This window comes from Hippichthys cyanospilos, chromosome 2, assembly GCF_059441005.1.
Source record: "Hippichthys cyanospilos isolate Australia breed blue-spotted pipefish chromosome 2, RoL_Hcya_1.0, whole genome shotgun sequence".
In the NCBI taxonomy this organism is placed as follows: Eukaryota; Metazoa; Chordata; class Actinopteri; order Syngnathiformes; family Syngnathidae; genus Hippichthys; species Hippichthys cyanospilos.
Window position 1 is genome coordinate 9,283,571 of NC_142370.1, and position 141,211 is coordinate 9,424,781.

The 141,211-nt window shown below is 39.8% G+C and overlaps 3 protein-coding genes and 2 long non-coding RNA genes across 6 annotated transcripts; 2 read left to right on the forward strand and 3 right to left on the reverse strand.

Moving 5' to 3' along the window:
* Nucleotides 1-20,857: 20,857 nt before the first annotated feature.
* On the reverse strand, nt 20,858-23,190 carry LOC148427168 (uncharacterized). The gene is made up of 3 exons (XR_015868601.1): nt 23,050-23,190; nt 22,920-22,976; nt 20,858-20,940 (listed from the first exon to the last, which is right to left on the reverse strand). It is a non-coding gene; the product is annotated as an uncharacterized LOC148427168 (long non-coding RNA).
* A 903-nt stretch (nt 23,191-24,093) lies between these two features.
* slc9a8 (solute carrier family 9 member 8) lies at nt 24,094-47,806 on the reverse strand. Its single transcript, XM_088408797.1, has 16 exons — nt 47,481-47,806; nt 45,825-46,006; nt 45,120-45,200; nt 42,342-42,400; nt 34,347-34,430; nt 33,437-33,538; nt 33,271-33,305; nt 32,081-32,224; nt 30,344-30,485; nt 30,157-30,262; nt 29,954-30,070; nt 29,784-29,866; nt 29,597-29,708; nt 28,653-28,873; nt 27,947-28,093; nt 24,094-26,369 (listed from the first exon to the last, which is right to left on the reverse strand). Exons 1-16 carry the CDS (start codon nt 47,711-47,713, stop codon nt 26,256-26,258), a joined length of 1,962 nt encoding a protein of 653 aa, XP_088264923.1. The 5' UTR covers nt 47,714-47,806; the 3' UTR covers nt 24,094-26,255.
* Nucleotides 47,807-48,418: 612 nt separating this feature from the next.
* On the forward strand, nt 48,419-87,083 carry b4galt5 (beta-1,4-galactosyltransferase 5). The gene is made up of 9 exons (XM_088408095.1): nt 48,419-49,133; nt 76,377-76,493; nt 76,571-76,684; nt 77,149-77,276; nt 78,862-78,978; nt 79,682-79,869; nt 79,960-80,082; nt 80,364-80,465; nt 81,642-87,083. The coding sequence occupies exons 1-9, from the start codon at nt 49,028-49,030 to the stop codon at nt 81,787-81,789; spliced, it is 1,143 nt and encodes a 380-aa protein (XP_088264221.1). The 5' UTR covers nt 48,419-49,027; the 3' UTR covers nt 81,790-87,083.
* Nucleotides 87,084-92,169: 5,086 nt separating this feature from the next.
* emilin3b (elastin microfibril interfacer 3b) lies at nt 92,170-109,558 on the reverse strand. Of its 2 annotated transcripts, XM_088409240.1 has the most exons (6): nt 108,953-109,558; nt 97,168-97,290; nt 95,705-95,982; nt 95,286-95,632; nt 94,864-95,211; nt 92,170-94,754 (listed from the first exon to the last, which is right to left on the reverse strand). In XM_088409240.1, exons 1-6 carry the CDS (start codon nt 109,138-109,140, stop codon nt 93,630-93,632), a joined length of 2,409 nt encoding a protein of 802 aa, XP_088265366.1. In that variant the 5' UTR covers nt 109,141-109,558; the 3' UTR covers nt 92,170-93,629. The 2 variants fall into 2 exon arrangements, with proteins under 2 accessions (XP_088265366.1, XP_088265365.1); XM_088409239.1 differs by having other exon boundaries at nt 95,286-95,982.
* Nucleotides 109,559-112,229: 2,671 nt separating this feature from the next.
* LOC148427172 (uncharacterized) lies at nt 112,230-133,320 on the forward strand. Its single transcript, XR_015864931.1, has 5 exons — nt 112,230-112,363; nt 115,040-115,205; nt 116,213-116,268; nt 124,215-124,327; nt 132,938-133,320. It is a non-coding gene; the product is annotated as an uncharacterized LOC148427172 (long non-coding RNA).
* Nucleotides 133,321-141,211: the final 7,891 nt, after the last annotated feature.

Here is a 141,211-nt window from a genome sequence, read left to right on the forward strand (position 1 = left end):
TTCTGTCATCAGATCCAAACGGCCACATGTAAGTGACTCTTTATTGTTAAGGGTTCGGCTGTAATTACGAATAATTTTAATGTTATTCATTTACGTCCTGTTCATCATGGCGTCCATAAGAAAAAAAACGGATGAAGCAGATAATTTGCCCAGTTTACGCACTGATCAAAAGCCTCTGTCCAAGCAAGGAAGTGGATGGCATCAAAAATCATTTTGTATGCATAAGAATCAACAGACATCAGCAATGATCAACGGGACAGTTATCTGCAATTAGCAACACAACTGTATGATACACAAATGAAGCCAACACAACGACTCAAAATAGACTATTTTTTTTCCCAAGACAAACAAAACCCAACATTAAAAATACAGTATAGTTTACAATACTCTAGTTAAATACAGTACTGTGCTGTATTATTATTATTATTAATTATTATTAATTATTATTAATTATTATTAATTATTATTAATTATTATTAATTATTATTATATAAATAGTACAGCTTTAGGACCATGTTTTAGCCTTTTCCAGAGTTGTGTTCAGAAACCATACGTGTCCTACATACTGCAGTTTTTGTTTAACAAACACGTTTTGGGCAATATATTTTTGTTTCTTATTGCTAGTGTTGTTACACATGTACTGTATTTTGTTAATGTACTTGCACGTTTGCACATGACATGTATCATGTTTTCGCACAGTGGGAAATTCCATTTGAAGTAAAGATTGGACAACGCAAAAATGGTATTCCTTAATAGAGAATACTTATTCTATTTATTTCTTACATCATCTGTATGGCTGCCACTCATGACTCGCTTATTCCATCTCAGTATTATATAATGTAACACAAACTCAGTTATGAAGCTTATTTTGTGTCTTTGCAGAAAAATATATGTGGGTAAAACTTGCAGGGCCCCAAAGACACTCATTGCGGTACATCGAGTAGAAAAAAATCCAACATCGTTCCTTATCCTGAGGCGGCTCATTTTGCGGCTCAGATAAATGTTTAAGTGCCCCTAGAGATGGATTCTTTATTGAATCTGGCAATTAATGATTGTAACACAATTAAATTAACGTTAATTTTAAGCTTAAATGTTTCTTGTGATTGATTCTTGTGAATTTAGTACATGGTCATTTTATATGTGCTGTTTTTGCATGTTTTTTTATAAGTTTTGTATTTTTGTAGTTGTTTCTATCTGCACTTAGGTTTGGCCTCTAGATTGATAAGCTTATTAAATGTTATTAAAGCCACCTGGGCTGATTCGGTCCACATGTTTTGGTCAGGCCAAAAGAAAAGCATGTTCGGACAAACGCTGTATTGATTTATGATTTGAAAGATATTGTGACCTTTGTCGTGTGAGTGTGTGAAGCTGTTTTTGAATTTAGTTGCGTATTGACTCCTGGCTAATGTGATTACACTTTTTTTTTTTTTTATAAGAACACAGCTTTAATATCCATAAAGGGTCCTATTGGAGGATTGTGGTAGTCATAGTCATTCAAATGTCTCTGGGTGGAAAATGTCAAAATCCTGCATGCATGTCTAAATGTATAAGGGTATAGATGTGCGTCTAGAAATGTGAGTTGTCATCGTACTGCGCATTACTGAGACCTTGAATGATCATACAGCATTCAGTGGGAAATGCAAAGTTTTGCCCTGATCAATAATGCAAACATGAAATAAACAGATACAGACAGAGCCGAATCAGAATTCTCAGTGCTGATTAACACATTTATTTATTTAGCAATTTAATGAATAAAATCTCACTCAACATGATGTGTGGTTGAGGCTTCGAGGACCAAATTTATTGAAGTTGTCATTTCATACCATATCCAATATGCTTCAGTTTGTGTATGACTGAAAGTACTCTCTTCAATGTGCATTTAATTGAACCGAAACCACGGAATTAAACATATCAATCAGTATTAGCTCTCTTGTATTTTTTCTAAGTGAACATGTGGTTAGTTTTGAAGGCAAAGCACACTAATTTGCAACATGAAACGGCTCGGTCATCACAAAATGAAATCATTTCGCCTGTGGACCTCATTTTACCAATCGTAAATCAAGGGCATTTCACATCAAAGGCAAAGCATTGAAACAAGACACTAGGGAGCTGAAATTTCACCCATTTTATTGAAGTTCAACAAGGCACGACCACGTAACGCGCAAGCAGGAGTATGTCATCCCTTGGCTAAAATACTGCAATAACAATGTGGAAGAAAAATACTCAAAAATAGTCAAAACTTTGCACAAAGGTTAAAGACCATGGTGTCACGAGAAAGCTTTGATTAGGTGAACACGCACACGTCCGGCCGTAAACACTATCAAAGGCACGCAGCAACAAGGTATTAACGCATAGGTAGCAAACAACAAGAAATGGCGAAAATTTACCCAAAAAAACAACAAAAAACAAAGTGATTGCTGGAAAAAAAAAAAAAAAACTAACCCCGTGAAGTAAAGCCGCAGAAAGCAGATGTTGCACAATAAGGCCAAACGAGGATAAACCAACACAAGCGTCATAGCCACAGGAGGACGAAAAAAACACTCAATCCCGACTGATACAGTCAACGGGCTACAAGTGACGAAAAAAGACCGCAAAAAAAGCGGCACTTACATAGCAAGCAAACCAATACGCGAGAAGGTTCTGAGAGACAGACTACTAGGTGACACTAGCTTATATACGTCACCTGTGTCATATATGACGTATTTGTTGATATGTATTCTTGTTCTGCACTTGTGCGAAGGCTTACAAATTGCTTTAAGTACCGCCTCTGGTGGCCTGGAGGGACAAAATAGAACCACTGATACATACGTAACTGTTGAATTATTGATCAGAACAAGTCATTTAATCATGACGATTTGTGATCATTAATTTTCCATTTTGAGAAATCTATTGAACATTTTGCGTCAGTCCCTTAAATGGGATTGAGTGCAAATGACGTCACATTTGCTCCGAAACATGCATGGGGTCTGCATTTTCCGACATAAGTTTAAAAGGCAACACCCAATACAGCCATCCCTTAGGAAGAGGACAATTTCCCAGACACGGAATTTCAACATGGTTCAATCGACAAACATTATGTCGAAGAGCTTAAACGTTGGCTGACATGTCGAGGCCCATGAAGATTTATTTTACTCCGACCTGGTTCAGCTAGCCCATGCCTTGCTAATTGTCACAAAAACTAAGAACAAAAGCAGTTTGAGAAGAAATGTAAGATTTATTTTATTCCAGCCTGGTTCAGCTAGCCTATGTCTTGCTAATTTTCACAAAAAAGTTTTTTCACTATTTCACATGAATACTTAAAGCCTACTTTGGGGCAGCTCATTTATATCCAGAATGTATTATCTTTGACCTGGGCCCTTGTCTCGTTATAGTTGAAACGGATTAAAAATACAAATGATAACTCATAGCTGTACTTATTGTTTGACTTTCTCGTGGCAATTGTAACTTTTGTTTTGCCATCCCATACTATCATAATGTTTTTAAAAAATACTACCAATATGCTCAAATTCGCAAATATTAAAGGCAGCTTCTATGCTACGTAGTGGCTAGCATGTTTTCCGCTGGAGAAAGCAGACGATAAACGGACACGACAAATGTTGGATTTTCATCCATTGGTCTTTCTCGGGATTCCTCCTGGACTTCAGAAAAAGTATGAAGAAAACTCGCTTCACGGATTGCGATGTGCTCTGGTAGTAGTAGTGTTTTGTTGTAAAAATAAAGCACCTGTTCAGAGCATTTTGGATGAAATAGTGAGTCGGTTCATAACATCTGGCAAAGAGTGCACTGTAGTCCTCTATCTAGTTCTTGTTTGAAAGCAGTATGATAAGATGAACTTTATTGATGAACTTTTTTCTTTCCTTCAACATTTCAAAGTGTGTTTAAAAGCCCTTTGTGCAAACATTAGAGAAGGTAATAAGAACTTTTTATGACGATATGAACTTCACGGCTTTGAAAGTTTCAGCTTCTTTATGCTGTGTCGTGTCTTTTGTGAGCCGGATCAACTTTGAAGTTGCGAACTTACTGCGGTCTTTGTGGTTGGAAGAAAGCACTTGTTGCTATCGACACATTCAAATCCTACTTGAAGAGAATGCGTCACACTTGTATTGATAAATTCCTCTGGAAAAGAAGTGGACGTTTTGATCCATCATTTTCCCTTGACTCAATCAGTGAAGGGCAACCTTAGATGTTCTTCAAAGAATGGGCCAATTATATATTAAAAATTTCAAAGAATTAGCCAATTACATATTAAAAAAATATGACACCGGAGAAAAACGACGTTTGGGGAAACACACAGATTACTTAACTTATTCATCATGGCATAGTCATTTTTTATTCCGCTTCCTGTTCCGTGTACAGTATCTTTATATAGTTCTCCTTCTCTGAAGTCTTTGAACGTAACCTTGAGGGGATTTCATATACTGTAGTGAAAATCACGAGTCCTTCATCAGGGAAAATGGGTGGAGATGAAAGGAAGGAAGCGTGCGGATCGACTGAGAAACTACGAGACATTCACACACTGGTTTCTCTAATGTCTGGTTTGATTCAGAAATACATCACAGAGACAAATATTGGGGAAAGTGATACAGAAATAACATGTATACTTAAAAAAAAGCCCTAAAGCCGTGACGAATTATATGAGTTATAATTAATCTTCCTTTGCTACTTAGTCTGCAGGGCAAGATGTTTCTGATGTGAATAAATTGATAAATAACAAAAACGGAGGCCTATGAAATATCACATTTAAGATTTATATTGAAGATATATACATAAGATACGTTTATATTTCATGGAGATCAATGCTGAAAGCCGCGTAGCTCCAGTACTGTTTCCGGCGTATATTTTAATTCGCTTTAAAAAGTCCTCAGCATGACCGCTCAACAGAAGCAGCGGACACAGGGATTGTCACAGTCAAATGCTGAAGTATCCAATCACAGAGCGAGTACACGTCACGTTCAACGTGAGGCCCTCTAGCTGGCCTTACTCCAACTCTCCAACTCATGATGTGATTGGCTATCGCAACTATCAACTATATATTCCCATTCACTTCCAGTGCACACATGCCCGCACTGAGATGAACTATGAACAATGCGTTGAATAAATGATGTACAAATATTTGATGTGTAGATTAGAAATCATAGACCCACATGAGTACAATCATTATTTTCAGTGTGTTCTTGTTCTTTTCATTAAATAACGTTTCAGGTTTGCATAATGATTTCTTTTATCTTTGACAATGTACATCAGTTTATTTATCACCCAGCTTTGTCTCAGTCTGTCAGCTCATTTTGCTGTAATGTGTCGCATACATTTACAAATATGCATTTCAGTTTCTTTGAACCTTATTTTTTGGGAGACTTAAGTATTTTAATAGTTATTCTACTGGCTTTCTTTGCCTTTGTTTTTGTGAATGAAAAAGCATTTTCTTTTAATAACCCTGATTCAATGCATCTGGGTCTGTATTTTGCTTCCAACAATACAAAATTGACACGAGTACTCATAATGAATCCGTCTAAAGTCAAGTGGTAAAACAAAATGGCAAATGCAAAGTCGAGTAATATCTTAAAAGTCAATGAAAATAGAAGCACAAATGTGCAATGCACGAGAAGATTTTTGTTCCCTCTGGCTGTGACAACAGTTAAATCCAAACACTTCAAAGCCTTCAAAGCCCAAATAAGATTTAAACGATTGCTGCCAAACGATGGTCATATTGTTAAGACCTGATTAGCGTGTCCCTCTGTGCTGCATTTCAAATTGCAGCCTGGACGACTGCAGAGAAATGAGGAACTTCAGACCGGCAACTAACAAGTTTAAGTAGCATTGTTTAATAATCTGAGATGGAAGAATATAGCAAGTGTGACAAACACACTCATGACTCAGCCAGATGGTTAGCTTCAAAATGTATCCGCAAATTTCACAAAAATAAATATTCCATGAATGCCCATCTGATCAGGAATTTGCTCACGCTGACACTGACGCTATCTGACCAGAAATCATGAATATTCACGCCAGCCATAAATTATCAAATGCATTAAAAAAAAAAACACCGCGATACAAAAATTAATCCGTTCTGGAGTTGGAACCATGAGGCGAAATTGTCATATGGTGGACAATAGAAACCTATGATCATTTGCTAATGCGTATAATACCCCAGGTAAAAACATCAAAATTGTATCGACATATTAAAAATTGGTAACAAAATAATATAATAAGTGCTACATATATATAATATATATGTATACAATTGAATTACATCATAAATTATATATATATATATATATATATATATATATATATATATATATATATATATATATATATATATATATATATATATATATATATATATGGAGGATAAATGACATTTTATTTACCTTTGAGTGACGTTGACGTGAGTTACTAACGGCCATAATCCCTAGCAAGGGTAATTTAGCCTAGCCAAGCCTTCTGTGTACTGTATTGTGATTAACTCCAGCTTCGTTTCCATACTACTCATCTTCTTATTTTTACCTTTAACATCACGAGCAATCTTGAGACCCATGGCTAACCAATTAAAGTTTGAATTAATCACTAAAATCCCCAATAAATACAATATTCTAAAATCTCACACAAGATCAAGTCTTTAGCATATCGGCATTTTAAGGACGCCGACCAATAGCAGACTAGCATCTTAGTGACACCAGAATGCGCAGATTTATGATGCCATGAAATAAGCCCTGAGTGCAGGCAGTTTGATGCGACCAGAAAATAAGAGCAATAACCAAAAAACGTCTGAAGAGGGAGGCAAAACAACATAAACACAGGTCATTACAGTTTATGATGCCGTGAGCAGGAAAAAGCCATAGAGAGGCGACGGAAAAATTGAGTATTCCACTTTGTAACGTGAAAAAAACACAAGCCAGGGATGCCGTAACCCGGGGTTCCAATGTACTCAAACATCTTCATGGATGGTGAAATTTGGAGTAATGTGGATCAATTTGTCTCTTACGATAGTAAATGGTGAACACTGATAGCAAGCAGGGCTGCCGTATTCAGATACAGATTTTTTTTTTTAACAGCTTCAAAAGAGACAATCACAAGCCATACCGATAAACTGTATTTCTTTCTTTGTGCAAATCAAGTCCAGCATCTCAGACTTGACTTTGACTCTTTGGCATTTTACTCAGACTAATTACAGACTCACCTATTCGATTCAGAAAATATTTTTTTAGTCTAACTTTCCTGAAAAACAATGTCCTCCTTCAAAATAATCTTAAATAATTTCAAATAGTTGATTGGTTAATCTTACTGCGAGTGCCAAAGTATGCAGTCATTTTCTTGTCATGTCACACCAATAAATGGACTTATAAAATTGTGTTTTACCAACCATCAAGAACTGACATTAGCCACAACATCTTCAAAAAGAAGAAGGGAAAAATGGAGACTCTGATTCTGTAAGAAGGCAATTTTGGACATCATGTTCCAACTTTTTTGACACCTGCAGAGGCACCACAAAAAGAGGTAAAATTGCGCCCACTATTATTATTGTTTTGAGCCCATATTTCACCACAGGGCGAAGATTTTGGAGTGTTGGCAAAATTAGCGAATGTTGTCTATTTGTCTTGATTCATTTAATGTTACAACTTGGCTTGACATTTGACGCGAATGCGCATTTGCTCCTTTCAGCTGTACTCAAAAATATTTCTCCTTTTTGTATTTATATTGAGAGAAAAACAAAGTTTGTTTTGGAATTGTTTTGTTGTATTTCTGTTTTCACGCCATTTAAGAAGATCTGAGCATAATGATAGTTCTCTAATTTTGTGGTTGTGAAAATAGTTTTTTTTTTTTTTTGGGCTTGATGACTCCGACTTGACCTTGACTTGGATCTTTGTGACTCACATTTGACTTTGACTCGAACTTTCATGACTCCGCCAAGACTTAGACTCAGATCTTTGTGACTCAATCTTGACTTATTCGATTGAAAAAAAGGACTTTACTGCTGCACTGGATGCATGTACAGAAAAAAAAAAAACCCACCTGTGTGGTGTTTCACCATGTGTAATCAAGATTAATATTAAACAACATAACTAAAGAAATGTAGTTTTGTTTGGAGCTGCGACTGCAGTTACAGGACGGTAAAATAGTACGCATCCATATGAATGAAATACAAAGCAATGCACATGTTGTGTCCTGCCGTTTCTGGGGCACTATAACAAACGTGGGGTTTGGCTGGCAAAGGAAAAGGCCTCCCACACCAATCACAGAGGCGAGTCGTCCTCGTTCTGCCTGATATCCTCCTCTGTGACACCTTCTCCCACAGGGTATTGTGACATCCAGAGGACATGTCTAAGCAACTCTTATCAGCCCCTGACATGCACACACACGCACGCGCGCGCACACACACATGTACACACACATTCATCGAGAATGGTGCATTATCACATTCAAACTTTCGAATAGTTTTTCATTGACTAAGTTTGGGATAAATTAAATTGACATCAAACCCTCCCTGGAATGAATAAGTCGCTAATTTGTGTGATGCAAAGAGCACTTCAAAGTTGGGCCCGATCAATGAATCGGCCCGTTATGGCTCTTTGAACGTTGACCAAAATTAGCCAAGTGCAATATATTTTCAGATGGTTTGAACTTTATATATATTATATAATTTGAAGATTTACAGCAGTTTTGTACAAGTAGTACAGTGTAAATTCTTATCATAACCTTATATCCTGGAATATATAATCATGAAATTTCTTTTATTGACCTGTCAATCAAAACAAAGCAAATCTTAATTTTGAAAAGCAACAATTAGGTGAGCAATGAGAAGTTCTGTAAAGTGTCCTCAACGTCACTTCGTTACACAAAACTTTAAGTCAAGGTCAAGTCACAAGGCAACAAATATTAAATGTACATGAAATTAAATATGACACCCATTCAACTTCTAAGATCACATTCAAACAGAAATACTATCCTTTAATTTCCACGCAATAAATTCTGTGACCCAAAAAGGACATTTAGTTTTTTAACACAATATAGTACTGTTTATCTCCGCTATTCATGGGGAATGTTCTCGGCTGGCCCATGAAATGTAGTAAAAATCCGCTTATGACTGACACCTATCGAACTGCATTGGGAAGAAACAAATGCCATTTAATTCATTCCAATTTTTAACAGTCTGATTTACTCAGCAATCTATATTTTTTTCTGCTAAAATGGGCATAGGAAGAACGGCAAACGTTCATCCCAATTCAATAATTTGTAAACTGACGCAGTACAAGAAGCGGTTGGGAAAGGAAAGGCCTTGATGTAGCAGCGGTGATGCGACTTAGGAGGCTGAGCGACTGTCTTGCAATTAAAAGATTGCTGGTTTGATCCTCCAGTGACTTCAAGTGTCAAAACGTCTGTGTGCCCGCAAACTGAATCCTGTAATTGCTTCCCATGCTGTGTCATTAGTGTGTGAATGAGCTGTAGTTACAGTGTGATGATGATGATGATCATCATCATCACGCGCAAGTGAAAGCGGCCTTGGTTATGGTGCTGAATTCAAATCAGTTCCAATTCATCATGCCAACAATATCGAATGCAAATCAGCCACACGGGGAATGCAGACAATTTCATCTTGAGTAATACGCAGGAGCGAGATGCCGCCGGAGTGGTCTGCGTTGTCAAAGGAACTACAGATATGCCCACCATTATTGGCCAAACCACAGGATGTACAATTCACACTCAGGAAGGGGAAGAATGTACGGCATGTCTTTGTGTGAGTGGGATACAGTTTCCAAAATCATCCTCCAAACAATTATTTCCAGGGATTTGCATTATAATATGCTCTCCCATTACTGCAGAAGCAAAACATCTCGTAGCATGGGTGCAACTAACACTCATGCAGTTCATTGCTTTTTATATATCCAACCATCCATTTTCTATAGCCGCTCATCCCCACAGGGGTTGCAGGCTTGCTGGCGCCTATCTCAGTGATATATATATATATATATATATATATATATATATATATATATATATATATATATATATAGAGAGAGAGAGAGAGAGAGAGAGAGAGAGAGAGAGAGAGAGAGAGAGATAAGCATGACTGTCAAGTTTATTTGTTCAGCCCTGAATCACTGCAGTCTCAACGGGCTTGGAAGGAATTTGGAAGTTGAAATAACTTTTCAATTGGCTTATCGTATGAATCGCTATGACAACTGTGTGATTGTCATACACTTGTCCCTAAACATGAACTTGTTAATTGGAATGGGAAAAAAAATGGGGTGACACCTGTGTAAAAAAAGCGGACCTGGCAAAATCCGCTGAGACGGTACACAAGCCTCAAAACTGGGACTGTCCTCAAATGTCCTGTATATGATATTATACATTATATGGTATATCCTAGATCAGATGCACGGCAGATGCATTACTGTTATGGTGAGAAAAATCATTTCTAGAGCTGCCTGCACTTCCCCATGCAAAAAGGAGAAAAGGCTGCAAAGAGAGCTCACTGGCAGAAAGTGCTTGATATCCACTGGTATGCAGGTACGTATGCATGACAGAAATCACTGATGCATAATGTTGCGTGCTTCAGTTTGCGCATTTGCGTTCCCTACCTACGTTTCACCCATGACAACAACCGAGCCTGAGCTGAACTTTTTTTTTTCTTCCTAAAATTGGCTCCAAGATCTGCCGTGGCTTGAAGCACGCTTAAATGTGGTGCAAGTAGACAAAACCGGTCTGTTGATACAGGGTCAAAAATTTCAGTCATCCCTTATTTGAAAAGTATGAAAATAACATGTGAATGTAGAGCTACTTATGGTTAACAATCAAGCTAATTGTGAAGCATTAGCTTATCACTCTCTTGCTAGATGGTGTGAAAAACTGCAGAAACAACGCAAGCTCTATGTAATCATTTTCTCGTTGTCTTTCCTAAAGCTAAGCATGCGCCTCCCATGTCTTCCTATTCTGCGGATATTTGTTTGTTTACTGAAGCAGCTGTCTGTCTGTCTGAGATGCATATCATTATCGGGAAGGAGAATGTTGTCATGTTACAGTTGATGGACAATTTACCTCTGACTTCCTTAGACTCATCAAACTGGGTCCCGAACAGCTGCGCAGCGAACAGCGCAAACGATAACTGATTTATGAGTTATGAAATTTTTCAAGGAGGTAGGCTGGCTATGTGCACACAGATGGTGCGCTGCTAATGTGGGAGAGACACTGAGAATGAATTTGAGGCAGACTTTTAATTGAAAACAAAGGTGCATATCAAATACTGCGTCCTGGTACTAATATGAGTAACCCACGAAAATAATTACAGTATGTGCACCCCAGCATATAAAGCAGGATTCTAACAAATCGCTCCACGCTCGGAAAACTGTAGACGTTATACTGGACAGAACCTATGCTGCCGTTTCCCTATTCACCAACACGTATGTTAACAACATTGTTCATGCTGCCCCACACACTGTCGTTGTGTGTTACTGTGAGTCCAGCAGCTGGGGGCAACAGATGTTACATGGTGTCCCAGGGCTAGTAGAAGCCTGCTGAACCATTCCGTCTTGTCCCGGTTGCTTATACAGACAGGCTTGGCGCTGTCATGGCCAGCCAGTAAACCTGCCCAGCTCTGATGCTAATGAACACTGAGGGATGTACAATACTGTATAGCAACACTAACTTACATCATCAGAATTGCAAGACTGATGTCTTTCCAGTGTGGGCAGAGTCAGACGTGCTGCCACTTTTGTAGATTTCAAGCAAAATAATCCATCTGAAAAGAAAAGTCAATAGTTGTAATTACCATACATCATGCAACACACACAAAAAATGAGAACAAATATTCCAACATATGAATGTGTGTACGTTTTTTTTGTGTTCTTTTTTAAAGCAGGGGTTTACTTTTCAATCGCCCTGTATACAAGGTCTCAATTCTATTTCTATTGTGTTGATGCCTACTTTGTTATTTGCTCGATTATGGAATGTGGTCTGCTTGGACAAGTGAACAGAATGAGAATTGCATTGTGTGGTATTACTATGCATATGACGATAAAACTGTTGAATGTGTATCCGATGGGGGCTTACTGGGCAGATGTGTGTGACAGCAAGCTGCTTCGGTCACACCCCAAGTAAATGAGTATTGAAGCCACACTCACATGAAGATTGACATCAGTCCTATCAGACAGGAGTAAAGTAAAACAAAATGGCGTGACAAATAATTGAATTTATCATTTCCCATCTTGCCACGGGAGTCCAGGTGGAGGGGCTAGTACCAACACAAAACTCATTTTTCATTTTAAATCGTCCTCATCTCCCCATACCGTGACCAAGAGCGGTCAGTTCCACTGCACGTTAACCTTTCATCAAATTCATCACATCCGACACCAACCGTTGCCACCAGCTCCTCCGCGGAGTGAAAAATGATCGCATGTGCTTCGTACATTTTTCTTCAAGTATGGACGAATGACCTGGAACCTTGTGAGCGATGGCTCATTTTGCACCACGTTTCCACAGATGTTGCATTATTCGCCCCCAAAAAGCGAAGGAGCCAACGGCTGAGAATTGACAGCCTTGAGGAGATGCATTGGAGGAATCGAAACAGCTGAGGTTTAAGGTACCTGTCTTGATGTTCATTGAGATGCACATCATGTTTGGTGCTACTTTAAACACTACAGCATTCACAATCAGCTATTAGTGCTCTCTGCGGATTGAGTTGCTGTTTAGTCAGGATGCAGTGGGTGTTAACGTTCAAGGACATGTCTCAACAGAAACGACCCCCCCTTCCCCTTCATTGATCCTCTTTGGAGGAAGTAAACACTTGCGTTGAAGCCACTGTGGGCGTTTGGAATCTTCTGTCTTCAATAAGACTAGTCAAATTGGAATAATGCACATAATAAACATGGAGTAAGACTTGGATTCATAACCAAATCTGTAATTGCTCTTCACTTATCCATTAACCAGAGAACCCCGAGTCCATTCCATTAAGCTTTTTTCAAAAAACACGTCATCGTCCAACAAATAAAAATCACAATGGCAACTGGAGTGCACTTTATTTATACCCAGTGGCAGGCCGTGCATTTCAAGTCCGGGCCTTTAGTAACATCATATTTATGCCAACCTAATATGCCTCAGAGTAACATCAATATGACACCAGCAGCTTGAGAAGCCACCCATATACATTACATCACCCTTAACTTCTTCAGTGCAATGGACCAGAATTCTCATCTTTTAAAATAGTAATAACAATAATAAATATCTTTTAAAATAGTAATAACAATAATAAATATAATAAATTCAATAATAATAAAATGCTGGTTAAATATGTTTTTTATGGGGAGGAGTTGACATCCTTGACTAAAGCTTACCTAATATAGACCAATTGAGCACTGCGATAATAGCTGTGACCACTGGACGGCAGTGTTTCCACACTTATAACACAGCTATACCTGCATGCAATTCAAAGTAAAGAATGGAAATCAATATTTCATATGACACCACCCATATTTACATGGACATAGTACACAATATTCTGTTGACCTTGAAAGGTGAGTGAACATGCTAAAAATACCGGCCCTCTAGAGGTTTCCTTTTGCAATAACACTTGTCACTGAAAGAGTAAATATTGGCTAATCAAGTAACAATTAATTTCCAGAGGATTTAAAATATCTTATTTTTCTTTTTTAAAAAACTCTTTGGAAACATATTTGTGGTGTACCAACACCCGCCCATCGTGCTAACGTAGACAAGTCAAAGGTTTTCATTTTGAATTTAAAATCACAGTTTAACCTCCACTAACCCTCGCCATACTCTGGCAAACGGCAGAACCCAGAGTGGTTTTTTTTCCACTATCGATCAACTTTTTTATCCACAACATGCCTGTTTTATGAGATAGCTTAGAGCTAAGCTAACAAATTATGCCTTCTTCCAACTGAAAAACTCAAACATGTATAATCACGTCCTCACTGGTGACAATTCGCTATGATGCATTTGAAAGGAATGGGAAAATTCTGCTTCACACTTTGTTTCCATCAGTTTAATTTGGTATAAAAATTGAGTGAGCACTTCCAACTTCCATTTTCTATCATATTCCCTGACCCTTTATCTGTACAGTAATCATTTTCGTCTTTCATCCTTTGTTTTGCTTTTGCTTTGCTTCACATTTGTGATGGACATGTCTATTGCCAATTCAAGAAAAAAGATGTCAGAAGCTCAAAAAGAAATGCATTAAAATACACAAAAAAATTGATGTAATTATTGCTTGTGTGCACAAATCTGACTTGAAAGCATCCGATTGAATTTTAAAGCGCTGTTTGTTATGCAAGATCGTCCCTTCCTTTCTTTACATTTGCATTGTGATGTGCTTGTTTTGTTCGAGTATTTTGTGTGTCGTTCAAAACATCTTTGTATCGTCTGAAAAAAATATATGCAGCTTTGGCTAGAAAATGTGAGATGACTGCGGATATAAGAAGATTCATCCTTCCACTTGCAGAATCAACTTCAACTAAATCGGAGGAAACAATGACAGACCAATTCAGCTTTTTTTTGTCCTACTTCTTGCATTTAGATGCGATCCGAATTTGACCGCATTGCTTATGTTATGCAGTATGAAATGTTTGAAAAAGTATGCAAATTAACATGATCAATTTACAGGTTTTAAAGAAATGATAATGATCAAACTGAACATATTTGGATGGATGGATTGTGTACAAAACTACGTTTTCATCAATAAGGAAATTTGTAGTTTTTAAACTTACAGGGTTGGGAGATTAAGCTAAAAATGGTTTGCTTAAATGCTTAAAGTCAAGTTCAAACAACAATTAATTGAGTGTGGGACTGATCGGCAGGATGACCCCAAATTCCTTCCACCAAAAAACAACAACAAAAAAAACATGAATTATGGATAAATCGGGTAAGCTAAATTGCCCCTATGTATGTTTGTGAGTGTAAATGGTTGTTCATATTTGTATGCCTTGCAATTGGCTGGCAACCTGAAATTTATTCGTGTAAAATCTTGGATTCAAGTTTCAAAGAATTTCGTAATAGTTTTCTCTGATCCCTTGATAAGACACCTGTAAAATATTACGGTTCAACAAAACCACTCAATCTGATTTATCGTTGAGAATTTTTTTCTGATGATCGTCTCGTAGCCCGGCCACTTCTATTTTCCCCATGCAGGCATGGGAAGAACAGTCCACAATTGTGGATTCAAGTAAAATGTTTATTCCTATTGTGTGTAATTAATTTGATAACAAACGACAGTAAAAGACTGCTTAACCGGGACCTCGATTGCTTGTAGTGATTCTTTGTATGCAAAAAGAAGAGTTTAATCTTGATAATGTGACTATGACGAACATGACAGTTTGGCCTTCATGTGGGGAACAAATCTCCCTGACAGTTGAATTGTGTTTCTCTTTATTCCCCGTTGTGTCATTCTTCATGGTGCTCGTCAACCGCCTACGTTGCGCTTGATGATTTTGTTCAAGGGCAAGCCGTCATGGATGGAAATCGCAAGGTAACTTTATCCATCCAGACATTTGATTAAAAAAAAAATATGAATATTCAGCGGTGAAAAGCTAAGCATTTCTCTTTATTTAGTTTGTAGTGTTTCTGCTGCCTTCAGAATTAAGCAAAATGCAAGTTGCGGTAATTGAAACAGACTTCTGAAAAAAATACCTCAGATACTGATAAAAGGTTGTGAGGTGTTTTTTGAGACGTTTTAAAATAAAAGTGCTATGCTGCAAAAGTGATTGGGCGATTCACAAACAAAATACTCGAAACACCTACAAGTTAAAATTGTGCTTTATGGAGATTGTAGAAGTATCGTTATTATTTTTGCGAAAAACGAATGGAAACACAGCTAATTCTAGTACGGCTGCAATTCAATAGACCATCTTTATTTTGTCAATTAATCTGAATTGGATTATCAAACTTAACTGTGGTTTAATTTGATAATCGATGAATAGTTGTACCTCTACGATGTATTTACACGCAGTCTGTGTGCAGTTTGATGGAAATGAGAAGCCTTACGCAATCCCCAGGACAGTCCAACTCTATCTTGGTGGTAATGAACGTTTGAAACGCTAAATGTTGGTTTGAATGCAAGAATGTGATGTTGCGCTTATCTCGCTATATAGCGGTTGAGGAAATTGTTCTGCTTTATTTGCGCGCAACCACAAGAGCTTTGCAGTTTATCGCTTCAGATAGAGGCCACTGACCTCAGTGACGCCGATGCATCGCAATCATGAATAAATGCGGCTTAATTAGCATACATCAAACATCTGCTAGGCTATACTCGCAGGAATCAACATAGGCAGGGGAAAATGACGATTAGGCAGCTGCCGGATGTGAAAATGGATACACAAATTATTTGTTTCTGTATGTATTTTTATTTATCTTATCAGAACATGAGTGTTCATGTTATTTATCAGCACTTACGGGATAATGTGTTCTCTGGCAATTTATGCTTCAAGTAGTGGTTCCTGGAAGTGTGATGAAGTAGAACACACAACATCTTAGTGAGAGGTATTATCAAAAGCGCTGCCCATCTAAGGCAATAGAAATGTTTAAAAAAAAAAAAAAAAGCTTTTTATACATATTTTTTTGCCCAGTCGCGCATGTTATATTTGGTGTTGGTTCATTTGTAGTTTTCGTTTTTGGCTTTGGAACGGTATGGTAAATTTGTTCTTGTGTCCCCAAGATAGCTGCAATAAATTCAATTTTTTTTAATGTCCCAGCGGGGTGATTTTTGAAGCAAAATTCACCACCGAGCACACCAACTAGAGTTTCCTCACTCATCTTTGAACAGGCATAGGCAATTTCATGCACTGATGTGTGTGTGTGCGTGCGTGTGTGTGTATTTGGGCTGCCCGATTACGGCCAAGATAACACAATCACAATTATTAATCAAGATCAGTGATCATCAAGGCTTGATACTTACAAACAACTAAAATAATTAAAAAAAATAAATAATTATTAATGGCAAAAACTAGGCACACAGGGCAACACAGCTAACTTACTTGCTGAGTGCAAACCAATGAAAAAAATAAGCCTACTTAGAAGCAAGCACATTAAATACTTTCAAGCAAATTTGAATCTATTAGCAAAATGTCATTTTCGGTCATTTCAAACCAAATTGACAGCTAGCACTGTAAATACTGTATTAGAAATCAGGTGAGGAACTCAACACCATTTCACACTGGTAAATAATAAATTAGGTTGAGAAAATAAGAGGCTTTTGTCATGAAAAAGTGGGAACCATTGCCCTCTGGTGGTAGATTTGACTTGTAATAAAAAATCCATGTACAGTATATATATATATATATATATATATATATATATATATATATATATATATATATATATATATATATATACAGTATATATATATATGTACACTCAAAATAAAAATGAGTTTTGCACTGTACACTGGCATCCTTCTGGACAAGCCTATTCTATTTTGCTTCTACACAAAGGCAACAAGCATATCACGTTGGCATAGAATACTGAATTTCACGAGGGCTGAATTGTGTTGTTGACTCGGGGGTGTGAGTGGCGAGTGAAAGTCAGTCACTTTCCAGCCAAATAGGAAAAAGAGAGGTAAGCTCACATGTGCATGCGAACGGCCAGAAAATGTCAATAAACAGTCAAGACCCGAGATGTCGATGAGGTAGATCCAAGCCCTATTATCTCATTACCCTCCAAACATTAACCACTGCTCTATACACGGGACTATTGATTGTACTCATTGCCTCTAATGACTTCATGCCTCCTGGACCGGTTGAGTGGTGTTCTTCACTTTGCCATTTTCTTCTATAGCCAAACAAAAACTCCGGAATGTTGCAATTCACATGTCTGAAGTGGACTGAAGCAACCGATTGCCTTCAAGAAATGTTCAGACAGATTGAAACAAGGATGGATTCAAGTGGAAGTTGTCCAAGGACCTCTCAATCCCTGGCCGATGAATAGGCTGTGTGAAAACCTTCAGAGTTTGAGCTGAAAATGTATTGGATGTGGACAAAGCCTTTCACTGACTTGGAATTTTGTTTACACTTCTCGGCCACTTGATCGTGACATTTGTCCGTTAGTATAAAAAAAAAAAAGATTCTCACCTTGACTTTCAGTTTAAAAACATTTTGTAGAAAATGAATACAATTCAGTCCTCAGAATGGTGGTATTCGTAAATGTATTTGTCACTACTCATTGCAATAAAATAGATGGAGTGGGAGTCATAAACGTGACAAGCACTTTCATTAAACCATCAAATCGTAACATGACATTTCAGAAAAAAGAAGGTCACTATAGAGAGTGGAAATGGCCACCCTAAAGATAAAAGTGAACATAATGAAAGACAATGCTCTCTGCCAGTCATTCACCCACTCAAGTGAATGGCCACATGCAAATATGGTTCAGTATTGTTTTAAAATATAATATGCTGTATATATGTGACTTGGTGACGTCCGGCTCTGTCTTGCTTACATATTATTAAATAGATGACTTGAGATGGGCCCTTATATTGAGTCTTCTGATAGTTTATGTTAGTAATGCGAGCGTAAGAAATCAAAGAAAGGGCAAAGGATCCCACAAAAATCTGCAGAGTGGAATTCTTTGCCGTACCCAAGGCTTGAAAGAAGTGTTTTGCTTCGCAGTTTGCGAGCTAAATTTTGGACTTTGCACGCCATGTAAATACATGCTATTGCAAAACAGAGAACCACGGCCCAACTGCCATGGTCCCAAATGTTTTGGGGATGACGGTTCATTTTAATTCAAGAGTACCAGGCATAGTTGGACTTCTAGGAGAAAGCATGGCTTATAAGCATTATATGAGCCTTCATATATCACGAGATAATGACCTATTATTTGGCAACGCAGGTTATGAGCCCTTGTGGTGCCCATCAAAATATTATGGAGGGGGAAAAAAGAGCCCGTGGAGGCTACCTTGCACAATTTCACTTTTTATAGACATCTGGCTAGGACTGTGCTAAAGTGATGAACATCCAACTTTGAACAGCAAAATAGCTGGCAAATTAATCAGTGTACGGTCTCTGGAAAATCATACACAGAAGTGGAAATGAATTACAGCAGGATAGGTCATATGGCAGAGATGAAAGGCCAAGCAGCTTAAAAGTATGTCAATTTAATATAAAATATTCACAACATCAGTCATTTGTTTCTTTTTACGATATAGTCTTAAGTTTTAAAAATGTGGTTTGAATTCTGAAGTATTCTCTTCTTTTTTTTTTACCCAAATTAAATATATATAAATAACATCTCGCCTTAAAATCTACGTACTCCAATATAAATGGACACATATGGAATTAAAAACCAAACTCGTCCGTCACATTTAACTCTTTGCATTTACCGCGTAAAAATCCAGCTGCTGCGAATTAGTTCCCTTAGAACAGGTATTTATACTTTAATTATCAGAAACAAAACACTTGTCTCCTCAAGGAAACAAATGTCAATACACACACATACCATATTGCTGAGTTAAGAAATGACTGAAAATATTTACTTATCATCTAGGAACTAAAATAGAAATGTTTAAATGTTTCCAGACCGCTTGAAAAAAACGGCGACATCTGTCAGCCAATCAGGTGAGAGTACAGCCGGGTTGGAAGAGTATCTGAGGAACGTTCCAACAACGTCCCAAAAATGTAAAGTAGAAGAAGAACACAGTGGTACTTTTTTTTTTTTTAAGGTTTTGCAGTGATTGAATTACATTCAGAATTCGACACAACATCCCAGCTTCATTGAAATTGCGCTCCATTTTATTGAATTGCTGTGACGAGCACATTAAATCCAATAATTTCCACGTCCAAGAAATCCTCATTGATTTTTGCAAAACTATGCAAACATGACTTTGATCATTCCATACTTGGCAGAATGCTGCATCATGGACCCTAGGAGAAGCCATTGATTGAAGCCATTGCAAGGGCATTGCCTTGATCTGTATGCAATGAACTACGCATTTAGATAGGAAAATTCAGCAATATATAGAAGGATTTGTGGTGATCTCAAAACGGATTGCTGTGCCTTGGTCATGGAATGGCACCTCTGCTTTGCTTGTGTGTGGACATAAAGACACATTTTTCTTCTCAAATTCATATTTGTTGTTTGATTGATTTTTTTTTTATGTTGAAGTTCATCAATTTTCAGAATTAGACAAACAAACAATGCAGTTTTTAAACGGTGATTTTCAGGCAGATCGTCCGTCGGTCCGTCACTGACGGATGCCCGTTTTGCCAACGGGTGATGATAGAAACCATAAAAAAAGACAAATTATAAACATTGACGGAAAATGGGTTAGCACCCATCATTGTATTGGTGACTCACAGGCAGAGGTCCACACCAACAAAAATTGAACACAAATGTTATTTTTGTCACGTGTAGGCCACAGGTTGTAACATAAGTTATTCAAGCAGAAATATGTTACATGGGAGTTTTTCATTATTTTTTTTTTTACAGAAACCTCATGTCTTCAATACAGACCGAACATTTTTGCACGTTTAAAAAAAGAGCGGCACCAAGAAAATTTAGAAAGTGACAAACATTTTTCGATTTTTCTGAGGGTCATGCTGGAAGGATCTTTTTTTCACTTAAAAAAAGTCCTATTCCATCTGTACGAAAATGCGACAGATGATTTGTTTGTGGAGTCAGTAGTGTCTTGGAAGATCATCGCATTGTTTTGAGCTAGGGACAAATGTTTCCTGTTATGTGACTCGGCTGCTATTCTGCCTTTTCTTCTTTTTTTGGAGGCTCAAGTGAGGTTTTCAATTTGAGCAAATAGGACATGCTGTTTGGAATTGGCGAATCATTCATGCCAGACCAGCCACGTTGATGGCCTGGCTGGACATTTCGCCGCCTCGGTTGGAGGCCAATATTTTGCCGTACTCACCTTTGCGAACCCCCCAGACTTCGGCTTGTTTATCTGTGCCTCTGCAGAAGCACTTAGTCACACGCCTGGAAGCAGCAGTCCTCCTGTGATAGAGTGTGGGGGTGAGGACACCTTTTATTTTTGTTGTTTTAATTAAATGCCAACACATTTGGTTACTTCCTCAATTAGCTATATAGTCACTCAAACTGAGTTAAGTCATACATGCATAAATACATATACAGTGGGCCCCCGGGTTACGAACTTAATCCGTTCAGCGGCTACGCTCGTATCTCGAATTGCTCGTATAGCGGGCAATCCAAACCCATGTTAATTCGTGAATGCGTGCAACGGGCGCAGAAGCCTTAGGTAAAATCATCACGCTGTATACATATATTAATATTAAGTGACATAATCTACTGTACAGTTGCATTAAATAACAAATACAAAGGAAAAATGACTTTTACCTTTGGAAAGACGTGACTTGTGCTGAGATAAGCAGAGATGAGCAGAGATGAATGCTCGAAGTCAATACGGCAAATCAGATATGCTATTGGTCTTACAGTGTCACAGTAACTTTTTCAGTCAGGGTTTTCTCCACTTCCTTCCATCCCAACCAGCTGTGCCATCAAGCTAGATAAAGGCGTTCGGCCAATAGCATATCGGCACTTCTGTGATTGACGTGTGACGCCGGCCAATAGCATCTCCGTGAGTGAGACCGGGTGACCTTAATCGACCAATAGCATATTGGCGTCTCCTTGACTGACTGATAATTATTCGCACTTTTTTTTTTAAACGGTTGGAATGTATTGACATCTTATTGATTAAAACACATTTAAACCTGTGACGATTTTTTGTCCTGCAATCGGCACACTTAATTTCATGTCAGCTGTTTTTCCCGACGTGAATTGAGCTGGGTGGAGGCGGAGGTGAGGTTGTGTGTGTTGTATTAACTAGGCACCACACTTATGGCTTGTTCGAGCGTCAGTTCACTGTTGGTTTCAACTCACAGAAATGCAACAATGGCGCTGTTCCAAAGCATGTCGGGAGGTCGCCGACTAACATGACATGCAGTTTTGTCAATCAACCATTATACGGCACTGTAATACCACCCGTAACAGGGTGCAGAGATCAACGTTTTGAGTTAATACGGCAACGCATATAGGCTATGGGTCTTACAGTGTTACAGTAACTCTTTCAGTCATGGTGCAAATCACGGAGATACTAAAACATCATCCTCTTATTTCTTCCTTTACCGCTGCTAGTAATTTTAGAAGCTATGTCTAACAGATAAAGTTTGCAAAGTCTTCAAAACATTCCGTTTTTCACTCATTTTCTCTACTTCCTTCCATCCTGTCCCATCAAGCTAGATAAAGGCGTTCGGCCAATAGCATATCGGCATTTCTGTGATTGACGTGTGACGCCGGCCAATAGCATCTCCGTGAGTGAGACCGGGTGACCTTAATCGACCAATAGCATATTGGCGTCTCCTTGACTGACTGATAATTATTCGCACTTTTTTTTAAACGGTTGGAATGTATTGACAATTAATTAAAAAAAAACACACATTTAAACCAATGACAATTCTTTGTCCTGCAATCGGCACATTTAATTTCATGTCAGCTGTTTTTCCCTTTAGCTGTACAAACACTACACTTAAATGGTAATATATTTAGACACCGTGAGTGAGACAGTCAGTGTGAGGTTGTAATACCAATAGCGTTCACGTTAACGCCACAAGTATCTGTTAATGATTGTAGATGACGCAACTGCTGAATATGTTGACGCAGTTAGGCGAGGACATTTCTACATACTCAATGGCTGGTTTGTCGGAATGCTCGTAAGGCGAGAGGTTTGCTCGTAAGCGGAGGACAAAAATCTCCCTGATCCACGCTCGTAAGGCGAATTGTTCGCAAATCAGGGTGCTCGTAAGCCGGGGGCTGACTGTACTTTGGTGGAAAGACGCGATGACAAGGGGGAGCCAGGACACAAGGGCATTATGGGGATGATTTCATCATCTCCCCTAAACATCGAAAGTGTGTTCCATCCCCCACAAGCAGAACAGCTGAACATAAGTGGGACTGACCTGAGAGAGAGGATCATGAAGTCCTGGGGGAAATCAACTATCTCCGACTTGGCAAAGCTAGAGACGCAAGTAATATCAGAGTCACTACTGAATGATGTCAATGCAGCACTGACAAGTACAGTATCCCTACCGAGAGCATCACTGTGAGGAATCAGAAGGAGCCAGATGGACTGTCATGGAAGGACAAGCCCTTCCATGGCATATACCGCCGTCAAATTGGGCAAGTGGCTAACATCGAGACAACATACCAGTTGCTGGAAAATGCTGGACTGAAAGACAGCACAGAGGTCCTAATCGCTGGAGCACAAGAACAGGCTCCAAACACAAGATCAATTGAGGGTCTACAACACCGAATATGGATTGGAGGTCCCAGAATCAAGACGGCGTTTTACCTTGACATCCAGGGCCCCTCAACGCAGTACCCAGGATAGTTTTTCACCTTTAGTAAACTTTTAAATCCATCCATGTCATGCAAGCTAGCTAGCTATGTCCAGTGTCCAAGTTTGTAAACATGGTGTAAGAGGCCAACAGCAAAGTAGTAACAAAGGTTGATACACTACCTAGATGGCTGGCTAAAACGTGCATAAACACTTCCAACTTCATGAAAATATTCTATGATGCGTTTGAATCGAATGGGGAAATTTGATTTGGTATTTGTTTTAAACACCCAATTTGTTACTCAATACAAGTCAGCAATGATTTGGTAGAGTAACATAACATTAGCGACATGCCAAACTGTTTTAACAATGAAAATATGTCAAAGTGTAACATACATTTACTTTACCTTGACTAAAACTCAAAGAACAAATTAGAAGCATTCTGAAGAATTGGAGCCTTTTGTGTGGGAGAAAAGTGTTTTTGAGGAATGTTTTTGTGTGTTAGTATCTTTTGAAATTCTGGTAAAAGTATACCTTCAAATTAGAGCATATCGATAAAACTTCATTATAGCTCAAGGTTCTCCTCGCGACTTCTATTTCATCTTCTACTCAGTGAACCCCTCTTTCTCATTGTCTGAAAAGTTTCATTTTAAAAATGAAGGCAGGCAGGCTGAATTTCAATACGCCAATGTGTCAAAATTAGTGTCATGCTTCAAACGCTGACACCTGCCCAAAAAGCTCGACTTAATTATCACAGATCAAAAATTGTTGTTGGGAAAAGAAGCGTGGGCGATAAAATAGGTTGAAGTGAGTTTATTTGTTAGGGGTTTTACATCCGCATTAATAGTACTCGTTCCATTTTTCTATGGGGGAATTACACAGAGATGGCGGTCATTTGTCACATTAGTATAAGATAACAACAACATAACATAGCAAAATATAGTATAGCATAAATTAACATTTTAATCGTTACTGTATGTCCTATATAAATGTGGCTTGCAGAGAAAATCGAATGCTGTACCATTTAATCTGAGTGACTGCTGGCTTGGATTCTGCGGCTGTGTCGTTTCACTACATTTCACATCATCAGAATGCAGGGAGCATATAGGACTTCATCCATGTCGCCCTTGAAGGTACAGACAAAGGTCATCCATTTGTTTTCGTGAGTTATTCCTTTGTATTGTTGTATTCGATGTCCTGGTATGTATCAAAAGATACGCAAAGTACGAGGGTTATCTGCAACTGTTAATGATTCTGATAAAAAGAATAACTCATATGATATGGTATTGCTTGTGCACTGACCGACTCTGTGGATTCAGACCCCCTCTAGAGGTTGCAAAAAGGCATTACAAATCTTACTCCATACACTAACAAATACAGAATTTGAATGTAAAGTCATTTTGGTGGATGGACAGATTTTTTTCTTTTATGTTTATCATCATTACCTCAGCAAATGTGCATAAGTGAAATGACAATTTGAATAGATGAGAACCTTTTGCATTTTTGCTGCGCCGTCATTGTTTGTCGGCACCCCGGGGCCCCTTCAGTCCGCCATTTTGTTCAAGTCGAAACAAACTAATCAGCAATCCGTTTTTATTTTAACTCGCCCTTCTGTGATCATTCGTCTCCGCCAAGGGTGGGGATTTTACAAATGTTATGTGGTCCGGCTTTCGCTGGCAAACCGGGCATCCGTCAGCGACAGGCCCGCACATCACTGCAAATTTCCTTAGATTTGACAATTGTTTCATTTTACGAATTCAAATACAAAACAGCAGAATTCGTTTTTGTGCAAATGTCACGAATGAAAAAAGTGGCAATGTTGATGTTTCATCTGATATATGCAGTCTTGGTCTTGCCTGATACGCTCTCATCTTTAATTTCTTGGTCTCGGTTGGTGTGGTCATGACTACAGCACTAGTCCTTAGTATAGTTAAAATAATATAAAAATACAAGTATTTGTACGCAATAATTAGCTTTCAAATGTCAAATCAGGATTATGAAAAACAAAATCTTGAAACATTCCCCTCTGTGTGGTCAATCCAAAGCCACGATGAAAGGCTGAGTCTAAATGCACCTGTCACGTATAATTATCAACAAAAGACCTTGTGAAGTTTCTCAAAGTTACAAAAATAAGCATTCAAATTAGCTCCCATGAATGCAAAACACTTCACATGATTTATGAGATCATTTATTCCTGCATTGCTTTAGGCGATTGTATAAAAGCATTTAAACCCACGGAAAGACAAACATATGAATAAATACATTTATTTGTGCTGACCTTGATTAGCGATGCACAGTCAAATCTCCCAAAGACACAATTCCATTTGTGTTTAAAGCACAGTGTCGCGACGGCTGTCTTGCACTGGGATATAAATAAACATCAAACATCTCATCTGGGACCAAGACTCGGAAATTATTGCAACTTCTTTTTTTTTTTGTGTGAGTTCATTCATTAAGATATTTTACCCTCATTCTGTATGCTTCAAACCAACGATGATACATAGAAATTTAAGAAACCTGGACAAAAATAAAAATCAATAAATATAAAATGACACTTTTGCACATTCTTCACTTGATAAAAAAAACTTTCACAAAAGCAAAACTAGGGAAAAAAAGATACTCGTATTTCTTTACATTCAGAGAATGTGTCCCTTCAAAGTGGCAAACGCTCAGAACTTGCCAAGTTCTGTCTAAAATCAGTGATCCGAAACAACCGTTCATTATGCTGCAGACAATGTGGCATTCAAGTAAGGAATAATCCTTTTCACAGAAATATTTGGCCTCCAGTGTTTGCGTGTACAGTTGCTGAACGTCCTCATGGGTGAAAGCATCCCAAACTCCTCAAAATCTCCCCCCCTCCACAAAAAAAAACACATGTGACTGAAGACTCTCTTGACTCTCACATGCCATGCACTATGTGAGCGCTTTGTATTTACCAAGCGATCTGAAATTGTCCGCTTCACAGAAGCTCGGCCTCATCGTTGTCATCCTCTGAACCTGAGGGACCTTGACGAACTTCTTCATACCACTTGTTGGTTAGAGTCTTCATCTGGATCCGTCCGTGCATCAGGTCCTGTTGAACACAAGTTAGCTAAGTAAAACGTTGATTAAAATGCTGATTAAAAAAATGGCCTCAAATCAGTTGATATATTTCCGACAGCTGAACTTTGCTAACTTTGCAACTTAGAGGAGAGACACCGGCACAATCAGAGAAAAATGTTCGTTTTCCTTGAAAAAGATGCTTGACGGCTCATTGGGAAAAAAAATCGCAAAGGCAAGTTCAAACACCATATTAGTTTTACATCTTTGACATAGCATCTGAGATCAAAACACCCATGCTCGATTTCCCTCCACAGGGCCTCACAAACTGATGGAGTGTGATGCTGATAGGCGACCTAACCTAAACTTGAACTATTAAGTGAAAGGTTTGTAATACTTAGTTCTATGAGAAGATTATAAGAAAAAAAAAATACCCATAATAATGAGTAGCATTTGGTAGTTCTGTTCAACAGCTGTATTTGACAGGCAAAGAATCATATTAAATTATCAAAGAGCGCTTTTACAGGTCTACTAAATGTAATATTGATTATTTGATTTTTATGTTAATTCCAAGGTTTTACTCAAGAAATTTGTTACAATCTTCATAGAAGAAAATAGTTGTTAAAAAATGTTATTAATTGGGAAAATCAATCAATTACTGTATATTTCGGACTATAAGCTGCTAGTATTTTCTCGATCTTTGATCCCTGCGGCTTATAGTCCAGGGCAATTTCCCAATAAACAAAGGGAGACAGAAGATGTAATTGATGTATTGATTTTGAGTTCTAACTATTTTACTCGCCTCCAGGGGGCACTCTCCACAAGTAAACACAAGCAGCAAGGTTACTGTTGTGTCGGTGCAGTATTTTAACATCAGTGTGTGTCGGTGTTTAAAATATGATGCTGCTGCTTATGTTTCTAAACATGCAGGTGGGTTCAGTCTGTGCTTTAAATAAAAACAAAAATTTAACAAACTTCCAAGTACCATCTTTCATCGTAAATATCTGATGCCACAACTGGCGGCTGATTCTCCGTCGCAGCCTATACCAGAGAAAAATAGATTTTCTGTCAAAAATTTTTTGTTGCGGTTTATAATCCGGTGTGCCTTACAGTCTGAAAAATGCGGGAGTTTAATAAAAAACTTTTTTTGACAGCAATGATGTATGTACAAAGAATATTTTTATATATGTATAAAAATTAGAATTGTATCCCACTGGATTGTTGCGGAATTTTCATCCGCCATTCCGATACAAAAGTGAAGATCACAAATGCAGTGTGGTTGTTGCTCTTCAAAAGAGAAACATTACAACTTTAGCCAGCAAGTGAATATCTTGTTTTAGAAATGCTAAACTCGCACAAAAAATGATCAATACAAAACGTGTGGCAGGCAAAGTAAATAGGTTGAATTTAACCTTGTGGGATCCAATTAAATATCACACAGGCTGCCCACAAGGCTATATTAATAAACAAATTGAATATTGGCACTTTGCTTGATTCATGCATCATTCCGCCATACACAGGCTACTTTAAATGGCTTAAAGGATTGCCAGCAAAGTCATGACGCGGGCTCCCATGTGGCTGAGAATTGAGCTCTCTCGCGCCATATCTTACCTCCTGGGTCAGCCTCCGGGTAAAGAAGGGGTTAAGGTACTTAGCATCCAGCCACATGAAGCCCTTCAGATCCTGTCTTTGGTAAATGTGAGCTTCGTACTCCTCCTCTGTCAGTTCTGATAGATGCTCCGACTCAACAGTATTTCCCTGGTGGGAGAGAAAAGAGGGTAAAGGGGGAAGATAAATAGAGAAATGAATGAAGGCCTGGCTAACTAGCCAAAGGGAAAAAGGATGAAGGAGGGGTGGACTATGAAAAAAAAAAAAAAAAACAGTTCTAAATGACAGGACTTGTGTGGAGATCACATAGCATCTCAAGAATTGGGAGGCAAGGGAGTGCAAAGGGGATTTAAGATGTCGGGAGAAACGCAAGCTTAATTGATCTTGCTCCCTTTGGAGTGCAGCGTTCACATGAGAAGGACCGTGTAAAAGCTCCACAAAAATATCTAGAAAAACAAACCGGCTCACTGACTATTAACAGTCATGTTGACTCGTTATCAAATTGGAGATTCATTATTGGTTAACTTTGCCACTCTGTAATGAGAGCGCTTTGCATTGTGTAAACTTGCGTGCTCTTGAAAAACCATCCACGACGCTTTGATGCTTTTTCTTCTTAAAGAGAAGCTCAACAGCGGGATAGCAAAAGATGAAGAGGTTGGCACAGCTTGGATCAATGCACCGCACGCACATGCATGCGCACGCGCGTTACCATTTTCTGCGTCTTGCTCAGATTGACGTCCTTCTTGTTCTTGCGCCGCGACTGGCTGTCTTCAATGTCCATGAGGCGGATGAGCGGCATGGTCCCGCCCCCGAGAAGGAGGATGGTGAAGAGCACGATGATGATGGTGGTGGTGCCAATGAGCTGCCGCTTCTCGATGGGTTCCAGGCCAAGATGCAGGCTCAAAGCATAAGGGATAGCGCCCCGCAAACCTCAAAGATGAAGCAATACAACAGAAAAATCAAGAGTCATTGAAACTTCAAATAATTCTTCTTTGCTGCAACACTAGTTTCAGCATTTGCATCTATGCACATGTGCACATTGCCCCCCCCCGACCCCCATAGTGACAGTATGTTATTCGATGTGTCTTAAAAGTACCGTAATTTCGTACCGTGATTTCGGAATTTTTAATAAAATACACCATGTGTTATAATTGGACAGCCGTGATCTATGTAACCACTCAGTCAGGTGTACAAAAGGGGGGTCGATTTATAAGCGAGGTTGACTTGTACTCTGAGAAATAGGGTAGTTTTCAGAAATCAAGAATAACAAATTTTTCAATATACTGTAATCATAAGTTTAGTAACAAAAGAAATACATGCAATTTATCAACATTTTTTTTTTTTACATATAACAATTGAAATTCTACCATGCCTCACGGAAGGTGACACTGTTAATTTAGTTTCGGGGGCCCCATAAAATGATGTGGCGGGCCAGATCTGGGCCCTGGGCTTTTGTGGCCAAGCAATACCACTACAAATGGAGTTCTCAAGATTAATAAATCAGACATGAATGGCACAGTACTCTTTCAAGTTGTTTTTCCGTCTCACTTTCAAAAATGATTTGGGCCGTAGGGGATACTTGGCTGAAAAACTATTTGTTGAAAAGCACCGGATTCACGTATGACTTTCTGTTTATCTTTCCAAAAATCTCACCACTGAACCACATGATGAACATCATTTTGGGTGTGATCTTGTGATCTCTGCAAAAATTAAGGAGGAAAGACAAAGGGAAGATGTTGACGGCACGGCCTAGAAGAACCAGCACCTGGAATGAACCAAACAGATAATTTGGTGAGACATGACCCACCAACGTCAATTCCGAGATAACAAAAACACTTACGATGCACCATATGACAAACGATATTTCAAAGTTGTGTGGGAAGCTGAAGATGGACAGACCGAGGAAGGCAAACACGCACGTCTCTGGAAGAAAAGGTTTAAACGAAAGTTAACGACATTAATGGCAATTAGTGATGTAAAATGGAGGAAATTGAGGAGGATAAAACGGACCGCACATGAAGGCCACAGTGCGCAGAGTCTGCTGCATGAGTATCTGGGTGACGGGGGACAAGTTGTGATGGGTGTAATGCGACATGACGATTCCCGCAAACAGGATGGACATAATTCCTGTAGATGGAGAGTGGACCACATGAAATATTAAAACCATACATGAAAATAAAGAATCTCAGTCAATCTCCGCGTATGCACCTTACCAGATAATTTGATACCCTCTGCCAGGCCGTACGGAAGGTAAGCAAAGATTATCATCATGCCGAACTCCAGTGAGGGAGTCTTCCTCAAGTCAAAGTGTTTTAGAAACTGGTGGGCAAGTTAAGGAGTTTCAAATGAGGCTGCTTTAAAATCAATGTGTACAGCAACAGACCCAACATATTTGGATACAAGAGCAGAGATGAGTCCTGTGAGGGTCCCCAAAGCAGCAGAACCGAAGAACATTTTGAAGAAATAACCCACAGCTTGCAGAAATGTCTCCCAGCCAGTTACCTTGCTTGTGTCGGAGCGAGAAAAGAAGCCCTCAGCAGTGCTGAAAACGTCAGGCAGAGATGACAAAATGGTCACAACGAGTAGTAATACCTTCGACTGACCCTAGAGGGCAGGAAAATTCCATTATTTTACTCAACAATTGCAAAGGGTGTGTTTACATCTCGGTGAGCATAATCATACCATCACAATACTGTTTACCGAGCAGAGATGACCTCTATCATATTAGACCTTTTAAACACTTAACTTTAACCTCAAATACAAAATGTTTTGCCACAATAAAACATTAATTAGCAAGATGTGATAGCATTCATAAAAAAGTAATTAAACATATGCTTGTTTTCTCAACAATTAATTACACATTGGTCAGTGAGCAAACAAAAATGTCACGTTTGAATTATTACTGACCCTCACTTGATTACATGAGTAGTCTTTAAGATCTAGAATGATAAATGACAGATTATGACTTATTAAACTCCAATCAATCAATTACCAACTGCTAAGACAAAAGAGTACAGAATGTGACTGTATAGTGGTGTTTAGCCACTCATGTCTTGACAAAACCAGGCTTATGTCCATGCATCCATCCATTAGCTGTAGCGTTAGTCGGGTTCGTACTTCCGTCCCTCACATAGGACCTATTTGCCATGGGTGACCCTTCCAGAGGCATAAAGCCGCAGACAACTTAGCTCCTAGGATCATTGGAACACACAAACGTCTCCACCACGATGACGGCCCACAGAGGTGCAGGCTTTTGTTGATAAATGAAAATTGAGGTAGTGACTTCTAATTCTACACTAGCGGCATAAATCGATGAAGTTACAGCTTGCCAAGTTCAAAAAATGTGTTGAAAGTTTTGGCAAATTCCATCAGTGATTTAAATTTGGGAAGTTACTACCAGTTAAGACACCATGTTTTTTCAGACCAAAACCAGTACAAGTACTCCATAAATAATTGTAATAATTGTATAAACTGCTTTGAAGGAAGCAGCTGGCTGGAGTATTGGATGCCAAGCAAGTACCAATAACTTGAATAAACCATTAGCCAGGTACCAATACTGGCTTGAATAAACCATTAGCCAGGTACCGAAACTTATCAGTACTCGCCCATCCCTAGCACATGTAGTCAAGTCCGAGTAAACAATAGCTTCATAATTTTATGAGTCAATCTTTACATTCCCATTGCCACGTGGACTTCGTCAAGCTGTGTTTAAACAGTGCTTACCCATGCATGTTTTTTTGTATTGTTTTTTCAAACTGGTGGTAACTTTCTAACGCTGATAAAACATTTTAAAAAATGGCAGGAATGAGCTTCTAACAATTAAAAATAAATGAGAATACGTTTTTTTTTTTTTATATATACAGTGTTCCTTCGCCACTTTCCGCTTCACTTTTTGTAGCTTCAATGATTCGCATTTTTTTTTCTGTCTTCCCAAAAGACCGTCGGCACTTTACAGCAGCGCCTATTAAGTGTACTGAAATGATACCCTCACGCTCAGTCCTAACGTTGAGTCTGAAGATGTCCTACATTGCGGAATTCTGTTATCATGGGAGTTTTCTGGTTCTTATCAACCACAAAAAACGAGGGAACACTATAGTTGTGACAAATGTATAAGTCAAAGTGTAACAGGACTCTTACTTTGTAAGGACGATAGACACTGCGTCGTTCAGGATGCTCTCACCAAAAACCAACATGTTGAGCACAGGGTCCACATTGAGTGCGTTAAAGATGGCGATGGTAGCAACCGGGTCTACGGCCGAGATGAGCGAGCCAAAGGCAAAACTAAAGCAGAGGAAAAGCTTGGATGACTCAAGTGACAAAATGGCCACCCCCTGAGATGAATTAATCACAATGCGGTGTTTAGAGAGGTGGAGGAGCACAATATATATTATTGTGCAGAAAACTTTGAGTTGACTTTGACTGCCCTTTAAGCAACAAAAAGAAATCAACAACTACTTTCAAAACGTTACAAGTTGAGGAAAGGAATTTGAGTAGCAAAAAAATCATGAAATGAATTGGAAAATGGAAATGTTAATTTTAGTTTTCTTTTGGTGTCCCGTGAGACCACATGTAATAAAAATAGAAAGATTCTACACAGTCTTATCGAACTTCCAGTTTTTTTGTGAATAAAACAAATCCAAAATTTGACCAAGACAGAAAATTTCCAAACATGTTTCACCGTTAATGTGACCTATAAACTGCACAACTTGATAGAAAGAAAAATACAATTTGTGAGAGGGAAAGTTAAATTAAACCGTAATATATTTAAAACCACAAAGATGTTTGAGAAAATATAGTTTTGCTCTTTTAGTAGGCTTTTCCTACCTTCCTTTTTTTTTTTTTTAAATCTCTTTCAAGCAGAAGCCCAGAGGTTTTACACTAACACTGATTGATTTATGGGATGATTTAAAATCCCTTTCATCTTGACAAAAGACCTTCTCATACTGTATAGTGTCAATAAATTCCATACATGTACTGTATAGACCGAGAGAGTGTCTGCGTTGTACCATGACACATCATGACATTCTGTCATTATGCACGGGACGTTTATCGCCACGCCGCAAGTAGAAATACTGTATGAGTGAATTTGCAGTGATATCAGTAGGCAAAGCCAATAAATGGGGCTGGCGGAGTGATTTGGGAGTCCAAATTAGTTTTTGGAATTGTGGCCAAAAGGTTAAACTATGGCTCACGTGTTTTGGAAGACTTCAAGCATGATTTTCTTTTTTTGGTTTATTTACTCTTACTCCTTTTTGCCTTTTACTTCTTTACTACAGTACATTGCGATAAAGGCTTTGTAATGATAATTAAACATGGGAAAGTCTGACCTATCTGTCATGGTCATCTTGTAGATCACATCCGCCTGAGGGGGGAAAAAAACAGAAAAATACAATACAATGGGCACTGTATATAATGAGGAAATAACTTATAATACCACGCTCTGAAATACACAGTGATTTTCCCATGACCAAATTTGGCCTGTGCACATCTTACCTGTCCAAGGAAGTAAATGCCTCCACCAACAATAAAAGCCGAGATAGCTGTACCGATCACAGCAAACAGGGTGATGGATCCAATATTCTGGAAGAAGTTACCCTGAACACAAAGGGACATACAGCTTTAGTATTGCTGATACCATGATAGCCACCATCATAACATTACTTCATGGGACACGCCAAATGAATTCATAGTTCCCAGCAGAACACATTAATATTAAATGTGCTCCTTAAAGGCGAAGTCAACCCAAAATTTGTTTATTTTTTCTATTATATTTTTCTTTTTTCACCATCATCCCTTTTTTTAAAAAATCATAAATGTGGCAAATTCCACACAGAATTTTCAAACAGAAGATGAGGACCTCCAAATGTGTTCCCGAATTTAGTGAGCAATCCCTAGGATCCAAAAGTGGGCGTGGCCCCACACTTTAAAGGGTCATAACTTGAAAATCATTTGAGCTGAGAGATTCTTTCATTTTTTAAAAGGCACTCATAGAATAATAAACAGGCAAAGCGGAGCGAGTCACTGGGAGGGTGTGCGCGATTTGACAATTCGGTAATCCCAGTAACCATTTTAAAACGAAACATTGTTACGTGTTTGTATGACTTGCTTTTAAATAGCTTTAGTTACAACATAACAAGTTACTGTAAAAACTGTTTTTTTTTTCTTTGTATTTTTTTTAAGAGAGTGCTTGTGTCCATCTGCTCATGCATAAGCAAAAGCATTCTCTTCATAGGCCACTCACTGTTCAGTGCTTAACTAGACAATTAGAAGCAGTTTGTTCGTCATTACCTCCGGTTATATATAACAGATGCTTGATTTTGTTGTGGACACTTGAAATGACACAAATTACAAAGGTAAAGAACGACAACTTGTATCACCAAATGGGTATTCCGCTGTACAATACCTTATGTAAAGAATATCCCGATTCAAAGATGATTGGTGGCAGGAGCAAAAGGAAGAACATATTGGGTCGAAACATTTCCTCCTCCTTTTTGGAAACAAAAAGACCAAAAGTTAGAATCAACATTTCACATTATAGATGTCATTTACAACAAAAAAAAAAAATCAACAAGGGACCTCGATCTCGATCACAAGGATTCAAGTCCGACTCAGTTTTTGAGTATCTGCCGATACCGACTCTGAATCCAATACCTCGGAAATGTATTTTAATATCGTGTCTATTTTTTTCATGTGCATTTTTTTCTGTGGGTAATGTCTGTGTACATCTGGACCAGGAGTAGGGAGCCATATCCTGCCTGTTTTTGATGTGTCTCACATTCAACACACCTGACTGAAATGATTAGGATCATTATCAGGCTTCTACCGGGCTTGCTGATGAGCTGATTATTTGAACCAGGTGTGAAAGGCAAGGGATACATCGAAAATAGGCAGGACATGTCTCTCGAAGAACCGGAGTTCCCTACCCTGGATATTCTGGATTATTTGGTTGCTTTTTCATTTTTTATTGAAATAAAAAAAAAAAAAAGAATAAAAACCCAGTTCTGGCAAACTGGCCGTAAATATCTCCTTTTTTGCTCTTTTTGCTTTATGTGGCCGGCCTTTTTTTTTTTTCCATCAAAATTGAATATTTCAAAACCTCCGGCCAAAGTGGATATTTGCCCAAGCCTCCGGTTTGGTGTTTGCGTGTGACCAGCTTCAACCGGGATTTGCGTCATCGAGCTACTCTTGTTTTTTTGTTTGTTTTTTTTCCCCGCCAAAGACTGGGAAGATGCAGAAGTTCTTTCTTATTGGACACGTCAGAGGCGAAAGTTTGTTCTGATTGGACAGAATTCGCGACATTACAACCCCCAAGCGACTTAGCACGCTTGTACACGAATTTGAAACCACACGAAGTGGTTTCATATTGACGCGACTTTTTTAAATAAACAACAACAGCGAGGGGGAGTCTTTGTGAATTTAAATTAGCCGGTTACATGTAGACAAGGCCTAAATATTCCCCAATAGCCAAAGGCCTCCTCTGTAGCGCTCTGTATATTCAACATGCACATTCGCCTGAGCCGTTTTTAACATCCTGAAATTAAAAACCACCAAATTCAAAAGGAGCGTAATCAGACAGAACAATTTCAGGAAGTAACTTCAATCGGATTTGTTACTTTACTGAACTAATTTAGTTCCGCACATTTGCTTGGGTAAATAGCTACAAACGTAGCTTTATCCAAAAAGTCATCTTGATGGTAATCAGCACAGAAAATGTGAACCAAACACGTGTTTCTTGTTCATATTAAATCCAGCAAAAGTATTTCTTATTCATTCCACTAGTGGCAACAATCATCAGCTGACTTTATAAGAGTTGGCTTTAGACGAGGGAAGCCAAGCTTGAACGGCAAGAAACGGTGCTTTATCTGACAGAGCATATTAGCACGTTTGCTTCTGGATGAGTGGCGCGCGCACGCACACACAAACACATAGTGAATGCCAGCAAATTCATGTATGTGTTTAGACACAACTATAAACAGACTCAAACACATATTCTATAAAAAGACACGTGAATAACCCCATAAGAATAATCCATAGACATAAACACGCGCGCACACACGCGCACAAGCTCCCTGCGACCTTGGCTTTCTGATCATTTCGGTGGATAATGAAATCATTGTTGCATCTCAGTTAAATGGGCCAGCCTAGGTCAGGCGTAGGCATCATGTGCCCATGCATGGCTCTCTGCTTGCCACTGTGCCTGTGCATGACAGACCATGTGTTCTTGCATGAGCAGCATTAAACACACACACACACACACAAACACAAAAAAAAATCTATCAATCATGCAAGAAGGGGCCAAGCAACAAACTCTGCAGCGGAATGTCCATAATTCCTTTTAGTGCATTTGAACTCAATACACAGTGTGCATTAGAAGCAAGAGAAGGAACTATCTATTTCTGGGTGGTGGCTGACTGGACATTTGTATCAGTTTCCTGTCAGAAAGATCGAAGAGGCCTGCTCCATATTTAGTCCATCTAGTCAACAATCTTTCCCTTTGTGTAGAAGCGGCAGTCTTGACAGCTTGTTCGAGCTTCTGTGCCCCAATGACCCCACGAGCAGATGGAGGCAAACACAGTCTGCAGTCATCAGCTCCGGGCACAGCACACCCATCACCAACACAGATGGAAAACCCACCTCTTGTGGTCAAAGCAGCCCATAGTCCTACTTTTTTGATACCTCGACATAGGGCTGCAGCTGTCCGGTATTTTAGGTATTAGGATATACCGCAGAAAATATTAATCGAATATCAAGTATTCAGATAAAAATATATATATATTTTTTTTTTGGGGTGGCGGCTCGGTGGCGCAGTGGTTAGCACGTCCACCTCACAGTTGACCCGAGTTCAAATCCAATTCGCTACGGCCTTCCTGTGCGGAGTTTGCATGTTCTCCCCAGGCCTGCGTGGGTTCTCTCCGGCTTCCTCCCGTACTCCAAAAACAAGTATGGCAGGTGTATTGAACATACTAAATTGTCCATAGGTGTGATTGGGTGTGTGAATGGTTGTTCGTTTCTGTGTGCCCTGCAATTGGCTGGCAACTAATTCAGGGTATCCCAAAGTCAGCTGGGAGTGCAGAAGACCGAATAACACGTTTCCACTTCATTATAAATTAAGACATTTTATACATTTTTGATGAGCAACATTCTTTTTTTTTAACTGTGCTTAGCACCAGACTACTTTCCTCTCTAGAACTCTTTAAACCTTAGAGTTACATTTTGACAAATCCCCTCATAAATTTTGGTCTATGAGACAAATTTGCTGGCCAAAACAACATATTTGACTCAACATGGGTTGTTAAAATGTGATTAGTCGGAGCAGCAAGTGCACCAGGCTGTCAGCACCAAAGTGTGCCTTCATTTACATCGATCACACATGGTCCATGATCTACATGGTGCAATGAAGCACTGATAGCTAGCGCCTAATTTATGGTACACACAGCTAGAACCACGCTCAAGCCACCAGTAATCAAATGGTTTCTTATGTCAAAGCCAGCATAATTAAATTGTTTGTTAGCACCTTGATTTAGCAATCGAACCGTCGTGTACCAGGAGTGGAGACCAGCAGTTGCAGTATAGCATTAAAACTTGAAGCTGCGATTTGCGTGACATATTTATTCTGATGTGTACACTAATAAGCGGATATCTGGGACAAGAAAATATGCCCCAAGCAAAACAGCAGGGAACGTTGGGTCAATAGAGCCAAATATTACGTCGGTCCTTTATAGACCCGAAATTGTGTTATTTTTAATCCCATTCTTGTTAGTGTGTGTGGTATCTCTAGGTGTATTTTATTCAGCATCAAAATTAAGGAATGCCATATTTTGTAAGAATTCAATTTAACACAGTTTGGGAAACAGTTGCTTCATGTTCCAATTCATTTTCTCCTACCTTGACAAGAAAAATGTTTTACGTCACATGCTTTGCGCTGATTTGGGGATATTTGGCTGAGAAAAAAATAATCATTGAAGTACATCACTGAGAAAAACCACGCAACTAAAACAACCATTTTTCCAGATGTATATAAAAAGGGGCAATCTTTCATTTTTAAAGCAGACAAAATAATGCAGTACTGTACACCTGGATTTGCTTGAAATGAAGAAAAATTCCCAATGAATATGACCCTATTTTCTTGTCCATTTTATCACTTATTCAGTACTTAGACCCTAAAACACCATGCCGACATAAATGCTCACTACTCCAACTAACAAGCTGTTTCAAAGTAGGTCAAGCGAACGGATTGCATACAGAGATTGTATGTTGGAGGCAGCGCATTCTCGTTTGCATACTTCCTCATTCGCATGTGATAAATACCGCCATTCGAAAATTCTTGTAGGTTAGCGCTCTACCATAACTTTGCCTTTCAGGGAAAGTGAAAGGTCAAATATGAATATTAACATCTGAGACGGAAGATGGTAGGTCATGCATGCACAGCAGCCTGACAGCCGTACTTCTTCTGCATGCTTGCACAAGTTTCATCGTAAAATAAAAGTGTGTACTGAAGTGACTAAAAACACCATCATAAATACAGTCGGCATCAGTTGAAAGGTCAACCAAAAAAATAACTACACAAACTACTGAATTGACAATGGCTGAATGGAAAAAAACACAATGTTGTTTCCACAAACGTGCAAAGTTTTATTTTTGTTCCACTTCTTGCAACTTCTTTTTCCAAGGTCAAAATATCATGTTTTCCAAACTATTAGGCGCACCAAATTATAAACGGCACAAACAACTCCTTAACAGAAAATTCATTTTTGTCAAGTTCAGAATCAGATATTTACACAAAAAGAGGGTTCATGGAAGGTTCTTTTTGTTGTTGTTTAATTTAAACCTTTTTTTTCTCCAAACTACCTGCTCACATCAACATCATTACATCAGGAGAGACTGAACATACCTGCATGTTTAGAAATATGAACACCACCATATTTTCAAATTAACACTGACACACTTGCATTGTTGGAATACAGCAAACACAAGAGTAACCTGCCCGATTGTGTTAACTGGTGGAGAGTAAAATAGTTCAAGTTCAAAATCAATATTTTGATAGTGTCTTCTTCTCTCTCTCTTCTGATGAGCCACACAAAGCACGAGAAAAAAGTAGCGGATTATAGTCCAAAATTTAGAGTAACTAAGATGAACATTTCAAATTTGAAATGGGAACCACGTGAATCTGTTTTCCTGAATGTATTATGGAGAATGAAGAGGATTTTTGAAAATGAAAATGGTTCAAATGACATATTGGTGACAAAACATGTGTAAAAGTAGAAAATAACTTCATTATAATAAAAATAACTTTAAAATGTGTTATTCTAGCCTGAAACTTGGAAGTCATAATCAGCATTTTGCGGGCCCCATAAAATTATTTGGCGGGCGGGATCCCGCCCCAGGGCCTTGACTTGGACACCTGTGTGCTGGGTTATTATGTTGCTTTGTAGCACATGCATTCCTTTTGATTTGCTTTTCTTTTTTTTCCCCCCTCTGGCATCTGCAGCCAAGTCGGCAATGCAAATGAGAATTGGTTCTCAATTACATGGATAAATAAAGGTTGAATTCAGGGTCAATCACTCAATCACGAGACTGCCCTACATGTGAAATCATGAGGGAGTGAGTTGCAGTTGAAATAAATGATGTTGCAGATAGGAGACATAATTACATTTGAAAAAGAAGAAAAAACTTTTAATACATGCAAACATTAAAAGCTATTACTCTCATGATGCAAAGACCACAAAGATGTTTTGTGAGAGAGGCAGTCCTTATTAAAGGTTTTTAAAATGTTTCATGGGTGGCAAGACCTCGCTTATGAGTCGACCCCCTCTTTTATACTTCAATTTGGATGAATTTTACAAAAACGTGTTTATAAGTCTACCCCGAACTAGTGGTTACATAGATCATGGGTGTCCAATTACAACACATGGTGTGTGTTATTAGACAAATTTCTTCATTGTATATCGAATAAACTGTTGCAGTTATGGATGGGGGGGGGGGGGGGGGGTAAAAGAGACAAGTGCGAGGCAATGTACACGTGCTTGTAGATGCAAATGCTGAAACTAATGTTGCAACAATAAAATGATTTGAAGTTTCAATGCTTTTTTTTTTTCCCACAGCTGAATATTGAATTGTTGAAAAGCCCTAAATGTCATCATCATTATCTGACAAGCCGAATAGCTCCTCCCAACTAACACCTGGACATCCTCTCCTATTTCCTCATCAATTGTTCAAACATCATTGTTCCTCTTCCATGGGTATTGATCTGTGCACCTCACCAATTTGTTTGAAGTAGAGCTATTTGGAGATTATTTGCTGATCATCTTACGTGGGATGTTCTTTACCCAAGTGATGACTGTTGTGAGATCAGAGCGTGGAGCGTTGCCCTTCATTGTCCACCTCCCCACATACCAACATCCATACCGGCTTATTCAAGCACATATTTAAGGCCTTAAGGAGACAAATCAAGCCGTTGTTTCCATTTAATAACACGTCAAAGTCCACCAGAAAAATTATCCACGCTGCTTCATTGTTGACAACAAAGAGGCAATAAGGCGGAAAGTATATTTTTACGACTTTCTGTGCAAATGCTCTGGAAGGATACATTGCTATATCGAATTAGAGGTATATATAATAATTTTAAGCCTTGTTAATGACATATTAGTTATTTCACATTCAAATTAATTATTATTTTGGGTCTTTCACATCTCTGCATTTCACGTTAGCGATGGTTAGCGACTGCCTGTTTCCCTTTGGTGATCCTTAGATCACGACATCTGAGGTTGCGATTTAGGTCCCAAAATGATATGTTATTTTGCATTACATTACAGTATAGAGAAGACTGTGCCACAACAACAAAAATGTGAGCAGGACGATGGTTGGAGATGAGGAAGACATTTTAGCTCAGGTTCCCATGTGACAAGATCACTTGATGAGGGGGAAAAAAAAGGGCCCTGAAACCACAATTAAAACCGCTGTGTTTATCTCTTTTCTTGGTGTGAAGAGATCTAATAACTTGGAAAAAAAAAGTATGCGCTACCCTTTGGGGCTCCAAACACACCACGGAAATTCACAGGAGAAAGCCCATGAGGCTGCAACACGAAAGACAGCTACATTCAGGGACGAGATTGAATTCACTTGATGTATATGCATTGTTCCAAAAGACAAACCACTGCCAGAGTTACTTTCCAGCAGCGTTTTAGTTTTTCAGACCTCAAAGCCAATAAGGGAATTCAGAATAAGGGATTTTTTTTTGGGGGGGGGGGGGGGGGGGCATAAATGCAGATGGGGGAATTTACAGAAGCGGGCATCGAGAAAGCCAATTCATGGTGAAAAGCAAGGGCAAAGCCTGGAAAGCCAGGATGCGGATGCCTCGGGGGTCCATACACCCTTGCTACTTTGTGGAGCCATGCTGAAGGCTTGATAGATTTGGAAAATGGGCCAACTTTTAGAAACATGCTCTCAGAGAGAGCCAGCGAGAGAACGCCTGCTTTTAGGATTGCTTGAAGCATAAAGGAGAATCCTGTCTGAACCCTCATTAAAAAAAAAAAAAAAAATCTTGAAAAAAATAGAAGTCAGGGAACAGATTGCCTCTGTTGAACAGACCGACTTTTACAGATTTGCAATAAGTCGTTGGAGATGAAAGAATGTAGACTGGTGCCTTGACATGCAATGTTTGGCACATAACTCAAATGCTCATACCTCAAATCATCTTTCCCCCTGAAATGAATCCATTCGAGCCTCCCTCACAAAAAAACAGCAGAACATTTTTGCAATGTGCAAATTAGAAATAACACTGTATATGATGTTGAAATTAAGCAAGCGGAGGCTATTTGTTTGTGTAACTTTCACTTTTGGCAGAGAGTGAAAAACAGATGCTCTTTTTTGAAGAATATTTACTATTTATATCCGCCATGCTGTTTATATTTTTGGGAGGTTTAGAACGCAAGTTTTGAGGGGGGGAATGGGTCTCATGTTACTAAGGTTGGTGACGATAGACATCCCCAAGGGGTCTGGGTTAGAAAAAAAAAAAAAAACCAACAACAATGGGTCCCTGTGTATACAAAACATTGACATAACCTATCCCCTAGCTCCCCTCATTCTCTGTATGATTTCTCTCTCTTGTTCATGCATTCTTTCACTTGATGCTGGAGAACAAGGAATGTTAATTAAACGATGCAAGCCCCAGAAGAAAAACAACAGGGGGTGCAGTCAAGGTTGCAAAGCAGAATGTGTGAGCCACAAACAGTGTTTTCAGGTATCAAGAGCGGAAATCTAGGTTTAAACTCTTGCGACAAGACTAAGAGAGGAAAATAAGAACGAAAAATAGGACAGAACATGCTAATGCAAAAATACAGACTGTACCTTAGGTACACAGTATGTGTGTAGAGTACACAGTAGGAAAGTCAAACTGTACCTTCCAGTTTGCCAATTCTTGGAACTCGATGATCTTAATGAACCCCCCCATTAGAATCCCTAGAAGGAAAATCGAGACAAGAGAAAAAAAATACCGTACCACATTAATGTATGATAGAAGCACAATGATAAAACGACAATCAAATGTATTGCTAATTATTTTTTATAACGGATTTATAATGGTTTATAGCGAGACTTCCAAGGTCTTCAAATTGTCTTTATTTTCAGCAGTCAATTTTAGAAAATGTCCTGTTTTTTAATAAAGGGATGGATATTGAAACATTTGTTTTGAAAATCCAATTCATTGATTCACAGATTAACAAATTATAAAAATAATTGTAATTGCCGCCCTAATATATGATAACATTTTAATCAAACCACAATGCAGATGAAGCACGATCCATACCAGACGAGTAATATATATATATATATATATATATATATATATATATATATATATATATATACATATACATGTTATTTCATGATCATTTTAGAGTAATACCTACATTTTAAAATGTTTAAATTTTAAAAAAGGATTTTTCCTTGAAATTTCAGTAATAGTAATTTTCTATTCCACTAATTTGTCCTTAATTGTAATTAAGAAATGAGGCCAGAAATCGATACCAATACCAAGTATCCAGACTCATCTGTCATTACTTCTGATACACAAAGTTTCCACATAAAAAACAACTATATTTTCCAATTTGCTTTTTTATTAGTTCATGATTGTTCTTTTTATTATTATTATTTTCTATTCCTCTAAACCGGGGGTCTCAAACTCCAGTCCTCAAGGGCGGCAATCCTGCATGTTTTTGATGCTTCTGTCATTAACTCAGCTGAATCCAATTATTAGCTCATCAGCAAGCTCTGCAGGAGCTTGAAAATTCTAATCAAGTGTGTTTAAGAGAGTAGTATGGAAAACATGCAGGTTTGCAGCCCTCGAGGACTGGAGTTTGAGACCCCTGCTCTAAACTGTAATTTGTGATTGTAAAACTCTGCTGGGAGAGGCCACTACTATTATTGGTGGCCATCGCAAGTACCAATTCTTTGAAATAAGGTCAGGTATTGGCTTGCTACTGAGAATTGGTATCGGTACTTGCCCATCACAACGTTATATACTCTAAATAGAGATGCTTTTACTTAAGTTACTGAAAATTCCCATGGGCTTTTATTGCTCATTACAAGGTTCTGCAGAAAGACACTCACCATAACAGTGAGGATACACAAACATGTAGAGAGCACTGAAATAGCAAGATGATATGGAGAGCATATGAATTGGGATGGTGAAAAGGAAGGCAGACAATGAATGAATGAGAAAAGCAAAGATAAGGAAGGAAAAGCAGTGTCTCCCTGATTTGTTGCCACATTGTTATCTCTCCTCAGCAGAGTCCTGCTCCAAACACACCCACATCTCAATGCGTTCAGGGGGCAAGGGACAAAAAAGGAAAAGCCCTTGGGGGTCCAGACAGACACAGCACTGAGTTTGAAAGAGCACAACTTCCCAAAAATCATACATAGCTTAGAGAGAAAAAAAACAAAGGACTTTGAGGAAGCACACCTGACCTGACATCGGGGCGAAATGATTTTAAGAAAATTCTGATATATACTACAATTTTGATTCAATTTGCTTTTTTTTTCCTATTCAGTGCACTATTCACAATATACAGTAACATTCACATATGTCAGAAATTGATATCATACCTTTAAAATCATAAAGCTGTGATTCTAATAATAAATGCAGGGACACAACGAAATCGTATGAAGGAAGCAGTTTTAAGCCCATCTAAAATGGTTCAAGTAAGACAAGATATACAGTAATATATTCCAGCATGTTTATACTGTAAAATAAATGTAAGACAATATCTAAATATTTTTGCTTTGACTGAATGCATATCATGATATTAATTGAGTTTATGTATGTATTAACAGTAATGTGTTTGAGAAAATCATATTGGGAGAATTTCAGATTTTTAAATGTAAAAAAGGGAAATAGGACCTGTTTGAAATTCAAAAAATATAGTTGTTTTGTGTAATCCCTTTCAGTCCCTTAGCAAATTACTTTGAAATACTGTAGTAGTAATTTTGAGACCAATTACTGTGTACAGTACGTAGATGTCAAAACTCAGGACTCAGAGGTACAAAATACCATTGCTGATATTATAAATATTTAATTAATTTAATCTTGAGGTCTTCGCCATGGTGCTCTCCACTCGCAACACATTTCTAGATGTACTCATATGAAAAGATTATTTTAGACCAAACTGGTAAGTCTGGGTTATTTCTCGACCATTTTACATTGACCATTACCATGCTTATCAACTCCTTGTTTAACTTCGGTGAAAGGGCTACTTGATAATAGTGTAGTTTCTTTGTTACCAAGGAGGAGAGGATCTGCGTCACGCAACTCGTTGCTAACTTTGCGCAGACTTATATTTGAAATAACACATAAGCTTGGGCGGCTGTGGAAGAAAGTACTGAGGCTTAGCATGTAGAATTGCACAAGAAATCACTACTATATCTGAAAAAAAATTGCAGGATTTACCCAGGAGAAAATTCCTTTGCGTTAGGGTTAGCGTGATGTAGATATGAAGGTGTTTTTTTTTTTTTTTTTAAGCAGTTCAGAGTTGCTTCCTGTGACCTGTCACAGTTGTATGTCACTAATTTATTAGCAAAAGAAAAAGTCTGCCATTTGGTGCATGGTGTTTTGACAAAAAATGATGGTGAGGAAAGCAAGCTGTGTGAGTCAAGAGTATTGCAAGTTTGGACAAAAACTCACCAAGGGAGACAACAGCAACACTCTCGGGAAGAAAATGTAGCTTGAACTTGATAAGCAGGTGAACCAAGATGATGCAAATACCTGAGGTAACAACAAGCAGAAAAGAGCAACAGTAGAGTAGATCATTTTGTGCTTCTTAGGGCATAAGGGAAAAACATCATCTGACTCAATGATTTTGTATAAAACAAACATTAATAAGAAAGGTTGACAGGTATTGGTATCCTTCATGTGAAATGTTTTACATCAATGACATTTCACATGAAGGAAAGTCAAAAAATTTGACAAAATACCGCACAAAGATTAAATTGAAATTACAGTAGTTTGTGCGTTTTTTCTAAATGCAATTGTAGATATGAAGATCAGTGATGGGGATTCGTGATGTCGACTCATGACAGAGTTAAGTCACTAGTTTTTGAGACTTGAAACTGGACTTTGACTTGTCAACTAAAAACTCTGGGTCTCCTTTTCACCCCTGTGAGACAATAAAAGTGGCTCTGAGGATTAAAGATTGCCCATCGCTGCACTAGAATAAATGATGTACAAAAACAAGCATGTGTCATACGTGTTCGCAAACTCCTGCATTAAATATGGCATAGTACGGCAAAATACAGTTTATTTCAAAGTGGATGCATTTAAGTTCACGAGCGAAATGCATTTTGTTTTTCTTGTGCCATTAAAAGATGACAGGTAAAAATGACAACTTACCAATAACCAGAAGGCTAAAGAATATGGTCAGTCCATTGGACTGTTCTTCTTCTTGGGCCTGGACCCCCGTTTGGACAGGAAGAATGGCCTTGGGATTCAGGGGTGCAAGCATTGTTGGCTTAGTTGACAATGATGTTGAGTGGATGGATTCATTTGTGTGGATCTCTGTGTCATTCGTCTTGCTACAAGATGAAAACAGAGCAGTATGAAAGCAAAATGAGAGATATTTACAAACAAAACTCTTCTTGAACAATTGACTAACCAGAGTACATTTAATGCAATACATTTTATATTTAAGCGTTTTGTAAACACTTCTCCTACATTTGGCTTTTTATTATTATCATTTCCATATTTACATGTCTTGTGCGATCTATTTTCAGTCATCAGAAAGACTTGTCATGTGTCATGTGACTTACTGATATGACGTACCTACATTACTCGTGACATTTGACCAACCAACCAGAGCCAAACAGCTACATCACAGCTAAGGGTATCAATGTGGGCCCACACAAAACTAAATCTAGATTTACCCTCCAGGGAGGCCCTAGCTTACCCACAATCGACAAGAGAATGAGTTTTAAAAATCGAGTGGATGGCCTGCAAGGGGAACAGTTGTGGCATGCATATTTGTGTTCACCTAAAAAAGTTGCCATTCACCCTGCAAAAATTGGATGGCTGAGTACTGATACCAAGTACTTGGCTTTATATCAAAGTGGGGTACTCGCAAAGACAATTGACACAAGTATCAGCTGCTCACTTGGAGCAATTTTACAATTACAAACTAGCAAACTCCAAATTGGGAGAATAGAAAATGTATATTAATTTCTTAAAATCTATGGGATAATTCTGCATTGGAATGGATAGGTATATAATATGATAAAACGAGCTGTCATTGTTTTTTTTTTGTTTTGTTTTTTTCAGACGGGAGTGACTCAAAAGTACTAGTGCTATCAATACTTGCTATCAATATTGGAGACAACTTGTTGAGTGAGTTCTTGTACTGCTAACATCCTGGCTGGTGTCTTCATAAGTATGTCCGGTTTTTGTACAGTATGTGTGTGCGTATACGTACGCATGTACACCAAAGTAATTTTAGTTATTGAAAAAGATAAAAAGGATGGGTGACTACCCAATACGTGGCATTTTTTTCTACTTGCCAAAGCAGTCAATATTAGTATCAGCCACTCTTTTGAAGTCGTTTGACTGTTAAGAACTACAAAATGTGAACAAATGTAAATAGCCATTACATTTCATACAGTGTTAAGAAAAATGCTACAGTGGAAAACATAAGATTTGTTTAAAATTGTGCATCAAAAGTACTACTGGTATCGGTAATTGGTATCAGAATTTGAAGCACCTCAATAATGGAGTAATCGTACTGGCATCGGTCTTTGAAAAAAGTGGAATAGAAAAGAGGTCATGGGTTTTATCCACAGTACAGTATTGCGAACATGACGGAAGGTCATCAAAAAACAAAATCTAATTGGCTCAGTCATTCCTGTTGCTGCGTCATTAGTAGGTGAATGAATGAATGACGTTGACAGAAAAACAAGATAGACTTCGATTATTTTGGTTAACCAATTTTTGTGTTTCTTATTAACATTGTGAGCTCTACAAATCACTTCACAACAATGCACTCAAACCATAGGCTCTAACCTGGCTGCCAGTGTGTCTTCAGGTCGATCGAGTGAATCACGAGCATCTTGAAAATCATGTTTGGTTGATGGAATGTGCTTCTCAGGAAGAGAAGAATCCTTCTGCAAAACCCCTGTTCCCTCGTCATCTCTCTTGAACAAATTCAAAGTCTTTCCCGTCTCGCACTCTGTCAAGCACGGGAAAAGAAACAAAACAATGAGGCACAATAAAACGTGTACTCTAGTAGATCCCATTATTGGTAAGCATTAGTTCAAACAAGAAAACGAATGTTTGTCCTTAATAAAACGCCAACTCCGTGTCAACAGTTCCATGTCTGTTTTGACGTCGCGGTCTCACTTCCTTAGTTTGCTGCTGGGAGTTGTAGTTTCACTTTGGTACGCATGCGCAGAAAATACACACCAATGCCGTTTTTTTTCGTGTTTTGCTCTTTTGATTCATTTTTGTTATAATGGAGGAGGGTTTATATAGTTGGATAATGATTCTTTTTTTTTAATAAAACATATTTGTTTCATTTCGTAGTTTTTGTTGCAGAGGGACTCAATTTCCCACAAGCCTTTGTAATGGCGTCAATTGTCAGGTGCCGTGCTGAATGCAATGCAACGTTACTGATGCTTCAACGTTGGAAGAGAAGAGACACTCCAGGGCCCGGTTACCAAACGGGGAGCAAATTTGAGGGCAAAACGTTGACAGGTTGTGCAATGCAACATATTACGTTTGATACAATTATCGCGTCTGGTAGTTTAATTGCCTCCCAAGTTAGCGTTCAAATGTGGTTCGTGCCAGGAGTCTCACAAATATTTGATGGCAAAAAAAAAGTCATCGCTCTGTCTGATTGAATGCGAAATGCCCCCCCCCCCCCCCCCCCCCCCCAACACACACACACACACACACACACACACACTTCCTTCCCTTCCCTCCCCTCAGTGGGTAAAGCGAGAGGCACGTTGCAGTGTTGCACGGCGTCTACGCCCACTGAGGTGCCGCTGCTCATTTTCTTGCGGGGGAAAAAAAAAACTCAGCAGCAAGGCAAGCAGGCAGCAAAGCAGGCAGGCTGGTTTGGAGGGAGAGCTCAGGAGCCGCCGAGTTCCATCAGCGACGTACCGCGTGACAAATGATGGCCCAGCACTGAAAAACGACAAGGCCGCCGGGTTGCTTCGCTAGTCGCCAAAGCCCGTTGTTGTTGCTGCTGCTGCGGCTGCCGCCGCTGTGTGTGCGCGCATGTGTGTTCTGTGTCAATGTGTTTTTTATGATTTCCACCTCGGACTTTAGCCGCCATTAGAGCCAGAAGCAGCCCTGCCGGGAATGGAATTCGTTATGACTGGACTGATTACCGGAGGACCCCTCCTGTTGTCAACCTGCCGAGGAAATCGACGTGAGCTCTTTGGCCGCCCGCTGCCGCAGAGAGCGACACCAGCAAACCGCTCGGATCGTTCAAAACCCTCCACCGGCCGAACCTTCCAGCACCTGGACATATCGGAACCGCTCTGTCTCCTGGCTGCGTAGAGATAACGTGACTGTGCCACCGTGTGCTTTTTGCTGCCTGTATAATGCCGACACATTTGCGTTTCCGGAGAAGGTCATACCTTGGGCTTTTATTCCTGTTTTCACTCTCAACCTCGGCATTATATTTCATCTACTCCGCTCCTGGAATCGGTAAGTCCAATTATTTTTTGTTTATTTATTATTATTTTTGCTCCCATCTTGTAATGTGAGATGGGTTGGTTAAGTCATGTGTGACAGCGATTGGGAGTGGAGACTTGCGCGCCTATATGGGCTGACCATACATCAGCTCCCAATCTCGATGATGATGATGATGATGATGATGATGATGAGGATGATTCCCGATGGATGCAGCTCAATCCCATAATGACGAGAATTATAAATATTAATAATGTATTCCTGCACCTCGCTGTGATTACACTGATGATAGAGCTACTAGCTACTGTAATCCGGCCGGCTCATGTTAGCAGGCCTAACAAGTATGATTACACTGCTCAAAATGCTTTTCTTTTCAAATGTGAGGCCCACCAAATAGTCCAATTCGACCAGGTGTGCATTAGGAAAATACCAACCGCGACTCGCTGCTTATTGGTGTGCGAAAGGTAATGTCATGCGTCGTTTACACCAAATTGACGCTTCACGCGCTAATTTGATACTCGGACATTCCCAATTTTGTCGTTTGCTTCCAAGAAGTAATCATTCTTACAAACGTAATTTCAATGAAGTTGGGACATTTTGTTAAACCAATGAAAACAATCAATTGATTTGCAAATAATGTTCAACCTTTATTTATTTGAATATGCTACAAAATATGTGTTGATCAAATTTAGACCTCTCATTGTTTTTTTTTTTTTTTTTTTTTTGTTTTGTTTTGTAAAGTCATTAGAATAGAATTTTGTGGGTGCAAAACCTTCCAAAAAATACAGGGTCGTGCTTCCCACTGTTTCACATCACCTTTTCCTGTAACAAAATTTAATAACTGTTTGGGAAATGAAGGCGGATCGGTGGTGCAGTGGTTAGCACGACCGCATCACAGTTCAGGGAACCAAGTTCAAATGCACCTCGCACTGGCCTTCCAGTGTGGAGTTTCCATGTTCTCCCCGAGCACTCAAGCTTCCTCCCACACTCCAAAAACATGCACGGAAGGTTTATTGGACATATTATATTGTCCTTAGGTCTGATTGGGTGTGTAAATGCTTGATTCTGTGTGTACACTGTGTACCCTGCAATTGCCTGGCAACCAGTTCAAGGTGTCCCCCGCTTACTGCCTGTAGCCAGCTAGGATAGGCACCAGCAAGCCTGCGACCATTGTGAGGATAAGCGGCTCTAAAAGGGATGTTTGGGAAGCGATGATGCTGAGTGTTGATGCTTTGTTGGTGGAATTCTTTCCCATTCTTGCTTCATGCACAGCTATAACTGTTAAACAGTCTGATGTTCCCAATACATTGTTCTACTTGTCATAGTGCACCACACATTTTCAATGGGATACAGGTCAAGACTGCAAGCATACCTGTCTTGTACTTCCACTCTTTTACTATGAAGCCACGCTGTTGTCACACATGCAGAATGTGCTCTTGTATTGTCTTGCTGAAATAGGCAGGGGCGTCCATGAAAAAACTTTGCTTGGATGACACCTTCCAGCATCAATGATTCTTTCATAGATGTGTCCATCTTTATATTCATAACAACCCATATGATTTGTATGTAATTTTTTTCCTTTGTGGAGGTTTGAGTGTAAGTCATATTTCTTTTCCTCCCTGCACAACTCAGGTATGTTACCAGCCAAGCACTAAACCACTCTCCTCCAACACTTAACAGTCTTTTAATTATCCCAAGTCTTTTCTTCCCCTTGATCATAGTCCTCTCTTTTAATGTCACTGCACCTGTTTTATGCCATCCATCCATCCATCCATCCATCCATCCATCCATCCATCCATCCATCCATCCATCCATCCATCCATCCATCCATTCATCCTTCCATTCAACCAACCAACCAACCAACCATTTTCTTGCCGCTTAACCTCTTCTATTTCTTTAACTAACTGCATCTCATCAGTGGCTGTAATGAAGCCCTCTAATCTTAAGGCATGGTCCAGACCTTATCTATTAAGATAATAATAGCCAATCCCAGTTACTGTGAGAATTATTAGCTCAAAAGTAGGGCTATTGAAGCTGAACAGATGCATGTTCCACACTTTGCTTCACTCTACTTTGGAACCTCTCCTCTAAAATGCATTGACAACGTATGAATTGCCTCAACACTTGAAAAACACACGGTACACACAAGAGCCTTTCCCCATTTAGTGCTTTAGTCAGCATTGTTTGAATATCCTGTTGTGCTGGCTGAAAAAGGAACTCTTGCTAAAGCCGGGCTACTTTAGATGGTGGTCATTCATTTAAATAAAAATGTAACAGCTGTAACCATAAGATTGACAGTGGTAGATTTCTAAATGTTCTGAAAGCCTGAAATGTATTTTAAATTTGACAAAACACCCCAAAAAGTGTCTGTTGTCAGAGTGGTATTACACAGCAGCGGTGTCGCGTTCATATATTTGAAGGATTAAAAAACAGATAATATTGCTATAATGACGGGAAAATAAACAGGTGAGCATTCCATCGGGGCTGGCGAAGTGTTCGTTAGTCTTTCACAGACAGATGGCTTTTTTGCTGCCGAATGACGAAAAACTTAGAAAAAAATGATGGGCTGACAGACAACATTTTGTCAAGTGCCTGCCTCTGAAAAACCATTTGGAGTGATTTATTTACATGCCTTTGGGTAATAGGAATTTGTGTATTAAAATGGGAAAGGCATATATTGATGTGTATTTAAATACAGTTATTGATATGTTACGTGCCAGTGAAAGAGACAATAACTAAGGATGCAAGATTGTACTGTATACTGGTGTTTTTTTTTTAAACATTTTTATTATTAAAAGAAATTAATCCAGATTAATAGGTGTCAGTAGGCCTCAATAAGATACGTGCTGCAGCAGAGTCTTGCCTGAGGACTGATAGGGCGGATGAAATGAGCACTTGCAAGCAACACTGGCATTGGTGTCTTCAAAACGCAATACTCTGACTTTACTAAAGACTGCTTATCTAGATGGTATCGTTATTTTATAGTTTTTTTTTTTTTTAATAAGGGAAAGCGCTACTTTCAGAAGTGAAAATAGTCTGAAATAAAAGTATACGGTGTATATACATTTAAGTTAGGGTTATTTTGAGAGACTCAGTGGATATCATACTTAAGATATTGGTTTCACATCAGATTTTTGGGGTAAAGTAGCAATTGGATTGGGATTACAGACAAGCCATTTTGTGTTGAAAATGATAAAATGGTCCCACTGTGTAAGGACTGCTTGCACTCATGCAAATAACATTATCCCTAACTTCTACATTTTGTCATTGGCCACATGGTTTCAAAGTTTATATACGTTTTTGTATTTTGTGTATTTCAGAATGTATACATTTTTATACATTTCATGGGCCACGATTGATAGAACTGAGAGATTTATGGCCAGACGCAATGAGAGATGACAGTAGACAGTTTTCTTTGATTCAATTCCTCTTGTAAATGTATTGGGAATCAAATGTCCATATTCACTTTCCTGGATCTTCAAGGTAACATCACATTTGAAGCAGGCTGTGATGTAAGCTGTATTACAATTGCATCCATAGAGAAGAATAAAGAAAACCTTTCTCTCATGGCGCTTTTTACCTGTTATGGATAACTCGATCAATAGTTGAATCAATTGTCATACGGAAGACACATTAGTGACAGGAATATCCTGCGTAAGCCCCATCTCCATGGCCATTTCTATCCTCTTGGGTGTTGAGGGTAGGACTGAAATGGTCACGTGAAGCACTCGGGGTTGGAGCAGAACTGAACAAAGACCAAGCGCACCATGCAATTAATTATACATGGTAACCAGGAGCAATCCTCCTTCTCCAGCTGTTACTAAAGGCTACTTGAGATTTTGACACCCAGGGTGCCAGGCAGAATTCCAGCAGGCAAATGAACGGAGCTTTTGAGGAGAAGTTGTTTTTCTGCAACATCACCTTTCTTGAGGGGAAAGTCAACCCAAAAAGGTTTTTTTTTTACAGTAATAGGTACTATGCAACCAAATTAGGTTAATCATTCACTACTATTATGGCTATTATTGTGTTTATGGAATATAAAGTAAGCAGCAAAAGCCACTTGTTTTTATCCATCTCATATACTATATATACATATATATATATATATATATATATATATATATATATATATATATATATATATATATATATATATATATATATATATATATATATATATATATATATATGTATATATATATATATATATATATGTATATATATATATATATATATGTATATATATATATATATATATGTATATATATGTATATATATATATATATATGTATATATATATATATATATATATGTATATATATATATATATATATATATATATATATATATATGTATATATATATATATATATATATATATATATATGTATATATGTATATATGTACAAAAATAAAAGCGCAGCTCAGTGAGTGGTTAGCATGTCCACCTCACAGTTCAGGGTCCCGAGTTCAAATCCACCTTGTTCCAGCCGTCCTGTGTGAAGTTTGCATGTTCTCCCCAAGTCCGCGTGGGTTCTCTCTGAGCACCACTGTCCAAAAACATTCATGGCGGGTGAATTAGACATTCTCAATTGTCCTTAGGTGTGATTGGGTGTGTGAATGGTCATTCGTCTTTCTGTGCCCTGGGCCGCTGCTAATATGACTGCAATAAACACTCGTCCTCCTGCTGTGTGTAGCTTAATCTTACACTATCAATTTAAGAATAGCTCCAATGACTCAAAATATAGAGACCAAAAACTAATTACCACTACAGTGGAAACAAACAAATTGGCTAGCTCAGGTGGATATGATGTAAAAAATCATCAGGTTAGCCACTACTTATTGTGTGGCAGGGGGACATTACGTAAGTCATAGTAAATGGGTATGAAGGTAAAAAGGACAAGGGGCAGATTGCATCCCAGAAAGAGCTTTCATTTGGTTTGTGAACACGGTTGTTGATTCCAGCAAACCTGAGCGGGACTTCCTATGTTAGTCAGGTGCCTTTAGTGCAGAATGTCCCACTTTCACAGCTGAGTTCAGTTGTCTCTCTCCTATTATGGTCTGCCCCTGTCCTTCCCTATTTGTCTGCTGCCACACACTCTCATGCACTGAGACCCCCTCCTCGGCATTGCCCCAGAGCGTGGATGCTGACTGACGCGAGGCCACAGCTGGGCAAAATTGCAGCTGTTTATTTCATTAAAACATGAGAGAATCCCATTGGTGCAAAAAAAAAAAAAAACAGGGAAGACACAAATTCTATTTATAGTGTGGAACACGGATGCGTGCACACACACCTCCACATCCGGGGAAAGCGGAGCAGAGGAGACAGGCCAGGTGGCTCCCTTTTGTCTCTGGAGACCAGGCTGATCTTTCCACTGAATGGCGGTGCGTGCGTGTAGGTGTGACACTGTTGTCTCAAAATGCTATTGTATCAATGCAGCTGCAATTATCTTGCTAGAGGTATCCTTTTAGCTCGACAAAAGTCCCAATTGGGATAAGTAGTCTCGGTTTATACCTAACTCCCGAACAAAGTCAGAATTTTCACTACTGTTGTTTTGACGTCATGCCATATCATAAACAAAATGGGCCGATGTTTGTCGAAAGCCAACTAAGTGTCTTGGGAGTATTAAATAATAGTTAACAAAAAAAAAACTAAGAGTTTAACGAAGCTGCTTTCGAAACATGCTGTAGGAAAAAAATAAATGAAAAACTTGTCCAAAATGTTGAAATACTTCCACTATTTTGTGCCTGCATACTTTTTTTTTCCTTTTTTTTTTATCAATTTTTTTAAGTGTAGTTTCCTTGTCAAGGATCTGTATATATACAGTATTTGACATTTGATCTGATTTGGGACAGAAAGCTCATGAACTGTCCCTTTATCCCAAACAGCACACATGATTTATTTTCAGGTGTGAACTGTTAAGAGGCAGTTCAAAGTCTATTTTGGGGTGGATAAGTGTGCATATGTGTTTCAGATTGCACAACCGTAAATGACTTTTACATAGTGTGGTAATAAAATGTCTACACTCCACTTTTCAAATACCAAGATTTTGTGATTTTTTTTTTTTTTTTTTTTTTGGGGGGGGGGGGGGGGGGGGGGCTGCGGAATACGTTGAAAATGTTCCAAATGGTTGTGTTCTGTACTTTGTACGAAAATGGGAAGTAGAAATAAATGGGATGATGTTTGTGTGCACACACCCTCTTAAAAGTGGGTTGTGGCTGCAAGCACATCAAGCCCACAACGCACAAACGCATTTTAAACGTGAGTCAACGCACACCCGCACATCAGCATTTGAAATTGCTTGTTAATTCTGGCTCTGATAGTGAGGATTCAACAATTAGGACTACTACATTACATGACCTGACAGATTTTTCAAGAATTTGAACTGACACACAACCTTGAGGATTTCCAATTAGTTTTATTACTTGTACTGTATAAGTCGTTTTGTTTGTCTTTGGTTGTTACGTGAGCTCTAAGAAACGGTGATGTTATTTTTAGTCGACAGCAAGTGTTCATTTCAGATCAATAAGTCAAGATCGCAATTATCCCGACAGAAATCCCCTGAAAAATTTTACAATTCTGCACTTCTAGTTAGCGTTTTGTTTTTTTTGTCTATGGCTGGCTGTCCTGTTGAATGTGCTTGCCTAAGTCCTTTGAAAACATTTGAATCCTAATTTGGCTAACAACTGGCCCTGCTGGCGGAGCGAGAGCCTAAGAGAAAATCTAATAAAGATCGCATAGATATGTTCGGGCATGTGTAGGTTGCAATTTACAGTGGAAGAAAATTTTACAACAGCAGAAGTATTTTGACAGTGTTGATGCTTTGGGATGACTCAGCCTTAGTTAATGATGGTAAATGATTAACTGTGAACTTTGCTTCATTGTTAACTTGATGAGTAACACTTGTTCTGATGTTTGGCACCACTGCCGAGGAAATAAAAGTATCAAATCATTACCAGTTTGTACTCTGACCTCGAGTCTAACAGTTTAAAGATGCTTTTCCTGTCAGGTTTATCATGTTAAGTCTTTACTGCTGAGTGGCAACTATTGTATAGGTTTCATAGTTTGTTTACCCTCTAGGCTCTGTTTGCTGTGGCTAATGTTTGCGTTACACATACGAGTGTGTTTATGATCAGATTTCTATGGCGATACTTGTGCTCACATGATGGCACACTTATGATAGCTTGCATTTATCACGCAGATACTGTGTCTGGCTTCAGGGGGACCAATTTTTCCCAAATAAAAACATGGACAGTAGAGTTTTACTGAAACTCAAATGTAATAAATTCTTACCAGAAACCATTCATAACATTTAATCAACAGTCTATCCGATAACAGTTCAACAGCGCTAAACAAGTCAATGCACTCATTTTTTTTGTAAACTTTTTTGCTCAGTCTCGATGTTGTGCTAAAATATGCAGCTCAAGCCAGTGCAACTTGAGTTGACATACAGATTCTGATTTGGTTGATTAAATAAATTGTTTTTATGTAGCTCAAGATTACTGTTTAGTACATTGAATGAGTATTTGTACAGATTTTTGAGATGTCCTACTGTGTGAGTGGTCATTGAATCCCCCTCAAGTCAACTGCCATGCACAAGTGAATACTGCACAGGCTTACTTTTGATTAAGGACACAGCTATCAATCTTTGAATGTACTTTTTTAAACCTTGTTGATTAAACTGAAATGATTTGCACAAGTAGCTTTACTTTTAGTTTTCCGCCAATGTGAGTAGAAAGGAATGTAACAGTTAATTCCTTTTTATTTGGTGTATCGCATGAATCATCTGTGTGATTGGCATACACACGGCCCATACAATTGGCTTGCTGAGTGGACTTAAAAAAAAAAAAGGGGGAAAAAACAGGATGTTGGAATGCGACCTATGTAAAAGTGGGACAAAACAATGGGGTTGGCAAGATCTGTCGGGACTCAGCACATAACGCTCAAAACCAAGACTGTCCCAATTAAACCGAGACATTTGGTCACCCTACAGCCACCTCTCTCTTGTCCATAGGGCTCACTGTAGAGCAACTCTCACTCTGCCTCATTAATCCATTCATTTAGCTCCATCTTGGTGCCTCATAAGGCTTCTTTACAAATGGCAATGATATGAGGTGTGTCAACAAGAGAAAAAAATTAATGCAAGTTGTAATCCAACATTTTAGAGAAGCCTGTTTTGTTTATTTATCAACTGGCTTCCGAATAAACATGGCATGAAAGGACAACATAAAGAGTTTAACCGATGCCATTTTAATCACTGTAATTCTTGTGGCTGAGGCATGAAAGACTAATGTTTGACATTTTCTCTACAGTTGCCATGGTTCTAGAACTAACTCTTATTTATTGTCACAGCAACCATAGAAACGTGTTATCCGTGTTCCCATCATGACCTGGCCAACAGAAATCCCCAAGGAGACAGAAATGGCAGTCGTTTGTGGCTAAGACCCAATCTGTCGTTTGTGAGGGAAAACTGGAATGGGCCCTTGTCAGTCATGACATAGCATTTAAAGAACCTGTAATAACCCTTGTCCTGCCCTTTGCCACTGATGACTGGAACAAGGCACGGCTATCAAAAAAACAAAAAACAAAAGTGCATCAAATAGAGATACACTAGACTGATATGTTCATTCAAGGTGGCTGATAACAGGTTTGGAAGGGAAAATGCTGCACAACAAAAAAACAAATAGAAAATACAACTTAAATGTTGAAACGTATTTAAGTATTAAGCATTCAGCAACTTTACATATTTGCATACTAAATTTTAGACTACACCTAACAACTTTGTAAAATTAGAGCAAAAAGTTCAGGGAGCTCCAAGGATCCTGAGTGTGTTAAATAAAAATAAAAAGATGGAAATAGCTTCCTATAATTTTTTTCGACAGTAAATGAAGTTCTTCATCATTTTGAAATAATGTGAAATGTGAGAATGTCACTTGTCTGTTTTCATTTAAGACAAAATAGCCCAGAGTGACAATCTAATATGGTCAACTGAGAATGTAAAATAGTTCCCTGAAGTTAAGAGGATTTTTAAAGTGATTTATTATCACTATCTATTCTTTTTTTTAATAACAATATTCTTCAAAATGCTAAATATCAGTACCGACAATTTGCCCTCTAAGCAAATACTTTGTTTCTGCACTAAAAAATGCTGAAATTGCACAGCATAAATTGAACTGTGGATTTGCACATACCAAGGACATGTAACTCAAAATTCCATTGTTCATAGTTTTTAGTTAAACATCAATAGCTCCTGAGTTCATTGCACTCTGAGTCAGTCAGGGAGATGAGCAATCCGCTTAAGGCTTTTCATTGACTGTGCATGTGTGCGCACACAACAGGAAGGATATGTGGTGAGTACCAGTAACTGTTTTGGCTGGTGCCGCCGGAAACTCAGAAAAAGTCGTTCTGCTCTGTGGAAACTTCTAAGCACTCCTCTTCCAATGAAAGATTTTGTGGAGGGAAAAAAAGAGATTAATATAAATCATTCAAATTATGGTCTCAAGTTTTATGTGACGTTTAACCTGTACAATTTTGAGTGAAAAGGAAAAATTACGAATATGCAATAAGCTAATACAGCTAATCAAGCTAATACAGCGGCTCCTTGAAATTAGGGGGAAAAAAAATCAACAGTTAATCCCGGCACCTTGTATACTGTCAGGAAGAAGTCAAGACAGAAGCATGAGTTCATTCTATGTATGACATGCTGCCAACATGGTGAGAAATTCTAAATAAATCTTACTTTCCCAAATGAACATCAACACCCTGGAACACTTTTATCGTTGTGCAACAACTGGTTTAACTCACAACTAATGTCGACTACACCACATTTTTCGGAATCAAGTTCAACACCTCATTGGTGCTAATTAAGGATTCTTAAAAAAAAAAAAAAACGTAATTGCACTGGCATTGTATTATATGGTACCCGTTGCCAGCGTTTAGCGGTCGCTCCCAGGTTAGCGGCTGGCAGCAAAAGCAGTGGTGAGCAGCAACGTTATTGCCGAGTAGCACTCACCTGCCCCATATATACAGTACACACCATATGTGGGAATGCCACTGCTATTGTGAAAGCAATACCGTATATAAAATAGACATAAATGCCTTGTATGGCACAATTGCAGTTTCAACAGATACATCTTCAACAAAGCAGGCTTATTCAGATTCCCTGCTTTAACTAGCAATAAATCACCACTGTAGTTTAGATCTCACTTTGTTTCATAATCCACATTGGTAGATATTTGTATAAAATATCAGTAATATTTAGAGAGCATAAAATAGTTTGCTGCTAGGCACAGTTTTAATTCAAGTAAAAAAATTAATCTAAAAATTAAAAATGTATGGAAATGAGTTATATTGTCTTCTGTGTTCATAATTGATATATATGCCCATTAGATACAATTTTCGGAAGCTTATCCGAATACCAAAATATTTGATACCTGCATCCCTACTTAGATACAAGTTTAATTCAATGATTTGTGTTTTTTTTTTTTTTTTCCCTTGAAATTAGCTGTCCAGGTTGTAGGCCATGTTTATTCATCTTAGTATGTATACAAGAACCCATGTTTTATTGTAATATCTTTAGGGTGATTCTTTGATCATCTTACACTTCCTATTTAGCATATAAACCTGTTCAAGCTTGGTGTTCAACTGCTGTATGTATGTACTGTATAATCAATTTTCACTTCATCATTTAGTATAGGTTGCATACATCATTTCCTTCTTGTAATCTTGTATTTTGCAAAATGGGCATACAAATGTGAAACTTCCACTTCTTTCCTAATGGGTTTTACAACCCTGCTTCCCCAGCAGTGTGCCAAGATAACCTTGCAGCATCTTTCAGTTCCTCATAGTAGCCCTCTCCTTGTAGTTTACTTAAGTGTCTGTAAGATGACCCTGGTCCAGCCGCTATTGTCGGGCCACCTTGCCACAGCCAGATGGTGGGCCCGGGTGCACCGGAGGTGATTCAGGAAGTGGGCGGTCCACTGCGTATGCTGGTCTATGTGGAGATTTGGGAGTCTGCGCAAGGAGGGGGCAGGCCCAAGCTCTTACGTTGACGTTGCGCTAATCATTGATGTAACCTAATCATCCCGAGGAGAATCCCGGTCTTTGTTGACTTGGTCTCAGCCTGCCTTTGTTCCTCGAACCGTTACCATGGTTATGGTGGTCATGTGTTTGAGGACAGACTGTAGCCCGCAAATGAGCTGGCGTATAGCCCAGCTGATGAGGTCAGTGACGCATAAACCTAGTGCGCAGGTTAATAACAATGTGATACTCTCTGTGAGGTGATGTTAAAATAATCCACCTCAGATCAAAGTGGCTTTCGTGCTCTCCACTGGGGTGTCTCCTGATGTCAGAGGGTCTTTTTGATGTCATTCAGCCATTGTGTAACAAAACATTCAAAAGATGATCATTCGTATCTGAATCCGTCTGCCCTCGTCTATTATTTGTGTCTTTTTGGAATGGGTGCAGGCATGACATCACAAATCATCTAAATTAGATTGATTGTGCAAGCCTGCGCAGTGTCAACAGAATTTTTTTTTTTTTTTTTTTTTTTCCAGAAGGTTGCTCTGATGGGAAATGCATGCGTGCAGGGATGGATGTGGCAATCTCAAGTTATCAACACCTCGGTTGGCCGTGGCAGCACACAAACAATTAGTAGAGCCCTGGCTCACTAGTCATTAGGCAATTCTTGGAGAATACAGGTATACTCCGGGGGATGGTATCAATATAGTATCAATATATTGATTGCTGAAATCCATGTTTGATAGAGCTATGGTTTCACAACGAAGTGGGTCGGATGCATTCAAATTATCATTCATTGTTGGCGCATACTTAATACATGGATGAGGTATTAAATCCGGACTCAGTATCGTGTGAATCTGAACCGAACTCATTCCTATTCATAACTTAATAAATATTTACTGAGTTTGATTCATTTTTTGATAATTCCTCAATAACTTAATGAATATTTACTGCGTTTGATAGAAGTTTTGATCATTCCTCACTAAATCGTGTAAGAGGTGAGCAATAAATCCAATTTAGATTCATCATTTCTTTCGTTGTTCTCATAATTGGAAACTTCAAAATTAATCAAATGTGAAATAAACTTTTCACACAAGTGGCAGAACACTTAATGGGTGACTTATGCGACATGTTCATACTACTATTTATTTGAGGTGTTCAAGCAAGCAAGTATGAATCTTAACTGTCAGTTAATACTGATTTTAAATCATTGTACTTTAGTAGTCTAAATAAATGTTATTGCTGTATGTTTTTTTTTTTTTTTTTTTGATAAATTAAACCTACTTTAAATAGATGTTTCAAGGTATATTACCTTGCTTGTATTTTTCGGCCATTTCATCCAACCCTACTTGCAGTTTTAAGCCTAACTAAGCCCAAACATCGCCATTGTTTCTGAGGTGGCCAAAAAAATAATAATAATAAATTAGAGACAGAGACATTGTTGTCAGTAAAGTTACCACAGGTATTATGTCACGATCCGTTTCACCATTCACCTGAGCGAGAAGGAAGTGCTTGTACTTGTTTTGCCAAATGCGGAATTAACTTCTACTGGATTGTGACCGCTGTAGTAAAATACAAAGTCATTGTCATTTGTAAATGAGACAACATTCTGGACATTGTCAGTGCACGCGCTGTGGACTGTACGCCTTTCCTGTGCATTTGGCGCACCGTAGCAGCCATCCAGCTATTACAGTAATGTTGAGAATGTTCTGGGAAGCGGCCAAATACAAAAGCCGGCGGAAATGAGCTGACAGAAGGGAGAGGCGTGGGCCCCGCAGCAATGAATCATTATTTGGTGGCCCAGGTCCTGCCAGTGTTCCTTCTGTCACCATCCTGTGAGATGGCGAAACACGCTTTGCTTCTTGTCAACCATCAAATCAAAACATCAAAATTAAAACGTCATGTAATATTTATATAAATACAAATATTTCCCCTTTACTGAAACTTCATATTGTCGTTAAATATTACTTATTGGGGCCTCATGACTACTTAGAAGCAATATTGTTGTTGGCCCTAATAAAAAAAAAAAAAAAAAGCACTGGTTTATATCTAGCCATCAAATCATCTTATTTGACTATATTCTCCTGTGACCCATCCTGTTCATTTATGTCCACTGTCATGGCCATTTGGTTTTGGTCTTTTGACGCATTGGAGATACCCAAGTCCTTGTGTACCCAGTAGAGAACATCCTGGCCATTGCAGTAATGTCTCATGTTTGGGAAGGGCGCAATTCACTTTGCTGTCTTGCTGTGATGTGATGGACACAATAGTGGACACAAATGCATCGGCTGGCTCTCGGGAGGATAAAATATTAGCCTGGCAAGAAAGAAGGAAATGAGTTGCCCAGTGGTCTGTAATCATGGTAGAGCTGCAGCACATTTCAAAACATACTTTTTTTGCTCATGCATGCGTTGGTTATAAAGGCACACTGATTGTTGTTTGCGGATGTGCTCAAAATCAAGATGAATGGTACTTGTACAGTATGTTCTTTTGAACTATTGGAATGTGTTAACTGTCAAGCTATGTTGAGTTTTGCGCTATTATTAGATTGTTTAACCTTTTCCTTTGACCTTTTCTACTACTCTACTTCAGTATAAAAATAGAAGCATTTTAGGTTTTGCTCAATAGTGATTTGAAATCAGACTGAGCAAACATTTTTCAAACGTGGTACGAGCCTGAAGTGTTTGCTTGGCTGAGTGGATTGGACTCATTTAGGTCACAAAATATCATCAACCTCAGTGCAGACTGACTTATTATCATAAGAAGTGTAAGACATTGCACTTTTAGTTGACAGCATCAAAGGTAATCGTTCTCAGATTTGTGACCCTCACAAGAGCGTACTGAATATCTTTGTTAAATACAAACTATTCAGAGTTGTTTGTTTGTTTTATTTTGTAAATTTCAGATTATTTATTTTTGTTGTAAAGCCAAAATGTTCAGGGAGTTCCTAGGGTCATTATTATGTCTTAAAAAGATCAATAAAAACTTAAACAGTAGATCCTTATAGTTTTCTAAAGTAAAGGTCTATCAAAATTTCAAAAGAAGAAATAAGGAAGAAATAATAGAAATAATACACGTTCCCTTTTACTTATCGATAATAGTTTTAAAAAAATCCTCAAAGACAGAATGACAAGTTTTGTGATATATTTTGTTCTACATTTGAAAGGCGGTTTTGTGATGTGCATGTGTGAGATACTCTGCTAAAGATATTTGTGGGGGAACCGGCTAACCGCTTTGACTGAGCTGCAGGTAGTCGGAAAGCCACAAACAGCCCAGAGACTTGCTGTTTGAAAATGTTCCTCTAGTATCAAAAATAAAATAATGCCTCTCAGTTATAAACTATTATTATTTTTCAAAGTGGGCATAAATGCATCTTTCTTCTTTATATTTATTTATATCGAAGCTTTTCTATTCTTTGTTTTTTCAATTGGTGCAGAAGGATTGAGTACAGCAATGTGTCACTTTTGGTCACCTTGCATATTATCCCCCACCCAATCATTGCAGGCTATTTTTTGATGCAGTCAATAGCAGACAGCTGAAAGGATAAAATGAAATTTTGCTCAGAAAAGAGCTTCCGCTCTCACATACACAAATAGTTGCAATCCATCTGCTTCCTTTATTCCATTTTATTCATACTCCCTCCCTTGGATTTTGTTTTCTAATGTATGCTTGCAGCGTCGGAAAAATAACGAGGAGTCCATGGCACCTCTGCAGCATCCATGTGCAGGCTTCCAGCGCATCTGGTTTCTGTGCCGTGTCATGTCTCAGCAAACAGGGTGACTCAGGGGAGGGTCACAAATGCACAGTTAGCTGATAAGCGCAAATGCACCGTGGTGCAGCAGAGCATGTTGAGGGGGTTGTGTGGCCAGTCAAAGATAAAGTCAAAGCTGAGTAGACCACCCTGTGGAATTCATGTGAGCTTGTGGGGGTTTTTTTGTGTTATTTTAGTCACACTGCAGTCTATATTATAACAGGGTTGATCGCAAATGACGTCATTTGCTCATTGACTTGCATAAGGTCTGAACTTTTGGACAAACGTTTACAAGGTGATACCCGATATACACATCATTTTGGAAGAGCCACATCCCAGACACGAAATTTCAACATGGTTCAGACGCCGGAGATAGCCGTCGTCCGAGTGCAGTATTTTCTAATGTTTTGACTGTGAAACAACAGGGCATTTTAGCCATCATTTTCAAAATGTCACCGCTTCCTTAAGTCTTAGCATACTGATAACATTTAAACAGTTACCGTCACTTTTTTGGTGGAGTTAATCTTTTTGATCAAATTAAAAGTGTCACGTGCCTTCATTTTGAAGAGTAAGGTACCTCAGTAAAACAGAGAGATACAGGTAAGATTATGATGTCTCAACCTAGTTCGTGTTAGAGCGGCAAGGCATGGATGTGTGTGCTCCGGTTCGAGAAAACAGACGGTTGTTCCATTCAGCGGGTTTATTAACTGTGGATTTAGCGTTTATGTCTTTGAGCTGTTGTGTCTGTTTTTACAATGTTTTTATTTTTCTGCACAGCACTTTGGTCAGCTGGGGTTGTTTTAAAGTGCTTAACAAATAGAGTTGGATTGGATTGGAAAACTAACAAAAAATAATAATAATAATTTTATTTTCTGGGGCCCGTACGGTAGTCTTTCTACATGTGTTGCTGCAACAGTGTGTCTTCAGTCTATTGTCCATAATGTGTTAAAGCCCCGTAATGTGCAGGCTTGTGGTATCATTAAACTATCAAACTATGAAAGACTGGTTATGCGGTTGTTTATAATACAAACTTTGCAATTCTCTAGTTTGACATTTAGTTGGAGTTCAACTCATAAAGAAAATAAATCACATGATTTCAGTTTTATTTCTGGGGGGAGTGTGACATTATTCCAACCTTTCAGTCACTGGTCCAAAAGACAAATTCTTAAGTGGAGAAGTTAATTGTTGTGTTTTAGCGTTATATAATTGAAGGATAATGAGCTTCCACCATGTAAAGGATGAATGTACTGATAAAAAAAAGCAGTGAATCGTTTTGTGCTTGATGAAATGAAAGACCGCACTGCATGCCACTGTCTATTTTAAAAAAGACAATGAGAGAGGGCGACGGCTAGATGCTTTCAATAAATGAAAATTGTATTAATGAATGAAAGTGACCCGCCAAGAGGAATGGGTGGCCAAAAATGATGGGGAATGAGCATATTTTGGAAGCTCTCAGGAAGCAGGCCTGATGCCAGGGACTGTGATAAGTGCTGATGTCATTTCGGGACTTTCAAACCTGTCAAAGGGACATCTGCTCACAGTATCCGTCTCTTTGTTGGGTTTTCTTCTATCGCCTGTGTGTGTGTACCCAGCCAATGTTTTGGTGAGTGGTGCTTTTGAATTCCTTTGCCCATTGGGCAGCTGTGTGTTTTTTTTCCGGTCATTGTAGTTGCACCCACTCCTCTATTTTTCGGTATGGTGTAGTCAACTTCATTTGCACGCATTAATTATATTTGTCCCCTTTAATTTTTTTTAAAACATATTTCCGGTGTCCCAGATGCCTGAAGTAGGGCAATTTTGTTCAAGTTATATGCACCTCTGCAATGTGGTCTTGTTGGTGCTGGTGATGTATTTTCCTGGGTTTCTACATGCTAACTGGTAGAAAAAGACTTTTAAAGGGGTAGACAACTAGTTGAATTAACATGAGAAAAACTAAACAGATTTTAAAAATACGTATTTGAAAAAGAGTACAAAGAATTAAAATCGATTGGTTTTGACTTTAACAGAGTAGCTCAACAAATGTTGAATCAGAATTTCCCCATTCGTATCAAGTGTGCTGGAAAATATTATTGTCAGGCAAGAAGTCTTAGTGCATGCTTTAGTATTTTTTCGTGCCCCATATACTTGCTTATTTAGTGTATACGTCAGGAAAAATATGGAAAATCTATCGCAGCAACAATTGTTAATGCTTTGAGCCGGCACTATTGCTCCTCTGGTTCTGGCGTCACTTCTGCTCATATAAAAGTTTGCCATTCATAATTCAATGGAAATGTGTTATTTGGTCTTTGTTGTTAGTAGTTCTTTTTACTGGGCAGAAAAAAATATATATACTCTATTTTTTTAATCTTCACCCGAATACACGATAGCTGCAGCCATGCGTTTTTTGTTTGGTTGTTTTTTTTTCTTCTAGCTCAAAACCCAGCCTCTCTTTGAAAATAGAGGTGTACGGATCTATCTAGAAATGCTGAGTTATTTTTGAATGTTGTGTTTTCTCATACCGATTGACGCTGACTTGTTTTTGTTTGAATAGCGTCTTTTCAAGACTCTTCTAAGATTTGATACTAAAATTTTTAAAAAAAAACAAAGGCATGGATCATTCCTTCTGATAGCATAATGATTCAAAATTGGTATCAGACAGTACTCTGCAACAGTATTGCTTTTGTACGGGAAATAAAAAAAAAAAAAAAACAGTTTTACCCTGACACTTCGTTTGAAAACAAGAATGGATGGATTGACAGTAATATCACATGCAAAACAAGTTTTGTTAGTGTCCTAATGTAACATTTGAAGAAAGATCTGCTCAAAATTTGGTTTCAATGTTGCCTTGCAAAGTTCTTGCGAGCTTTTAAAAGTATTGACTTTATGCCCAATGCTGCGGGTTCTTTTGGAACGCATGAGCCACTTATGACGTTCATGTGACTACTATTACTACTTCCTTTATGTCACGTTGAATCACATGAAGTGCGAATTCCTTCTTCAGACTTCCTTAGCGGCCGTTGGCTTGTGATTACGGTAATTCCGTTGTCAATACGGCTTGTTGGTCAGCTCAGATTTCCCATCATATCCAAAAAATAAATGGCATTGCAAGCTTACGATCAACTTGTTATTGGAAAAGACAGCACAGTGTATCAATGAAAGCCTTTAAGGTCTAAGGTGGCCCCTGATCACAAGATTGGTGAATTCTCTTCAGCTCTGTGTCCATAATCATTTGAAGCAGTGGCAAGGTCCCGCTTGTTCTTTTTTTTTTTTTTTCCCTGCAGAAAGCTAAGAAGTGCATTACGTTGATCCATGTATCCCAGTTGAACAACGTATAATGTACAGATGTATATTCTGATTCTGGGATTAATTTGCCCTGAAAGTTATATTTTTATTTTCACCTTTTTACTTGTTTTCTCCTTAAGATCACATGACCCCTTGTCTCCCAAAGTGTGCACACAATGCCCCCTTGGGGAAAGCATTATCTGCACAGTAAATGCTTACATAACCTTTTAAGTTACTTATGACAGTGGTTGTGGTGAGGATGGCACTTTTAAAATTTAGGAGGTGACAAAGGGCTGAGGTAAAAAAAAAAAAAAAAAACAGCAACTGGGATCAGCCTCAGATTTATTCTAGGGAAAGGGAAGAATTTCCCCTTTGCATTTACCTAGAAACACCCTGGTTCCATCTTGTGATGTCGTTTTTCCGTTACACTTTTTCAAGGCCATGCAGATACAATGTAGTTCAACCTCATTCTAGAACGTAGGCCAAGGATGGCAGTGATGTCACTGTCATCTGATTTCTTTAAACAAATGTGGCTAAGAATTCCACTGCACAAGCCTGTTTTTTGAGGCCTATGGGAAAGCCGGCCGCCCCCCAAATCCCCAAAATACAGTACATATACATTGAATTACGGCAATATGTAACCAAATTCCTAGTTATGTGATACAAGTGTGCTGCACGCCAAAATGTTTCTGTATGTATTATGTATTCTTCTAAAACACAATAATACAATGTATGAGGTTTGTGTGAAGATGTTTAAGAATCAGAAAAACTAAAAGGAATAAAAGATTATGAGCACTTTTTTTCAACATAGTCCCCATCAATGTTGTGCAATGCACTTGTTCTATTGGTGCTGAAGCGCTTAACACCAATATGATAGAACTCTTGTTCAGTACATGCACAGTCCTCTAGGTGTACTTTTGGGGTGTAACAATCCACATTTGACCAGAATAATTTGTATCAATGTAACACCAAACAGTTCGGCACAAGTGATATCAGAACAAGCTAGTTCTTTTAATATTGTAGTGAAAACAAATTGTAACTGAACAAACTATATACAGTATCAACTATTTATACCCTAATGTATCTTATGCCGAAAACAAATGTGTCATGTGCGAAACAGTATTTGGACACAGTAGCAAACAACAGGACATGGAACAGGAAAAGTAGAAAGTCTATACACAAATTCACACAACTACTTCTCAGGAATTAAACCCGCTGAACTACACTCTGGAACATTAAACTCGGAAACTGGAAATCAGGATGACGGCTTGACAGGACAGCTTGGAGGATTGACATGACATTCTAAGTAACATGAATTTCTGCAGCATTGCCAAACTACTGCTGAGGTATGCCAGCTCTAATTTGAATTAATTTAATACATCTTTTTTTTTTCTCTTTTTAAAACTGACTATGTTCCTAAACTTATCTAATCCTCTTTTTTTTTTCTCTTTCTCTCTCTTTTTGCCATTGCAACACTGTGTGTCTGCAAGACAAGTCCATGTAGAAAGCAGTGTTGAAAACGTTATTTCGGCAGAGCTTCCAGTCAGATATTTTTAGTCAACTTTTTTTTCCCCCCCCTAAATCGACTTACTCAACTCGGTCGACTTTGTTCCAGTCCTTGTAGCGACAATGCTAATGATTGTTCAACTAATAGTGATGTCTGTGGTGCTCTTTTTCCATGATTGCATTGCATACTTATGCACTATGGGTTCTGGAAGCGTTTGTTACAACCCGTCAGAAATTTAGAGATGGACAAACGGCACCAGATACCAGCGGCATTACATCTCCAATGCATTTTTTTTTTTTTTTTAGGTGTATCAAGAGAGATTACTGCACATGGGAAATCGGGGTATTGCATGTTTATACAAATACCCTATTGAAGTGTATATACTGTACATTGGCTGTGTGCAGTGCAGTGGAAGACCACACTGTTAGGTTAATCCCACAGACCTATCCAGTCTCAGTTGTTTGGTGCCTGTTCTCAAGGAGATATAACAGCCAAAAGAGACCAGGGACAGGCCATTGTGCAACCTGTCATTGAAAAGCACCTATAGCGTATCGAAATATAGAATGAATCGTAACTATTTTCATGTCAAGTGGAAGATAAACTCATTGTACCTGAATGGCAATGTAAGTTACCATAGCAACCTCAGCACACCTTTTGAATGTGCTGTATAAAGTTATGAGTGTTTCACTGGTTATATATGCTGCAAATGAATTTAAGACGTTGTGTGTGTTTTTACATCGATCCATGTGTGTGGTGTGCACGCGTGTGCACATCGATCCACTCCAGCCTCAGGCTTTCTCGACATCACTTACAGAAGGTTAAAGGAGGCAATAACATGCTCATCCCTTTCAGGAAGATTAATAATACTTCATTTGTTGCTAATGGTAGCATTTTTCACCTGCTTGTTTAAGAATAAGCTTTACCAGAAATGCACACCCTTCAACATACCCAAAGCATTCTCTGAAAATCAATACATTCAAATAATCTAGGGATGGGTAAGTACTGATACCAAGTATCAGTATCAGGCCTATACTTGGCTTTATTTTGAGTTATCAGCACTTGCAATGGCTTCCGATTTCAGTTTTGGTCTCTCCCTTGGTGCCTTTTTATGATCAGCTACCAGAAATTCCAAAATAGAACCATAGAAAATTGCCATTTATTCAATGCAAAAAAAAAAAAAAAATTGGAATATTTAGGTCTTTATTTAAAATTCAAGCACCGTGACGGGTTTAAAAAATGAAAGGGTCAACTTACTTCAACTAAATTCCAATGCATAATGACGTTTGAGAAATCAGATGAAGTGTCCTTGAGAAATTGAGCCTTTAGTATGTGGTGGGGGAGGTTTTTGAGGAGTGGTTTGTATGTTGTGTTTTCTGCGTTTAGAAAAAAAAATCAAATAGTAATCTATTAAAACTTTTAAGCTTGAGCATTCTACCCACGTTACCCACGTTCCATTTCATCTTTTCAGCGAACCCTCCTCTTAGATTGGCTCACATTTTTTTTTTTCCCAGTTAAAAATATGGACCCAGTTTTTCGGGATGACCAAAACCAAAACGTCAAAGGGTAAAAATTAGCATAATGTCTCAAACGCTGACACAAATGGAATATCGTAGCCCAGTTAACAGAAAATAGATCATGTACAAAAACAATTGATTTTTTTTGTGTGAATTTACTTATGGGATTTTTTTTTTTTTTTTAGATTGAGGCACCCGTTCCATTTTTGTATAGAAAATTGCACAGAATGGCCGCCACTTTTCACTTTGCCATCTTCATATTTTATTGGAGGGATTTTTTTGCGTCAAAAAGTATCAACTGTATCGGTATCTGGTCTTGTGTCTTTGCTTCTGCATTTAAATGTGAGGGATTTTGCATAATCAAATCTGTCTCTTCCCATAAGATATTGAAAGGTTAAAGTGATTAGTTTGGTCGCTTTAAACTCATAAACCCTATAACACGCATATTCATTGTTCACTGATAACACGGACACGCATGTTCCGCCACTTCCTGACTGTAGGCGTCCCTGATATGCAGTGGCAATCAAAATGTCCCTTTTTCTCTGAGTGACAACTTGAATTTCTGAAAGCTGGGAGTGCATGTATTGGGGGTGTGCTAATGTCACTGTGTGTGTGTGCATGCAGGGAGGAAAAGTGCCATTCAGCTCTTATCAGTGAGCAAGCAGAGTAGGGCCGATCACCTGACACTGCTGAGCTATCAATGTAGAGTTAATTGCCTTTCAGAGGGAAAATGAAGGTGCGGTCGGGGGAGGTTGCTTTTTTTTTTTTTTCCCCTCGGTGCTTTGGCATTTTCCATTTGGATTAACCCTTGTTTGAGATAATACTGTCACGCCTCACTTTGGAGTTGTCTCCATAAGCAAGCCGTCTTTGCTTTGAGATTATTCAATGACTAGAATCAGATTTGACTTAAGGTGTGGGTAACGATCTTACACAGACAGAGAGTCAAAGCTAGCCGATAAAGGCAAAAGTAGATTGGTGGAGTGGGGACAAAATGCACTCAGAATGAGTGAGAGGTGGGCGGGATTTGGCATTGGCACTGCGTGTTGGGGCCAAGCTATAGCACAGAAGGTCATTTAAGGTCATCGTTGATGTTTGATGGAATATTCGTTTTTTATGAGCAGGACAGACAGTGTTTTTGAATTTCTTGAAGTCAATTATGCGGTACAGTGCAACCTTGGATTTCATGATTAATTGGGAAAAGTTTGGAAAAAACATCTCGTATGAAAGCAGAGAAGTACATTTTATCGGGGATGTTTTTGTGGCAGATATTGCTGGTAGTAAATCAAAATTAGCATGATTTTTCAAACTTGAGTCACACAATGAACAATGTACTGGAAGTAACCTTGACCGCACCACTGAGCTATGACTAAAGTCACAGGTATCACATTTTCAAGCAATAAAATCTATTAAAATAATTAATTAAAAAAAGATTTATTGTTCTGAAATGAGAGAATTTTAATATGCAGGCGTAAGTATCAGTTCAGTATGAGGTTGTTTTAAGGTCTACCTGAACAATTAAAAGCAAACAGCTGTACGGTTTAAAATAGATTTTAAACTGTAGAATAATACTGTGGGCAGGCTTTATGTATCAATTCAAAATGGCTGTTTCACTTCAATGACATGTGAGGAGTGTGTATACAGTACAGTAACATTCTCATCCCTTTGCATGTCTGGCACAAGCGGCCTTGTGTTGTCGACTGCCGCATTTGCTTCCTCTTAACGCCGGTTCTCTTGTGTCTAATTGCATTTGTCACTGTTTGTAGCCTCCCTTGCCTTGCACTCGCCATGACTCCATTCCACGGAGTTGCATCTCTGCTGCTTTGCTGTAAATGGAATCAATTGTTGACATTATCTGTCCCCTGTAAGAGCATTTCCCGCAAGCTCAACCCTTGAAAGAATACAGCCACTGTCTTTTTAGAGTTCCTACAATTTTTCAAGGAAAACATTACAATGACCAGGCCTTTTCGCTTCGCTCACTTCGCAATGAACACTGCAATAAAACACTGTAGTCACGGTGGATATCAGAACCATAGAAATCTAACCATTGAATGGATTTGGATGTTGCTTAATCAGAAGCTGAAAAAAAAAAGGATTCACCGCTATCTGGAATGCAATCCTACACATTGATAGGCTCCAAATAGACTGACCTTCACTAGACTAATCAAGTTATGCCGTCATTCAGTTTTCTTTTTACCAACAGTATTTATTGTTTATTATTCAAGGTATTTAGCGCGCTTCAACTTTGACTGACATGATCTGGAGTTACAGCCATCCATGCATCCAGTTTTTGATACCACTTATTAGGGCTAATCATTTTGGAACCAAGATTTGGATTTTATATTACACGATTTTGAGATCTTGAAAGCTGTTTTCTTTTTGTTTGTTTGTTTGTTTGATTTTTTTTTAACCGTTTACAGGGCACCGCGGCTGCTTTCGGCCGATAGTCTAAACAGGCATCTAACTGCCATTGCTTAAATTTTAACGTAGCCCTTAATTTCTCTAAAATTCTGAAAATTTGGCCTGTTTAGTACTTAAAGAAAAACGTGTGCCTAATGAAGTCCTTTTTTACCTGACCATCAGCCAAAAGCGGCTGCTATGCCCAGCCAGTAAAGAGTTAAAGGTTGTTATCCCATAATCTCCCCATCCATGGCATACGCCTGTGGGCAGGTCACACTATCGAGCTCCAAACCATTAAAAAAATAATAATAATAATCGCATCTACGCTATGCTGTCACCTATATTCTGGAAGAAATTTCTTGTGTGGCTGCTGGGCAATGCTAGCAGCTAACCTAGCTCACTCCATTGCAGAATGAACTTCATATTCAGTATGAAATATATAAGTTCTTGTGCACCAACACCAAAAAGCTCCATGATGTGGATCTTCTCCTCCATGCTGACAAACTACCCTATTATCTTTAGTAAAGACAAAGGAGGTATTGCTAAATATGCGAGTCACTAATGGAAAATGCAGTCTGAAAAAGTCCCAAGAATACATGCTTAAACTGTGTACAGTAGACTTTACGCATATGTCTGGCAAGAACTGGGTAAGGGCAGAAAGCCAACAGCTATGAACAGCAAAATTGTATTACAATTAATGTAGATGACAGCTGCATTTACAATTTCAACCTGGTGTGAATGGCAGAACATGCTCCTGTCTGATATCAGCTATGACAACAAGCCCAAAGTAAAAAAATATTGTTGTTTCTACTATTTTCCATCAGACAGCACAGAATTTTGAGATTCACAAAATAACTCCCAAAAATGTGTGTATTTTATTTCTATATTGTATGTATACTGTTTGATTAATGCGCTGAAATTGAAATCACAATATTTATAATAAAAATCGCAGTTCAATGTTTTCCTAAGGTCATTCAGCCATACTGTTATCCTCATTGGCGTCGCAGGTGCTCTGGAGCGTATCCCAGCTGACTTGAAATGGAGTGCGATTCCGATAGTTTGCCAATTTCATTTTTCTTTCTATTAAAACTTTAATGGTGCACACACACTACCAGTCAAATATACCTATGTTGCGGCAGGAGTACACTCTCATATGCCTGGCAGACATGGAAAGGACACTTGCCAATGTAGGTTGGTGCCTGCAGGACTGGGTCACACACCAGAAGTCTTGGAGCAATTTTCCATCATATGGCGCCACAGAGTTTCATCAGCTTGAGAAATTGATCGCATGAGAGAGTGTCCCACCGTCAGACATTTGAACTTTGATGCTCAAGGCAGGGCTATAGTAAAGTCCACCCTCATCGAGTTGTAGTCCGGTTCTGAGACACAAACGTCAGAGTCCAAGTCAAGTCAGAGTGTGTGTGCGCGTACATATGTGTGTGTGTGTGTACATACACACACATATGTATATATATATATGTATATGTGTGTGTGTATGTAAGAGCTCCATTCACTGCTGATAACTTGTGTTCAAGTAAGTTTATAACCTCAAGTGTCTAGTCCTGCAAGCCAGACACTTTGGTCTGAACAAGATGAACGAATGGAAACGGTAATACAATTACAGATGACAAATTACATTGGGTGGATTTGTAGCTCAGTGGTATTACTCACACGCGCATGCACAAATACATGGGAGTGCATTCATGGAGAGCTGTGCATCATGTTGGGATTGCTTGGTCTGGATTAGTGGAGTGGAGGGATTGTGCTGAGTCGCAGGTTCACGGAGGAAGCTGTTCAGCTGAAGTGGTTTTAGGCTAGCATTTGTTGGGCTAGCAAATAACAATTTTAGCCCCATTGTTGCACACATATCCACACGTATCCATGGGAGGCTAATGAGACAAAAGGTAAATTGGTTAAAAGCTCCAAAAAAGTTGAATTTCCCTGATATGGTCTCAAACTGCTGTTGTTGTTGTTTGTTTGTTTTTAATTGAATGATATAAACATACAATACAGAGTCAGCAACATAGTACAATATTAATGGACAGTATACAGAAATAATATAAAACATAAAAAAAATGCTGGGGTTACTTTCAGGAATAACAGTCTGGTGACATTCCAGTAACAAAACATCATTGCTGTTATTTCTTTAGAATCACATGGCAAACCTGTTATTTGTCCAAGGGACGTACAGTATGTGCCCTTGAATGCCTCTCTTTCAACACTTGTCCAAGCAGTGCATGGCTGTGGTTTTGTTCTCTAGCATTCTATTAACCGATACAACAACTGCATTATCGCTTTTAGATTTCATCCTGTTAGTTTCTGTTTGACCAATACGAATCACCACTGGTGGCTCACAATCAGTAGATGAATTCGTAATGCGTAACAGGGGAGCATTTTGTAATTACCAACGTTATCACAGGAAACAATCAGTCAATCCCTTCATCATGGTGTTCTTGTTAGTCTACTTTCTTTCTTATTCTGCTTGCCACCCTCTTCGTCACTGATTTCAATTCCAGTTGTTAACTTCTGTGGAATGAAACTCTGGATATGTTGTCGGGAAATTCCCCTCAGTGAGTCATCAAGCCATTTTTTTTTTTTCAGTTTTTGGTCAGCTTGATGTATTTTTTTTTCAGTGTGATGTATTTTTTTATACACCAGCTTCCATATTTAGCAGGTTTGTGTTAATAGTAGAATTTCTCTGTTTAACACAGAGCATGAGTGTGAAGATTCAAATATTATTTGGCAATGCGCTGAATTTACCCTGTCAAAATAATCACTTTGAATAAATTTGGATGTTGCTCTTGCTTATTTGCCCGATGCTTTTGCTGCAAACATAAACAAGTTTAATTGATAATTTGTTGTCGTCTAACAACGGTTTATTGGCCAACTGTCACTTATACATAGTGTTGTAAGTTAGAAATTAGTTTGTCAAAATTAGGCCGGTCACCATGACACTATTTACTATCTAGAGATTGCATATTCTGTGTGGGTTTCCCCTTCATTCTAAAACCATGCATGTTTGGTACAAGGCAGTGTTTCTCAACTATATTTTGCCGGGCCCCCCTAGAAAAGACAACCCCCCCCCCCCCCCCCCCCCCCTGAATATATATATATATATATATATATATATATATATATATATATATATATATATATATATATATATATATATATATATATATATAAAGAAGCAAGCACACCAAAGTGCCTGAAACTAAAAGAAAATGATGAAAACTATTACTTTATTGCAATTATATTCCACATGACAAAATCAAAGCCTTTTTCCTGGGATCATCTGCGCCCCCCTCTCGGCATCACCTCACACCCCCCCCCCCAAGGAGGCCCGCCCCACTATTTGAGAAGCACTGGTATAAGGACTCTAAATTGTCCTTAGGTGTGTTTGTGAGAGTGTATGTTTGTCTTTATGCCCTGCGATGCACCATCATCGATGAGCTTCAGACTCGGTCTGCGCTGTCAATTCTGGTGTTCAAAACGGATATCTGGAAATGAATCCACCATTTTCCGAACCGTAAAATACGGTTTACCATGGAGCACATGAGATGAGCCGCCCATGCCAAAAAACTTTTCATTTTATGAGCTTGTTATTTGTTTTGTCGATCCAGTTTTCAAATGATTCCTGGGCTAGGTTATGGCTTAAGGAGCGATTCATAATTGATAGCCTCAAGTGGGAGTTCAGGAGTGGGAGGAACTTTGGGGATCATTTCTATAATATTAGCCTAAACTTTGAATGCGTAAGGAGTAAGCACACGGAGACAAACCTTAAGGTCGGTCTGCGTCTCTTTCCGCAGTGAACGAATACGTGTTCATGGTCCAAGCCAGAGGGATCCGGATCAGAGAAAATGTGAAGAATATCGGCGCTCAGGTCCTGGAGCAGGTGGTGAGGGGTGCCTACAGCAATGGCACAGGTACGTCATGCATCATGTATTCTTCTGCAGGAATAATAGCTCCCGAGGCGTGAAGTGACATTAGCGCCTGTTCCCAGATTACTCTTATGACTTCAACATGAGCGAGAGTGATGCTCCTCCCACAGCATACCTACCCGAGGGCTTCACGTACTTGCCCTCACAAGTTTGTCCTGAGAAGTTGCCCTCCATGAGTAAGTTCATTGTTCGCTGTGTATTTTTTCTTTCCTTAAAACATTTTGTTGTCTAATGATGTCTATATGATGGCCCGGTCTCGAATTAAGATGTCATTTGAGTGGAGAAATTGCGTGACGGAAATAGGGATGGGAAATAAGAATTTTGTCATTCGCCTCACGGTTAAAGAAGAAAACCCAAACTCTTGACCACTTCAATGCATCTCCCTTTGAGTCACAGTTTTAATTTCAGTTTTGATTGACGATTTATACAAATGTTTAGTCGTTGCACGGAATCGCATAATGTGCCTAATTATGCTTCAAGCGCTCAACCATTTCAAGCGTTTCAATCGCATTGCTTTATTCCCCCTCCTACGTGCTCTTTCGCCAGCCACTTTTTGTAATCATTAACGCATTTTGCGTTTGAGATTTTTCTTTCCACTGTTTCATATTACACGGCGCTTGTCTTTTTCCTGCAAACGCAGAGGGTAGGTTGGAGGTGAATATGAGTGAAGTGTCACTGGAGGATGTGGAGCGATCACTGCTGCAGGAAGAGACGACCATGGCCCCAGGAGGCCACTGGAAGCCCAAAGACTGTTTGCCTCGGTGGAAGGTATGATTGTCACCACGCACTCGCCAAAGTGCATTCGTTTAACAATCGGTCCTTGATGAGCACATTCTTGATTTTCTCTGCATGTTATTTTTTTAAATTCAGACAAGTGGAAATGCTCGAAAAGGGCACGCCTGTGCATTTTCTCATTCATCACGGTTATCATATTCCCAGGGGATTGTATCCATCTTCTGGTTGTCTTAGAACAGTGCTCTCAACCTTTTTTAATGATGTATCCCCTGTGAAATATTTTGCCAGCCAAGTACCCCCTAACAGCGCCAACTATTTTTGGATTTTAAAAAAAAAAGAGACTTACAACAGAGGGCCCCGCCATCCACGTCTGATTTACTAAAGCTTTGGACAATATTTGTATCGGTGTCATTATTTTATTCAGGAAGTCAAAAAATGGATCGAAAATTGTGTCGTCAGTGACAATGAGTGTTAAATTTAACAAAACAAAGGCATGCAGACAGGGTTTTCAAAGCCGTCCGTTAAAATTTCATGCACCCCCAGATGTAAGTGTAACTTCATTTGAGAACGATTGTTCTTAGTTCTCAAATGCTATTTAGCAAGTCAATTTAATGGTATTTATCTGCCCATTGTAAGTTGGCTCTTCATTTTTTTTCCCCTAGTTAAGAGCAAATTAATTGGAACTTCAATCAACTTCTTGCTAAACTGTGTTACTGTGAATCCTTTGCAAAGCATTTAGAGCCATCAAAACGAATCAACAGCTGCTAAGTAAACACCTTTTTCATAACAATCAAAGGTGAATAAGCACTAAATGGGAAACGTTTTGACATATACTTTCATGCATTAAAAAAATAAATATTCAATTCATCCACATGTATTCAATAATGACAGCTTTGGTTTTATTCCTTTATTTTGTTAAGCTTTAGTTTTCAGCAGATGAGCCAGAAATAAAACACATATTACATGATTCGTCTTCTGAAATTGCTGATTAAAATACTCCAGAGATACGAACACATATGTCATTTCGAAGTTTATCCAAGCATACCTGAATGGCACATCAATCGGTCTGCACTGGTTTGGGGGGTAATTGGCTGGAAAAAGAATTCCCAGAATGAAATACAACGCCTTTATTGTCATTATACAGCGTGTACGGCATACAACAAAATTGGGACTACAGAGGCTACAAGTTGAGAAAGGGTGTCTTTGAAGATATTTTTTCAAGGATGAAACAAACGGGGTCTATACTTTGCTGGTGTTCAGTAGTCCTCCATGCCATCTGTCTGTCTCGTTTATTCATTTGCCTCGAGAGTATGCGCTGACAAACAAATATTTACAGTCGCTCTCCTATAGAGCGGGCTCGCCTTTTGTTCCTGTGACTTTTGTTTGCTTTATATTCATTTTCAAAGGAAGCTGAAAATGGGCTTTAGAATGGCGGCAAGTCATGTGTAATAGCAACAACACACCTTTCAACCGACATTGAGTGCCCCTTTTCATCCGTGATGGATTGAATGTCAGATGTCATTGCACAAATGAGATTTCAGTTTTGTTTTGCTCCCGCCGCAAGCACGCCGGCACGTCAGCTAATGTCTCCTTTACCGCCTACCTTTTGTCGCCCTAGGTGGCAATCTTAGTCCCGTTCAGGAACCGACATGAGCACCTTCCCATCCTCCTGAGACATCTGGTGCCAGTGCTGCAGAAGCAGAGGCTCCAGTTCGGCTTTTACGTCATAGAGCAGGTACGCTCTCCCGTCCAGTTTTTGCCATAGTTGCCACTAAAATCTCAAGGCAGTATGTCAAAAATGTGATTCTTTGGAATGGCCACTTCAACCTGAGTACACCAAGAATGGACAAAAAAAACTACCGTCCTTTCACACTTGTCAGACCTGAGTGAAACGCTCCTGGCTGAGATAAATGGCGACTTTAAATGTCTCAATGTCCAGCTACCATAGACAATATCCCAGGCTTTGTTCGTTTTTAATAAGGCCTGGACTTAGAACCCAATTTAGCAATCGCTGTTTGCTTACCATTTAACCAGCAAATCCATTGGAATCAGATTACTTTTGCCAAAAAACAGTGCCGCAGTCCAACAAATCCACTATGATCATAACGGTAAATGGGGTGCACTTTATCTACACCATATGTTCAATAAAGCACTTTTACCAAGCCAAGATACTCAGTTTTCCGGCCAACATGCTAACATGTCAACCTACTAAAAACCTTTTCATTTTTCATTCAAAATCCCTTACTTTAACCCCTCGCCAAACACTCGCCAGTGGCAGCACACACTGAGGTTTTTCGCTTTTAGCAAACTTTAAATCCATCCGTGTAACCAATGCGTACCGAGCCAGCTCGCGATCAGCCTCCAAGTTTGCAAACGACCTCTGTGCTAGCATGAAGAGTCAGTTCCTTCTTCACTTCTACATTTCAATTCCCGTCCAGGCCGGCACGGAGCCGTTCAACCGAGCCATGCTGTTCAACGTGGGCTACAAGGAGGCCATGAAAGATCTGGACTGGGATTGTCTGGTCTTCCATGATGTGGACCACCTCATGGAGAACGACAGGAACTACTACGGCTGCACGGACATGCCCAGACACTTTGCGGTCAAGCTTGACAAGTACTCGTATATGTGAGTCCAGATATTGTCTTCTCCGGGTCCTCTCATAAGTGCGCTTCACGCTTAATATTCATTTAATATGTGTCTAATTGTTCCTCCAAGGCTTCCGTATAATGAGTTCTTTGGTGGCGTCAGCGGCTTGAGAGTTGGACAGTTCAATAAGATTAATGGATTTCCTAATGCGTTCTGGGGCTGGGGAGGAGAAGACGATGACCTTTGGAACAGGTAAGAAGAGAGACTCGCACGCACGGATCGCGTCCTCTCAAAGTGTACAACTGCGGAGAGCTGTCACTGTGACATTAAGACTGTCCAAAAGATGAATGAACCCCCTTAACTGTTTTGTCTCTCCATTCGCCTTTGTTACACACATTGGTCTTGAATAGTCCACCGTACGTCTGTGTCCACATTAACTTCCAGCGTGTCTTGACTGACGTTCTACAAACATACGGTAATTAGTGTCACCAACGGAGCCTTCATGCGTCACTGAGCGCCAAATGTGTTTGTAGGGTGCTGTATGCCAATTACACCGTAAGCAGGCCACACGGAGAGCTGGGGCGCTACATGTCCATTCCACACCACCACCGCGGCGAGGTCCAGTTCCTGGGGAGGTCAGTGCCGCCGCATGCTAAAACTTACTCGCACGCACACTCAGACTCTTTAATTGGCTATGAAGCTTAGACTCATGTGAGCCAGTCACATGAAAAGCCCCGGCAGTGACTTGATTCAAGACTTTGCATGTGACATATTTCAAAGCGCGCGGGGACGCTCGTCCTCGCTGGGAAATATCAAGTTGCGTTCATTACTTTAAATTCTGTGGAAATGTTATCTGTCTGCCAGTGTTTTTGACACTAGAAATCGAAATGTGCTTGATGACCATGCTCAAATCTCAGATCATCTTTCCCCATTGAAATTAATAGAAATGTTGTTATTGATCCCAAATAAAACAAATTTTGTAATGATACACTGATATATATATATATATATATATATATATATATATATATATATATATATATATATATATATATATATATATATATATATCAGTGTTTATGTTAAATTGCCACTGGGTTTTGTGTAAAAAAAAAATCAGATAAATTATCGTCTCAGATAGCCACCATGTTGGGCAATAATGCCCTCTGCTGTTGACCAAAATTAGCATCGCAACTGTCACGTGACCAACCCTGGAAAGCAGGTTAGCGGGCTCAGTTGATATGATACGCTAACTAGTGTAACCACAGGTTGATGAGATGATGGTTTGGATTTTTGTTTGTTCGTTTGTTTTACCATATTCCCGACGTGGCGGCCATCTGTAGAGGATGAAAATCAATGAATCAATTCGTTTGATTCTTATTTAACCAAAGCAGTATCATTCAAATAGAATGTAAACATTTTCATCAGATTGTGCATGATAATCCCTCTGGTTTAATCAACCTGGCCGCTAGGGGGCTGCGTAGTACAGACATTCAGGCCCAGAGAAAGAAATAGTTTCACAACCGTGGCATTTTGCGTTGTTTTTCAGCATTAGGCTAAGCTAGGCGATACTTCTTTTCAATTCACAGCATGCAATAATCTTTGTTTCAATCGGAAGTGGCAATGAATTGACTCAAGTAGTGTTTACCGCAACAGCTAGCGCCGTCAGAGAAACAAAATCAAGTCACACGGTGGCTCGTATCCCGAAACGGTCATATGCCGGGTCACTCATATGTCAAGGCCTCTCGAGGCGTTGAAGTGCAACATCTCCAAAACAGCAAACCTGACGAATTGTCCGATTGCTCCGGCAGGTATAGTCTTCTGCGCCACTCAAAGGAGAGGCAGAAAGTGGACGGTCTGAACAACCTAAACTACTCGCCGCTCGTGTCCAAGAAGCCTCTCTACACCAACATCACGGTCAACTTGAGCAGAAATCTTGCACCTGTAGCCGACTACTGATGTAGGCAGAGCTGGACTGTGAACCACCTGGGAATCAAAAGTCCTCTGGGACATCAGCCATATCTCACCAGTTGCGGCACTGCTGAAAAGCTTTTTAGTTTGTTTGTGCTTTATTTCGTTTATGGGTATGCAAAACAAAAACAAAAAAAAGGAGAAGAAAAACAGCAGACGCAAAATCTGCGTTGGCTAAATCATACGAGAAAATTAGGGATAAACGCTGCACTCGTTTGTGCCACAGTCCACCGCTTCACTCATCTGGGATTCGCTAGTCTTCAGTGTCCACATGCCTTTTGCACCATTTTGGCCTTCAACACCCATCAAGTCATTAATTTCCTCCATGGAGTCTGCGATTATCTCATCCCCGCACTTCAGTTTACATTAGTTTGAGAAAATAGGCCGTGAGACACGCTTGCACGCGCGCAGCCGTTTGACCTAAAAGGTGATGACGTGGTCTCTTATTTTGCTTTTGCACTTCTTACACGAATGCAGTAGTCCTGTGAAAACATTTGCATGTACACACACACGCGCACACAAGTTTTACCGCGTGGAAGCTTGCAGCTGGTTCTGCAAAAAGGTATGCCAAAATCTACAAATGAAAAGAACTATGAAGAGTGTTTTCAATCATCTATATGTGACATAGTTTACGCTAAATTTAGAGTATATGAATACCTTGCTAATTTCTTACTATTTTACCCTGTGAACATACCATTTGAAGACTGTGATCTCTGTGTTCGCATTGTCGCTTTTGGGAGTTTGCAGCCGCGGGTGGGAGAGCGTTGCTCGCCCTGTTAGCAATAAGCTGTACTACCACGGAGATGAATTTCGACCAGACTGCCTCACGATAGCGCAGGTGCTAGCACACGACTGGCATTGGACTACGGGGACGGAAAGACCGCGAAGGTTGCGTCGAATGCTTCCTTTGCCTTAAGTCGGCTCGCCGCACGATGACCGACGGCGTCTTCTCGGAAGCGCCGCGTAGCCGCGCGCTTGTCCGGGAGTACGCTAGCCATGGGCATCCTGGCTAGCGTGGATCAAGTTGTCGTGTCAGCAGAGTTAGTGACAGGATTGACTTCAGACCCCGCTTTGTTTGCTGCGTGTCATCACAACCGTTTTGTTTTTTTTTGGTTTACGGTAACGTGTGATCGCCTCCATTTTGGCGTGAGCAAACTGGAGGTAGAGCTACTTGATTGCTGTCACTGTCCAGATGGTGTTTACAGAGGCTTTTGATTTGTTGTTTGTTAGATTGCATAGTGTACCCCCGCCCCCTTCACTGTAAATCTCTTTAGCAATGTAATGTTGCCTGCCTTCAGTAATATCCTTTTAAAACTAAAGCTTCCTTCTCCACAGATTTGAATACTTGCTTCTAAACGGTCGATTAGCAACCCTGTCAGGTTGTTTTATCGCGCATCCACCCTGACTGACATGCTAGTACGCAGCAGTCAAATAATTGCCCTTCGTCGAGTTAAATCTGCTCGAAATTGAATTGAAAAATAATAAGAATACAGACATGCACTCCACCGGCTGTGGTCTCATCGCAACACTATTCCATTTCACGTAAATCGCCTTGTAAGCATTTATTTTATTTTTTTTTTGGGAGGGGGCGGGGAATTCCTGTGTTCCCACAGCGAGGCTGGACCTCTTTTTATTTATTTGATCTCATATGGATTATTTTCTGTAATTTTGTTTTTCTAATTCCCGGCAGTTGATGTGCTGATTATGACGTGATGTATGACAGGCTGTGTTCGATGCACTGAATCTTGTAGTCGTGTGTTTTTGTGTGTGTGTGTGTGTGTGTGTGTGTGTGTGGGCGAGGAGGGGTTGTGATGTTCGGATCCTGTGTTCAAACCTGGGTGCGGTTTTATTTCATGAGGGCGCCTAACTCTCACGAAATAGACCCGGGACCTGTTTAGGATGGTGTGTGTGTTCATCTGCTGAGCAGACACGTCTGAGGACGCCATTTTGTGTGACAACCGCAGGAAGAGCAAGAAAGCCAATTAACTGTTGCCTGTCCGTCTCTTCCGTTGAGCACCTCTTTTTAAGCAGAGTGAGAATCAATGGCGCTGACCTGCTTGAGAGCTCCTTTCTCCGAGGTCTAGTACCACGTTCTAATGCTTCCTAATAAAGAGGAAGCCACACCCCCCAAAAATTACTTATTTCTACTATGCGGCCTCACTAGTGTAAACATGGTGTTATGATTATTCTTGTGTTTGTGGAAAATGAATGACATTTTTATGCATCTCAGGAGGCAGCCATTTTGCCCCTTGCTGTCGACCAAAGATGACATTACAGTTGATGAGGACTCAGATAACCACCGGTCTCGGTTCAGCTTGCGAACGGCACATGACCAAACCCAAATAAAGAAGGTGAGGTGTGATTGGTCATTCCCTGAGCATCTGTGTTTTCACTTTCAGTCGGCAGTAAGTGGCAAAATGGCCGCCCTCCGAGATGAATAAAAATGTCTGGGTTTTGCCGGTTAATTAATATTTCACAACCACAATATTGATTACTATGTTGTGTTTAGACTATCATTGGCCCATAAAACATATTATGTCAAGAAAATGTGGGTATTGATTTCCCCTTTAAGTAATCCCAGTTGTTTTACATCTACAAGTCTGCCTTCATCTGCAAATGAAGGGGGAAAAATGGCATTTTACTAGATGCTTGGTTTTTGTGATGACTTCATTCCAGAAAGTCTGACTAAAACGGAATCGTATCAAATCCAAAGCAAAATTTCACCTAGGAAATATTAAATTATTTAAAGGGGAAGTGGACCCCGTTTTTTTTCTAATATGCCTTTGGGGTCAATATTTTGTTTGTGGAATATGAATTAAGATGCAGAATCTACCTTTTTAATCTCTTTTGTCACTGTTACCTGAAAATGACATCTGAGTTTCTCAGGGTTCAGGTAACAACCCATCATGACTCACATGTTTTTTTGCGTTAGGTCGTCGCAAGCTGAGCCCCGATTGGTTGTTACCTGAGCGCTAAGCAACTGTAATATTATTTTCGGTCGAGAGCAAGAGGCAAAATGGCTGTCCCCTGACATGGATCAAATACAATAGTACATCTTGCTGCTTAATTCATATTCCACGACAACAATATAAATCAAAATGCCGTGCTTAGATTAGTGTGGGCACATGGAACATATTATTGAGTTGACATTTGACAAAAACAAAAAACAAAACATAAAAATAACACGAGTCACTACAAAACGAGTGTGAATATAAATAACTAAAATATAAATGACTGAAAGAGTTCAACAGATGCCAAGGCACATTCCAAAACGGAATCATTTTATGAACAACCCAAGGCAAGGTCCGCATCATTCAGACAAGTAGGGACATAAAACCGCCTGTCGTAAATCAGGCCTTCAAAATACGAGCAGGACAGGATACAAAGTTTCGCCACACATTATTTTGCCCTTTGCCGGCTTTTTTGAGCACTCACATTCAAACCATTGTATGCTATTTCATTAAGCGCCAAACTAGGATTGTAGAAAATGATGAAACTATGACAGAGGATGCTTTTATTTTGAAGGTCTGACTTTTGACGGTTACGCAGATGTTGCCTGAATTGTTCCTAGAACCTTGCGCTGCGGAACGCTTTTATACACAACTTGCCAAATTCAGCGAGTGAAAAGGAAAGTTTAAAAGCAAATCATAAGAAAAATATCATGAAAATGTGAGCATCGAGTTTGTGTTTGGGCATCAAAGCATGTGTTTAGCTCCTGAACAAAGATAAAGAGGTGCACAGTGGCAGGAGTGGTCAGTGTCAGCATTTGTGTCCAGCTTCTCCATGCGTGTTTGAGTGAAATGGCGAACACCTCCAGAGGTGCAACTGCACTCGTTATCCAGTTAAAGATTTATTTTTCCTGCACTGATTATGAGTTATATGAGCCTTGGTCGTGAGCAACTCGCCAGGTTCTTTTCTTGACAATTACATGAAACACTGTATAGGTTTTACTTTATCATTGCTTTAAATTAAAAGCTCAATGGACGTATAGAAAGAGTCCAACTGTTCAGGTGAGGAGTATTCTCGCGAAGATTGGACGCAAAGGGTGCTCGCCATATAAATAGACCCGATTGGTCGAACAGTCAGTATTTGGCTTTATCTTCTGTAATGTAGAACAAGCACCTTCATTCGCCTGCTGATGAATTCATGCCCCCCCTCCCCATGACGCCTCGACTGGCTTGTAAAACTCCAAATTGGTCCACACTCTCATGCTTTTGTCTAAAACAGGAAATGGATTTGTTTTCAATTGATAGGAGCATGCTGGCCAGCCGTGTACCTCTTTCTATATATATTGTAAATGGGCTCAGTCCAGACAAAGACGGAGCCTGCTGCTCATGGTACCATAACCTCACCTGTTCTGATCCATTCTTTGCTGGTTTAAATGAAGGAACCGTATTTGGGCATCTGACAAAACTGGCAGCCTTAAAAGCTTCTTAATTTATTGCAGTGTTTTTCACTCCAAATTTTTATTATTTCCTTCTTTTTTTTTTTTACAAGCAAAAATATTTAAATTTCAATAAGTGCATATCAAGTTATAGATTATTGTAAATATTGTTGTGTGTAGTGTTTTAGAAAATCTATAAGGTCTTAAATTTACCACAGATGGTAGCATAAAGAACAAGGATTTGGAGTGGGTTTTGGCTGGTACGGGTGCCATTCAAGTCAAGCTTGCATAGCGACGACATCAACGTTTTTACATCACTGCTTCCCAGCACAGCATTTTTTAACCACAAATTAAAAACAAACAAAAAAAAAAAAACCTACCTTTGCTCCCCCAAATATCGACGGACGCATTCTGCATTGAAGTGGCCTCCCCCGCTCTCCGGCAAAAGCGGGCACCTGCCTTTGTATTTTTTTTTCTCCAAGGGTGACGGCAGTTGTGGTGAAGACGAGCGGGCTGCGCTGTACAGTGTCTGCCAAAAACACCATGTGCTTTAAACGCCGCTAAAATACTGGCACCCAAACCAGCGACACTATCTGCTCCAAAATCTCCACTGATTAATTTTCTACGGATTGGAACCAAGACAGACAAGAAACAGATTCCACTAAATTATTAATGAAGAAATTATTGAAGTGGCATTGTTCCACATTGTCAACAGGGGCATGCTCCTTGAATTAGAGTCACTCGAAGCCACTTGTCAAAACTTGATGTCAGCCTTACGTGGATCTGTTTGTGTATCGGCATATTTATCTTTTGATTATTGAAATTTGTATGATGGGGATTTTCTTTTATACCATCATTGTTATTGTCAAAGTACACCAATAAAAAACTTGTAAAGATGCATTGGCTCTGTCTTTGTTCATGCTGCGCAACGTTGGTTATTTTCTTGCAACTCCAGTGGGGTTGGCGGCTCCATTTGGAAATACTTCTAATAATATTGTAGTTACATTTCACAGGCCAGAACAGTAAAAGGGCTCCACTATTAATGTTAGCCCACAAAATGCTTCTCAAATGGGAGATGGGCGTGAGATTTCCATTGAAAATCGTTCTCGGAGTATCAGCAAATCTAATTTGATGCCAACATTAAACCGGTGCTCCATAGAGGCCAGCACGATAGACGAAAATGACTCTGCACACTTTGATGCTGACTGCCTGTTTTTGTTCTATCAAAATGCACAATATTCAATTCAGATTTTCTGTAGGATATCTCAATACCATTAATACTTCATAGCTGCAGCCCTAAGAATAATCTAGCATGGCCCAATTATTGCAATTGTTTTATTAGTTTATTCATTGAGAATATAGGATGGACATGTGAATGGGAGAGGCATCCCCACATAGCGCGACGTCCCCATGCAATCATCCACCGCAGCTCTTGTATCATAAACGCTCAGGTAAAAATAATAAGAAATGTATTCTTACTACTGATAATAACAGGAATGCTTTTGGTTAAATTAGCACTATACTTTAATATCTAATGTGTTATAATTGTGCATCTGCAGTTACCTTTAAGCTTCACTCGCGCCGTTTTTGCTCAAGTGAAAGCCGAGAGTTAGCGACCGCTCAGCATACCCTGGTCCACTGTGTGTTGTGTGTTGTACTACGGTTAGGAGATCAGCAATACTTTATTTATGTACGTAGAATGTTCGGTGTGCGGGAGCACATTTTTTCGTTTTTTGGTCCAAACTAACAGGGAAATATGAGACAACACTGTAAATGCAAACACAACACAAGCCTCCTCATTCACACATACACACATACAACTATTATTGAAGCATTCACATGCATCACCTCAAGTGACATGCCACTCGCTGGTTTCGATGTCATTGAAGGCGCCTCCAGCGCCTGTGTTTCTGATCTGCTTCGCGTCTCCCTCCAGAGGGCCTTAAACTGAAATCAACTCCAGGAAGCCAATTAGGAACAAATGCATTTGTGGCCTTCACCGGTGCCCGATTGGATCAGCGTCTCTCTTTACCTGTGCCTCCCCTGCCATTTGTTTGGGAGAGCAAATAGCATTTTGTGTTTCCCTCTTCCAATCAGGACTTTGGTGCTCCACACACACACACACACACACACATGCACATGCCCTCTAGCTTGTGACAATTTTTAGCTTTATGTGTACCTTCCATATGAAGTGCTGACATCATGCACTGAAGGGCCCATTCGCTCATATCTGGTTAAATCAGAGATTTGAGTAACGGAACAACATTGCCTTACAGGAAATCGTGTGTGTGTACAACAGATGAAATCATGTAGTTGCATGCGTGTGCTGAAAGCAAATGGTCACTTTTTTCCATGTGTACAAGGCACGCGGAAATAAAACATCACAGACATTCTATTCTCGCAAAATGGCCATGATGATGAGTAACAGAACAGAGTTGAATTCTTTTACTGTCATTGTATAATTTGTATGCATCAAAAGTGGCAGTGCTGCTATCATTGGTGAAACTAAATAAATATAGTATGAACAATAAATAGATCAAATGCAGATTAAAATTTAGTCTATGTAATGATACTGCCTAGAATAGGATTTGTAACATTCTGAATCTCATGACAATAATAATATCAGATGTATGGTTGTGTCGTGAGATATGAGTTTAATTCAAAACACTCTTACCTCAAATCATCTTTCACTTTTGGAAGGAATGGGGAAAATATTAACAAATACAGTGGGCGCCCCTGATAGACTATTTTAATAATGTGCATAAAGCAGCCAAGAAGAGATTGAAGAAAAAAAAAAACAATAATAATCAGAGAAAAGGGGAATTACTAGTGCTGGCACTGAAAATGTTTTTGTGCAATAAACGTTTTGTTGAACGTGAAGAGTACTTTCAATGTTTTTTAGGGTAAGCAAATGTAACTGTGGATGCTTCCATCCCAGGCAGTCTGCTCATAGGCGTAACACTCATTGCCTTTTGCGCTTGAACTCATCATATCCAAGTATGAGTACATAGCTTATCACATGACAGGACTAATAAAGCTTTGTAAAAATAGTCCAATGAGATGCCGTCAGGCAGGTTAAAAAAAAAACATTTATGACTGGATGCGAGAAGCTTTGACGACAAATGCAGTGAGGAAGCGAGCTGCGAGAAGGAGGAACACTGGCACTGATGGACAAAGATGTGACAAGGGCAGGCTGGCCAGAAGAGGAAAGGATGGCCAGTCTCATACTGTCACATCAAGCAAGATGAGGACCAAGCACGTGTGTTTACAAGGGAAAGCAAGACAGAGTCACAACAAATTTGGCCTCCCTTCCAATGTCACTTGAAGCGCTGCACAAAAAGCACACCAGGAAAAGGCCAGAGGTTGCCATTCCTTTGGGAATGACCGACTAAGACCTTAGATTTAGACCGTTTTTCATTACGGCCAGCAGGAGGTGCTGCGAGTGCTGTATTAGCGAAAACAAACATGGCCGCCTCCGGCCGTAATATTTCATGATAACTAGACCTATGATTATATTTAAAACATACTGGTGGTCATTAAAACACATTCATTTGAAAGTTGTTGAAATTTACAATCATTTAATTTATTCCTTTTTAATGAAAAACGGTCAAAATCTTACACACTGCCCCTTTAAATGGCCACTTCTGAACGTTGCTTCTGTAAGAAAGACGTTTGCACACACTGAAACTTTCTTTGGTTTCAACCGGATATAATATTTGCCAATGTCCGGATTTCATGGCAACATTCACATCCATTCTTAGCTAAGCTGGATTTAGCTACAGTCTATGATTGGCATTTCTTCATTTAGTTTTCTTACGTCTGGATCTGAATTGTGACTTGATTTGTGTGTGTGTGTGTGTGTGTGTGTGTGTGTGTATATATATATATATATATATATAAATGAACTAGCAAACCTCTTTGATTTCTAGCTGCAGAAAAGTGATGTGGAGGCTCATAAGTAGCGCCTTGCCCAAAGATACAGGGGCATATCGAATTGTGTCAGCTAACAGATTGCAGTGAGCGATGGATTTAATCATCAATCCAATCTTGTGTAGGCAGTCCTGAGATGGAAAACAGTGGTCATCAGAGCGAGGAGTGTGAGCTTTGGAAATCAACCACTTGCTAAATACATAAATGAATAAATAGAGAAATATATATACTGTATATATAATATAATATCGCATTCAAATGAATGCTATTCAAATGCAGGTGTTTGGATATTTTGGATGTTTTCTCTGTTTGAGAGAGCTTCTCAGACAATGTCCTGATGCTGAACAGAAGACGGGCTGACGGTGCAGTAGCCTTGTCCGGTCATACCCTGCCCCCTCACCTCCCCCATTGTTCATTTCATGGCTCCACCTAACCTCTGACTCTACCAACACTTTAATATCCTCTATTCTACCATCTCATGACCCCACATGGTCATCTGACCACACCCTGGAACTACAGTCTTGTGAGCGGCATGTTTGGCAAAGCCAGCTGATTTTTACACAAGGACGCATCATGATTTTATTTAATAAACTCAATTGCGTTCTCCATGCAGACGTCCTTGCAATTACTTAAGCGAATGTCAACTGTACAATGAATCATTTTCTCCTGTCTAATACGATGCTAATGGATGAAATGTTTTAATGTCAGCAAAACCGCAAAGTTAACCTTCATAACCATAAAATCTGGTCATCCAGACTTTGACCTTCATTGTCCTTATGTGCTGCGTTCACTGCCTATATATGGAGAGACAATCAACTGAAATAGACGGATTCGTGATTCTGCAATAATTCGGAACTATATATATATATATGCCCAAAAATCGAATCGTGAGACAGTCAACGATTCCCACCCCTAATGTAAATATACATATAGGTGTGTTTGTGTGTGTGTGTGTGTGTTTCTAAGTGCCTTTGCCAAACAGGATAAATAAGATGCAAATGAAATAAAAAATGTTCACCTTTCTATATAACCCAAGCGTACATCCAAATCAACAAAAAAATTCTGCTGTGGAAACTGAAAGTTTTGGATTGTCCCGGTTAGTGGTGAGATGCAGATGTGACCTGAAAAGGGCTGTGCACAGAAGATGTCATCAGAATTGGACTTGTTTGGAGCATTTTTGCGGGGAAGAGTTGAAGTAAATGTGCTCCGACAAAGTTTTAGGTCGTGCGCGCTTAAGGCTGCTTATTGTGAATCAAGCTCATATCCCAAGTCTGTGCTCAGAAGTCAAGCATGTGGGCCAAGTTATGGCTTGTATCTTGTAAAACCTTTAAATTGGTACTTGTATTCAAGTCTCCACTAGTGTTCAGTCTTATCTTGAGACCCAGCATATTCATTTGTGTCCCCTGTGGTGGACATTTAATGTTGGTGTATATCTTTTGACTCAGTTGCTACTCAACTAAGTCCTAGTGTGCTCAGTAGAGGACATCCTGTTTTTTCAATGCTATTTCATGTGTTTGGGTGTGATGCAATTTACTTGCTGCGACAAAATGGACACAAGAGAGGACACAAATTAATAGGCCGGGTTTCAGGAGGTTAAAGTGTCTTATGATAGATACACAAGTACTTCGATAGACACAAATTCATACCTGTGTTTTTTTTTTGTTTGTTTTGTTTTTCTTCAAATTGCTTCTCTTCATCAGGATTGCGGTCAAGGCGGAGCAAGGTCCCCCCTAAACTGGACACCAGCCAACAAGAGTCAATGAGTAACCACTTCCCGTTCATGCAAATAGATAATGCAAGAATATTTAGCTTTGATGTTGCTCCTCAATAAAAACACAATAAGACATGGCAAGTAACCCATAACAAAACTTTAACATCTAATCTAAACCCAATTATAAACTCAATATCTGCTCTGTCGCATAACTGTTGGCCTTAGGGATAAATAAAATTGGAGTGAATTAAATAGTGTTGGCTGTCCTTTTGCTAGATATTATTACCCTCATTAATCAGACAATAATGCTTGCACGCTTCAACAGTCTTAAAACTCACAACGCTGGGGAGTTTGGGATTTTATTTCTCAGCCAATAACATCTTGCCTCTTGTCTTTAGAGTACATTACAGAATTTCACTAAAACTTGAAACAATCAAAACCAATTGCCTCTTTTTAACGTGTAGAATCAGATGTTTACAGATACTGTATGTAAATAGCACCAAATTGAAAAAAAGAGCACACAATCGTCCACACATAACGCATCGAGTGGGCTTGTCAAGACGAACCCGAAGCGATGCATAAGTCCCAGGTCGTTCATTTTGTTCTTACACATAATACCAACATATCACGTTAAACCATATTCACTTCATATAAGTTAAAAAAACATAGAAAAGTAGTGGCCAAATGCCCTGCAGATTAAAACATGGTCCACAGCCATAGGTGTGTCTTTCAAATACGTGTGTTTGTTTCTCAGTCATCTGGAGGCACTGCGGTGACAGGCTAATGGAAAATGCCTTTCACCAGGCCAATCCATTTGCATATGTGCAGAGCAGAGGGAACGTACAACTGATGAGAAGCAGAAAAATACTTAAGCGTAGAGCTGCCAATGTGGAGTAAATATTTTGACCTGGCAACTGTGTTTGAACGTAATCGCAATGACCTCTAATGTATTTAAATAACGGAGCATACGGTATACATAACATGTTAAACACATGCAAATCAAATACAAAATCATAATAATAATTTCCCATATTACCATGATATATTGACATCTGCGAGCACATACAAGTGGCATTATGTGAAAAATGCCAGACAAAATAATAAAATCATAACTATTACCGAGACGTAATGTTTAATTAACGTTTAACGTACATTCCAATATGTTAAACTTTAAATAAACATTATATGTTTCCTATAATGCCACAATTTATTTGTATGTGCATGCCCCATGGCATTATGGGAAAAAGGCCAAAAGGACATAATAAAATCATAAAAAGGTTGAATAAATCATGTTTACTTACTTTATTTTCAAGATTATTGGTATAAATTCGCCTCAAAATTTGGGGCGGGCCCCCTGGGGCGGCACATATGACCCTGGCAAACAGGCTTTGCTTTATCGTGTGAAGTGTAATGACACGTCCATGGCACAAGGCGGTGCAGTGGCACTCTCATTGTCAAAAGTCTATTATGTTTTTTTCGGCATCAGTTGTTCAAAAACGTTTCTAGTTGAAATGAGGATTAATAATTTTTATTCAAGAGCGTTGATGCACAAAGTATTTTTTCTGTTGCAGGCTAACCTGTATAAACTCTGCAAAAAGGTAAGGTAAATTTTTTTTGAAGCTTTTTTCTTTTGTTTCTCGTTTTTCTGTGCTGAATTGTAATGGGGGAAATGCTATGTTTTTAGCATTTAGCTTGCAAGTCGTTTGCCATTCACAAATGTTTACTCCTCATTGGCAGCATCATGCTTCCATCATTTGAGCCTCTTTTTGTTTTTTGTTTTTTTGCACTGTTGCAGCTCAGATGCTAATGCTCTACTTTTCGGGCTTCCCCTCGCTTTGGCACATTGTCTTTAACGTCGCCTTTCAACTCAGGAAGCTGTTGCGAACGCACGGCGAGGGTGCCATTCAAGTGGGCCAGGTAGGAGTCCGAGTGTCTCTCAAGTTCTGCCCGGATCCTCTCCAGGTGCTCGGCCATCTCCCCCAAGCTGTTGCACTGACCCTCCACCTGGCTCACCCTGCTATCAACCTCCTTGACCTCCTTCTGGACTTCTTTGGCCGTGGTCCGGCAGCCTTGAAGCCCCCCTGTGAGCTGTCTCTTCAAGGCCGCAAGTTCTCCCTTGAGCTGGGCCAGACGTCTGTCCCCGGCCCCCAGGAGAGATGCTTGATGGCCCACCAGTTTGGTAATTCCTTGCACCTGATTGACCAGCTGCTGTTCCCGCTGTTCCCATGTGGAGTTGGCGTGGCCCACTTCACTTGCAATAAAACTGATGGAGTCCTTGAGTCCCTTGAGAGTGCGGTTCACCGAATTGATGTTGACCTTCAGCAAGGTGATCTCGCCGTAGACGGAGTCGCCTGCTTCCTCCTGGGCGACCCTCAGGAGCAGGTTCTTCAATGTGCTGTTCAGACGCTCCAGCTGGTCCGAATGAGAGTCCAGACGATTGCTCATTTTATTCTCCATGTCCTCACAATCCCCTTCCACTTCACCGCCTCTGATGCCCCCTGCAGGAGGAGTAGAAGGTGAGCAGGACGAAGTGCAGAGGAGCTCCAGGTCTATTATGCGTTTTTCAATGCCATCCAGATTGCCATGTAATCTTCTCCTCACGGATTCGATGTCCGTTTCCAGGGGCGGGACCACTTGGCCCTCCAAAAGTGCTGGTGCGGTAGCGTTGCTCAGCTCCTCTACGGCCACAAACACCTTCTCCTCCAGGGTCTTCAACTTGTCCTCCAGCATGTTCTTGAAGCCATCTAGGCCACCGGGGAAGCCCTCCTTAGAACTTAGGCCCTCTTCTAGGTCCACCAAGCGAGTCTCAATCAACGTCTCTACGTGGATGCTCTGCTCACGGAGTTCTGACTGAAGCTGCCGCTGCGATTCCGTCAGACCCTTAACAGATTCCTCCAGTAGCAGCACACGCTGAGACAGGCTGTTCACCTGCAATGACCAAGGACTGTTTAGCTCAGTTCAAAGACATCCAGGATAAGAGAATGTACAAAGAAAATCAGCAAATTCTACAATCATTGATTCTTTTTTTTTTCAATACCTGTCCACAGCAGCTCTCTGTGAGCGTTAGTCCTTGGATCTGAGCCTGCAAAGAGCCCAACTCCTTCCTCAGCCCAGTTTCTCTTCCGTCAAGTGACTGCTGCATCTGTTGTTGGCCGTCCATGTGCTCCCTGTGGCACTGTCTCTGCACGGCCCCGATCTTCTCCTCGCACTGGTTCTCCAGACGGGAAAGCCTACGTTCAAATCCGTCCAGGATCTCAGCCTGGATCCCAGCCAGCTTGGCCTCCAGGACGCTGTCCAGATGGGCCGAACCGGGGCCAGGGATGGGCCTTCCTCTCGCTCCTTCCAGCAGGGTCTTAAGCTGCCCGTCATGGCCCAAAACCATTCCCTGAAGAGGTATATATTTCAGTGAGGCTGAGGAAAGCCGTAGTAATCTCCAAATATTTACCATGTGGCACAAACCTGAATCTCCTCTAATATGTGAGTCTTGGCTCGTAACTCATCCTTGACTTCTGTCACCCTGCCCACAAGATCTCCAAATCTGTTGACGCTTTCTTCCCCTCCCAGTACACCAGGCGTCCCTATCGGTATCATTCCAAATCCTACGGCCGAGTCAGGCCCACGTGGCGCGCCGGGCAGCAGCGACACCAGGATCTTGTTAGTGTCTTCCCGAAGAGCCGTGCGCAATCGCTCCTCTAAACCGGCCACCGCCCCGTTGAGAGAGTCCAGGCCCAGAGTGAGGCGTCGTAGGTCGTCCTCCATGCGGTCCAAACGTTCACCGCTCACTCCAGAAAGTCCATATCTGTTGCCTGTGTTTGCAACGGCGGAAAGAATACAATAGAAGAGACTGGGTCTGATACAAAACCAACGACGAATCTCACCAGTATTTTCTTTTCCGTGTAGGTTGGGATAGGGTTTGCCCGGCTCCAGCTGTGCTCCTCCAGGCTTCTGGTCAACAGGGACTCTGGGACCATGGGGAACCCCCTTGATCCCGGGGCGATGTGGCAAGGCCGCACCCTTGAAAGGAGGCAACATGTCCGGCAGCGAGGTGGGTCCGTCGTAGCAGTTCTCTCCGGAGTAGCCGGGGCAACATCTCCACTCCAGCTCAGTCACTGTTTTATAACCCACCTTGTATGTTGGTTTGTGGAAGGTCCTGTACCTGAAATGCAAAACAAGTTCACCTTCAGGCATTATTTATGTTGTCAAGTTGTTCAAGACCACTAATTCGGTCTTTGTCTCAACTAATTATTGCAGACGAGTCAGGGGAGAGGACAGAAAGACAAGAAGGGCACGGCAAAGATAACGGGATGTACTCATTGTCTGTGGGATTAAACGCGGATTAGGAGGAGATTAGGAGATTAGTGTAATGTAAATTATGTGTGGCTTTAGGGCAGAGAGAATGAAGCAGGGTCGTTATTGGATGCTAGTGTTACCTTTAGTTAAGCTTGGATTTCTTTTTGATTGTTTGATTTGGAGTCAACTTTGTCTCATCACACACACACGCACACACGCGGAGGCCCACACGTACACACGCTGAAGTGAGTCATCTTTTTTTGGAGGGAAAACCCACTCCTTTAATTTCCCTTGTGAGATACAGAATGTTATTACAAATGGGCCTTTGGAAGGCAAATCAAAGACAATCACGAGATGCGTACAGAATAAGACATTGCTTTTATGCAGAGCTATATATATATATATATATATATATATATATATATATATATATATATATATATATATATATATATATATATATATATATATATATATATATATACTTTTTTTCTTCATTTTCGGATATATAAGTTTGTTTTTGTGGAAAAGCATGGCACAAACAAACACAAAACACTCTTCCCTTTAAAATTATATATAAGACATGGAAGTAGCTCAAAGTTTGTCTTACAGCCGAGTTGAAATACCAAATTATGAGAAAATGCATTTAATGCTTTGCCACACTCATCTTTCATTGGTGCGCATCATCTACCAATTTCTGAATTTCATAAACTTTAATTACGATTTGGTCTTTGGGAAATGAAAAATGGAGACCTCAACGAAGTTTTTATGCAGAAATCCCAATATAGACATCTCGTTCCAAAATCCGTATTTTCGTCAACGTCTCATAACACAATACAGTAAGTACATACAGTAGTATGTACGGAAAGGTAGAGCCATTTCAATGTTTTCAATGCGCTGTGGAGGAATACTTTTTAAACACCAGAGGGCAGCCTTGGTACGAAGCAAACCTTTCTTCCCTCTTGTATGGTAAGTAATTGATGTCATGTTACACGGCACTGCACAGTTTTCCTAAACAGTGGCACTTATTTACATTTGAGTGTAAACATACATGATCACAGGACATTTCTGTCCCCAGATGCACTTGGTTGTGTACTCAGCTTTCACATATGTGGCTACTCCATCTTGCATGGTGCATGAGATGTTCCTCTGGACCACATAGGCACAGTGGTTCCTGCAGAGAGAGGAAAGGGAAATTAGATTTTAATATTGTATCATACGAGTCATCCAACGGCTTTTGCTTGTCCAGCTGCATGTGATGATAATATTTCTTCCGGAGTTCATAATTCTGCAGTATTCTCGCATCTGTTCTTGATTTTTTTTTGTATTGTTCCGCCACTTTTAATTCCTTAAATGCAAAAAATGGCGTAAATGGGTAGTGTTCATATATTGTTTATTTTTATCTTCAAAAGAGGTGCTATTACCTATTGCTGACTTTGCCGTACTTTTAACCATTACACGCTCTTAATAATTCCAGGAGTTTTTGCATCATGCTAAACCTTCGATTCTTCCCAAATCGTCATTGCAAGTAGAGCAAGAACAGGAAATGATTTTCCGCATGTTTCCGACTCTCATGTGAGCAGTCTCTCTCATTCAGCAGGGAGTATTTAGCAACACGTGCGGTCCTTAATATTGCTCTGCAGCTGTTTTGCACAAGGCCGTGCTTTTGGAAGAGCAGGGAGGAACACGGGGGCCGAGCTGACCCAACGTGTTCTGAGTTAGCAGGTTAAGAGGGTGAACAGGCGGGATGGCCTTTTACAATCTGTGAGAAACTTTTCCCGCTCATCACGAAATATGTTGACAGTGTTTGTGTGTCCTCCCATCATCTCATGCGCAGGAGTCACAAATGACTCACGGAACCTGCTGCCAGGCCGTGAATCGGGAGGGAAGTTGCAGGGAGTGATGACGTGAACTGGGCGGGCAAACCGTGTACCTTCAAACATGTCACTTTTCAAGAAACCTCATTAATGTTTGTTCAACACGCTACGTTGCATTTTTAACATTTTAGGTCAAATAATTTGCGAAAATCACATCCACACGAGGACTGAACAATAGCTTTTTGAAAAACTTGTGGCTTGGTTATTATTGTTGCCGCTTATACTCAAAAGGGTAGCAGGCTTGCAGGTGCCTATGCCAGCTGGCTTTGATTAGTAGGGGGAGGACACCCTGAACAGATTGCCAGCTAATCGCGGGGCACACAGAGACGAACAACCATTTACGCACCCAATCACACCTAAGGACGATTTGGTATGTCCAATTCACCTGCCGTGCATGTTTTTGGAGTATGGGTAGAAGCTGGAGAGAAGCCACGCAGGCTTGGGGAGAACATGCAAACTCCACACAGGAAGGCCGAAGGCGGTTGGATTCATACTCGGGTCCATTTATCTGGGAGGCGGACATGCTATTCACTATATTACTATTATTATTATTATTATTATTTTATTATATTGTCATTTTTATATTTGATTAAATATTTTAATAATACATGTATTTTTATTAGCGAGTGTTAAAATAACAGATTCAGAACAATTATTTACAACCAAAGCGAAAATCTTATGTTTTTTTTAATCTAGTTAAACGTTTTTTTTTATATCTCTAACTTTATGCTTCCGATATAGTGACTTATCTTAACTTAACTTTATTTGGATGCTGCATGTGTTTTAGTTGTTGAAGATTGGAACACAAAAGTGAATTGCACCCTGACGTTGATGCTGATTGGCTATCGTTATATTTGGCATAACTTTATAGGATCCTGTTCTAGGTGAGAGTGCAGAAGAAAGACTTGAACATATGAGCATTGTCGGTCCGATAAATTTCATATTTATTTCTTAAAAAATAGCGTGCTGGCATCTCTGATAAAGGTAGAACGATGCATTCTTTGTTGACCACAAAGGAAGCTCGAGTTTAGCCTACCACATCAATGCGAAGCACCCGGCAGCAACTGCAGTCACAGCTCACAATATCAACAGATGTTAATGTAGCGAGCCGTAGCAAAGCTCTTAGTTAAACTAACATGGAGAACACCTGCATTTGAGCAAATCTGCAATGACAGGATGGGCTTTTTTTTCTTTTTTAATTCCACTTTCCAAATAGTTGACAAAAGAAAACACCACAATTTCTACCGATGGCTAAACCTAAAGGTTGCAGACAGCAATTGTACTAGAAACGACTAAAGACATGTCGAGCAATATTTTGATCTGCCATAACAATCAATTCATCTAAAATAAAATCAGGTTGAAAAATGTTCTCTTTAAAAATGGATTAATTGACCATTCCTCATTTTTTTAATCTCTTGACAGCAGGTAGAATAATTGTCCCTCCATCCACCATGACTGATGTCTCACTCGCCAAGGTTTGGTTAAAATTTGATAGCTCCTCTACAGTTTATGCATATATACAAGCATACTTAGTATCGGTCAAGGGTAATACTACGAATAATTTCCTCTTCTCTTATGATCTCCTAAGCATTATTTGATTGAAGTCGACTAAAACGTTTCAGTCTTCTAAATCTGGCAAATGACAAATCTTGTGCAAGATCAATTTTACAGCGACGGCCAGGAGTAGATGGGAGCTCATCCACTTAAATTCCCCCCAAAATATTTTTGGCATGATTGCAGATTTACAGCCGGAGTAAGCATTTGATGTATGTTTTGTGCAGTCGAGGTGCTTACGTCTGATTGGGAGCAGGCGCTGCACGTGCGGGTGTTAAGTGTTGCTGGATGTCTATTTTCACACATCTGTCAAAGTGTTTTGCATCCGGTGGGTGTTTTTTTTTTTTTGTCTTCTATAGAGGCTTTTCTATACATCATATGCCCTTCTCAAGGTTTCTTCTTTTTTTTCCCCCCCAAATGGGGTTTTGAGTTTTACCTTGCCCGGTAGGGAGGTTTAGATCAGGAGATGTTTCTAACCATGCATCTGTGAAACCCTTTGAGACTCTTTTATGATTAAGGGCTATTCAAATAAACTTGACTTGACTTTTACAGAAAGAGGGACGTCCTAACTTTACTGCTTACACGTGCACATTTTAAACAGGTGGAACCAAGCGATGGAGTCTTTTTACGTCCATACCCCAGCACACACATGCTTTGTCTCTACAAATAGAAAATCCTTCTTAGTGTACTCAAAATGGCTGCAACTTTGTTTAGTCTGCTTCAGTAAAGATGGAATAGATGATGGAGTGATTCAACATTATATTCAACATTTATATGAGCAAAAATAAGAGCTATTTTCACACACGAGTTCCAATCTGATTTAGCTGAAGGAGAGGTTGCAAACTATATACAATGTTTGCGGTTGTGATCGCGGCTGATTAATGAGAACGAGCGGCCACACATGATAATTCAATAAAAGCAATGGCACAATGAACAGTGCAGTTTGTCGGCGTCGCGGCAAGTATGAGAAGGAAGAAGAAAAAGAAAGCTGTCAATTCACCTCGTAAATTCTAAAAATAGGTGGCGCACTAGTAATAACGCAATACACAAAAGACTTTGCTTCAAAAGCTCATTTTGGGAAAGCACAACAAAAGTGTTTGTTAAAACAATGAACAAACATGTCAAATGGCCGATTTGCAGAGCTGAGAAATCCGTTGCCAATTCGACCTGATTCTGACAGATCGCCCACCTTCGACGACCGCTTCTGCATTTTCGGCATGTACTTTATTAGATGGAGACTTGAAAAAAAAACCGTCTTCAGTGAGTTTATGTTCATTTATTAGTCTCAATTTTGCAAATACATTGTACATCAGGATAAAATGTTAAAAACATTTTAAAAATGCAAAATGTTTGCTTAAATCATTACCCCGCATATTGACTTGGACATGTGCCATTATGGGGAAAAAAAGCTCACTGGACATTAAAAAAAAAGAAAAAAAAAGTTTACTAACTGCATTTTTGACCATTTTGCTTCAACCCCTGTGAAGTATTGAGACTTTTTTTTTTTTAACCTATATTCATTTGTGTCCACTCGTGTGGACATTGGGTCCCTGCAGGACAACAAAGTTAATTGCGTCCCACCTTAGCACATGAGACATCATTAGAAAGTCCTCTTCAGAGCACATTAAGACTTAGTTGGCTAGCTCCAATGAGTCAAAAGATATAGACCAAAAACTAATGTCCACAAGAGTGGACATAAATGAATAGGTATGGTCTCAAGAGGATATACATATTTGGCAGTCTAAAATGTTATTGGCGGCGCCACGCTTGCGTAAGTCAGCATTTGCAAGATTGCCCAATCACAGCGGCAGATAAGTTTCGAGAGAGATCCTGTGTATTTCTCCCACGTAGGAATGTGCCAATAATAAAAACACCAGGTCCACATTCTATCAGAACCACCCAGCTGACCTCACTCTCCAAGTCCTTCTCGAGCGAGTCAAGCTGTCCTCCCGATCACAGCGGGCCGTACCCGCTCCAAGTCCAGTCGGCAGAGCGCTCCTCGCCGTTTTCTGCCACGCTTCCCTTCCCTCATCTCTGCAGGCCCACATCAAAATATTGTCCTTCGTCACTTGTCTTTTTGTTTTTTCACCGCGAGCCACATCCCACTGTAAATATTTCCAGTCTAGCATTACACTTGTAAGCTGGCTCGCCGCGTCTCCCGGGGGGACAGCGGAATTCCTATCTTGAATTTCCACGTGCAGTGTTTTTGGCAAATATTGCCGCTGGACCTCCTCCCTCTGCTCGGCCCAAAACAACTCACCTTCTAAAACGCAACCCTCCTTTCGTCCCTCGGAAAATCTGCAGACAATCCTCACTTTGGCTCATATGTTGACTGAGAAATTCTTGTCTCTTGTCTCATCTGCTTTTTCTTTGATGGATTGGCAGCAAACTTTCTCGTTTCCTCGCCCCTAACCTGCGGGGTTCCTGAACGACGCTTGGTGCTTTGTGACAGGATTGGGCCGGATAAAAAAAACAAATAGAGCATTTTAATAGATCATTTCACAATTAATAAGGAGCTGATCTGCAAGCAAACGTCTGGCATTGAATGTCTGGTGAAAGTTTGCAACCTACGACGAACCCTGACGAGATCAAAAGAGACGCTACCTTTTCTGACACTCGCCAACGTTCGCCTCGGAGTGGCATAAGGCCTTAAAAAATGTCCTAAGAGCAAGTGAGATCTTGAAAAACGCCTGATGAGTGTCTGACGTGAACATACATTTGCTCTCTTCACCAAAAACTGCAAATTTTCGCATCTTTGTGGTATAGGGGATTTTGCATTCATGCATTTCATCTACGCGTTTTATAGGCCAAGAAGATTATTGAATCAGATAATTAATTTAATTTAGGACTGGGTGATATGGCCAGGAAATAATAGATTTTTTTTTATCATTAATGCTGGATGATTATCATTTTAAACAAAGTAATAAACTTAAGAAAAAAATATTTAAAGATTATTCAATACTAAATCCTGTGCAAAATGATCAGACAATTACATATATTATTCGGCGCAATTTTGGTAAAAAGATGGAATTTTTATTCAGACTTGTTGTTTTCTTTTCTTATGGTCCTCAATTTACATAAATGAATTTAATACCAGTCATGAGTTTACATGTGTGCTTTCTACGACTTTGCACCATGTTCACAACATTGACATTTATTTATTTGTTTTGGTTTTTTTTTACTGTCTCAAGGCATTTGGCAATGCGTATAATCTTCTTAGCATAAGAATACACTTCAGTGTTTCTAGAAAAAAAAGAGGTTACAAATTGGACTTGCTAATAAGGATTAGTGCTTTGTGTTGGCTGTGGGAGTGTAACCAAAACTGGAGGAATACCACGCTTTGAATTCTTCATGTGAGACTGAAAAAAGCAATACTTGTAGATTTAAACTTAACCCTTTCACTACCAATTTTTTTTTCTCAAAAAAATAAAACTTATGGCATATATTACTTGATGAAAATTGGACTAAAAAAATTTCCATTTCCAAAGATTAGGCTTCAGACCCTGGGATTTTTTTGTCCCATATGTATTTAATAATATAATAATAATAATAATAATAATAATAATAATAATAACGTGCCAGAGAAGGCCTACAATACACAGTAATCAGTGTAATCTCTAGTAACACACATATATAGCACATAGTATCAATAGATTTCCGCAGTACTAGATTGTTAATTCACGAGAGATTGTACAAGACAATTTAGCTTGTTGACAGTCGGCTCAGCACTGGCTAGTTGTGTCTGGAAACGTTGCTAAATGCCACTAGAATCTGTAGATATGTGTGTAATGAAGACATCCTTTCCAATGATGTCGTAAACGTTTGGGTGGGATGCAATTCACTTTGCTGTATTGCTGAGACGAAATAACCACACCAGTGGACACAAACAAATAAACGATCCATCACCGAATGGACCTGTCGCCGACAACGAGCGAGGTGTGTGCTTTATGGCATGAAAAAAATAACGGACCGAGCACCAAATAGAGCAGGTTTACATCCGTCGATCTGGGTCAGTACAGACAACCCTTCCCGGTCTGTGTATTTTTACGAGGCTTCACATCATGAAGCCGAAACTGCAGAAGCGCTCTCCAAAGGTTGGTGTTCTGACGGCGACGGCTCAATTTGAGAATGGTTTGACCAGCTCCGTCGATGGGATTTTCTAAACAGGACAGTTTATACCGACGGCCGGACCCTTGCTGACTTTGGACATCAGATTAGCGTATGCAGGCTTTTAGAAACCACCGCGCTTACAGAATAACAACCAGTCGGCAATAACACTTCAATAATTTGCTGTAATAAAGGAACTTCGGGTAGCTGAGGATTCAGGAACAATTTAGATTTAGCGACAATTCTAATGACCCCTGTGTATAAATATCAGTTTGTAGCCTTTCAGAAATTTTGTAGGGCCCCCGTCAATCATGGGCATTTAAAATGATCACCAACCCTCCACTCCGCCTCACCCTACTGCTTGTCAAGGAAATAAACTATTGCTCGGGGTTCCGCATGGTCCATAAACGATGCGGTGGACAGAGTGGTTAGTTTAGTCAATAAACAGCACCAGTCATTTTCAAAGCCGTTTTTTTTTTTTCTCTGCTCTTTACCTCATAGATTTGTAAACTGAACCTCCTGGTGTGTCAGATAAATAAATGAGTGTTCTTCTGAAGGTCACCTCTTTCATGTCAGTGGCAGACTAAATTCAAAGATACAGTAAGCAGGCAAGGAGCTTAAGCGTAACAACTGCAGGGAGGGGCAAACATTAAGCCGGCTCCGTTCAAAGGTAACAAAAACTTTCCTGGCCGCATCGCTGCCGCGCACGGATCTGCACTTTAGCCCTTGTTTATTTATGTAAAGCTGAGCTATGAGCCGCAGATTCATATTTAAAGGAAACATATGTGAGCGCCATTAGTAGGGACTTGGCAAAAGGGCAACCTTCCCACACTCCCGCTGCTTGAAATAGCTCGTTTATTTGTCCCGGTGGCTTGAAACTGAAGTCGATCAATCAGCGGTCTACTCTATTGTTGGCGTGACAGCATGTCTATCATCGATTGTAAATAAACAGCAGAGCTTATTCAGATACTGAGGATCTTATCAACAGAGACGGCGATGAAAGCGGGACCGTTGATGAACTATAGCCGCGAAGTTAGGCGGGAGTCTTCCTAACCGGCCCCCTCGCTGGAGACTGGCTCCGTTCTTGCTCTCCGCTGGATACTCAACACAAACTTACAACAACATCTCATAACCCGTGACCTTCACCACCTTTGCGGCCTTTACCACCCCCGCGCCATTTCCCTCGCCATGCATCATTGAAAAGCCCTCTGACCTGATCAGTGGTGGCATGTGGCATCTGCTGGGATCCTAATTGATGTACAAGACCCATAACCCAGCCTGGGGACAGTGGTCCACCTGTTGTGTATTTGCTTGTCATGATGACAGATGTGTGTGAGGTACTATTGTGGTGCTCAAGATCAGTCAAGAACAGGGTAGTCAAATTCAGTTTTATCCTAGGCCACACTGTAGTGGTAGTTTGTGTCAGACGTTTGTGTCAGAAAGTTTAAAGTTTGTCACATACTTACATAGTTTTAAATTCAGAGGCCCATAATAACTGTTCAAAAGAGAGATTGGGAACCAAATATGGTTGTCGGTCCCCCCCACGGTCATTTCTTGAAGGTTGCAAAGTTAAGTATCGTTTGATTGGAAAGTAGGTTTTAATGACGCATTCCGAGTGTTTCCCTACCTACCAAAATTTGAATCATTGCAGCTGTGCTTTGCACTATGACAATACTTGATCATTTCTAGGGCCTTACCAATATGGCTTTTTTTTCGGTAGGTGAAGCCGATGTTTGGCATTAAAAATAGAAATTAGTTATGATTTAGTCAGTTAATTTTAAAACTATAATTAGATTATATTAACCCATTATTTATAAACGGTTTCCTCCCAATGCATTTCACTGCGCATCAGTCAATTCAGTTTTCCCTAGGGTTACCAGTAATTGAATATGTGTTATATTTAACGCACCTGACTTATTTTGCATGTGATTTATTTTATTTTTTTTTTTTAAAAGTGTGACATAAAGTTGTTTGTAACATAGTGCTATCCAGGTCAATTCCTTGCACATTTTCCTTACATTGCTTACCATATCATTGTTTTAACCTTCAGAAGTCCTGCTCTTGTCTTGGCCTGGACTTCCAAAGGTTTTGTCTTCACCTCAAGGCTTGTTTCAGTCTTGTCCTCCAAAAGTCTTTGTCCTCGGGTCTAATGCCTTGGTCCCGGGTGGTGTTGTCTTGACCACAACACTGGCATGAGGGGAGGCATAATTTTTCTGGAGCTACTGCGTTCCTGTCAATACTTAAATGGTTCTGATAATCACTTGTACCTTTACACTACCAGCCATGTTGAATATGTGTCACCATGATCTTTTAATAACCTAGCCTTAACACACATAAACACACAATCGGTTTACACTTTAGCACACATTTGGTAGGTTATTTCTCAGGACTGCCTCACCACTAGGCCGATTTATTCCTAGCGGTGGTCTGACTCCGTTGTGTCCTTGGGATCCAACCGTGGCCAAGGTAGGTCACCTTTTTTTACAACAGCTATAGTTAGACTTGCAAGCACATGTGGAGGATTATCACCCAGGCAGTAAGCAATTACTGACTCTTATAGATCAACACAACTATCTATAAGGCCAGATTTATCTGCCAATCAAGGGTGACTAGCTGGAAAAAAGGAGGAGATGAGAAATTCCATACACATACAAGCTCAATTAAGGAGTCTATTCTCATCAAAGTTCCAGGCATGGGGTAAACATGCAAACATGCCACCTCTCGGGCTGGGAAGGAGCCTGAGCTGGTGTTTTGGTTTGAGAGGTTCCAACTAGATTTGACTAGGCTCGCTTTAACGTATGCATTGGGCTTGAGAAATCACATAAGTCCTCCTAGGAGGGACTCCAATCCGCTCTGGTTGCCACTGGAAGCGTTCAGCGGCCCTATGTTTGATTTCACCTCAGTGGATTGGAGGGTAGACTCAGCGCTCATGTAGGCAATGATGGTGCGACTCTTTAAATGATCGATTTTGGAGTTGTGTTATCAGAATTGTGAGCACGTGTTTTGGACACTCAAGTGAAGAGGAAGTCGCAACTGTTCTATCACCACCTGCTGGTGTGTTGGTTCTGATGGTGGTCTAACCTGGCAGACACAAACATATTCAAGTCAAGGCACCCGGTTGGAATGCCACCGAGTTAACAACCTGGTGAGAGGTAATGGGACAGAACCCCAGGACACAAGTGCAGTTAAGCATCCATCTAGAAAAGCTAGACCAAGGGTTTGGAGAGAAGAAGTCTCGGCTTCCCTGCTGGGGCTGCCTGACCATTGAAAGAAAATGATGGATGAAAATTTCAGAAATCCGGAATGGGTGTGATAGTATATTGACTGGTATTTGTATATTTAAAAAAATCACTCTTTCTGATAGGCAACAGGGCAGGGATTCAATGGCGACAAAGGATTCTTTGGGCCCACTAGAAGAAGACAAAGGCTCCAGTTAAAATGACCGGCCTGGTGTGAAAAATATGGACAAAGCTGTCAAAAGAATAATTATAAATGAACAATTGGCGTTTTCCCACTTGTGCGTATGATGCTAGGGAGTCGTATTTTGCAAAAGGTGAGTACACATGGCAAGACTAAAGCCAGGCTGTTTGAATGAAGCAGCAGGTAGCCGGGGAGCTGTCCAAAGCCATAAGCATTCTCCGGGGAAGCCAAGCAAAAGAGACAGGAAGGGGAGGAAAAAAACGTAGCCCCGCAGGCCCAACTTCAGCCATCTCCATCCAGCAAAAACATATAGAATATCACAGCTCTGGTCCAGATCACAACTTCACGACCGTCAAATTGCAAGCATGTCACTGGGCTTTTCTTTCTCTTTACTCATGTGCCATTACCGCCCAAAACATAAGACTACTAGTAGATGTGATAACAGCTGTGATTGGAAACAGCTTCACTTCATGTAAATAATTCAAAGCAATTAAGACAGGAACACTTTGTAATCTGCACTCCCCTGATATCTCTATTATTAAAAAAAAAAAAAAATCAACCGCATAGACCACAATGGTGTTGTTATGTTTTTCGTGCTGACCAGCAAGACCGGTTGGTCCCCAGCTGGGTCCAAACAAAATCCCGCCCTTGCTGGAAGGCCGTGGCTCTAACCCTTACCCTAACCTCTCAGGACCACTTGTCTCTGGCTAGCACCGGTTTTGCCAACTGTAAAAATATGGACAGAGTTTATACCTTGTACTGCTGTTTTAAGGTCTATCCACTGATTTTCAATCAATTTTCCATGAAGTTGAGGTCAGGAGTAATGAAATTCTCTATGGATTTTGAGGTGTGTTTAAACTCATCATCCATATGTAGAAGCGTTTAACATTAACTATTTTTTTTTAACAGACATCAATGTAGGGTCCAAGATTTGCTGAAATTTGATTGAATCAGGGGTCGGGTCTAAGCTTTCCAAACTAAGCAGTACAGGCTACTACTACTCAACGCGCTGACGATAAAAATATTATCTATAATAAAGTATGCCTAAACCTGTATCTTTTTTTAACATTAACAAAAGAAAAAAAAAACTGTATAAATCAACTTTTAATTATTAACTGTTAATTATTTAAGTTTTTATACGGGTTACAGCTTAGTCTAAAACTGAAAAGAGTAAAATAACATAAGTGCAGCAAAGTACCTGAATAAAAAAAAAAAAAAAGAACAATCATATTTCACTGCAATTACACTTCACATGACAAAAACAAAGCCTTTTCCCCGGGGACATCCGCGCCCCCCATGGCATCACCTCGCCCCCCCCAGGGGGGACCGCCTCACTATGAGAAGCTCTGTCTTGTAAGAATGTCTCATCCTTAACATGATGGCGTCTGGAGATATTTCCATCAACGGTTGGCTTTTTAAAGCACATAAATACCAATTTTTACCTGGGGTGCCCAAACCGATACCAGTGTGCTCTTTTTGTTTTGAAGAATTTCTATTGATTGCCCTTTTGTTGCACCACTCCCTTCTGACAGAGGGTGACCAGCTGTAGTCATGCCTCCATTTAATGCAGCCTCCGTACCACCCCAACCCCCACACATCAGTACACTTGTCATCAGCTCATGCGGCAAAAAGAGCAAAATATAGGCCACGTTTCTTTGTCATTGCTGTTTATAATCTCGCTGCCCAGTTCCAGCTGGTTTTAGGTGTGAACTGCAAATAAAGAGGCCAAAACAGAGTGTCAATTCAAGGATCAATTACAAAGCCAGTGCCATAACTGGAACCATATTTCTGCAAAGGTGGTTTGCAGGGAGTGGGACGGCCCGCCAGAATTCCAGCGTAAAGATGACTGTTTGAATGAATCTCAAGGGGAGAACTTACTTGTGCCTGGTCATCGGTTTGTTTGGGCTGTGCTGAGGGTTGAATCCAGCCTTGAACATGTTGTATCTGTGCCCATAAAAAGGATTGACGTGATGACCCCCGTAGAAAGTTCCTTTGCTGTCCACCATGAAGATAAACACTCCCAGGAGGCAAACCGGCACGAGCACCTGACGCAGTTTGGCAGTCATTGCGCGAGTTCGCTTTTTACTACTCCCTGCCTGGAAAACGGAGGTTGGCTGCAGATGAAATGAAGGCTGACGAGTGAGAGCTTTGAAGCCTCCTTGGGGTGCTGTGCCGAAGTTCCTCAAGACCTGGGCAGTCTTCTTCAGTTCCCTGAAGGAGACGTGGACTCCAAAAAGATGAGCAGCATCTCGCCCGTGTCAGCTTCAGCCTGTTCACCAACCGCGCCGTGCATACATGGCACAGCGGGGTGAGAAAGTTGGCTCGGGGGGGAAGAGAGGAGGACAGCACAAAGGTGTGCCGGTTGAAGGAGACCCGCTGTGGAGGCTCAGCCCTCCTTGTCCACGGCACGATGCATGAATGAGGGGTGGGTATGTGCAAGAAGCAGCGTCTGAAGGGGGAAGGCATATAGACAAGCTGCATTTGCATAACCCACTCCAAGTCCAGCCTTTTAGGCCATCATCTCCGTTTAGTCCTAGTGTGCGCTGCCCTGTGTGTGGATGCTGCATGCAACACACAATGGACCTCCTACTCGCTTCACCACGGTCACTCACTCGCTTACTCACAAACGTTCCAGCCCTCGCTCTTGTGCCAAAAGCGCTTGCACGCCTTCTTGCCCAGATGCCCTCGGTGTACTTCGAAAATTTGTTTTCGAATACAACATTTTAAGCAAAGCCTGGACCGCTACCCAAATTAGCCAACCAAAATACCGAATCCATTTGAATCAGCGTACTTCTGCCAAAAACCTGTCATTGTCCTACAAATTATGACATACAATTTGATCATAATGTAGTTGGCACGGCGGCAGACTGGAGTTTGCATGTTTACCCCGTGCCTGTGTGGGTTTTATCTGGATACTCCGGTTTCCATCCCACATTCCAAAATCATATGAAATATGTATTATGGACACTCAAATTTGCCCTTAGGTGTGGTCGTGATGTTTGACTCTGTGCTCGCTCACTACCCGAAGACAGCTGGGATAGGCTCCAGCACCCCCCACCAGAGGATAAGTGGCTAATAAAATGGATAGATGAATGGATGATCATTTATTTACGTGCCAAAAAACTTTTATTTGTATCATTTTTATCATTAAGATGTCACTAAAAACTGCGAAAATGCTGTCGATATGTTGATATTTAAGGAGTTGATGACGTTTTGATAACTTAATAAGGCAGAGAATAATGACCCCTTGTTTCCTGCTCAAATAGTTGCTCAGGGTTCACATAACAACCAATCCAGGCTCGCCTGTTTTCCGAATTTTTTTCTTGTGTCATTCGCAAGCCATAAGTTGACATGAATGGGAAACATTTGGAAGAGGATGAAGGATAACAATTTGAATCTTCAGTCAATGCCTACATTGTTTTAAGCCAAAAGCATTCTCATTCTCAACAGATCTGTGTTGAGTTTGAATCCAATAGCGAGTGTCTAAGTTCTTTCCCCGGAGCTCATCGGCCCATGAAGGAGCTTGATTCCACGGCTGAGTTCCTCAATCTCGACTGTGAAGACACTGTTTCCAATTGACGTCACCGTCTCATTATGGCGCTGGACTTTGCCAGGATGGCTGGCGTCATTTGCGCACAGTGGCAGGTTGTCCACGTTATAAAAATGACTGTTACGGCTCAGCTGCTGCAATGGTGTTCTACAACCGTGACACCATTTTAAAGATGGAAATTAAAGTAAAAAAAAGCTTCATTTTGAAAAATAAAACAATGTATTTATCAACATGTCAACATATTCAACAGGTACAGAGTTTTGCCTTTTATTGCAATCCTTATTGTAAATCATTTTTATGTTCCAATTTACTTTACATTCAGCATATTGTTTCTAAGTGTTTTTTTTTGCTTTTTGCTACGTCCATTTGTACTTTTTAAAATAAATAGCTAATTGTCACATTGAAATTTGTATTCTAGTTTAAAACCCTACTTGAAAACCCAACCTGAGTTTGAAACGATTTTTTTTCAACTATACCCATTATTTTAAAACTTGAAACCTTGCTTAATTTAAAACCTTATCCAAAATCAGGTCGCAGGTTCAGCAGGAAAGCCCAGACTTCTCCTCAGTCACTTCGTCCAGCTCCTCCAGAGGATCACATGAGACATATGTAGTCTCTCCAGCACGTCCTGGGCCATCCTCGGTGGGGCAAATCCAGAGGCATCTTTATCAGATGCCCAAGCCACCTCATTTGGCTTTTCTCACCCTAAGTCTAAGGAAAAGCCTGGACACCTTGCGGCGGATACACATTTCAGCCCGTTGTATCCGGGATTTCATTTTTTTTAATCACCTCGGTGACTTCAACCCCAGAGATAGAAGAGCTCACTTTGGAATTTCCAAACTGTGGTTCCTCACAGGGAGACGTGTAGAACTAGTTTCAAACCCTGCTTTGAAAACTTAACCCTAGTTAAAAACCCTTCCTTTGAAACCGTATTTGGAAGTCTACCTTATAACCCTTACCCAAGTTTGAACCCCCGCCTTGAAAACATAACCTGTTAAAACCCTAGTTTAAACCCTACTCGAAAATCCTACCCTGACATCCATATCCTACTTAAAACCTTACTTTGGAACCCTAACCCATTTTAAACTCTAATTCAAACACCGAAGCCTAATTTAAATTCCAGTTCGAAACCCTAACACTTACCCCACCTTAAAAGCTTAACCCTATTTTTTAAAAACTACCTTAAAGCTTTTAATCATGAGACATAAACTTGGACTTCCGCTATCGGAAAGAACGAAACGCATACTTACTGCGTGAGAGGTCCAGGCCTGACTTAAAAGAGAAGTAGAGATGCAAAACACGGAGCGGATGAGAAGCAGGTGTTTGCAACGGCCCGTTTTGTTTGCACAGTTGCTCGGTCAGGTTCCTTCGCACCTGACTGCGGGCTTGCGCTCCGTTTAACCTCCTCTATTGACCCTCCATTTGCAGGTCGGCGTGAAAGAAAAGCACAGCATCACAAGTGCACGTCACACAAGTGGCAGACTTCCCCAAAGCATTTCAGAAACACACACACAGAAAAAAAGGCAAAACACACGCAATGTTATCTCGGTTAAACTTTTGAGAATGTGTTTTGGCAGTGTGACACGCTTTCATCTTCATCCACAGGCTGGAGATGGCTTGGACCCAGATGTCGTTCATTTCCTTGAATGATGCTGCATGATCTTCGGTAGAAAACATTTAAGGAGCTTCTGTGCTGGTTCAATTCCTTCTGACTTCCTGGAAGCTGCCACAGCAAAAAGGTTTCCAAGTTTCTAGTCTTACACATCACACTTGTTGGAACTAAAAAGCAGATCCTAGTTGAAAGCCCTACTTTGAAACCTTAACCCCACTTTGAAGCTCACTTCTTGGTCAAAACCCTACTTTGAAATCCAAACCCGAGTTCAACACCCTACTTTGCAATCCTAACACAAGTTCTAACTGCTTCTTTGAAATCTAACCCTCGTTTGAAACCCCAACCTTGTTTAAAACATCTTTGACTTTCCTCAAACCTTCCTCAAACCCCTATCTTGAATCATTATCCTACATGGAAACCTTGTCCCAAGTTAAAGCCCTAATATGAAACCAAACTCAAGCTCAAAAAGCTACTTTGAATACCTAAGTTTAAAATACTACTTTAATATTCTAGCCCTGGTTGATTAATCTTACTTTAAAACCCTGAGTTTTGTTTAAAACCTTATTTGTAACCCTACCATTCATTTTAACCCCTTTCTTTGAGGCCTTAACCCTTTTGTCAAATTATACCTCAAAATCTTTACCTTAGTTTAAAACATGTCCTTGAAACCCTGACCCAACTTGAAAAACCCTAATATGAATCCCTAGCTCTACTTCAAAACCCTACTTTAAGCTCTTGTTGAAAATGATACCTTGAAACCCTAACCCCTGTTCAAAGTCCAAATTTGACCCTATAACCCTAGCTTTTTGAACCCTAGACCCTTTTCAATTCAAACCCTTGAAAAAAGTTGTAAATTCTACTTTGACAACCTAACCCTAGTCCTTGAACATAACTTGAAACGCTAAACCTAGTCAAAAACTCTATTTTGAAACCTTAATTCAAATATAAAACACTACATTGCAACCTGTTCAAAACCCTACTCTAAAATCCTAAACCTTGTCCAAACCCCTGCCTTGGAACCCTAACCCTAGTTCAAAACCCTACTTTGAAACCCGAATCATAGTTTGAAACTTAACCTTTTAATACCTTTTCCCCTATTCAATACACTGTTTTGAAACTTAAATCTAATATAAATCCCTAGTTTGAAACACCAACCCCTTTTTAAAACCCTAAAAAAACGCCCCAACCCTAGTTAAAAACCTTACTTTGAAACCCCAAACCCAGGTCAAAATCCTTGTTTGAAACCTCGAGTAGGCCACCTTTGTGCATCATTATTCAACTCATTGAGATGTGTTCATTCTGAGACATTGCAACACATTGGAACACAAAATGTATCTGCAAAGATTTCATTGGCTGTTTTCAAGTCAGGCCTTTCAAGATGGACAATACCAACTTGGATCATCACTGGGGACCAACAAGGGTTAAAGAATATAGAAAACACCTCATGGAAAGTTATTATCCGAGGCTGTCTCAAAGAAAAAAAAAACAAAAAACAAGAGGCCCTATTGGCTGAGCCACTCTCAGGGAGAAATAAAAGAAGAGTGAAATACGACATTTTCACTGAGGTCAAAAGTTTCTTCCTGTAATGGAAACAGCTCCTGGTTTCCACAATGGGACTGGGAGGATATGAACTCATCAAGATGGAGGTGCGGGAACGCAACCGCACACACTCACGCACACACACCTACACACACACACACACACACACACACACACATGCGTGACCACTTGATAGGTTATTTTTGGTTGTTAAGAACTAATTTATGTGCAAGTTTTTGAAATTTATATTCATTTAATTTATTTTTTTTAATGAAAAACTGTCTAAATCCTACATATAGTCCCTTTAAGGTCTTTCAAAAACTCAGCAAAAAGCATTTTGACTCTAAATAATATGAATAAATATTATAACAATATAATCTGAATCCAAGGCATCATTTTGGTGGTGAAAAAAATCAGTCCTGTATTTGGTTGTATTGATTGATGAATGAAAAAAACAATGTATTACTTTATAACTACTTTATAACTATTCATCCACTTTCCTAACCGCTTGTCCTCCCAAGGGTGCTCACAAGGGCTTGCTGGTGCCTATCCCAGCTGTCTTTGGGCAGCATGCGGGTTAACCCCTGATTCGGCTTACAGCCAATCGCAGGGCACATGGAGACGATTTACCTTTCACACTCACAAACACACCTAAAGGCTATTTGGACTTTCCGGTACAACCACCATGCTTTTTTTTTTAGAGAATGTGGGAGGCACTCAGGGCACGGGGAGAAAATGCAAACTCCACAAAGGAAGGCTGGAGCTGGAATCAAACAACCTCTGGGCATGCTAACCAGTCTTCCACCGTTAATAACTACAGTTGATAGCCGTTGATTATTATTTAAAAAAAATGTCATGTTAATATGGAACAACTGCTTTTAGCGCAGTTGAACTGAAGTCTCTGCAACCGTAAAGTGCTCATATCTCAAGTTTTGTTAAAAAAAAAAAAAAAATCGTCTTCGCAACGGCTCGTAAATCGTCACCTCATCGTGCATTGTTCTTAGGTGTGAAACGCAGAAGCCCAATATTTATTCTCCAGGGCAACATCTCAGATGTCTAAACCTGGAATTGCGATTTCAATACATGTGCTGAAGGCATCTGCTCGCTTGGGATTGCAGGCAAACACTTGGTTAAATGGCCAGCATGGTGTTTTATTGTCAGAGCCACAAATGCGGTGGGCAGCGACACGCGGAAAATACGAGGTGTGCCGAGATGAACTCGCGTGCACAGTGAAGCTTTGTTTCCTTGACAAATGTGTTTCCAGTTGCCGAGCAATTAAAGGCACGTTTACTGGCCAGCGGCGCAGCCTTCTCTGGCGCTGACACAAATCTGCAGGTTCGCCCGTCGAGGAGATGGCATGGCACCGTCAAGCACAAACGCAGGCATACGTGCACATGCACCAGAGGAAAACAGATGCAGGTGTGTGAGAGGTACGCATTCTTTGTATTGTGTTAGGCTGCCTTTTTTGGTCTGGGAAAGTAAATTTGTGTCATGAGAAAATTTCATTAACTTCGGTTCAAAGATATTTAAATACTCGAGCATGGAGCAAATTGGTGTTGGCTTGGACTGAGAAGCGAATTGCCAAATCAAGATTTGGCCATTTGACTCAAAAGCATCATAGCATATTGTCACCATTAGCCAGCTAACGAGCATTATGTTAAACTGTTAATTAATCAGTCAAGGAAGGCTGTGTCGGCAGTGTATCAACACCTCATCATTATCTCACCGTGCTAGCTTGAACAGAGTTTGCAAAGTGGATAATGGGCCGCAAAAATCACTTCTTTGTTAGCTTAGCACAAGTTAGCTAGCACAACATGGGCAACACGGATGAATTTCAAAGTTTACTAATAGCAAAAAAACACTCTGGGTGTTACCTTTGTCCATCGTATGGCGAGGTGTCCTGCAGGTTGAAGTAAGTTAAAAATGCTCATCAGGGACAATGCTCACCCACAACACAATCTATTTGAACTGCTGCCATCATGCAGACGCTACAGTGGCCTGAGGGCTACTGAGGGCTAAAAAAAAAAAAATTCAAATTGTACTCACAAAATGAGCTATTTTTTCTGCCTCTGTGGCGCCCTGACTTATAAGTTGAACTGGTTCCATGAACACACTGATTTCTAGAAGCACTTGCATCTCAAGCATTTTCCCCATTGAAAAAGATGGAAATACTGTACCGACAATCCAGCTGCTGACAACCTCCTGCGTGAGCAGTGAATACGCACCAAAGATGTAAGCGCGGCTTTTTTCAAAGGTCGGTTATATGTTGCTGCTTAATGAAGCCAAAAAAGAAACACTCAACTTCTGCAACATCCTAACAAAAATGACTCGACGGCTACTGTGATGGTGTAGCAAGCCGGTCAATGTAACACAGAAGGCCTTTGTTAGTTCAACATGCAGAAAGTATTTGACAGGCAATCACTTTGACACTTTGCAGGTCGCAGTAGAAGAAGAGTGAGAAACCGTAGCTAGCTGTGAAATGAAGAACTGCAGGTAAAGACCGCAACCTCACACCGAGGAAAGTACATAGCTCCTCTTCAATTCACACATCTAAAAAAAATGCTGAGATCTAAACAGCCAATAATCCTTCTTTCACGTTCTACTAAAAAGTTCCAAAGTAGTCTATTTTCATTCTGTCTCTATAATTTGCTTCCAAGTCACTGTAGATTTGTAAACTTACAGAGTGGCTTAGCTAGCGACCTAGCTAGCTAGCTAGGTACCATATGAACTTGGTCTTAAAACGACCTGAGACTCCTTGCCTCTAACGTCATGTCAAAAATGATTTCAAAAAATCCTCATAGCAAATTATGAAAGCCGAAATATGACAACATCTCAGAATCTAGCAGAAGACAAAAGTCAAAGACAAAGACACTTTACCTCGCTTTTTTGGCTTGAGCCTCAATTGACTACAAAAAAAAGAAAACAAATATTCAAACACAAGTGAAACACTGTAATCTCCCAAATATAGGACGTATCTGTGCATGGGACGCACCCTTAATCTTATCAAATTCTGGTATTTTCCATATTACCGAGTATATGACACACCCACAGTTTGGCGACAATATAAAAACTACAGTCTAGCAAAACAGAATAAATGTCTATTTGTAAAATCTCGCTATTTTCCCGTGTTCAAATCCATAAATTATACATTTGTTGCGGGTTAAGTTATGTGTGCTTCAGATTTCCCACATTGTGAGCGGTCAGTGAACACTGCGTCAGTTGAATGCGCTCAAAGCAGTTGTTTTTCCTTTTCCAGGCGACGCAGCCCGAGTTCGATTCGCCATAAATAGCCAAAGTTGCGCAGCAAGTTTATGCCCTTGTGTATACGCCAAAAGACCACATTTAATAAAAGAGTCAAATGGAATACCTTTCCGTGTTCTCTAACCGCTGCACACAGCGCCATACCTTGCCACTCTCAATCAGATCAGCTGGGGACATGATCATCTTTACACAGGCCTCTCCTTTTTAGTGATATTCCTGTGTGCGAACTCAGACGTTGGTTCCATCTGCTCGCTTCTTTATTGGAAATAATGCTGTAATCTAAACGAACACAAGCACAATCAAAACGGCAGGCATTACCTTGTCCAAAACTCATTTGTTTGAAAGATAGAACCTGCAAAATTGAAAGTTGCACCGTTTATACGATTTTTGGTCTAATCCTGTATAGATGGCCAAGTTAAGTACTCAGTGCTGGATTTATGCTTCATGCTGCAGAGAGCCGTGTCTGATGACGGCGCAATGAGTGTGTGAACCGAGATAAGTGCCTCCATGTGTGAAAGAAGTGGTCGACGCATTTACTTCATTTTCCCTGGAAGCTTTCCAGCAACAGAAAACGACACACATGATGAAGGATTATTGTTATTTGGGTAGACTTGAAAGGGGGTTCCTCACTATTTGGCCCACTCGGGGTCAGCGGGTCTAAGGGTTTTTCACATGGTGCATTGCGCAGGATGGAAGAAGACTTGGCAATTGCATCGATTTCTCGGGATGTTCACGCCTGACCGACCCCCTCCCCAACCCGTCTTCAAAATAGTATTCTTACAAGAGTTCTGTGTTATCACCCTAAAAAAGAACGCAAATGAATCAAATGCTGGTATTTTCTCACTAAGTTGTCCTTATCTTATCTGCGGTCAACGTGAAGCACAATAGCAGCCTTGTTGCGCTTGTGTTTGTTGTTTTTCCTCCTGCACACAAAGGAAACGGGCCAATCACTCTTACAAATGTGTGTTTCTTGCCGAGGTGTTTGTGCATCCTTATTTGTGTAAAAGGAATTGTACGTTTTTCACACGCATACTGGGATGTTGTTAGGGGTTCATGAGGTCAATTGGACGCACGATTCCCTTAACTTGCACACAAAATGTCTCGATTGCCTCTCGTCATTTCACCATCAAGAAAAGATTTAACTGGAGCTTTGCCCGTTGAGCAATTCTGTTCCCATTCTGGAACTCAAAACTTAACTCGAGCTACATTTGACCGAGGGAAATAAACAATAAATCTAAGAAATGTTTTTGAGGAAAACAATGCTCAATGCTACATGCTTCATGAACTATGGTAAAAACAAACTTTGCTCACACAACTCTCACGAAAATCGCATTAATCTGGGACCATATAGTACCCGTTTAATGTTTGGAAACACCTTCAAATTCATTATTTTTTTCCTAGCAATGTAAATTCAAACCATACACCAACACATAAGAGATAACTTCCAAAAGTTAAAATGATACACAAACCCCCAAATCTTTGAAGTAGCCACAACTTTGCACATCTGTTGTTTCGTCATTGTTTTATGATGTGGATGATGCTTTATGAACTGTAATGACCTTCAGTTCACAGCTGTGCATTTTCAAGAGTGGATAGCGTGAATTCCTTGACCTCTTAAAGTGAACCTATATTTGAATGGTTTATCAAGAAAAACTGGATCTAAACATACTTTTAGTTTCGCTGGTTTATTGCGGTGGTATAGTTTATAGAGACAACATGTTCACAAGCATACTTTCCAGTAGGGCTGGAGATGAGACTCGGCGTTGTTGGCAACCGATCCTTCCTTCCATTATCTCCCATTCAATGGACATTTTCTTGCATACATTGTGACCAATCTGAGTCAGTTTCAGTATTTCCAAAGTCAATACTGACAAGAGGTCGTTCAATCCGTCAGTAGTAGAAATACTATAGAACGCTAAGCAAAAAGTGGTCAAGAGCCAGATTTATTGCTGAGGGAAACCCGGGAATCCTGAGCTTTGACCAACATAATTTAGACTACGTCAAGCTCAGCGTATATGAACGGAAAGTAAATCAAAGTTGCGGTCGCCAAGAGCTTCAAATGAGACTGAACTTTCCTCGTTTAATGCAAGAAGAGGAAGCATATTTAAGAAAGCCTGGAGGAAACGAGGATTCCTTTAGAGTTTTGACTTGGCAGATTCTATTCCAACACATCCTGGTGAATGAAGTGTATCAGTGCTCAATCATGGAATTTAAATTTGTGCCAATTACAGGCACGTCAACAGAGAAAACGTCCCGCACAAATCTTTCTTCAGGCTGACTTGAGCTAACTTTAATACTTTAGCCACACTCACTAAGTATTTAAAGCTTGCATCAAAAGCTGTGGTTCTGGTCCACTCACATGCAGCTCTGTTCAATGATCACCAATGTCATAAACTAAATCACTTTGCCAGTCCAAAAAGGGCAAGAAAGTCATTTTCACCGTGTTATTTCATAGCTTTTAAAACACCGTGAAGTGAAGGCGACATTTATGACTTTTCCAGAATTCACAAGAGAAAACTGCTGACTATGTTGATTTTCCACAAATCATTTCAGACTCCTCATCCAGTAAGTGTAAAATGAACCTTCAAAATGAGAAACAGTCTCTGTTAGAGACTGCACATATATGATGTGCAAATTGAAATGGTCTAATCGGGGCTCACAGTTTAAGATCTGTCTTTTAGGCCCTAATTTCCTGTGCAGTGTGCAGCTGGACAAAAAGGGCTCATCTGGGCTGCATTGTCAAAGCGCCACAGGGGCAAAAAACGGCCGGCCTGCTCATACGAAGATGGACAAAGACGTGGATCATCCATAGTGTTGTGTTTCTCTTTTAAATGATTCGCTGTTTTATGCACACAAAATTTCCTCAGGAGAATAATCACAAAAGTGAAAATTCATGCCAGGTCAACTGTGACAATAACAGGTGGTCATGCGTTGAGAGGGACAAAATTATGACACTGTGATAGGCGACGCTAAATAAGCGTAATAAGAGAACGAACACTACACCAAAATTTTCACAGACTCCAGCCAAGCTCTTTGTTTGGGGCAAGACTGAAGAATGCCATCTGTCTCCGCTTGTCATTCAATTGTATTGCATTTTTCTTGGACGGTTCAAGGTCGTTAGGTTAAAATTTCATTGCCTTGTACTTGTTTAGTTATAATGATATTAAAGGCTGGCTATATCTATCTATCTATCTATCTATCTATCTATCTATCTATCTGTCTGTCTGTCTGTCTGTCTGTCTGTCTGTCTGTCTAAAATATCGGTAGCGACAAGGTTATGTCACTTAAATGCGTCTTGCAACAAGTTCAGAACCGAAACATACCAGTTGCAGTTCTTGGGACCGGTCTTAAGACCACCTTTTAAGGGGCTTGGAATCAAAGGTATTTTTACTCAGTTTCAGACAGGGTAAACTCTGGATTTTTTTATTTTTTTTTTAATCAAGGTCAGTCAAGACCACTACTACCATTACTGATGTTAGTTACAAGTTTGTGGAACTGAAACAAAAAAAAATGTACTTGCATTTGAAACAACATAGCAAAATTTGTTTTTCTTGCAAATGTAATGGGAAAAAAGCATGATCATTTTGTGTTTATTGTGATTTCTCTGATATAGGCAGTATTGGTTTTATCTCTGTCAAAACCTTTAGAGGTCTTTGTTATTTCTTAGTATCTATTCTCTCTGGTCTCAATAATGCCTTCATCTCGACTGCTTCGGTCTTGACTATAATACTACATACTTCTTGCGTCTGGCGTCATCACTTATACGCAACTTAAAATAAGTCAATTATCAGGTTCGTCGATTATCAGGAGCAGTGCAAAGACAGCTGAGATAGGCACCAGCAACCCAGCTATTCTTGAAAATGGATGGATGGATGAAAAACTTGAAAAGTCATCTCAAGGCATTATTGTTCTTCATTGCAACCAGAGGCAGTCATATATACAATAATCTGGAATTCTTTACAACATCTTTTTGCCGTTGTGAACCTTGGTGTTCATTTTTTTTATGGTGGCAGTCTCCCCCCCGCCTCCAAAAAATGTATTGAAAATACAGTACTTAGGACAACTTGCTACTACACACCCACCTGGTTGAAACATATTTTAATGAATCACATATGCTGCCACATTTTAGATTGGCACTTGGCCACTTGCTCACTCTTTGGTCTATTAAAGAAAGTTTCTATAAATCAGGCCAAATGTTTCTCTGCACCACATAAATCTTGACGAGCTGCTTTTTCTGCTATGGCAACTGCCAAGGTTGGTCACATACAGTATGTGGTGAGCCACTGGCTATGAAAGAAAACCAGAAAACCCAGCGAAGGCCGCACTAAATGTGCCAGCGGCCATTGCCATGATAAACTACAGCAGCACTGAGACCACAATTCAAAAAGACTGCTAGACTACGAGAAGCAAAACTTGGGAGGCAGAAGTGACATCATTGTATTTCATGCGAAATCTGTGGTTTTGCTTACAAAATGTTAATTGTTCACCATTAAGCAAAGTAGCATTCGAGCGATAAGTATCAAACATTAACATTCATTATTGCCTATCCCAGTTGCTAATGGTAGCCAGTCGATGGTAGGGCACACAGTATTGACCAGGGGTGGGCAGCCTTAAATGCTAAACTACTTCTGTCTCTCACAGAAAAAAAGATATAATCTCTATCTTCAGGCAAAGTATTTGAGGAAGATCACATGAAAAAGGCAGAAAATGTCAAAAGATGAACTCTGTGACCTCATCTTTGGCCAGCATGATTTGGATACTGCCCACCAGATATGCAAATTCTGGAGAAGTTACATATGAATGCTGACAGTTAAGGAATGATGTAAAAATCCTGGGAATCCCATTGAAAAAAATATGTGAAAAAAAAATCTGAATAAATATAATTGCAAAAAATATATCAAGTGCGTAAGATAAATGATTGAGGTCAGGATTTGTTTCCATGATTTCCTACTTGAAATGTAATGGCATGATAAAGAATGTCATAGAATGCTGAGGCATATTGAGTTTGTTGTTTGTGTTTGTGTTGTGACATCACTCATGGCTCCTGACCTTTTGGTAGGCATTTTTGAGGATGATGTTTTAACCCTTTTGAGGTATCATGACCAGTTTTGGCTCATTTTCTTGCCAAAGGATGACACCCTCCTGGTTGTGCGATAACTAAGTGGTCATGCCATGTTGAAATTTGACATGTCACTATCTGGGTCAAATTTCAGCTCCCTAGTGTATTCCTTCAATGAATAATCATTTGATGTAAAGATCAAAGGATCCGAAAAAATACCGCACAAGCTTAAGATAAAAAAAGTACTGTAATAGACTTAGAGATGATTTTTAAAGACGTTGTTTGATATGAAATTATATTGAAAGTATGTTGAGCTATATTGAAAGGTATTAGTGAAACCCATTAGGACTAAGTGCCTTTTTCATGGAAATCTTTATAATGCACAGACCAAGGCGGAATTCAAACCACCAACAATTGAGCTTGCGTGACTGACCAATTTGTGCATGGCAATGCCTCATAAAGTGCTCCAGGAATAAAGTTGAGAGTTAAAAAAAAAAAAAAAAAACATGAAAAATGTGAGGATGCTGAAAACATTTACACAATAAAGTTCCTCTTAAGAAGTTGACGATAGTGACAGTAAGTGAGTTCGAACTACTGAGGGCAAATCCTTCGGCGTCATTACTTTGTGGGGAATGCAATTATGGAAATGGGATGTTGTTGCGTCACTAATTTCATACGCAGCCGTGCTTTGGCTGCAAATACTCGGCCGCTCATTTACCACACAAACCCTTAAGTCATTAAATCCCTACATCTGACTCCTCTCACAATTTAACCACAAGTCAGAAGCTCATCATTAGCCGCAGCCAAAGCAGGACACGAGTTAGACTTGCGGTTGAAACGCTCTTCACACAATCATTCATTCCCTATAAAAGTTTACTGTCAGAATAAATAGCATTCAAAGCTTAATTCCGCATTCTTAGATTAAATGTCGACTCCATCTGGTGTGGATAAAACAAGGCAACTCAACCTTTCACCGGACTACGGCTTTTCTTTCATCAAAATTCCTCCCACTTCTCTGGACTTCCTGATCTGGAGTCTTCAAAGTGGCGCGGTGCGCACCTGTGCCAATAAACATAAAAGCTCACTCGTATGGATAAAAACAGAAATCCTGTTTCTGTTTTTGAAAACTAAAGCATTATGCGTTTTCTTCTAATGTGAACACATGTGACAGGATGAAGATATTGATGCCGATGCCTACAATTTGTGTGCTGATTCGCATTTTGTTAAGCGCTGATTGAAAACAGAACTTGCATTCCGTACACACAAATGTTCACTGTCTACAATGAGCACTGGACTGACTGAGCAAACGCTGTTTCAAAACTAATAGGCATGTAAAAAAAAAAAAAAAATGCTTGGTTCAGATCAACTGCGTGGACGGCGTAACAAGTGAAGCATTTGAACTGCAGGCAAGGCTGCGAGACAGCCAGTTTCAGAAGTTAAAAACAGGAAATGGCCTTATAGTTTAAAAGCAGATATTTCAAAATAAGATAACGGAGGTAAGTAAACAATATCAACTGGAGCACTTGAAGAATTCTTAACACAGAATAAATCTCATCTTAGTGCCCCTGTTTGTGAACACGGATGGATTCAGACGTTGGTTCGGTCCGCTTGCTTCTTTTAATAAAAACAACGTAGTACAACCTTGGTTAACAAAAGCTGATGTAAGCAACTCTGGCTGCTAACGCCCAACTGATTCCGTCCTAATTCATCCTCCCACTTGCCTCATTACCATAATTATCGGAAGAATATGTTAGATGGATGGATGGATGGATGGATGGATGGATGGATGGATGGATGGATGGATGGATGGATGGATGGATGGATGGATGGATGGATGGATGGATAGATAGATAGATAGATAGATAGATAGATAGATAGATAGATAGATAGATAGATAGATAGATAGATAGATAGATACCTGGTCAAAATGGCTCTATGAATGTTAAAAGGTACTTATGTAGAATTTTTTTTTTTTTTTTTTGAAGGGACCTGTACCTGAAAAGTCAAGTTTTTGGAGCTTTTCACCATGTTTCCATTTTGATTTCTCACCCCCCCAAAGTGTTATTTGTCTTCATTGATGTATTTGTAAGCATTCCTTGCTTGTTATGCCCTCTCCCAGATGAAAACTGCTTGAAGTGCGCTGATGATGACAAGAGCAAGACAGGACAACTATCCTACACCTCCCCCCACTACCTGTGCAAGAGAAAATACACGCCGACCTCGTCCACGTCTGTAAGTTTTGTTTTGGTTCTGGAGCTGAGGAGGGGAGATTTAGCACCCTAGTCGGCCATGTACACAGCAACGTTTCATTTATTAGCTACATTTTACTGTAGAAATGCTGAAGTGCGCAAAATGTGGGAGAGAAATATTGTTATGAATACCGGGTTTTCACAGGGACTGGTTTGATAAGAGGAACACATGTTAGTGAGAGCGCTGTATTGATGCCGTTTTGCATTTTAATGTCAGTAAAAGGCCTGTTTTTGGCCTAGTTCTTCGTGTTGTTGAAAGTTCTTCCCTTCTCTTTTCATCCATTTTCTTTTATTTGTGCTTTGCTTTCTGGATCATGCAGCACAGGGAGGCTCCGTTTTCACAACACTGATAATGGAATGCCATTCATAAATACTTTCTCCCTTTCGGCTAGTGAACTTTTTGGGGGAACAATAAAATCATGCTAACTCGCAACATTCAAGTTTTGGAGCAGCCGTTATGAAATCAGGGTCTGTGAAGCACTTCAAGGGGTGTGTGAATTTAGACCAAGGCATCTGCAGGTATAAACATTTGTAACATTGCTTTTTAATGCTGTGACAGGAACGGTACTGTTTCCTTTTCAAATTAAGAGCAAATTACTTTGAACATAAAGGAGCTTATTAATAAATTGTGGTATTTGACTCCTTTGCGGAATGGTGTACATCATTAAGTTCTATATGGATGCGCATGGTCATAAATGACACAGTTTTCCGTGCCAGAAATAAAACATTTTGATGTTACACGATCGAAAACACCCAGAAATACCGCTACAAATATAGTTCCAAAGTTTAATGACTCAGACACAGCTGTCTATTTTAAAATTATCTTTGCTTGTTGTTTTTTTAATCCAAAATTTCAAGTGTGTTGGTTAAGGGATACTTAACCACAGGCCATGTATAATTGACAGCTGCAATGCTATATTGGATAAAGGAATGCTAACACAGAGGAGCATTTCACAGACACGTTTATTTAATCAGTATTTGGCTAAGACAATGATAAATATTTTGAATTTGGATTTGAGGGCACGGATTAACCACTACTGTATATTACTCTGTTTGCTTACACAGGGATAAACTTAAAAAGTCAAACAAATGTGATATTGCCACGTTAAAAGACTTTGCTACCAACCTTTGACTGAGACTAAGCCTCTCGGGTTTAGTTCAAACGGGTCACAGGGCATCCCCCAGGCATTATTGGTATTACTGTAAGAGGGATTACTATTTGTTTGCGTGTCTATCCATGCATAAAATACACTTTGGAGGAGGTAATCACACAGGCTCGCTGGCTGATATTAGCATAAGTGCGCGCTCATTGTGGAATCTGTGAGCTAACCTTCACAAATAGAACATAATGACCATAAATTAGACAAAGCACAAAGCAGCTTCTGTTGCTACAATGAAACATGCTCGCGTCTGTTCCCAGCACACATCTGAAAAATCATGAACAGATGTCTGAAGGTTAGCGTAGCAACAAGCGGCTCGGGCTGACCACAGAATATCGCTCGCTTCGCATTTCCCTCCGTTCCTCCTCCGCAGCTCACGTGCCGATCCGGGCACGCCGCAAACACATGCGATCGCTTGCGAAGCAAAACACAATCTTATTCAGAAACGACCTCACACATGCTCACCACTCTCATTATTTGTGTTTCGCTAAGCCGTGAGCACCACAAGCACATAACTTTCTCTTTGTGTGATTGTCAAGTCTCTCATGTGGTGGATTACTTCACTTTTATGACCAAAAAAAAACTTCAAATGTATTTTTTTGTAATTAATTCCAGTCAACAAGCCAATAGTTTGGGCCACAGGTGTCAAACTCAAGGCCCGGGGGCCAGATCCGACTCGCCAGATCATTTTATGAGGCCCACAATGCTGATTGGACTTCAAGTTTCTGGTTAAAATATCAAATATGCAAGTTGTCTTCATCCTTTAAAAATTTTGTTGGAAAAAAACACAAGTGTGTTTTGTTCCCGATATCTCTTTTGAACAGTTTTTACTGGCCTCTGATTTCAAAAATACAGAGGACCCCTGGTTTACAACATCCCCGCTTTACCTTTTTTTCCCTTTACGGCGTGGACTTGGACCTTTTTTTTTTTTTGGTCCCCTCTTTACGGCATTTTTCCCCACTTTATGACCTCAACAACTGTCAAGACCTAGGGAATGGCTGTGTTTATGTTGTTTTGCCTCCATCTTCAGGCGTTTTTAGATAACTGTTCTTATTTTCTGGTCCCTTCAAACTGCCTGCGTTGCACAATCTACATCAGTAAGATGCTGGTCTGCTATTGGTCGGCTTCACGGTGTCACTAAGAGGCCGACACGCTAAAGACTTGATTATGTGTGAGTGCTTACAATATCGTATATATTGTGCATTTTAGTGCTCACTTCAAACTTAGATTGGTAAGCCATGGGTCCCAAGCTTGCTTGTGATGTTAAGTAAGATGATTAGTATGGAAATGAAGCTGGAGATCATCAAGAAGCACGAAGAAGGCTAGGCTAGGCTAGGCTAGGCTAGGCTAAGCTACCCTCGCTAAGGAATATGGCCATAGCTCAAGTCAAGTTTTGGTAATTAAATCTTTTATTTATTTTTTCTGACAGAAACTAAAACTACAATTCGGCCCGTGATAAAAATAACTTTGACACGACGGGTGTAGGCCATGTGTATATCAGTCCCTCACACAGTTGTCATAGCAATACATACGATAAAACTCTTTTGAAGAATTCAACTCCTGTCAATGGGTCCCTACTGTAGCCATCAAATAAATTTCATTTGCAAGCATTTATGAATGAACTCATGGCGGCGTTTTGAACCTCTACGTGTTTTGATCATCTCTAATCATTTTTAGTCTCTTAGTGTTCAGTGTGCTTCTCGTTCGATGAGATTAGATCCGAATCAGATCAAAATTGACACCAAGGAATTAAACTGGTATATTCTATTCTTAGAAAGAAAAAAAAAAAAAACAGCAATTGAGAACAAAAGACCCCTCAAGACAAAGACCGTACCAGTGTTAACTCGATACATGTGCCTACACATAAAAGCTCAAGGACCCATCATCACTGCAATCATTCTCTTAATTCATTTGACAAAACTGACACGTGTCAACTGAAGTTGCGAGGGCCAAACTTGACGACAAATTTGACGACATTGCCTCCACACTAGGACAGAGCAAAAAAAAGGGGTAATGGCGAGTGCATTAACTTGCCACTATTGACGTGTCTTAACAACAGAATAGCATTTAGCATTAGCTCAAGTAATGACACAACCACCGGCCACCGTTTTGACCAATCATTAAATTTGTTATAAATAGTTCCTGGTGAGATTTTATTGCAAGTGTGTCCCCTCCTCCTCTTTTGTTTTTAGATCTGGTCACTCTGTACGTATCACTTCATAATTAGCGCCTGAGGTTTCATGATCGAAAAAGCAGAACGTGTCAAGGGTGTGCCGAGGGCAAGACTTTGCCAGGCAGTTAAATTTAGAGAAAACTACAAGTGGCCCGCTGTGAAACAACACGCTCAGGAATTTATTGTTGCGCTCATAAAAACAATGAAAAGCAAAACGGGTAAAACCATGCATGGTCCTGAGAAGGACAGCAGATGATCCAGTCGAAGGGTCTGAAGTCAGACAGACATAAAATGTGTTTTTGCTCTTCATTTGGGACTAACCTACCGAGCGACTGGATAAAAATTCCTATATTGATCATTTAAAACCTAAATATATGCGAAACTCTGATCTCTAAGGTTGTCACGATCTGACATTGCTATTGGATATCCGTCTGATATCAGTCTTTTTCTAAAATACTACCATTTTTCCCACCATATGTTAAATGTTAAAAAATATATATTCTGAAAGTATCAAAGTCAACTTGAATTATTTTTCGCTTCAGAAGTATAATTTGCATTTATTGACTTTTTTTTTAATTCAACTTCCTTACATTCACAGTTTGAGTTAAAGAAATCACATCGATATCATATCATATCTGACCGTACTTGAGGTAACAATGGAGGTATCGTATCAGAAATGCCATAAAAAGCAACCCCTGGAACCTTCCGTCACACCGCCAAGCCAGTTGGTTATCAGCTGGTGGCCGACGCTTAGCAGGACCACCTCAAATATGGCGCCTCAGAAAGAGCAGGGTTTCAGAGGGCTACAGAAAGCGTGTGTTCTCAGTTCCCTACTTGGAGAAAGGCTTACATGAATAAAAGAAATCAAAGGACTTGTCTGTGTTCAAATTACTCTGTGGTTGCTGCAGTCTTAGTGAACCCCCAGAAGCCTTTAGCTTGTTCTCCGATTCTGTATTTGTTCTTGAGACTCAGGACCAAACCTCATGGAGTCCCGCCACTGACGACCTCATAGCTAAGATTTGGTTTGGTTACACTGGCAGGAGATGAGTTGTGGTGCATGTGTGTGTGTGTTGGGGGGGTAGAAAGTGAAAGACTGAGTCAGGCAATTAAGACCATCAACCACCATCACAGCTGTTTTCGTGGAAACGCAAATGAATCACTCCGGGATTCGGTTTAACCATAATTGCCATATATGAGGCAGTGGAAGCGCTCCATTTCTTCTAGACGATCAGCAGACGCAAATAATAAGTAACAATAACCATAATAATAATAATGAAACACTATTATGCAATGTAATATAAAATAATTGCATCTTAATCATATATAATCAGACTAAAATATATCGCTAATACCAAAATAATAGCACTGCAATCATCTTACACTGCACTACAATAATTGTTTTCTTATTAAAATGGGTGTCAAGTGTCTAGGGTTCATATATGTAGGAAGGCATAAACAAAGAGTAAAATGGAAATGGATTCATCTTCAAATTGTTCCTAAAGCGCTCCCAAATGGAACAAGGACAGCCAAGTGTTAGCGAATGAGCATGTAAACACATCTGACTTGGATTTCCATCAGACATCCGGATGAACTTTGGCTAGCTGCTGACACTTTCCCATCACGACATTTCCAGTATTACATTTGCAAACTTCCCACTTGGGCTTTCTAAAGGACACAAAGGGGCGGAGATACGGAGAATACAATCAATAATATGCAGTTCTTTACTAAACAAACTTGTTGTTTGTTTGTTAGTTTGTTCGGCTAATGTTTAGCATGCAGGGTCTACATTCAGCTCCAGCGTGTTAAGGTCTCTCATCGAACCGCATACTTCAATGGCAGCGATCCGTCTGCTTTGGGCCCTAGTCGGATCAACCAAGGACCCGAGTCACTTTATTCAACCTCAGCAAATAAAAAGAATCCTTTGAACATACGTTTATTTTCGGGTGGGGGTTTAAATTAGCTGTTAAATGCAACTTTGTCCTTTCCGTCACTGAAAAATTCTCAAATGACACACATTGCAAGCCTTTGCCTTTCACATTTAAATTTTTCAATCAATGAATCAATTTAAAGTGCACTGTACAACATAATACAATTACAAAATCTAATACAGGAAATAAACACTGGGTAGGAGAAAGCCCTGTTACCAGTTGAATTTTTATTCGCTGAAGGAAAGACGAGAAGATGTAAGTTTGCAAAAAGGAAGTCGTGTGGAGGAATATATGGAGTAGTGCAGACAGACATCTTGGTGCCAGAATTTTTAATGCCTTAAAAGTTAGAAGAAGAACCTTAAAATCCGTTCTGAGCCAAATAGGCAGCCGGAAAAGGGATGCTAAAATGGGGGTTATGTAGCAATATCTATTTGTTTTGATCAGAATTGGTCACAGCTTAGTTCTGAACAAGCTGAAGGTTTCTTGTGGTACTCCATACACCACTGTTACAGGATGCTCCATTCACATGCTTCATGTTTGCCAACGTTCGCCCAGTGTTTTCTTTCATCATTATCTGTGTAATTTTGACTTTTTTGTTGCTTTGAACCCCACAATTAAAATAATAATGATAACTTTTGGCGTGATTTCCGGGCCAGATTTCCGATTTCAGGACATACACAGGATGAGGTATTAAGTCACAGATTTAAAGAAATTGGCGAACCATGACTGAAAGGACTGACTATGATATAAAGACAAATGTGAGCAAACCCTTAAGTGTTGCATGAATTTCGAATGCGGTGCGCTTTCGTAAAGGCATTTGCTATTATGGGCTCTCAAAATGTTGTCAAGGCACACTATGACCACGTCGCATTTTATGGAGAACATATCGGCAGATCCAGATGCTAAAACCATCTCTAAGTTAAAAAATAAAAAAGGTTGTCAAAAAACAGGTAAACAATGTAATTGTATTCCCAACCTGCATGGAGTCAAGTCGGTAAGAACGACCGAGGATTTGTCATTTGATGATTTTACGTCCAAGTATGAGCCACAAACTGGACGAGCGTCTGGGAACTTGGAAGCATTTCCGAGCGGTTCGAAGTGGAAAAGCCATTGTCTTAATTGGCTACCGATGATAGCGAGTGGTTTGCTTTAATCCGAGCCGGTCAAGGTCCAGCTGTCCCACTTCCCTCAATCATGCCAGCTGGCCGCTTCTGGGCCCTGGAAGCCGCAAGACGCAGAGGGACGACAGCCACTGAGCAACAAGGAACAGAAGATCCACTTGTATAATTGAACGAATTAGTAGCGGAAGATGTATAGAATATCCGCAGGATCGGTGACTGTGGCCAAAAATACAGAAATGATGAATTCGGTCCAATTATATTCAGTGTGGAATGAAAACAAATGAGGACAGTGGAGTGCGATTACTGTGAAAACCATAAGTTCGGGAAAGTGTATCTGCCTTGATAATAAGTTTTTGCAGGCTGTATCAGCATCTCTGGACCCTTCCGCGGATTATATCAATTACAGCAAATTGGCCCAGCTGGCGCCTCCAAATTCCCTCAAATCTCAGCATTTATTCAATGCACAGTATGTGGGAAAATGGAGTTTATTTTTGCATGCGCACTGGACGTGTCCATACTCTCTAACCTAGGGCAGCCATGTTTTCAAAATTAAAAACCCTGACACTGCAATTAAGCTGTAACTCAAGTATGAACAAATTGTCACCGGGTTCTCTTTCTAACAAACTTAATCATTAGTCATAATGGTGACCGTAGTTATGTTATTTAATCTTGGATGAATCAACAGCCCTAAATAAGTGAAATCACCATTATCCAAACTGTACTGTCCCGGTTTTGTGCCACTTGAATAGAAGTTGCATTGACATGAGGCTGTTCTGATTTTGCTTCATCAAATATATTTAAACTTGCTTTCACGTACCTTTATAACGCACGGTTTAAGACGTAGCCATTGCTGTTTAATGCATTCAGTGAATATTTCCATAGACGTTTGAGATGTCCTGCTTGAGATGGTCATTGAACGCACCTCGTAACTAAGTACAGAAACACTCAGGTTGTGTACACGACATCATTTTCCTCATTCTTAGACACAAGAGCAGGAAGTACAGCGTTCCCTTGTTTTATGCGGTTAATGGGGATTGAAAACCCCCTGCGAAAAGTGAAATCCACAAAGTAGGACCCCCACCCTCCCTCTACCCCTCAGAAAATTTCACGTATGTGGAAACCAGAATTACTGCTGTACACATATTTATCCAATTCTTAACTTATTAATCCTTATTAGTAACTGTACTGTTATCCATTCCGGTTTCCATACCGAGCTATATACAGTATTTATATATACTGTATATATATATACTGTATATATATATATATATATATATATATATATATATATATATATATATATATATATATATATATATAAGAATCCTAATAATATGTTCTAACTCGAACTGGCGCTCAAAATGGCTGGACTAAGGTCCTGCATACAAGACTTGTTTTGGAAACAGTAACATGGATACCCCAAGCTCTGCATTCAGTCCAATTGATTGACATTGCAAAGCCGTGCAAATAAAGCCCCACCAACAAATGTTCACATCTGCTGACCAGATAGGCTTCCAAGTCCACACTCAGCGCTATCAGCGAGAGAGGCAGGGTGACACCTTAAATATCCCCCCGCAATTATAAAGTGAAAGCGCGAACAGTCAAAAGGCTAATCCTGTCAGTCGAGGCTGCAGGCGTTCATACTGCCGATCGCGCCACGCATGTTTGAAGGAAACACGGCAGCGTACTCCGCCACAAACAATCCCATTGTGCAAAGCTCTTGTGGAATTAATTGGACGCAGCCACAAGAGCCCCTAACCAAATCCACAATTCAAAGAGCGCGCAGATGCAAAGGTTTGCGGCCACTGTCGTGACATGAGCGTGTGGCTATTTATTTTCACTTTTAGGAGATTCCAAAGGAGACGGCCAGAAGGTGCTCACGTGCCACGCATTGCGCTTACATGTGCTGGCAATTGAAGTCATTTTGTCAGTCATCCTATCAGTCAGTAAATCATTTCATTTTTACAGCATTTAGTATACATTTTAGTGGGACTTCAAATTCTTCACTGATGACCATCCAGCCATCCTTCTTCCATGTGGGTCGCGAGTGTGCTTGATCTCAGCAAACATCAGTAACTTCAGAACGATTCTTGGATCAGAGGTTTAGCTAGGCAAGATATGGCATTATTTTGTACACTGGAATGCAATGTCATGTATAATTCAAATTCCTTCCTTATCACTGTTCAGGAACAATGTTGTTCTATGCTACAGTGTTGTTGGTGGATTCAGGAGCTGTTGGAATTTCATGAACACGGGAGCCAGAATCGACAGTTTTTCTCAGCGGAAACTCGTCAACGCAGCGGGATGGAAATACAAACATGCGGATGCCCCAGGGGGAGGTTGACGGAGTGGTGGAACGTATTTTTATGAGTTTGGGAGCACTGGTAACCGAACCTTCAGATCGTGAGCAGCGTTCCTGTCTGCATCCTCACTGATAAGCCCGACACCTCTCCAGAACACGTCACTCTGTTCTGACCTCCAAATTCACTGTAGGCTAGTAACAAAACGCTACTTATCTGCACATTTCCCCTAAGCATACCTAAAACAATAAAAATGCACTTGCACTTGTTAGAGTTGAATGCATCACGTGTATATCTATTAAATGACATCATGTTTGCACGAACAATCATGCTCAATTGGTCTTTGTCAGTTCGCCATCTTGGCGACTTACGTGCTCTCCGAAAATCTGCTAAGAGATTATTGATTATTGCGGCAAACACATTTCAGCTGCATTTTTAGCTACTTGATTTTTGGTTTGTTTCTGTCAGGACCTTGAAGGTTTTGTGCTAGAATTATTGCAATATCAAGCTGTTTCTGAGCGAAGAGCTCTAAAGCATGATGTCATGCTTGACTGTAGGTGTGGCGTTCTTATGGTGAAGCAGAATGTATGATATACTGTAAATAGATATCTGCAGGTATTATGTAGACAGTCAAATATCTTTATTGCTATGGTTCCCAACCTTTTTTCAAAAAATGTTTTTTTTTCAGCCAGGTAGTACTTAACACTTGTGCGGTATTTTCTCCAATGCTTTGATCTTTACATCAAAGGCATTTTACATCAAGGGAAAACATTGAAATAAGACACTCGGGAGCTGAAATTTCACCCAGATGGTGACAAGCCAAAATTCAACATGGCATGACCTTTTTACAATCACACTACAAGAAGTATTCCATCCCTTGTTTAAATTGAGAATATGGAAAAAAAAGACCCAAAAGTGGTCAAAATACTGCACAAGGGTTAACCCACACTAAGCATTTTTGGATGAATAAAAACTCTTCAAACTGAAAGGTGTGCAAATCCATTTAAAAGCTAAAATATAGCCATAACGCCGTTTTGTAAGGGACTCACTATAATACAATTTAGCAATAGATTTGTTCATGTTCCAATTGTTGTTTTCTTATTTTGTAAAGAATACCGTTCACGTCACAGCAAACCCTGATAAAGTCCTTCCTAGAGTGCCTTCGTGTACACTCAAGGGATACTTGTGCCCCCATTTGAGAACCGCTAGCTTAGTGCACCGGTATGCAGTCACACATTGGCACAAATACACAAGTGCACAAACACAAAACTGCACTTCAGTGAAAGTGGACTGCTACAGCGTGTTTGTTTTTATGCGGATGGCCGATTCCGATGGGTGGACCTTCAAAGCCGTCTCTAATCCATTTGATTAGCTAAACCCAAGAACCTGATCCATGGACAAAGAGCTCTTTCACACATGCAGCCAATGCTTACGGCTACATGTGATCTCAGGAATCTGTACATCACAAAACATTCCTCAGCATTCCTCCTCCCTTCTCTTCTTTCCTCACTGTTTGTGTTTCCCCGAGCTGACACTCCCCACCACAGTCCATCCAATTATGTCTTTTTTTTGCGCACTTTTCTCACTGACACACATAACAATGACGTAGAAAGCAATTGTCAGTCGCGGGGGGATTTCAGAACAGTGAATAGTAGGGGGGTCACACTATACCAATGAGAAGGGCATTAGACAAAGAGCAAAGTCCCAGACAGGTGGTGACCCATGGTGACCTTGCCCTTGAAGCTTGTGACAATGGGTGAAAAAAGGGCCAATCACAGGCCCTTTTTGACTAGGGGTGGCCACTGCCAATAAACAAAATCTTCCAGCCACCCCAATAGCTTTTAGTACTTTTCCCCAGTAGTTTTGTTTAAAATAAATGTATATATTTCGGGTCCTGAAGAGCAATATATTGTTGATTTTGTGTTTCTATGGTTACAGAGATGCTTTCTTTCGTAAAGAACCTACGCAAGTGTAATGTAACTTGTACTTACCCAAGCACACACAGCTTGTATGTGTGTGTATTGTAAATGTTCTGTGTTTGAATGTAAATGGAGTCAGTACAAAATGAATGGGCTTTGTTTATTGTAATTTTGTATCAGAGAGATGCTAGTAGTATCTTTATTTTCAATTAGCAATTAAGATACCTTGCCATTCATGTCAAGTGAGTTTTTAGCGATGAGGGCGTTAGCATGCTAGTTTAGTCTACTGTTTATCATCTGTGTGCGAGCCAATAGGAGGGGACCAATTGTGGTGAAAACAAAAATTTTACAGAGGAACTAGAAAAGGTCACAGCCACGAGGAGTCACCAAGAAGGAAAAACAAAGACAGTGAAGCGGTGTCAGATCATTTTTCACTCTATTTTCTATGAAATTCACTGTTTTGAAACAGAATAAAGCTGAACGTTACGGTACGAAAGTTTGTTTTGCGTTTTTCTCCATACCGGGGTTCCCAGAACTATGGAGTTCAAAATATGGTAGGAAAAACAAGCGAAACAAGATTTAAGCATGGAGTTTTTGGCATATTGTTTCTCTATGTACAATGAACAATAAAAGTATCAAGTGGTCCCATTCTGTTGGCCTGTGCTGCTATAACAAGTGTGACAGTATTTGGTTGTACTTTACCTTATAAAGCATTTCAAGTGATTTTATTCATTATTTTTTGTCATTTCAACCCTGAGTGAATAATAGTGCAATAATCAACATATTATCATTTAAGGAGCTCTATGTTTAGCTCATGCACGGGCGTAGCAAGGGATTAGTACAGTTTTTGACTTGATTCATTACAAAACTTAAAATGTTACCTGCACAGTTATTAGTCTGTGAAAATTAGATAATTTTTTAAGCATATAACAACAAACGAAAGAATATAATGCCACCCCAAGGTTTTAAGTCCCCCCCCTCTCCTGAAGGCTTCACTGATCACAAGAAGAAAAAAAAAGTGAGATCAGTCATGTTTATGCTGCTCTTCACAACGAAAAGCTGCAACAGTATTCCCATGACGGCTTCTCTGGGACCATTTCCGTGGTTTTCCTGTCATCCAATACCCTGATCCGTCTAAAAATCAAGATTGCTGGATAGTGTGAGTGCTCCATGGCACGCTCTGGCATGGAAGAAGTTTGATGGAGCACGATAACTTTGATGTGTTGTTTAAGTGAGGTCCTTCCTTTGCCCGGGTTTTTATGAGATCCGTCACCTTACTTAGAATGCAGAACCTTAAGTCAGAACTCAAAAACTGTGACGCAAACAATAACAGCCACATATTATTGAGGCACTAGATGAACAATATTAATAATAACTATTCACAATAGTTACGGCACAAAACTGCTAACAGCCAGTTAACTCATTTGTGCATTTTTCTTCCTCACAAAATTCAACACGGAAATCATTTTGATGTTGTTCACCTCATTCAATCCCACTGACACTAGTCAATTACTTCAATACTTAAGTTTATAATGAGTAACCATTAATGCTTAATTACCTACAGTAATCAATTATCTTCGTAATTCTGTACCGAAAGTAATGAATTAATTTAGCACTTAATTACCTCTAATAATCAATTAATTAAAATGAATCAAAACATATATTAGGTACTAAAGTACAAAAATAATCGATAACCTTAGTAAGTAGTATGTTATTACTTCATTACCTAAAGGAATTGATAACCTCAGTTATTAATGCATTTTGTACAAGGCATTTTAGACTCGCTTTTGCCAAACACTTGAAAATTTGAGAAACATTTGAAGAAAAAAAAAAGTAACAATCTGTCTTTAGGATGGAATGAGTCAAGGATTAGGAACAAAGCGCAAGAGATGTATTCTTGTATTGGAAATGATATTGTGCTTGTGGTCAGAATGTTGTCCTTGGCCAGCCCAAGAAGTGCAAAAGGAAACAGACTTTTGTGCTTAAATGCATTCATTTTGACACTATGTACTCCCTTCTGTGCACACTCATGCAGGAATGCACACACACATACACACACAAAGACACAATTTAAACACAACCGTGCACCTTCACTCAAGGGATTCAGTCAAAAGAGACATGTTCCTATACCTGCTGCAATAAATTCAACAAGCGGTCAAACTATTTAATGCATCGTGTATTAGGTGTCATTCCCCAAAGAGCAATAAAAAGGTGGGCTGCACACTTTGATAAATGCGTCGAGACTAAAGTGATGCAAGGGAGTATATGTGAATTCGGGTTCTGCAGCTGAAGCCGCACTTTTATGTGACGCTGATGGGAAGTGGGTCTGCTGTGGTCTGGGTTAAGGAACAACCAGAAAAGGAAGAACCAGACTCTGGGAGCAACTTTGTCCCTAAGGACCCCCCCCCCCCCCCCCCCCTCTTATTTTATTCTTTTATTCTCCCTGCCCTCTCTTTCTCTTTCTCCATTACCTCACCCGCTCTCTCTCACCCTTCCCTTTCTTTCTCCATCCATCTAGTTTTCAACCCCCCCTCTCCTCGCCTCTCTTTCTCTCCCCCTCCCCTCTCTTCCTATCCTCCGCTCTCTCGTACTCTTTTTCTCTCTCTTCCCCTCTCTCTCTCCCCATTTCCTCACCCGCTCTCTCCCCCCGAGCCTTTCTCTCTCCCTCCCTTCTCACTTTCTCCCCCATCTACCCCCCCATTCCCCACTCTCTCTCTCCCCATTCCCTCATTCTCACCTCCTCTCTTACCATTCCTCCTTCTACCCTTTCTCGCTCTCCCCTCACTTCCATCCTCTCTCTTTTTCTCTCCCATTCATCCTCCCCTCTCTCTCTCTCTCTCAAAGTAATTTAATTGCAAGCATGGACAAGCAAGAGATTACACATATTTCTCAAGGCGTCACTGTAATACTGGATAAATACCAGTCAAAATAATTACTGTACATATATGATGCATTCATTAGTATGGCAGTGGATTGTTAAAGCTCATCCCATTTATGGATGGATTAAAAGTGTGGACCAAAGAAACCAGGTGAGGCCTGGACCAATACGCCTGAGGTTACTCACAGCTTCTAACGCAACCGGACAGATGTGTTTGCGGCTTGCTGGGTGGGGTGCTCTTATTAATGTGGCTTGACACCTGAAGCATACCCCGAATGTTAGGCTATCCGCGCATGTCATTACTCCACGTTCAAAAATTCCACGTGGGAAATGAAATGAGTGAAAAGGCTTTCTCATCCCTGCAACCCCATGGCAGATGTTGAGCCACAAAACGCCAAACACGTCAGTTTCTTCCAGGTCCATAAAACGTGATCTCACGTGGACAGTACTCATCTTTGAGATGCTGGAGGTCAGAGAATGTGTTATTGTTTTTAGAAGAAAAATATTTATCATCGCTGCCAGACATGAGGTCCCACCCAAGGAACAGCGTGGACCCACACATTCCCATAGATAGTCCCTCCCACATGCACGCGCGCACACACTTGAATCCAACATCATGATTACTGACATTGTTTTAGCTGCTGTGTGACGTGTAATGCACTCACAATTCCATTTAGAAAAATGCTTAGCAAAGCCAAGAACCCAAGTCACTCCTCCACGTCAAGTGTTTGTCCGTTATATTCTTTCACAATTTACTGCACTTTGGTCTTTTTTAAGATTTCATCCTTTACTGTTGGACTCTCTTTCATGTCTGTTCAAAAAAAGCATTTCTTCAACATGTTGCTTCCACATGCTCCATGAGCCCCTGGAATGTAGGAACGTATGTTCTTCATGTATCGCCTTTTTTTAATCTGCTGGTTGCAGAGAACACATTTAATATTTTATTTTACCGGATAAATAGATTTATTTATATATATATATATATATATATATATATATATATATATATATATATATATATATATATATATATATATATATATATATATATATATATATATATATATGTGTGTGTGTGTGTGTGTGTGTGTGTATTTAAATGTCTCCTGTGCAATGTGGATAATTGTTAAAAATTTGATTTAAACATATTAAACGCAACCACAGAGCATAGCCTTCATTCTGCTAGTGTAAAGCTAAAGCTAACTAGCATCTGTGCTGCGTTAGAAAGGGAGTGTTTTTTTTGTCCCATTACCAGGGGTTAAGACCAAATCAATGAGTAAATTTACTAAGCAAAAACTATTAACTGGTAAAGATAAAGATGTTTTGGGAATACTACTTTGTATTAAAACATTGATAAGCGTGACCTTTAAAAATGTACTTTTGGAAATAAAACTGAAAGGCTATGTTATTATTTAATGACATTCAAGACCTCAATACGGACTAATATTCAAGCATGATATAACAAAGGCTCTTGACCACAGGCCAACATTTTGCTGGTCATCATTCATTGATGCCCCCTGTTGTCACGCTCAGTCCACTTTTTTTTTTTTTTTCAAGGCAAACCAAACTGTAATCGATAATCCATCAGACCATCGTTTTATAATTTCCATGTTTCTGTCAACTCTTTATCACCAACAGAGGTGGGCATCTTCGTTAGTTCTCTGTAATGAGTCTCAATATTTCAATCGTAAACCCATGAGTCCCAAAGGGACACAACATGCGTTAAGCAGTAAACATAAAATAATCATAAAGTGATCATAAAATAAAAGCTGGGGTGATATAGCCTTTAACGAAATGGATTTCGCGCCGACGGTGAAGCAACGATACTTGGGCATATATTCTTTATCGCCAGAAAAAAAAACTAAAATCAGTGCTGCACTCCTGAGAGAAAGCAAAATCCTCACAGACCAAAATTTGAGCTGCTCTCTCAAACTTTGATGCAGATGCGCAAACCACAAGCACCACTGTGCTGCCCGGGATTGAAAACGTTATTTCTTATTCTGTGTTGTGGTTTGGGAACAGGCTGTGTGGTCGAGCCCGTCTTGCACTGTTCCAGGTTGTTACTAGCCAAAGTACATTTATGGATTCATGCTATCCTCAGAGTTAAACATCGGCAGATAATCACAATAAATCCTGACAATTTGGGCCAATGCAAGCGATTTTACATGCATGTAAACGTATGGCATACATGGAGAAATCAAGCAGGAGTCCTTTTGTGTGAGTTTGCAACATGATGAATCCCCTTTATTTTGTTTTTGGAGAAATTAAACATAAATCTCTTTGGGGTGGATTCAGGATTATTTATTGTCGTTTTTGTTGTCATTGTGGGACAGATTCAATAGCAAATGTTGGATTGAATGTTTATTTGAATTCTGTACTTGGATGTCATGGATGTTTGAGAAGTCTTTTTTCACAGCAGCCAAGCGCTTTATCATCTTTTGGGATGTTTGGGATTTTTTTTTTAAGTTTTTGCCTGTTTTTATTAGTTAAAGAGAAAGTCAACCCGTAAATGTTCTTTACAGTAATGTTCGATGCATCCGCACGTGTATAAGGCTGGAATTCTGATTAATATTGCTTTTGTGGAAAATGAAATTAGCGGCAACATCCACCCATTTTGAAAGTAGAAATATATTTATATTTGACAATTTTACGACCCTTTCAAAGTCAAAGAGTTTGAGGCAAATGTAAACAAAGTTGACTGATTACAAAAAGTGTTTTGACCTCCAGCAAACTTTTCATAATTTCCATTATTTATATAAATAAATATCTTATATTCAAAGTATTTTGTAAATTGCACAGAGTAACTTAATGTAGGAAAAAAAAACGCCATATCTTCACAAAGTCAGTGAAAATCATTTTGCATCCTTATTGCAATAATAAAGACAAATAAATATGTGTTTCAAATCTTGCATTCTTGTTGTTTGCCAGCGGCGGTTTTTGTCTCAGTGGGCGTCACCAGTGTTGAGTGATGTCACCTTTTTTATCCCAAACTTTGCAACTTAGACCTTCCAGATCGAGTGGAAGGGGCGTTCGAGTGCACTTTTCCTCATTGGAAAAGTCGGAGAACTCCAAGTTCTGACGTTCCTCAAATGCATCACAAGCTCTGAGGAAGGAAGGCTCTTCCTCTTCGACTTCACTGCAAAAACCAGAAAGCCATCAGCTTGAAACCAACAGCACGAAACCCAACTAAGTGATATAACACCTACAGGCACAAAATATTTCACTAGTAGTATGGTTGTGGAACGGATTTCATCAAAGTAGATTTCATTATGAATTATATTACACTGCTTTACATTGTTACCGTATTGCAGTGTGTCCTCCCACCATTCCTTTTTGATACAAGAGAGTTTGAGGCATAACGCCACCCGGCAATGAATCTGGCACTGCT

What these genes read in the sequence shown, in the direction of transcription:
- b4galt5 (XM_088408095.1), top strand. Translation starts at nt 49,028, where the DNA reads ATGCCGACACATTTGCGTTTCCGGAGAAGGTCATACCTTGGGCTTTTA. An exon ending in CTACTCCGCTCCTGGAATCG is followed by an intron (nt 49,134 to 76,376) that starts GTAAGTCCAATT and finishes CTCTTTCCGCAG; the next exon opens with TGAACGAATACGTGTTCATG. An exon ending in TGAGAAGTTGCCCTCCATGA is followed by an intron (nt 76,685 to 77,148) that starts GTAAGTTCATTG and finishes CTGCAAACGCAG; the next exon opens with AGGGTAGGTTGGAGGTGAAT.
- slc9a8 (XM_088408797.1), bottom strand. Translation starts at nt 47,713, where the DNA reads ATGGGATCTACTAGAGTACACGTTTTATTGTGCCTCATTGTTTTGTTT. An exon ending in TGTTGCTGTTGTCTCCCTTG is followed by an intron (nt 42,401 to 45,119) that starts GTGAGTTTTTGT and finishes TTTTCCTTCTAG; the next exon opens with GGATTCTAATGGGGGGGTTC. An exon ending in GCATTTACTTCCTTGGACAG is followed by an intron (nt 33,306 to 33,436) that starts GTAAGATGTGCA and finishes TTCCCCCCTCAG; the next exon opens with GCGGATGTGATCTACAAGAT.
- emilin3b (XM_088409239.1), bottom strand. Translation starts at nt 109,140, where the DNA reads ATGACTGCCAAACTGCGTCAGGTGCTCGTGCCGGTTTGCCTCCTGGGA. An exon ending in CAGAAATGTCCTGTGATCAT is followed by an intron (nt 95,983 to 97,167) that starts GTATGTTTACAC and finishes TTTGCATTTCAG; the next exon opens with GTACAGGACCTTCCACAAAC. An exon ending in ACATATTAGAGGAGATTCAG is followed by an intron (nt 95,212 to 95,285) that starts GTTTGTGCCACA and finishes ATACCTCTTCAG; the next exon opens with GGAATGGTTTTGGGCCATGA.